At 37.6% G+C, this 144,179-nt stretch overlaps 4 protein-coding genes across 8 annotated transcripts; 3 read left to right on the forward strand and 1 right to left on the reverse strand.

Moving 5' to 3' along the window:
* The first annotated feature begins 943 nt into the window (after window positions 1-943).
* LOC5570621 lies at window positions 944-44,551 on the forward strand. Of its 5 annotated transcripts, none has more exons than XM_021857318.1 (4): window positions 944-1,139; window positions 7,485-7,584; window positions 28,707-29,555; window positions 43,845-44,551. In XM_021857318.1, exons 2-3 carry the CDS (start codon window positions 7,538-7,540, stop codon window positions 29,545-29,547), a joined length of 888 nt encoding a protein of 295 aa, XP_021713010.1. In that variant the 5' UTR covers window positions 944-1,139; window positions 7,485-7,537; the 3' UTR covers window positions 29,548-29,555; window positions 43,845-44,551. The 5 variants fall into 5 exon arrangements, with proteins under 5 accessions (XP_021713010.1, XP_021713008.1, XP_021713009.1 ...); XM_021857316.1 differs by having other exon boundaries at window positions 28,707-29,539; XM_021857317.1 differs by having other exon boundaries at window positions 7,489-7,584; window positions 28,707-29,539.
* Window positions 44,552-63,728: 19,177 nt separating this feature from the next.
* On the forward strand, window positions 63,729-66,858 carry LOC5570622. Its single transcript, XM_001659175.2, has 5 exons — window positions 63,729-63,911; window positions 63,967-65,367; window positions 65,421-66,048; window positions 66,187-66,614; window positions 66,670-66,858. Exons 1-4 carry the CDS (start codon window positions 63,879-63,881, stop codon window positions 66,267-66,269), a joined length of 2,145 nt encoding a protein of 714 aa, XP_001659225.2. The 5' UTR covers window positions 63,729-63,878; the 3' UTR covers window positions 66,270-66,614; window positions 66,670-66,858.
* Window positions 66,859-92,652: 25,794 nt separating this feature from the next.
* LOC5570624 (kanadaptin) lies at window positions 92,653-102,003 on the reverse strand. The gene is made up of 2 exons (XM_001659177.2): window positions 100,741-102,003; window positions 92,653-93,737 (listed from the first exon to the last, which is right to left on the reverse strand). Exons 1-2 carry the CDS (start codon window positions 101,831-101,833, stop codon window positions 92,731-92,733), a joined length of 2,100 nt encoding a protein of 699 aa, XP_001659227.2. The 5' UTR covers window positions 101,834-102,003; the 3' UTR covers window positions 92,653-92,730.
* Window positions 102,004-112,825: 10,822 nt separating this feature from the next.
* On the forward strand, window positions 112,826-134,657 carry LOC5566404 (lysosomal acid phosphatase). The gene is made up of 4 exons (XM_021857321.1): window positions 112,826-112,896; window positions 112,956-113,429; window positions 113,491-113,733; window positions 133,763-134,657. Exons 2-4 carry the CDS (start codon window positions 113,181-113,183, stop codon window positions 134,447-134,449), a joined length of 1,179 nt encoding a protein of 392 aa, XP_021713013.1. The 5' UTR covers window positions 112,826-112,896; window positions 112,956-113,180; the 3' UTR covers window positions 134,450-134,657.
* The last annotated feature ends 9,522 nt before the right edge of the window (window positions 134,658-144,179 follow it).

A 144,179-nucleotide genomic window follows, 5' to 3' on the forward strand; every position in this document is an offset into this window, starting at 1 on the left:
ATTTTTCCATTTGTTAACAAGATATACAATCAACCGTTTAAGTTTAATAATAATTTTCTGTTAGAAATTTATTTCCTCAAATATATTACTTCATAATATGCTCATTTAGATGAATATTAACGTTATTTTAGTAAAACAAGATATTTATTCAGTGCGTTCAATGTTGCATGAGATCTCTACACAGTCTTGATGGAACAGCCCTGAAATTGCTTATTTTTGAAACATTCCAAATATTACAATTTTTATTTTTTCTCTATCTGGCCACTATTTGCTGAATGGATTTGAATTAAGAAAATAATGACGGAGAACCATTCTAAATTGAGGTATTTTGTTGATCATATTCACTGAAATCTGTTCCTTAACCACGAATAATTTAAAAAACTAACTTATTGCTGTTCGTTTCATCACTCCAAACAAGAATTTTCTTTTGTACATATTTAGCTGTAAACTTCTTTTAGGTTTTACCCATAGTAAAAGTACTACAATTTAAATTTAACCTAAATGTAACAAAATAAATATAAACTGGGAAAAACATTCTGTAACATCAACAAAGAAATAAGTTAGTTAAAACTGTTTCCCAAATGTTTTTTGAGCGCTACAGTATTCCAAACTGTTGTTTGTCAGTTAACTATAAAATAAAACTTTGTTTTTAATTTCTGGATTTTAATGTCTCGTTTTAGCTCAATTGTTGTGGAAAACAAAAAAAAATTAAGGGGGGGGGGGGGGTGCTTGATATGCTACGTATTTTCCAAGGGGGGGTATCAGCATTTGTGACTAAATGCTACGAGGGGGGAGGGGGGTATAAAAAATCAGTGAAAAAATGCTACGTCATTTATGGACGGTCCCCTACCGAAATACAAAATATGGACAACTCAGCTTTCTTGTGATCTATTCGCCAGACTTTAAATACAGTGATTGTAGTAGTAGGCCAAGGCTCGTCGTTGGTTCTCCACACATCTAAAGTAAAATCAGACAGTGACTAGATTGTGAAGTTGAATAAAAATTTTACGATTGGATAGAATCGAATAAAAATTATCCATAAAAGTGCTATTTTTAATGTAAAAAGTGCGCTTGGTGAACAGCTAATCGTGCGGAGATCTTATCGGATGCCACCAATCATTAAGATTCGTTCGAAATAGGTAAGAAACTGGATTCGAAAATATGCCGACCGAAATTTTCTCGGTTGAAGGAAAAGAAAAATATAAATGGCTGCGGAGATTTTTTTTTTCTCAGTGGTGCAGTCATTTAAATAATTATTGTCAAAGTAGGGCCCACTACTTCGTGTGGAATACTAAACCAAACAGTGGATGATGAAGTTATTTCAAAAATATTTCTCAAAATAAGTTAATCGAAACATTTTGAAAAATTAGAAATGCAATTGAAGGTTAAGGAACTCCTTGTACGACCCAAACATCTGATTATAGATTTTTGTTATATTTACCTACAATCCTTCTATCGCCAAATACTTACATTCTTCTTGTAAGCCTACCTGGCTTCTCTGAATTTCAAACTTGTTCATTTTATGTATATCGCAAAGTAGAAAATTTCTTCAATTAAATCAAATTTAGGGACCCAAACGCGAAGGGGTGTAAGGGCCCTTTCACAAAAATATCTACAAAAAGCGTTACGAGGGAAATCGAAAAGAAACAGACGTATTTTTGTCTTCGCGAAATGTTTTGAATCTCTAAAATCTATTCTAGTAACCTTTAATAATGAGCTTATCGACATACGGAGAGAAAATTGGGAATAAAAATCCCATCGAGATATAGAGAATGGAATTGTAAAAAAATATAACGTCATAGGGCCCATTCACAAATTTCATAACGCTGAAGGGGGTGGGTGGGTGTTCTCAGGATGTTACAGTTCATTGAAAATTCGAAAAATATTCATACAAAATGCGTTACGAGGGGGTGGGTGGGTGTCAAAAATGACCATTTTTGGCGTTATGAAATTTGTGAATAAAACCAATAAGGAGAGATATCGAGAAGTGTAGAGTCGACTGTAACTCGAAATAGTAAAAAATGTGGAATGTGACAATTATGCAGTCATGGGCAGTAGTGGTCCCGGCAAATTTAGTTTTGACATCAAGTAGGCTGTTGTAAAACGCCATGTAATCCCCCATACAAACCGACACATAAGTCCGCACGACTTTTGAACTTATAATATACCACTTTAATAAATGGAAATTGGTAACGATTTTTTCACTTCTTAGCAAATTAAAGTGTCACACTCATGGACATTCGTTTCACAATAAAGAAGGAAGAACTTTATAAAAAGTATATTATTATTTATTATTCGGAACGTTTTAATACAACATGCACTCTGAGGGGTGCAGAGCTACTTGGGCAATTCCAATAATATCAGAAATTTCAACGGATTAATAAAATTTACCAGAATAATGAATATAATTGACTTGCAGATATAAACGGCCAACCGTGAACTAGGTGGCGGTAGTGTACAAACATAAAATTAGAGCCAAAGCGATGCAAGCGCCACAAATGAATCGGTAGCCAAATAATATATTATAGAATTAAGCGCTACTATGACAATATGTCGAATATTACTACAAGGCTGGTAGCGAGTCCCTTTTTAGTGACTTGGTCTCTTTATTCAAGCCAGTCATTTTCAAGTCTCTTTTTTGAAGCCATTTCAATTAAAGTCACTTTTTTCGTCAAAAAATCATTGTTTTTTTTTCAACTGTTTTGAGCTAAATTTTCGGGAAAAAATTATGAATCGGCCTTTTCGATTTAGGCTAAATTTTAAGTTAGGTCAACACCAGAACAACTGCATGTCAGTCTCAAAATATTGGTTCATGGTTTTCTTGTGAAAAAAGCTTGGAAAAAAGTTAATCTTTCATAGAGTTCCATGTAATTTGTATTGGTATCTAAGGTAATTATTAGTATGGTATAAGTTCATTGTTATAAAACTAAACTAAAGATTTAAATGTTTTAAATTTAAACGCGGTATTAAAGTTTTTTTTGTTGCGTAGTTTATTACAACTCTACCGACTATAACTTTCAATGTCAAGTGAATCATGGAAGTATCCAAGTAATTTTGATTGAAATATTAGAGGCTTAGTTCTACTTTTACATCATAACTCAGAAGAACAGCTTATTGAACTTATTGTCCTTATACTAAACGTCCATTCGGCCAAACGTACCTCCCATTAAACCTACTGATGGAAAATTTTAATATCACTCAGGCTTATGTCAACCATATCTTCTCTCATAGTCGGCGTTCGAAGGACGCGTCTATGATACATTGGTTTTAAGCAGTATTTAAATTATATTTGATCTTCTATCATCATTTCTAATTTGAAATACTGCTTGATGCCCAAGTTTTACATTTTCCGTAATATTTAACTAGTTTTAAATTCACAAATGTTCCAAGTTCTTATTAAAATTTAAAAAATAAAACACTTTGGTGATATAAAAGACAATAATTTTGAAGAGATGGAAAATCTGCTAAAAATTGTATTTACGTAAATGTTACTTTTTCTTGTTTGAAAAAACTGTAATTATTTTTTCTGTTGGTAAATTGAAATTAATTTTTCTGTTTGATAAAAATGTGGAAGTACAATAACAAATTCTAAACATGGTACTTGACTTACTACATGTAGATCATATTGAATATTCTCTATCATATTGGATATTGATCGTAAAACAGTGCAATAGAATTGAAATAAAAGTAATTACGGTTAGATTTTCAAGTCACTTTTAGTAACTTTTTCGAGAATCCAAAGTCACTTTTTAATCACTTATTTCTGAAATCTGGTCACTAAAATTACTTATTTCGGTACCACTTTTCGCTACCAGCCCTGAGTATTACGTCTGTTTTTCTATGGTATAACATTATAAGCTTTTCACGATAGATGAAAAATTTATACATTTATGTGAATATTTCGATGTTACAATATTTATTGTGGTGACAAAGGCATCTGGACATTAAAACACTTTTTTGAGGTCAAAACCGGAGTGGCTCATATTACCCGTAAGTTCGTATACCCCCATTGCGTGATCCAGCGAAAAATGGAGTGTAGTATTACATAAATTTACTGGAATCTTTGCGATGTTTACTTTCTGTCATAACTAATGAATAAATGTTAACAAATCACAATTTTAATAATTTATACTGTATGAATCCGTTTCTGTCAGTCTATTCTTCTAACACCTTATGGGTACATGTATAGTTGTACTCTTTCAAAATTTATAAGCTTTATTAAACTTTTCTGTAACTTACCATGAGTAATGTTTGAAGAAGCACTTGGAAGATTTGCACAAGCTAAAACAATCGGAAATGTCCGTAAATACTAAAGGAGGATTTATGATTTCTACCTCCAAAAATACCATCGTGTAGAGGAATGAATTATCTACCATTGGATCTCATTAAATTTTATACATTACTTCACTTGAACGGTTAAAATAAATATTTTGTTGGCCCCGATCGACTAGCACTGCCTGCAAAAGTAAACAAGAAGATAGAATATGCAACATTCTCACACCCTTGATAAATTCTACTCAGATCACGAGTAAGTGCAACTTATTCAAAAAAAACATGTGTTATTTGATTTGTTTTCTAGTAATATAAAAAATAGTTCCGAATTTTTCGGTTTTCTTCATTCTAATCACGTGTAAATTGCTTATTTTATTTAATTTTTCAAAGAACAAATATTTTGAGCTTTGGGAAAAACACTATCTTAGGCCATGAGGTGTTAGAGTGTAGCGAATGAATTCATATAAGATGATCAGTGAGATATGTTTATAGCTCGCTAATGTCGTCGTAACTGTTTTATCGATCGCACCATTTCTCCGTCTCCAGTTAACGAACATACTCTTTCACTTCCTTTGCTAGTCTGTTTGAAGAACAGTGGTAGCTCAGTTGGTATGATGACACATTTTTGGTTTGATTCGATGAATGTTTGTGGGTTCGAAACTCGCAGTCCATCGGATATGACGAAACTAATGTCTGATAAACTTGGAGCTTTGTGATATGGAGGGTAGCGTTCTTCAATACTTTTTCATTCATGTAAATGTTAATGAGACTTTTTGTTTACTACATCATAAATATAATTAGATAATCTTCGTAAAGGTTCATAAAGTCTTACCATAATAATGATATGGATATAATCTACGAATGAGATTTGTAGGTTATAAAAATGAAACGTAGGAATTTACTGAAAATTTTACGATTGTTACATTCTGTGAAAAGTGTAAAATCAAAATTTCAACAATTGATTGTACAAATGTTGATTCAATGGTTCCGGTTCATTTGACCTAACGCCATCTGTCCAAAAGGGTCATTTGGCCGAAAATGAAAGCAATAGTAAATAACAGTTAGCTTGAATTTGAAATGAATTGATTGTGTTAGAAGCAAAGGGGTAGAAGTGACAAAAGCCTAGTTTAGAGAGAATCGACTTTGATTTTTTTGCAGTAGTTTTTCTTTCCATACAAAAAAAGGAGCCAAAAAATAAGCCAATCTTCAACGAATTATGTTACTTTTTTCTTTACCAAAAAATACTACAGTCATCTCTCCCTTACTCGATATTGTAAGGACCATCGAGTTAGGGAGGTATCGAGTTACAGAACACAAAACCAGTGCAACTGAGATCTAAGGGACCATCGAGTTAGCCATGAAAACCATCTTTTACTATGGTTTTCTAACTCGATATCGAGATACGGAATATCGAGTAAGGGAGAGTTAACTGTATTAGAAATCTTGAAAACAGTAGTTTTTGTTGTATGTTTAGCTCAAAATCGACCAAAATCTCACTTACACCCTTTTGAGTTTTGGCCCCTCAATTTCAATGCTGCATTTCAAATAACAGCTTAGTCATTAAGAAGGGTAAATTATCATTGATATACAAAGCTATATATACAAGCTTTTCGGTGTTAGTTGAAGAAACAATCAGTGCTGAAAGAAGATATCCTATATGCAAGCAACTATTCGCTTTTCTGCTAGCGGTAATAGCTGCCAGCAGAGGTTTTTCGCATTATGTTTTTAATCAGCTTTGACAGTAACTAGAACGGTTTACAACTTATTCGTCTTATTTCATATTTCTAGCAAGCTTTTGATAACACTAAGTTATGGCATCTTCTTTTACAAGGATTAAAACTGAGCTTTGACTTGAGTGTTCACAGAACCGATCGATTCGAATGAAATTTTCACAGAATATCAGATTTAGCCATATATTTTGAATACTTATTCCAATCACTAGTTTAGATGGTAATAACGATTAAACTAAAGTGAATGTTTTGACGGAAAATTCAAAACTGTTTATCTCAAAATCTGATAGCCCTACACAAAAACTGTCTTCAGCAAACTTGTTCATCTCGTCAAAATCTACAACTTTTTTGAAGAAACCACGAAGCTATTCCTTCAATATATTTACTGCCGTGAATCGCAAGTCAGTCCCATCTGCATTTTCATCAAAATTGAGTTGAGTTTAGTTTTCAACATATCTTCCAATGCTCTTTTAGCTACTCCAATGAGATAATGATATTTGATCGGAAAAAGTAGGGAAAAACAGCAAGTCAAATTGTCCCATAATTAAAAGTAATCGCATATCAGTCCCACTATAGATTTCCACACCGTGTAACACTAAAATGAACCGTGTTTTGATTATCCTTATATTTTTCTTAGAAAGATACCATAGTGAAAAGCAAATTGTGAAAGTTTCATTAAGTTTTTAACATGTTCCAATCCTCTAGAATTTGTGGAATATTCTTATGGAAAACGAGTTTGGAAACTTCACGCCCCATTTTCTCAATGCCTACTTTTTACAGATGAGACTGACTTGCGATTCACGGCAGTTTAGTCATGCCAATTATAAAAAAAATCGTCAAAAATTGAATTTAGTCAAACAAATTGAATGCCTTTGAACTCAAGCTTGGAAAAAGCGCTCAAAAATATATGTTAAAATTCAATTTGTTTATGAAGAACTGTGAAAATTTCATTAAAATCGGTCCATAAATAACTCAGATATTACTCTTTGAAGTTGATCATTCTGTATGGAAAATCGAAAAAGTTGCAAATGTTTTGTCCAATACTGTCCAAGTAACCAAATAGCACTTTAATTCGCCCTGCGTGCTAATATAGTGCTATTATACAGCTGACATGCTCTATACTAACCGTATAATAAGGCCAAAAAGGCGAATTAGCGGGCTAGTGGTTATTTGAGTGGATATGTCTTCATGGTTATAATCTTGACTATTAAGGAGAATGACTAAGGATCTATCGGGTAGAATGTGACACAAATGTTATTTTGTAACGCTTCTCATATTAGAATCATAATAAAAAAAAAAACACATTTTTTTATGTTGGTATCATAAAACTACAACCTATTCATTCTCGCAAAATTATAACAAACAGATAGGGCTCAGGCGCGATGAAGCTTTATTTTGTCATCGAAAAGTGGATCCGGACAACAAAAATTAATACTAATACTAATAACATTCTTTCTTTCTTTTCATGTACAACAACACGAGCAAGTAAATCGTTTGTCGTATGTAAACGCTGTTGAAGGCCTCGAATTAAATAGATGCTGTTGTACATTGGTTGTACGTTAGTGGGTATATTATTAAAGGGGTAAGTAACATTTCAGTCCCTACTTATTGACCCGTCTGAACAATAAAAATTAAACGAGCGTAAAATACATCGCTGATAAAACCTATCACATCTACACTACGTTTAGATTTGATATTTCTTCTCATATTTATTATCTATAACTAGGAATCGGTACAAGCTGTCAACAGGGATAGTCATCTCTCCTAGAAAAATATTATATTGATTAACATTCACGGCCTTCGGAAGATAAGACCTTTAAAAATCAAATAATTGATCCATTTTGGAATTGATTCATATATTATTACACATCAGTGACCTCAGCGTAATGAATATCTATAATACAAGAGAATTTGAAAGTTTGATTTCGAAACATTTTCGTCGAAAATCAATGTAGCTTTGGAAGTACCATTGGAAAGAGAGGATTAAGGGAAAGAAGAATAAATTAGAGCAGGAGTGATTTTTTAGCATGTGCCAAAATTACAAAACATCTGAGTTGGTTTCGAAAAAGCTCGATTTTGTGTGAGTCGTACTCAATTTTATGTGATTTTGTTTTATCGTTTATACGAATGCAAGAGCATTATTCTAACTGGATTTGATGTGATGCTCAGTAAACAAGAAAATAGAAAAGGAAGGATCCTTTTCAACAGCCTAAACAAATTCTATTCAGAAGCTGATTTAAGGCTGTACTCATAATTGGAAAAGTCCTTTGTTATCTTGAATATTTTTGTTTTATCAAAATTGACTGTTTAACTAGAAACTTGCGACGATCGACGCGCCATCATAATTCATATAACGGAGGATATTAGAACTAAGTTGGAGGTGGTGATTTCGCAATATGGAAGTAAACATCACCTCCAAACACTAGCGATTTTGCGGTGGGATGTTGACGTTTGATCACGAGTAAAGAATAATCTAAAAGTTTAGGTCTCCTTTGTTTTAATCATTTGTATTATTTGATCATTTTTGAAATAAAGAAAAAGATTCTGATCTTAAGGGGAACATTAACTCAGGCTCTGAGATTTTGTTTAGAGTGTACCGAAAGAATCATAAGACGATCAATGCGATATATTTATGGCTCGCTATTCTACAATATCGTCCAAACTGTTTTACCGATCGCACCATTGCTCTGCCTCGACTTAGCAAACATCCCATTCCACTTTTCTTTCCGGTGGATTTGAAGAACGTGGTGGCTCAGTTGATATGATGAAAGTTGTTTTCCTTTGATTCGATGAATTGTGAGTTCGAAACTAGCAATGGATATCGGTTATATATGATGTAAACAAATGTCTGATTAACTTGAAGCTATGGAAAAGTTCTTAATTTTTCTCTTTTCATTTATTTTGATGCAATAAAATGTGTTTTCGTGCATGTACCATATTATAGACAGCACCATATTGAAGGGCTGGAAAAAGGTTTCTTTTTAGAGACTTTGCTCCCCTTGGTTATGCGACCATGCCGCGATGGGAGGGCATAATCCATAAGCCCATATAATGGAAACCATAGACGTAACCTAGTGGTATCACATTTTGGCATTTTTTTCTTAAAGTCGCGTCATAATTCATATGGCATAGACGCAATAATATCTCGAATGTGATCCAACGGACATTCTGCGTCGGTGATAGAATTGATGCCCATTTCAAATAATGAATCTATTCGTAGTGGAGTTTAATATTATTGGTGACGATCAGTTTGCATTTTGCTAACCAGAATGATCTGTAGCCACTCTTACTATTAGCTAGCTAGATAGGTACATCGTTACATCGTAGATTCACGGAGTAGAAATAAGTGGCGTCAATCTTATTTTATATTGGTTTTTACATTGCCATAATGAGAAATACCTCTTTTGTAACAATGGTATAAACAATCTAATTCAAGCATTTCGCAAAATTTTCAAGTAGAAAATAGGCGTTGTGAAGCATTGCATTTGCCACCGAAAAGTAACTCTTGTAGGAGACTGTAATAGAAGCCTAAGGTAACTTTACTCTTAAATATTCACTATAATAATGACTATGGAAAGTAAGACGCTGACATCGATCATTAGGGTACATTTGCTGGTTTCGAGAAATTGTCGAACAGACAAGATAAATGACTTTTGACGTTAACTACGTATTACGGCAATATACTGGGTGTCAATTAAAAATCTAAAATAATGCGACCGTCACGAAATTATGTAAGATTTTGAATACTATTAACTCAGCCATTTATCGGTAGATTTTCAATATTTTCCCACCAATTGGTCGGAAATTTATACAACATTTTACTAAAATTGAGAAAACTTTTCATTTTTGACGATAGACTGTCGAAAATTGGGAAAATGTCGACCCCTTTCTTACGCAACCAAACCCACGATTCTTTTGGATTGGCAAGTGCACTTCTTCTTCTTTTCTGGCGTTACGTCCCCACTGGGACAGAGCCTGCTTCTCAGCTTAGTGTTCTTATGAGCACTTCCACAGTTATCAACTGAGAGCTTACTATGCCAATGACCATTTTTGCATGCGTATATCGTGTGGCAGGTACAAAGATACTCCATGCCCTGGGAAGTCGAGAAAATTTCCAACCCGAAAAGATACTCGACCGGTGGGATTCGAACCCACGACCCTCAGTCAGCTTGGTCTTGCTGAATAGCTGCGCGTTTACCGCTACGGCTATCTGGGCAAGTGCACTATACACGTTAAAAAATAAGCACCATGCTATCAATAGTTCTGCACTTGGATTTGCACTACTGTTGAATCTTGACAAAATCAAGGTAACAGTACTTGAATTCAACGTTGCATGTTTTGATTTGAAATAAAAAAAAAGTTAAAATAAACATTTCCGCCTGACCCAGATTTGAACCACCAACCTTTGGAGTGCAAGTCTAGTGTCTTACCTTGACACCAACTCGCATCTATTGAAAGAGATTGAATTGACCTCAATCACTTTCTACAGCGAGCTGTCAATGATTGCTCTCATACAAAAGACATGATGTTCAAAATCAACGACTTTTCACTTCAGAGTCTAGTTCTAGAGACAGTAGAGCAAATCCAAAGTTGAAACTCTTCAAATCATGGTGATTGGTGTTTTGAATCGAGTCAAGTGATCAATCTATTCAATCGAACGTGCTGATTTTTTACCGTGTAATAGCAGACCGATTCCTGCTTCTTTGCGCATTCTTCTTTTGACGTTAACTATGTCTTAGGCAGCGTCCATTTATTACGTAACGCTATAATTGGAAATTTTTGACCCCCTCCCCCCTCCGTAACGCTTTTTGTATGAATTTTTTTAATTTTTTGTATGAGCCGTAACGCTTGAGCCTACTCCCCCCTTCCCATAGAGCGTTACGTAATTTGTGGATGCCGCCTTACGGCAATATACTGGGTGTCAATTGAAAATCTAAAATGTTGCGACCGTCATGATATGATGTTAGATTTTGAACTATAGGAAGGCTGCAATTATGACAATCGACTAAAATTCAAATGCAGAAAATCAATTGGCGTAGTTAACGTCATGCGGTCGTGTCTTGTACACAACCCCCTCTGATTTTTTTTCTTTAAGGATATATGAACGTAATGACCAATAAATACTTTTAACAACACAAAACGAAATTAACTAGAATTACTACAGCCTGATTTTGTTAAGACTTGACGACATTTGACATTTAAGACTCTAATCATACGTAAAAGACAGGAGTAATCAAAATAGCACTTAAATGAAAAAATTTTCAAAACCATTTCGACTAGACAGTATTAGTAATGACACTACTACACTACTATTTCAAACTAATTCTAATGGAGCTGCTGACTTTCACAATGCTTTCTTTTCTCAGAAGCAAGAGAATATGGGTATTTTTCAAAAACAACCACAAGACAAAAAAAACAATGTTCATGTGGGCACTATAGTCCAGTCCGTCTGAGTATTGGTCCTGGTAGAGGAGAAACTTGGCAAAAGCCAGACCAAGAGTTCAGCCTTGACAAGTTAAGCTGTCAGGCAGCTCCAACTGAATACCATACAAAAAAATATCGCTCAAGCGAAAGTTCCAATGGAACTCACCTCAAATAGTCTTGTTTTCCATCCTCAAACTAGTGTTTTAACAGCCGGATCGCAATTTATATAAAAGTGGAATAATATGAAGAACATAGATAATGGATATTTCTACCTTTTCCACTTAACTGTTTCACTGTTAACCGTCTTTTACCAGGAAAATATTTCCCTCACAGAGGAATGTGATGAAATTTCTTATCCACAAACTAGTTGCGCTACCGAAGTATAGATTTCCAACAGTACCTATGTTTTATTTTGCGGTTGGGGGTCTATTCTGTCGTGAATCGCAAGTCAGCCCCATCTGTAAAAAGTAGACATTGAGAAAAAGAACTCTGGCGTTTACAAACTCGCATTCCATATAAATATTTAAACAATCACTGAATATTTAAATATATTTGAATCTCAATGAAACTTTCACAAATTGCTTTTCACTCCTTCCACTGATAAAAAAAATAGGCGATCCCAAACGGATTATTTTTTTAGTTACGCGGTGCTGATATGCGGTTACTTTTCATTATGAGACAATCCGACTTGTGATTTTTCCTAATTTTATCGAACAAGTCGAATAGGTAGAAAATACCATTATCTATGTTCTGCATTCGTTTGATTTGTATATTATTCCACTGCTTTAATATAAATTGAGATCCGTCTAGTAAAAGCACTAGATTATACCTGTACGAATATTATATAATTCCATCTATAATCTAGCGAACACAATTTTTATTAACTTTTACATGAATGAAAAAGTATTGAAGAACGCTACCCTCTATCCCACAAAGCTTCAAGTTAATCAGACATTAGTTTCGTCATATTTGATGAACTGCGAGTTTCGAACCCACAAACAATCATCGAATCAAACACTCAGGCAAATGGACTATCGATAAACATAGGAAACCCTTATGAAAATACGGCAAAAGAAATCGGATTAAAATTCATAAATTTGCCTTATGAAACAAGAATTCGAAAATAAAAAACGTTCTTGCGGCAACCTGGAATCGAACCAAGAACCTTGCGATCGATAGGCCCGAGCGTACACCACACGCCTATCGACGCCTTGATGTGAAGTGATGCTAAAACGATACATAAAGCGTTCGTATTGCAATAATCGTTCCACCTTTCATAAGGCAAAATGTATGAAATTCGATGTCCAGTTCGCTGCGTGAATACATAAACTGTCGTCATTCTTCAAACAGACTACCAAAGAAAGTGAAAGAGTATGTTCGTTAACTGGAGACGGAGAAATGGTGCGATCGATAAAACAGTTGCTACTCGCACCATTTCTCCGTCTCCAGTTAACGAACATACTCTTTCACTTTCTGTGGTAGTCTGTTTGAAGAACAGTGGTAGCTCAGTTGGTATGATGACAGTGCATTTAATTGATTCGATGAATGTTTGTGGGTTCGAAACTTGCAGTCCATCGGATATGACGAAACTAATGTCTGATTAACTTGGAGCTTTGTGGGATGGAGGGGTAGCGTTCTTCAATACTTTTTCATTCATGTAAATGTTAATGAGACTTTTTGTTTACTACATCATAAATATAATTAGATAATCTTTGTACAGGTTGCTAAGTCTTACCATAATAATGATATGGATATAATCTACGAATGAGACTTATGGGTAACAATATTGAAACGTTGGAATTTACTGAAAATTTTACGATTGTTACATTCTGTCAAATGTATAAATTCAAAATTTTTTCTGTTGGATGGAAATGTAACCAAAAAATACAATTAGGAATCTTGAAAACAGTAGATCTTTTTTTGTATGTTTAGCTCAAAACCGACCAAAATTTCGCTTAAGTACACCCCTTGAGTTTGGGCCCCTTAAGGTGAAGATGAATCGAAGCCAAAGTTCAAATTTTCAAGAGCACGGATCTGAAGAACCAAACATCCGTTTGAGCTGAAAACCTAATCGATTGATCACCATCAACTAGTGATCAATCGATGAAGTTTTCAACATTAACGGATGTTTGGTTCTTCAGATCCGTGCTCTTGAAAATTAGAAGTTTGGCTTCAATTCATCTTCACCTTAACTTCAATGCTGAATTTCAAATAACAGCTTATTCAAAAAGAAGGGTAAATTATTATTGATATACAAAAATAGCTCTTCGGTGTTAGTTGAAGAAACAATCAGTGCTGAATGAAGATATCCTAAATGCAAGCAACTATTCGCTTCTCTGCTAGCGGTAATAGCTGCCAGCAGAGATTTTTCACATTACGTTTTTGGTCAGCTTTGACAGTAACTAGAACGGTTTACGACTTATTCGTCTTATTTCATGTTTCTAGCAAACTTTTGATAACACTAAGTTTTGGCTTCTTCTTTTCACAAGGATAAAAAATTAGCTTTGACGTAAGTGTTCACAGAGCCGTTCGTTTGTTTTGAATAAGATTCTTTATTAACTTATTGTGAGCCTTAATTCGAATAATTATAAGAAATAATTTTCTCTCAAAAGATGGAAATATCGCTCATTTGAGCAAATGTAATGCAAATAATCGTTAGATCAGTAGGGGAGAACCCCCAGTACCAGACACCTGGGCCACTAAATGCATATTTAAATAAATATTGGTTTTATGTAATCCTGTTATCTATTTATTATAAATAATATTATTTTTATGGCGTACAAAATTAAATTTTAAAATAATAATATGAATTTTGACATAACATTATGATGATGTATTCTAGTTCCAAATTGGCAAATCATAAAAGGTGGCAGCCAATACCGAATGTTTTCACTCCAGGAATAGTATTCAATAACCAATTTAATGCATTTGCAACATTTACAAGAACAATACAATTTGAGCTTTACTTAGTTTGCAAGATGTCCATCAGAAACCTCTTTCATATATGATGGAATGACAGAGGCGAATGAACCGGTCGGTTTAAAACCTCTATAATAAAAAATATATATTTATATGATGGAAAATAACACATTTTCATTCTTATTTTATATGCATGTTTGATATCATGATCGACGGAATCCATGAAAAATAAATGAATTTTGAGACACTGGTGCAAAATTTGTAATGATATCATATCATATAAAAAATCAAGCTGTCCGAAACTGGGAGAAGGAGATGCTTGACCAAAATTGTAGTTTGTCCACATTCAGCAAATATGGTATAGTATACATTCCAATATACGTACCAATTGCCAACCATGCCAACTATTGTTTAACCGAATTAATAGAATTACCAAAATTCCTCTCTCTCTTTTCTAATGCGATAAATTGATCACCTTTGCTTTGTTCCCTGTATCAATTGTTAACCAACCGATTGAATTGTAAGGTACCGCGGGGTAAGTGGGTTAATGGGATAAGTGAAAATAACTGGTATGTTTTACTGAATATGTGAATTAATGTATTAAACTCATGCGTAGACCTTTGAGGCCATTGAGAACATTACGATAGGTAAAAGATTTCTGAGCTTTTTCAACCATTATTGCATAATAGAGCGAAATATTGTTAACCTGTCAACTATCACTCCGTATCAAGTTGGCGGCGTGCAATCTTATTTTAATATTTTCAATAGAAAAAAGTTGCGGAAAATAATTTTCTGTACCACTTCTAAGTTGTCCCCTCTGAATGAATGAATTGTCTTTATTAACGAGACTTTCAGCCCTTGGCTGGTTCGTCTCTTTACTTGTCCCCTCTGACAGTTTTAAACTGCAAGAAAAAAGTTTTAGAATTGATTTGACATAGACCTAAAACTAACTAAATTGAAACACTGTCAATTTTCTAATCACGTGGGGCAAGTGAAAAGTTTCTCATTAGAGATTGAATTTGTGTTTTCTCTTTAGGTAGCTATAAGTATACAAGGTTCGTTATTATCATAAAACAACAGAACGTGCTGATAATACAAGAAACACTATACTCAAAGCGTTAAATGCTATTATCATGGCCAAATCATGGAACTTCTCTAAAATTAGGGTTGCCAAATTTTACGATATTGATATGTTTACATCGGACAGCCGATTAAAAGGAAGACGTTGATTGAAAAGTTCCAATATAAGACAACGCACGGAAATCTTGTGGAATGTTTACACAGAAATTCCACAAGATTTCCGTGCATTGTCTTATATTGGAACTGCCAGTTCAAAACATAAAAATGGGATATAGCTGTATCCACATAAAAAAGTTTCTAAGTACTTTATTGCAGGATTCCGTTTGATTTCTCTTGAAGAGTTATCCGAAGTCATATCCGCTTTTCTTAAAAACAAATAATGAACGGTGGAAATTCTACAGAGCAAAAATGCAATTGCTGTCCCATGATGTAAGAACTAACATTGGAAATGTTACAGTTGTTATAATGTTGTCGAATCATTTCAACAAACATAATTGAACAGAAGAAAATTTAAGTAACAAGAATAAAATTTTCTTTGTTTACATGTTACTTATGTTATTGTTCATTGGGTCGCCTTAACAAATGTTAAAGGTAATAGAAATCGTGAATGTAACTATTAGTTCTTGAATTTATTGGTCAAAACGATAAACTTTTCACTTGCCCCACAGGAGACATTTTTCGAAAACTTTCTCTGTACTTTTTTCTTTAATTTTACATAAAAATCAATTTCAGTATACTGCTTATATTTGGTGCGAGTCAAGCTAAAAAATATACACGACCTCATTTGTTTTAATTTAAGGTCTCTAGAATTTGAAGAATCTGATGATACGGATCTTCCCCTATAACTACAAAGAATTATTCAATAATAACTCACTAATTCCTGTTCAATCCTAATACTAATAGCATTCTTTCTTTCTTTTCATGTACAACAGCACGAGCGAGCAAATCGTTTGTCGTATGTATCAAATATCAAACGCTGTGGAAGGCTTCGAACCACATAGATGCTGTTGTGCATTGGTTGTACCACTGTACGTTGGTTGGTATATTATTAAGGGGTAAGTAACATCTCAGTCCCTACATCTCTCCCCTTGGTTAATCGACCTTGTCGCGATCCATTAGCCCATTAGATGGAAACCAAAGGTGTAACCTGTAGTGGTGTTATCACATTTTAGCATTTTTTGCTTAAAGCCGCGTCATAATGTATATGGCATATACGCACTTACCTCTCGGATGTGACCCGACGGACGTTCTGCGTCGTAGATAGCATTGATGCTCGTTTCAAATAATTAATCTATTCGAAGTGGACATTAATACTATTGGCGACGATCAGTTTGCATTTTGCTAACCAGAATGATCCGTAGCCACTCTTACTATTAGCTAGCTAGATACATCGTTATCATTTACGACGTAGGGAATATTACTCTGAGGAAAATGACTAGTAGATTTACTGAGTGGTGACAATCTTATTTCAATATGATTCTTACATTGCCATAAGGAATACCTCTTTTGTAGCAATGGTATAAACAATCTAATTCCAGCTTCATATTCGCAAAATTTAAAAGTAGAAAGTAGGTGTTGTGAAGCATTGCATTTTCCACCGAAAAGTGAATCTTGTAGGAGACTGTAATAGAAGCCTAAAGCGACTTAACTTTTAAATATTCTCTATAATCATGACTATGAAAAGCAGGGTTGCCACATTTAAATCTGTATTTTTTCCTTCAAATATCTGTATTTCTGTACCATTGTACAAAATATCTGTATTTTAAATCTGTATGCCTAGAAGTTGAGAAAGAAGTTAAAATTACGCAAGAATCTCATGAAAATACCAATCATTTGTAACTAAATTGCGGAATCATCACATCAAGGATTGAATTTGAAGGTTTTCAAAAATATGAATTTCCATTTTTCTCAAAAATCTGTATAATTTTGGCCAGTTTCTGTATACAGAATCTGTAAATCTGTATTTTTCCACGAAATCTGTAATCTGTATATACAGATTCTTGGTCCGAAATAGTCTAGAAAATCTGTAAAATACAGATAAATCTGTATATGTGGCAACCCTGATGAAAAGACGCTGATTACTTAGGGACATAATGTAATGGCCAATAAATACTTTCAACTACAATAATAACGAAATGAACTAGAACTAATACTAAACAGCCTAATTTTGTTGAGACTTGATGACAATTGACATTTAAGACTCTAATTTTTCATAAAAGACAGGAGTAGTCACAATAGCATGACTAAAAAGAACACTTAAATGACAAATTATTCAAAATCATTTCGACTAGACAGTATTAGTAATGACACTACTACACTACTATTTCAAACAAATTCTGTTGGAGTGGCTGATTTTCACAACGCTTTTTTTTCCGCAGAAGCAAGGGAATATGGGTACTTATCAAAAACTACCACGTCGCAATACGAATAAAAAGCAGTGTTCATGTGGGCGCCATTGCCTAGTCCGTTTGAGTATTAGTCCTGGTAGCGGGAAAACTTGGCAAAAGCCAGACCAAGGGTTCAGCCTTGACAAGTAAAGCAGTCAGGCAGCTCCAACTGAATATCATACAAAAAAACAAGCACGGCCTTCGGAAGATAAAACATTTAAAAATCAAACAATTGACTCATATTTTGGAATAGATTCATATATTATTACACATCAGTGACATCAGCATGATAGCATGAATAACTATAATACTAGAGAATATGTAACGTACCAGACACGAAAAATGTTCGTCGAAAAACAATGGAGCTTTGGAGGTACCATTGGAAAGAGAGGATTAAGGAAAAGAAGAATAAATTAGCGCAGGAGTGATTTTTTAGCATGTGTCAAAATTACACAAAATCTGAGTGGGTTCCGAAAAAGCCCGATTCTGTGTGAGTCGTACTCAATTTTGTGTAACTTTGTTTTATTGTGTATACGAATGCAACAGCATTATTCTAACTGGATTTGATATGATGCGCAGTAAACAAGAAAATAGAAAAGGAAGGATCCTTTTCCTCCTTTTCAACAGCCTAAACAAATTCTATTCAGAAGCTGATTTAAGGCTGTACTCACAATTTTAAGGGAGAACATTAACTCAGGCTGAGATTTTGTTTAGAGTGTACCGAAGGAATCATAAGATGATCAATGCGATGTACTGGCTCGCTATACTACAATATCGTTCGAACTGTTTTACCGATCGCACCATTGCTCTGCCTTGACCTATCGAACATCCTATTCCACTTTCCTTACCGGTGGATTTGAAGAACTGTGGTGGCTCAGTTGATATGATGAAAATGTTTGTGGTTTGATTCGATGTATATTTGTGAGTTCGAAACTAGCAATGGATATCGGTTATATATGATATGAACAAATGTCTGATTAACTTGAAGCTGTTCTTCATTTTTTCTTTTCATTTATTTTGAAATGTGCTTCCGTGCAAGTACTATATTATAGACAGTGCCATATTCGAGGGCTGGTAGCAGGTCTCTTATTAGAGACTTGGTCTCTATTTTAATGCATGTATCTGAAAAGTCCCTATTTTTAATAGAAGGTCTCTTTAAGTCGCTTTGTTAACCAAATTGGTCTCTGAAGCCACTATTTTTCTTCCTTCTGACAGTGAGTTCTGATTATCAGGTATTTCCATAACCCTATAAAAATTCAAAAATGCTATTCCTGGATTTCATTTATAGATTTTTCCACAAATTCGAGTTTTCCACCGATATTTTAGTAGTTACCATAGCAGACCTTCCATTTGTTGAATTCGTTTTCGAGCCTAGGTTGGAACTGGCGGCGAAACCCGTTCTGAATCACAGTTTCAACCGCAATCCGATTCAGGTTCGGACCGAGAACTACATTTTGTTGACGTTAGTTTATTTACGCGTTGATCACCGAACCAGTTTTTAAAAACGAAAACGACAATAGATTTCTACAGGAGTTCTTCCAAGTAAATTCCCCAAAGGTTCATTGCAGAGTTTTGAAGACATTTGTTAAAAGTTTTTCCAAGAATTCCATACAAGAATTTGTCAAGGAATTCCTACGCCATATTTTTCAGTTATTTCTCCAGCCATTTTCATATTAATTCTTTCGTGAATTCGTTTGCGAAATAGTTTCCCAAACTGTGGGTCAATGATCGAACCTCTTGTGTTCAAGGTCAAATAAAACTGGAGCATCTGCCAAGTTATTCTAATTTTTTTTGGAGGTTTTTATCGTATTAAAAGTACTTCTATCTGTCATACTTCTAAGCAAACCTCATCTATCACATTTAATATTTCATTCGAAAATATAGTTAATTAATTGATGCTGCTAAAATTTCAAGATTTGTTGAGGTATCAAATTACCAGATCACTTTTCATTATTATTTATTTTTTTGTTGTAAAAAATGAAGCAATTTGGAACAGCTGTCTTTGAGTAATGAGCATTTATGTTTCAGATACCACCCTGGACAAATAAAGATCCTGAAAACTCTAAAAAAAACCTCATATCGTAATTTTCAGATTTCTTCGAAAATACTGAACCGATTTGTTTGATTTTTTTTTTCAGAGTAGCTCCTTATTACCTGGTATAATATAGTACACATTTTATTTTTGTGATAAATTGACCAAAAACAAAATGGCCACCAAAGACATTTTATATTGAAAATGTCGGTCCCCCAAGGAACATCGGAATATCTTCAAAACCAGAATAATATCGACACGGCTTCTTAAACTAGAAGATTTTTTTTTTTAGATCTTGTGAAAAAAATGTGCAAATATATCGAGACTTCACAAGCCTCTAATCTTACGTAAAAGACAGGAGTAATCAGAATAGCACTTAAATTACAAATTAATCAAAACCATTTTGACTAGACAGTATTAGTAATGAAACTACTATTTCAAACAAATTCAAATGGAGCTGTTGATTTTCACAATGCTTACTTTTCTCAGAAGCAAGAGAATATGGGTACTTTTCAAAAACTTTCACGTCACAATACTAATAAAAAAAAACAGTGTTCATGTGGGCACCATAGCCTAGTCCGTCTGAGTATTGGTCCTGGTAGAGGGGAAACTTGGCAAAAGCCAGACCGAGGGTTCAGCCTTGACAAGTTAAGCTGTCAGGCAGCTCCAACTGAATACCGTAGAAAAAAGTATAAGCAATAATTTTAATTATATTTTTATTGAGAATTTTGCCTTCTTCCAATCATCGGCAGTTCTTTGTAGTTATAGGGGGAGATCCCCCAGCACTGGACAGCACCCAATATCGTAAAAAGTCGAAAAATTGAAAAATCATGATCCAATCAAATTGGTGTATTAGGAGAAAAGAAAGCTATTATGTTTGCGTAATTTAATGTGGTTGCTAGAACTATGAAATAGTTTACTCAATAAGGTTCTTGAGCGATCGAAGCAAACCTATCATGCAGAAAGACGAGTAAATCGAAAACCGTTCTAGTTAATATCCAGTGAATCAAATTGTCATCAAAACAGACGAAACACAAATAACAAAGCAAGCTCGCTCACAACCGTTTGTCCCAACTGTTGCGGATAAGGATACAATCAAAAGCAAAATTGTCATGACAATCACAGAGCCCAATATTGTTGCAGCCAAGGTATATTGAAAGTACAGGTACAACAATCTAAGCAGTCACTGGATGCGGGGAGTGGTAAACCGAGAGGGTGTACAAAGTGACAGCTGGCGAGTCGGCGAGCTGGTCGATATGTTTTTATATTTTGCCATCCATAAGTTTCTTTCGTATCCATAAACATCTCCATCGCAAGATCGTTGCGTGTCTGATAAGTGAAGGCAAGCAGGATAAAGTTTCATTGTCTCCAAGAATAAATCAAATTATTTTATTTTAGGCGTTATCATTGTTTTTTGCCGTTTGAGATTGCGGTAATACGGTTGTCAACACTAAAAACCGTAGTGTGGTTTTTCGTCAATCCCCGAACGGTCGAGAGTGAAACGAAACGAATTTGTGATTATCGTCATGTGACCAATACGATGGTCGGTCATCACAGAACAACCAAGCAATATATGGAAATATACAACGCTTTCTGCTAAGCAAAAAGAGCCACAATTGAATTGTATTATAATTAAGTTTTCTGTGTAGATTAGGAGATAGTTTCAATTCATTCATTAAAAGCGTTGTTGCATTTTTTTTTTGCCTGGATCAAAATCCTAAAACAGGGATAAAACGCTTTAAGACTAACGGTGTTGAAACAAATTTATTTTATTGTTGAACCAATGGAATGAATCAAACAGTATTCAATTGATCGGGTCGTTTTTTGGCATTCATCTTTCGCAATCGCTTCTCGCTGAAATTTGCCAACATTCTAGTTTTCGATTATCTCTGTCAGATGCAACTTCTTCGATTTAAGGAATTCAAAGCATTAGTTTGACAAAGCCAATTGAGGGTGCCCTGAAAGATTCCGAACGCGGATGATTAATATCTGCAGAAATGCGTCAGATTATCATTTACCTTTTTGCCAATAGATCGTGAGGTATGCTCTTCATTTTACTATGTTACCTATAAAAGAACTTCATTATCCTAGAAAGCTTCCAACTGATTTCTCTACAATAGTAAAATATTTACGTTTCAGTTGGTGCACAAAACAAAACAAACTGTGAAGAGAACTAGACTAGATTTCATGGCATGCTGGACTATTCCATGGAAACAAAGTGGCCAGCTGTCGTATACTTCTCCAACATGGCGGTTTCAGCAATTTGACATATCGTATTACCTCCCTTTTAGATACCTTGGTTGCAGCCTTTTCAACTCGCTATTAATCAGTTATTTTAAACACTAAACCAAATTTGTTTTATGGATGCTGTTCGATAATGTGTCAATGTTTACCAGCATGGAGAAAGTTTTCGAAAATTGCAATGCGAAGTCTAGAAAATCGCTGCGCATGGTGTGATCGATCATTGTCATATTCTGTTCAAGTGATGACAAACTGATGTTGCGGAACGAAATTGTTTCAACAAGAAAAGGAGATGACAATGTCCCCTGCCCTTAGGTGATGGGATTGACGGTGATTTATCAAGTGATTGCATATTGTTGATATTGTGAAATATACTAATACTAATATATTGATCGCGAAAATAATCGTAATTATAACTTATAAAATGTAAGCTAGTCTAATAGTTTTAAATTAAATAATGACATGTGTTTCAATGCTTAAATATATTTTACACTTGATTTATCACACCTTCAGCATGAGTTTAGTTACTGTCGCATGATCTAACACCAGATAACTACGCGTAATGCTGGAGGGACCGGCAGGGCTCACTACCAGTCTCTACTAACACTCAAATCACTAACAAGACTGGGAAACCAACGATCACCTTCATCAGTAGCACTATTTCTAATAGTAGTATTGGTTCAATATACATAAATCGTTTTCAGTAGACCACGAGGCGCAAGAGTGGGTGCGGGTGGTCTCTGCGTCTCACAGGTCATTGAAAATAGACATTTATGTTAGGTTTACTAACAATGTAGTAATTATTACCTTAGTAATACCGTAAGGTGCCGTAATTCAGCGCATCGCCTAAATCCGCATATTTGGTCTAAAATTAATCGAAATTTAAGAAAGATTTTGAAATTTGTCCATACCGCTATTTCTATATGCTGGTAATGCATAATAATTCCAATTAAAATTGTCATTAACAATAATTTACGATTTTTGAGAAATATTCCAAAATGTTCTGAATTACGGCATTTTACGGTATTGCGTTATTTAGTAAGGTAGGTTGTAGCGGTGTTAGAGATAGTTTAGTAATGTTACTGATATATGTATAATAATTAGAAAACTAATGGCACTGCTGTTACTGAAATGTTTCATTTTGAAATATCTTTCATAATACAATATAATATTGTTGAACAAAATGCTGTAATTAATAACTTACTTAATCCTCTACGCATTTTTGCACTACTTTGCATTTATCACACCAACACTGGCGACAATAGCGTTCTTTGGGTAGTATTTCTGTTATGTAGTAGTAACCTCTATCGTTTTTATTCTAACGATCATAACATAATTATCGTGAGCGTAGTAGTGGAAATAACATAGAAGTATTGCTTTTGTATTTGTAATTAAGGTATCATGGTATTAGTTCCCTGTCCTTTGGTTCAGAAAGGGGTATGGGCGCGTTCTGCCAACTCGGTCGAGGCAGATTTCTTGTGTGAACAAGTTACAACATGGACGTTCTAAAATTCCAGAATGAAGTGTTGTGCATTTGAAGATGGGATGGATTCGCGTTCGTGCTTTACTGCTGCTTATCTATAAAGTTATATGCAATAACCGACCCTTAGCTTAACTATTTAAATTAACAGTTGCAAATATAATAATCGTTTTGAGTTTACTAACATGTCGTCGCGTTAATTTTATCATAATGATCTTTTATCTACATCCGTCGAACCATTCTGAATGGCCGTTGTGAGAATATCACCAAGAACTTGTCACATGCAATAAAGCTGGATTGTCATACATTGAAACATCAAGGTTCTCGCTCTTTTGGATTCATTTTTTGTTGTTTATCATTAGTTTCAGGGATTGTTATCGTGGGAATCCAAAGAGCGAATTTTGTATGATTTCAATGTACGCCAATACTGTCATAAAGCATGTAATAATCACTAACATTCCTTCTCTCTTTATCCTTGTTTTCATATCTAACCCGCTTCGAGGAATAATTCATCGAAGAGGAAAGGCATCTCTTATCATGGCAGCGTAATGGCCGAGAAAACGTCGGTTTGCGGTCGCATCTCTTCATCCTCGGTTCTGCCCCACGCTCGCCAAATCAATACGCACTTGGCCCACCAAGCTTGCTGCACTCCACGCCTTTGTTAAGTATAAAGTTTCTGTAATCATTGAATACTAATTGAAAGGTAAATCAAATGAACTTATTATTTAACTAATAAAAAATTTGTTCCACAGAGCGATTTACAAAACACCACACAAAATCCCTCCTTTCACATATCCTTAGGCAAAACACTTCACTATCGTTATATGTATGATTGATTCATGTTCTTTCGACCTTGCATCATTCATACGTGTAGGGGAAGTCTAGAGTAAAAGCAAAACTTAAAGAACCTTCTGGTCAAAGATGTTGCGTTGCCTACTTCCAAAAACTCCAAATCCCCCGGTGTATTATGGACGGTATGAGTTTTCAAACTTATGCTGGAGACTTGGCCCCTGACCCCCTTGTACATCAATAAAATAAACAAAATAAAATAAAACAAGAAAAGGAGATGACAATGTCTTTGCTGCACAATTGATTCACTGTTAATATCAAAAGCTTACCAAAAACGCAAAGCGAAAAACCTCTATTGACTGCTATTATCTCTACTGTAATCCGGGGTAACATTGATCATTTTTCTGAATGTTTCTTCAATATTTCGTTTGAAAATGCAAATGTTGCAGGTTTTATATTTTTAAAACAAGTACTGCCATCCATAGCTCGAGACTATATACTGTATTTTATTTATTGAAAGATTTAAGCATGTTAAAAAACATGTTTTAGGTGACTTTTTGATTTAGTTGATATGGGGTAACATTGATCATTTATATAAACAACGTTCAGTAATACTGAAAATGTCGTTACTTACTTAAATCATGGCCCCTGAAGCCGAATATGAAGGCCAAACGTTTACAAGTCATTTACTTTTTGAGTTATTTTAAAATCAAAAATACTTCGAACCACGGAATACGCCTAAAGGTAGGCAATAACCTAAGGGAATTTTACATTCCTAACAGTAATTGGGTAATGTTGCCTAATTGAGCATACTTATAAAAGTTTTGACAACGGAATCGTTTTCGGCGATGTCATTTTTAGTAAGAATCACATTTTGCTTGCTCATATCGTATGCAGAACTTATGTGGGACATGAATCTTCGGTAGTATCATCCTTAACAATTAAAATCATTATTTCGAAAAGTTGCCAGATTTACGCATAAGGTAAACGCAATTTTCACAAAATATTAACTTTTATTAGCTCATGAATATAAGAAAGAGAAACACCATTCATGGTATGGAAATGTTTCATCAATAAATGATAATACGAACTTTTGATGAGGTGAGTCATTCCGATCAATGTTACCCCACTGATCAATGATACCCCGGATTACGGTACCAGAAAAGTGAATAGTTGCTTGCATTTAGGCTATCTTCGTTCAGCACTGACTGCTTCTTCAACGAACACTGAAGAGCTATTTTTTTGTATATCAATGATAATTTAACCTTCTTTATGAAAAAGCTGTTATTTGAGATTAAAATTGTTTTTATTTTCGGCCAAATGACCTTTTTAGCCAGATGGCGTCCGACCAAATGATCCGGAACCATTGAATCAACATTTGTACAATCAGTTGTTGAAATTTTAAACTTACACTTTTAACAGAATGTAACGATCGGGAAAATTTCAGTAAATTCATACGTTTCAAATTTATTACCCATAAATTTAATTCGTACATTATACCCATATCATCGTTATGGTAAGACTTTGCAAATTTATTTGCTTATACCTGTTCGAAGATTATCTAATTCTATCTATGATCTACACTCAGGCAAATCGACTATCGATAAACATAGGAACCCCTTATGAAAATTCGCCACAAGAAATCGGGTTGAAATTTATAAATTTGCCTTATGAAACCAGCATTTGAAAACAAAAAACGTTTTCGCGGCAACCTGGAATCGAACCAAGAACCCTACGATCGATAGGCCCGAGTGTACACCACGCGCCTATAGACGCCTTGATGAGGAGTGATGCTAAAACGATGTATAAACCGTTCGTATTGCAATAATCGTGCCACCTTTCATAAGGCAAAATGTATGAAATTCGATAGTCCAGTTCGCTGCGTGTGTGCAAAGTACACGCAGCGAACTGGACTATCGAATTTCATACATTTTGCCTTATGAAAGGTGGCACGATTATTGCAATACGAACGGTTTATACATCGTTTTAGCATCACTCCTCATCAAGGCGTCGATAGGCGCGTGGTGTACACTCGGGCCTATCGATCGTAGGGTTCTTGGTTCGATTCCAGGTTGCCGCGAAAACGTTTTTTGTTTTCAAATGCTGGTTTCATAAGGCAAATTTATAAATTTCAACCCGATTTCTTGTGGCGAATTTTCATAAGGGGTTCCTATGTTTATCGATAGTCGATTTGCCTGAGTGTATTACGGCATGTACTTTAACCTCTCTTGTTATATTAGTAGAAGGTTGAAAGTATTTTCAATACACTTCACCCATATTTTCCGGAATCTATTTGATTTTTCCACAAACATTTTATTTTTTTCGGTGCGGTGTCTAAAACATCAAAAATGGGGGTGAGATTGGGTCAAGGAAGATCGACAGTGAATGAAATCAAAAGTATATTTTTTGTCGTTTTACGGTGCCGTGTGTACTTTTTCTTCAATGTGTTTATTCCTTTTAAATACAACCTCACTCAAACATCAAACAAGTCTACTTGATTATTCCGTGCATTGAATAACAATGCAACGCATTTTGACAACTTCCCAAACCAGCAACATCGTTAAATTTTATCATATGGATTTTTTTGTTGTTGAAATTCAATTATTTATTAGAGTTTCCATGTTATAGAACCAATGTTGGTACCTGCACTCTAATTATTTTTACATACAGAAAACGTACAAATTATAGTAAGTAATAAGCAGCTGTTAACCAAAATATGCTGCTCATCTGACAAAATGATTCATATTATTATAAAAAAGCATATTACGGTCAAAAATGGCATTGACTCATCTTGCCTGGGGTTACCCTGTGAGATAAATATGATGTAAGCGAAGTGATAAGTTCAATGGACCTAGAACTCCGTCAAGCATGCCAGCGGATGATATCATTATTTGCGGAAATATTTGATAAAAGTGATGCAGACTACAAGTGATACCTCTTTATTTCTCTCACACAGTATTCGACAAAACATTTGGAACTTTTTCCCTTTTCACACAAAATTATCAACTTCTCAGCTATTAGGGTGCCGGTACCAATGGTTGTAATGTACCAGTAGATTGGACTATGGAATTAAACGTACATTTTTCGATAAAAACGACATGTGCTTGGTGGATAGATCGCCTCTAGTTTACTCGATTTGCCAAATTTCAGCTTTTTATGTTATCGAAAAGTCATATAAATAATTAAGTTTACGCCAAAAATTTGCTCCTTTGCACCAGTAGTTGCCGTCGTGTTCCAGTAGTGGATCAACGCAGTTTTCAAAATGGATGTACAAAAATGAAGAAAAGTCCCAGAGATGATCTTTATGCTTCATTCGGAAGATAATAGTTGCTGTTCCGGGAGAAAAATGTTGAACCTATGTAAAATAATACCATTTTGTTTAAAATTCCTTGAATCATTCCCGAACTACTACTGGAGCACTAGCACAACTACTGGAACACGTGTATCAATAGTGGCTCAAGCGATTTTATGTTAAAAATTAGTTTTATCACTCTTTCTATATTTTTCCCATATAGTAGAGGTTGAAATCTTTCTGCTGACGCCAAAATGGCAAAAAAGTCAGAACTGAAAAAGCAGTGTTCTCCTTTTAAAACAACAAATTGATAAAAATAAAAACATACAGCCTTTTTATTTGGCAAATAAAAGAGCCTGATGTTTTTATTTTCTTTGATTTGTCTATTCAAAAAGAGTAAACTGCTTTTTCAGTTTTGACTTTTGCATCATTTTTATTTGGGCCTTACGGCTTTTCGTTATTTTGGTATGATTTTTTATAGCTAAGGTAGTCCACTAATGGCACCAGCACCCTAATATAACGATTTTAATAAAGTTTGCACTGCTTATCAGACATGAATTTACACAAAAACTGTCTTTAGCTAACTTGTTCATCTTATCTAAATCTACAGCTTTGCTGAAAATATCATAAAGCTATTCCTTCAACTTTTTGAGTTACATCAATAATTAAAATTAGTCTAAAAACTTACCTTTAGTCAAACCGTTATTGCTTTTGAACTCGCGATTGGAAAAATCGCTTAAAAATATATATATTGAAATTCAAGTTATCTGAAGAATTGCGGAAATTTCATGCAAATCGGCCCAAAGCCTCGTAAGTTGACCATTTTGTATCAAAAATCGAAAAAGTTGTAAACGTATCGTCCCATACTGTATACATCGCTCGGTAATCACATATATTACTATACCTTTGGCTTCTGGACAAGTCTGTAACAATGGTTCTATTTTTCCAACTGAATAAGACACATCATCACAAAAAAAATTAACATATACACCATCAAATGTACTGCAAAAATAAGTGAATGGCACATTATACCAACAACTACTTTTTCTATTCTTTGCAGAGTATTCAAGTCAGCTTCCAAGGGCATTGATTTCGGCGCAATGAGCGAGGACGTTGAATCCCGTGGTGCTACGGGTGGGGTTCCAACCGGAGGAGCAGCCGCACTTGGACACCACCACCATCATCATCAGCAGCAATACGAAGGCAGTATTGAAGATATTGACCGGCAGCTAGAAGCGCTTGACCAGGAAAGTGATTCGGATTCCGAGTCACTCGAAGAGCTGGACGCCTGCGAAAACATTGAGGTAGTGAACCGTGCCGGCGAGTCGGCTGACGATGACCAAGCCGGACCGGGACTGGACGTTACCGTCCGCTACACAATCTGTCTATTTTGCAAGAAGCCTTTTCAGCTGAAGAAGGAACTAAAGAAGCATTTATTTGAACACATGAAAAACCTTAAGCCAATGAAGGAGAAAAAGATTGTAGAGAAGAAATTCAAATGCCACAAATGCTTCAAGACCTATACCGAGAAGGCTCGGGCAGAGAAGCACATGACTAAATGCAAGAAAGTTTCCAAACTGCTACTGGATATGAGTAACACAACTCCCGATGGTAACCGGATATTAAGTGGTGGAAGCGACTTTGAAGGTGGTGGTGGTGGTGGCGATAAGAAGAAGAAATTCCGGGAACCTACCTCACCGAGATCGTTGGTTTTCGATCCGGAATCTGAACAGGATGAGCGATGGGAACATCGTGAGCGGAACACGGTGGTGCATTTCGACGAACGGAATATTGCCCGGGGAGGAAGCACAGATGAATCACCGACATCCCCACCGGCGGTCAGTGGCAGCGGTGGTGGAGGTGGCGGATCGTACTACCAGCAGTACCAGAGGTGTAAGTAACGTGGCGTGTAAGTAGTTTTGTGTTGTACGAAGTTTTTTTTTAATTGCGAAATGTTTCGTTTTTGTTAAAAGATACACTCTCGGTCAAATTATGGGGGATCTCTGTTATTCTGAACAGTCATCGATATGGCTATAATATCAATATAATAGCTATGGTAATTTCTTCTAAGATTCTATCCAGAGTCTTTAGTGGTTTCCTCTAGTTATTCTACTTTGAAGTCTTTCCAGGAAAACATTAGTTGTACTAGGGATTCCACCAGAAATTCTTCCTGGGATTCTACCAGGAATTTCATCAACAATTCGTCTAGAAATGTATTCACAGATTTACCCAGAAATTCATCCGGGGAAAATTCTTCATGCATACCTTCAGGTGTCTTTCTTCCAGAGATTCCTTCAAAGGTTCCTCTACTAATTATTCAGGATTTCCTCCACTGAATTCTTCAAAGATCAAAAAAAATCCTCAAGCGATTTCTTCAGTAATTTTTCAGAGTTTACTCCAAGGCTGGCTCCAAGAATTCTTTCAGATATTGATATAACAATTCTTCTCTAAAAGTTATATCCAAGGATTCTATCATTATTCGGAAATCACATAACGAATTATTTCATATACTTCTCAATAAATATAGCACCAAAAATTCCCATAAAGATTTTACCAGAACATTTTCAGGGCTTCTCCTAGGACTTATCCTTAAATTCCACCAGCAGTTGCTTCAGAAATTCCAAAAGGAATTTCTTCAGCGATTGTTTTGTTTCAGCAGGGATTTATGCAAAAACTTGCCAAGGGATTTATTCAGTGATTCATCCAATGCTTATTTCAAGAATTCTACCAAAATATCCTCCAAAGATTTATTTAGGAGTTCCTCCAGGGAAACTTCAAGAATTTCAATATAGATTCTATCAGTTTTTCTTCTGCGATTCCAACAGTATTTTCTCTAGAAATTCTTAAAGAGATTACTTAATGAATTTCTCCAGGAAATTCTCTGGTGATTCCTTCAAGGATTTCACAATACACCCGATTCTGTTTTTGCACAGATTTTTTTACACGGCCGTGCAAAAAAAGTTTCCATACATTTTTTTCCGCCGAAACCTTATTTTTGCATGTAACGTCGAGAACTGGTGTTACTTTTTTTGCACGGTTTTTGAAATTTTGAACAGAAAACGAAAAAAACGGTACGCATCCCCCGTGCAAAAACAGAATCGGGTGTAAATAGCACCATGATTTTTTCCAGAAATTTTCCAAAAAATCCTTCAAGGGATTCAACCTGAAGACATTCAGAGAAATGCTTTGTTTAATCCTCTGAGTAAATAACAGTGAAATCCCTGGAAGAATAATATTTTAAAATTTTGTAGCTGTCTTCCTAATGCAATACCTAGAGTTGAGAAAGGAAGAATTTCTAGTTCAATCCTTCGTCGAATTCCTGGTCGATTATCTCGCGGCAATATTGGTGGTTTTTCAGAAAAAAAAATCTTGTGAGCTTGTGGAATTTTTTTGGTTAATACCCTGGAGGAATTTCTGGTAAACCTAAAAATTCTAGGAAGGGAAATCCTAGTCAAACCATTGAAGTATTTTCTGGTAGAATTTCTGATGGAGCTGTGGTAGATTTTTCTGGTGGAAATTCTAGTGAAACTCTGGTGATATTCCCAGCGTTAACCCTCGAAAAACTGCTGACGAAATTCCTTTAAAAATGGTGAAATAATTAGAGAAAATACTGGTAAAGTGTATGAATAAACTACTGATGGAATTTTTATAGGATTCATTCATTAATTGATTTAGTTAACATCAAAACAGATAACACTGAATCAACAATTTCACGCCACAATACTCAATTCGTGGACGCATCTCTCCATCCTCGGTTCTGCCCCAAGATCGCCAAATCGATAGGATTATAAGAGATTATTTTGGTGGAACTCTTGAAGGATTTTTTCCAGAATGTTTTGGAAGAACCTCTGAAAGATTTTGGAATTCCCAGTAAAATCACCGGAACATATTGGTGAAGTTTCTGAAAGCATTTTTAGTGAATTCCCCATGAGAATTTCAGCTGAAATTCTTGCAGATTTTCCTGATGGAAATCATGGAAAATTACCTGGGCAAATTCTAGATGCAAACCATGGATGAACCTCTGGTGAAATCTTTAGAGAAACCCCTGGAGGATTTTTAGTTGAAATCCTTAGAGATAATTCTAGCGAAATTTTCGCTGGTCAAATTCTCAGGAGAATCCCTGAAGGAGTTCCTTTTTTGAATCCTAGGAGGAACTCCTTATAGATTCACTGGAATATATACTGGGGTATTTCCAAATTACTTATGAAATCTTTATAAGAAAATTTTGATTATATTGCTGGATAAAATCCTGAAAACTCTCAGGAATCTCTAGAGATGTTCCGCTAGAAATTTCTTGAGATATTCCGGAAGGAATTTCTAGGGTAATTCCGATGATAAAATCCTTATAAGAAATTTCTAGTAAAATCTCAGAAGGAATTCCTGGTAACCCTTGACGATCCTAGGAGATATTACTTACTTCAAGAATTTCTGGAGGCAACCCTTGATCAATTCCGGGAGAACCCATTTGAAGAATTCCTGGACGAATCCCTTGAAAAATTCTCTCAAAAAAGAAACCTTTGAAGAAAAATTTTGGTAGAATTCATTTATAAATTCCGGGAGGAATCCGTAGCAAATAGCCTGATGAAACCTAGAATAACCCTAGAGGAATTCCTGAAGGAACCTTTAGAAGAATTCCTGATAGAATTTCTAACAGAACTTCTGATGGAATCCCAGAAGCTGTTCATGATGGAGTCCCAGAAGGATTTTGTAATGAAATCTAAGAAGTATTTCAAAAGGAATCCATGGAAGAACTTCTGATGGACTCCCTGTGAAACTCCTAATAAAATCTATTGAAAGACTCCTGATGAAATCCAAAGAGAAACTTTTGATGGAATCCTCGGAAGAACTTCTGACGTAATCCCTGGTGTAATTTATGATGGAATCCCCAAAAAAAACTTTTGATAAAATTCCTGTAGGAATACCAGGTAGAATCTCTGAAGGTACTTCTGATGAAATCATTCTGATAAAATTCCTAAGACTCCTAATGTAATCCCTAGAGTATCTCCTGCAATAATCCACTTCTGATGTAATCCCTGGAGGAATTCCCACAAGCTCAAAAAAGAGTTCTGGAAAACGTGAACTGTCATAAATACACCATGAACTACCATCATGTTTACGCAAAAACATGATCTAGTTCACGGTGTATTTTTGCTTTTTGACGAGTTCACGTCTGCTGTTCTGTGCAGTAGAATCTCCGATGGAACTCCAGACGGGATCCTTATAGAAATTCCTAATTCAATCCCTGGAGGGATTGCTGATAATATGCCTGGCGGAACTTCTTATAAAATCCCAAGAAGAAATCCTGATGGAATTCCTTCCTCCCTGATATGATCTCTCTCTGATCCAGGTGCAACCTCCGAAGAAACTCCTGACGGAATGCCTAAAGAAACTTCTGAAAGAACCCCTGTAGGAATTCCAGGTGGAATGGAATGGAAGAAATTCCTACAGAAACTTTTGATAGAATCCCTGGAGGAACTCTAGGTGGAATTTCTAAAGGAACATCTTATAAAATCCTTGAAAGAACTCCTGATGAAATCCGTAAAAGAACGGTGTATTCCTCAGAAGAATTCATAATGTAATCCCTAGAAGAACTTACGATGTAATCCCTGGAGAAGTTCCAGGTGGAATCTCTGAAGAAACTTGGAACTGCTGATAAAACCCATAGATGAGTTCTTTATGATATGCATTGAAGAAATCCTGATAGAATTCATCGAGGGACTCCTGATATAATCTCTAGAGGAACTCATGATGGAATCTCTGGAGGAAGTTTAGGTGGAATCTCTGAAGGAATTATTTATGGAATCCCTGGAGGAACTCTTGATGAAATCCTCAGGAGAACTCTATGAAGTAATCCTGAAAAATCCCTATAGGAACTCCTAATGGAATCCCTGAAGGAATTCCTGAAGACATTCTTGAAAGATCTCCTGATGGAATAATTTGAGTAACTTCTGATGAATTCCCTAGAAGAGTTCCTGATGGAATTCCTATAGGAACTCCTGGAGAAATTCAGCGATACCTGATGTAAATCCTGATAGATTTCCTAGAGGAACTCCTTATGATATCCCTAGAAAAAATCCTGATGAAATTCCTCGAGGAACTCCCAAAATATTCTCTAGAGGAAATCCTGATGAATCTCTTGAGGAATTCCTGGTGCAATCTTAGAAGGAACTTTGGATGGAATCCCTGGAGGAACTCCTGATGAAATCCTCAAAAGGACTCTGATGGAAGCCCTTAAGATGCTTCTGATAGAATCCATATAGGAACTCCTGGATCCTGATGGGATGCTCGGAGAAATTCCTAAAGATATTATTGAAGGAACTGCAGATGAAATCATTGGAGAAACTTCTGATGAAATCCCTTGAAGAGCTCCTAATGGAACTCCTGATGCAATCTTTGGGGAGATTCCTGTTAAAATTCCTGATGGAACTACTGATAAAACTCATAGAGGAATTTCTTATGATATGCCTTGAAGAAATCCTGATAGAATTCCTCGAGGGACTCCTGACATATTCTCTAGAAGAACTCATGATGGAATCTCTGGGGGGAAGTCCAGGTGGAATCTCTGAAGGAACTTTTGATGGAATCCTGGGTGAATCCCCGGTGAATCTCAGTTCCTTCAGAGAATCCCTGGAGAAACTTCTCATATAATTGCTAGAGGAACTCCTAGAGGAGTTCCAGGTGGAATCTCTGAAGGAACTCTCGATGGAATCCCTGAAAGAACTCTTGATGAAATCCCCAGAAGAACTCATGATGGAATCCCTAGGGAAACTTTCAATGGAATCCCTAGAGGAACTTCCAATGAAAAACCCTGATATGTTCCTTCGTGGAACTCATGATTGAATCGTTAAAAGTACCCCTAATGTTATTCCTAATGAAAATTTTGATGGTGTTCCTGGTTAAATCTCTGATGTAATAACTTCTGATCAAAACCTCCTGATAGAATCCTTGGAAGAACATCAAAAGGATTCCCATTACTTCAAAGAATTCCTGATGGATTCCTTGTAGGAATTCTTGGCATAATCCCTGGAGGAATTCTGTGTTTAACTTTTGATGGAATCGCCGGTAGAACTGCTGGTGTATTTGCTAAAGAAATAGGTTAAGGCGAAGTAGGCCATCATTGAAATTTGTACGCGTCGTTGATGATAGTTGCTCATTCGTCTCACGATTTCTAATGAAAGAAAATTTTTGCACAGCCACAGCTGAAAAATTATCAGCATACTTTATGCATGTTAGCGCGTACAGTGATACATTTTCAAGGCAATATAAACTATCAAGACTGACTTTTATCACTTTGAATTGCAAGCTGAAAAGTCAGCATTGTTGCCAAAACGAATGAAGGGCTACTTAGCCTTAAAGGTTGTGGGTAAGCACCAGTGGAATATATAGAAACAACTCATGAGCGCACATCTTCATGTCGTCGAAGCTGTATTCACGCATTTTGACTTGCCACCCATCTGCATCGGCAGTTCATAGGACTTTTAAGCTTCAATTTGACATGCTAACGACGATGTTCGTGCAACATCCCTACAGACGGTACGATCAATTCGTCAAACATTTGGCTCCGCCCACCGGTGGTTTGAGCAAAATCAAACTCGACCGATTCGCCAACCGTCAAATCGATTTCACAAACTGTCAAATTGGTTCGTCAATCAGCATCACACACGGTCAAACATAGCACCAACATGAGCATCCCTGGCCACACTCAAAAAAATCCAAACGTCATTGCTACGTGAAAAATCACGTAGATCATTCCAAATTCATTTTACCTCCACTTCACCTGACTATGATAAAGATCACTAAACCATTCATAACCACCATTTGGTGACTCGGTAATTTTTACTGAGGTTACCTATCGCACTTACGTGAAATTCACGTAGGTGCCTAAGTTCATTTTGACAACTGCATATGGTACGTACATTCGGTGTTGAGCTCAAATCCTAAGATGGCGCCCGCTTGATTATAGAAGAACTTCAGAAGCCGCTGCTGTTTTAAATCCTGTGTAAGATTGATTTCAAGGTAAATGTGCTTTGAATACCTAAGAATCCCTGCATGACTTCATATTTTATACCTGATTTATAACCTCTATCAATTATAGCACGCGAAGGCTACATCAAGACAGACCAAACTCACAAAATTGTGGAAACAGGATTCAATATGCTCAGATTGACAATAAACATATCACAATCTTTTAAGTTTGTTTATATTTTCCAATTGGGAATTAGTTTTCTGCCAAAGCCTATTAGAAATAAGGTTGGTCTTTATTACAGTTAAATTTAATGCAAAACAATCTAGATCCTATTGAAACACTTTGTAAAAGCTACCGGAAAATTCACGTCGCTCTTACTTGTAGCGCCGGTGGAATGAACGAAGTTCAAAAGTTCATGCGTTCATTCTGGGCTACCTATGATTCACGTAAAAGCTACGTGGAAAGTGCGATGGAAAAAAAACCACGTATGTTTTCACGTAATAATGACGTTTGGATTATTTTGAGTGGATCACAGGGTTTGACGGTGCCAAAGGTGGTAGTCGGTCCCTAGTGATTTATCCTACCTCCGTTCTGGTCACGATCTTCAGATTATCGTGATTCGTCAACATTCGTATTGATAAAGTGGAGGGACATGGTTGAAATGGAGTTTAAAAGAAACGAATGTCAGAACAGGTATCCACCGGCGACGCCAAACGGACCAACGTAATGTGGTGTAATTTGGGATTTGTGGATTGAATACTGATATTTTTTGCCAAGCATCAATATGGGTGACTTTCGAGGATAGCGAAACGTAAGAGGGGTTAGGACAAGGTTGTGGATTTACTGGGTAAATCCATCACATTGGGGTTATGACTCTGTGTCTTGTCAGGAATAGGGTCTGATTGGTATGGTAGTATGCAATAGAGTTCGGAATTGATAGACAGACTTTGAGGAAAGAAGTTTTGAACGTAAGGCAGCAGCACCTTGGATCTTGGAGGGCGCAGGTCTGGAGAGTTGGGCAGCTGTTCATACTAGGTTACATTACGTAGAAAATGGAATCTGTTTTGCCGTGCACAAATTATGGGAAGTATTTGAAAATGTTTTCATGTTCAGATTGGGTAACGCAAGAGAGGATTTTTAGCTCTGCGTTATATTAGGAGGATATTATAGTGCATGGTCTACTGATGACTGTGTATTTTAAGGGTGATCGAATGAAAGCTTTGTTGAGTAAAGTTACCGTTGAATTTTTGCAGTTCGTAATTGTTTTGAAATGTTTGTCGGACAATAAGAAAATTTTCTAGGGTATTTGTTTGGATGCTAATGCATTATATTGATAAATCTAATTGTTCGTATCACACGCGAAGCATAGCATAACCCAATGTATAATGAAATTAGGTTCGAAGAAAGGATTAATATTTGATCACTTAAACTTTATGCTGCAAGATATTCTTAATCGTTTTTCTTTTCTTCTGATGTACAGGAATAACTGGTATATTTAGCTAAAATAATGAACAATCATACGCATAGAGCCTAGGGGTCATGCAGTTAGGATTGAAATTAAAATAATATTGCGCATTTCTTTCACACCACAGGTTTATCGCAGAAGTTTTTACATGTGCGGAGGCGTTGGTAGAGGTGCGCGATTGCGTCGAGTCGGGTCGGTGTTTTCAGCGGACTCATTTTTCGCAAATCGAAGAATGAGTGCTCTGAGGGCATCAACATGATTCAATGAGGTCCCACACTTTTATTTGCGCTTTTGCACTTGTAAATGTCTTACTAAATAGGAATACTTTGTGTTAGTGCAGGAGAATAAAATATAATTCATTAGAATTTTCTGATAGAGGCAGAGTTCACATGTTACTTAGGTATTTAAAAGCAAATGATAACCACATTAAATAATAGATAAACACTAATGGTCATATTTTTATATTTTCATTTCATCGCGGTCCTCATTGCTCGAGCGGAGACGACAAAACTCGAGGTGGATAGAATCGACGCAACTACGACACGGAAAAGAAACAGATGAGAAACTATCGATACATTTATTCAACTATAAAAACCACGTTTTAACGTAATGACTTCATTTCCTCTTCGTTACATTTATAGTCCCTCTGGCACTGAATCGAATGACGCATTCCGCTTTTTATTAGCAATGTCTTTGCTGTACGTTGAGCATGGTGTCGGAGGTGATGTGCTGTGTAGAACATCGGATGTTCTACACGGCACGCTACTTCCGGCATTTTGTTTGGCGTGCGGGATAGGCAGTGCTAGTGATGATATGAAGGCCGCTATTCGGTTTAGTGCCAGAGGGACTATATCTATTTAATGTATCTGAAGCTTGTGGGACCGCTTTAATTCCGGCGCCTGCTTGTGGAAGATCCCGGTGTGCTAAACGGTATAGGACATGTTAACGGGGGAGGCTTGGTAGGTCCTCACCCAGCCCGTGTCTAGATGGGCGGATAATTGTCTGCCAGGGTGTGGATTGAGCAATTACAATTACAATCACAGGGTTTGACGGTGCCAAAGTAGAAGGTGCACCATAATAATATTCGTCTGTGAAACATATCACCTTCCCAATACTTTGGCACACCTCTAACGGTTCATGATTTTCAAGAAACGACTGCATTCAGGCGGAGGATCTGTTAATATGTTCGGCATATTATCAGGTCCTCTTCGAACGGAGGGACCGCCAGGGCTCAGTAGTTACCGTAAAATGGGACGAATAGAAACACTTTCCGACATGTTTAAACGTGTACAACTTAAACCGTGTAGATAAAAACCAATTTTATTAGCCTTAAATATGGGTCGCGTCTTCATTTGCTAAGAACTCAATTGCTGTTAAAAAATAACAATTATATCGTACAAAGATTTATGAAAATGTTGTATGTTTCTATTCACCCCGCAATGGGGCGAATAGAAACACTGTTCAGTAAATATCAATACATTTTTTCATTTTAATGGAAAAATAGACACATTTTTAAGTGCATCTTGAAGAAATATCAACATGTATTTACTTAGTAAAGAAAAAAATTTAAATTTTCAAAACTAAGTTCAATTTGCGATCATTTTTGGAATCAGCCAAAATGGCGGATGTTTCAAGCTATCAAAAATTATTGCGATATCAAAATTTTCTTCTCAATTTTTTAATGAGAAATGTAGCAAAATTTTTAATTTGAAAATAGTCTAGGGATACTCTGTTGTTATTGAATTAATGGAGAAAAAACATTTCAGTAGGTTTTCAAAGTTTATCATTACATAATAGTCGAATTTCTAACTGAAGGTAGTTTTGTTTCTATTCGCCCCACTTTTTCTATTCACCCCGTTTTACGGTACTTATAAACCAGTGCTGGTTGCTGATGGTTCAGTTCGTTTACACAAGCTGTAGCATCCTTTGTACTAATCAGCTAACGTGTGAACAATTGTTTTATAATGCAACATAAGAATGGGTGAAACTGTGAGTTACACTCGTCGTTATAAAATAAGTTATTGTATAAGTGCTAATAACGATATTTGAAGAAATGTATGGTGATGACAATGGCATTAGAAGTGATTGTGACAGTTTTGTTTAAAGCACGTACATAATAATGATAATATGAACCCTACTAGTTTATTGATGGCCATAATACATTCTGCAATCATTTCTCTGAATTCGTGATAAAAGTGACAGCAAGTGCAGTAGAATTGATCGAAGTGATTTTATTTTTTCTGTAACTTTCTTAACCCTCTAATGCCCAAATTTTTATTTTCGATCTAAACATCATTTTTTGTTAGCTAAAATCGTTCCAATCACGTTTTGGACAATGATTTATTTTTATTCGCGGATTTGTGAATTTTGGTTTTTGATTTTTATAATTTTTATTTTTGAACATCCCTATCCTTTTTCATTTTTTCTTGAAGCCTCTTCTGGTATCTGATTTTTGGCAAAAATAGAAATTTAAATTTTCACAATACTTTTGAAAATATTGAATTTTTATTTTTTTTCTGGAACATATTTTATTTTCCGTGTAATTAACGGAAAAACAGGTTTGATATTATTTTTATACCACTAGGTTCTTCTTCTATGACTGATTGATTGTAGAAAATTATAAAAGGTGCCATTTTTTGTATTACACTGTAAACCCCAGGCATTTGTACGTTACAAAAGAATACAATTTTTCAAACATTTTTCAAAAATACAAAAATGTCTCAAAAGTCATAAAAATGTTTCCTTATATGCGTAATCTGAGCCAAGGTTTAAACCAAAAATAAAATCATTGTTATTTTAGAGCTACGAAAAATTACACAAAATTCCAAAGTGTACCTCGTCTAAAGGCGGGGTTGGGAATTAGAGGGTTAATCGTAGTTCGATTATCTTTCAATTATTTATTAATGATACCAGATGGGAAATGGTAATGAAAATGAATTATGAAAGTATTGTGACGTTATTGTGATATAAATTGTAGTTGTGATAGTAAAGTGATGAAACGGAAAGTATACATATATGATGTGTATTACGAAAGTTAATGAGTGATAAACGGTGGTATAAGTGATAGTGTCAAAAACAAAAGTGTGGTAATTATGTGACAGTGACTGATGAAATGAAATGGGGTATGAGAAGCTTTTAATAAAACTATTTCGTGCTTCATTTCAACCACTTTAGTAGCATTTCAAGTCTTATCATAGTTTTATAGTAGTCTGGAATACTAGACTTCAAAACTACGGCAAGGACTGATTGCTGCAAAGGTACACAGTGACCATTTGAGCAACATTGCTTGGGAATGTCTGTGTGATGAACGCAATAGAGGCTTATAAAGGCAAATGTAGGGAAGGAGCTTAGGGTAGATTAAAAGTCCCAGTACTACCCCTATCGCTACTGACAAAAAAAAACATAGCGAGCTAAAATTTTGCACGGTTGTTATGGGGCGCAAATGACATGCAAAAAGTGGACTGGAGCGAAAAATTAATATTTTTCATATAGGGGCAATGGGGGCAATATGAGCCACCTAGATTTAAGCAAAACAAACGATGTTTTGAACATAAAAATGCATTGCCTAAATATACCAGATTATTTTTTTATTGCACAGTCATCTTTATGCACCATTACAAGTGGAACACTTTGCTAGAAAATACGTTGAACCAAGTATCGCAATTTAGTACTGTTAGTATTACATGGTCTGTTTACTATGTATTATGTATCTTCAAAAAATTATTCGCTAGAATCAATAATGTCAAACAAAGCTAATACAATTTCCTTTCCAATAATGTACTCTTCACCAATAATTCTTCTCTTCTTCTTCTTTTTGGCATTACGTCCCCACTGGGACAGAGCCTGCTTCTCAGCTTAGTGTTCTTATGAGCACTTCCACAGTTATTAACTGAGAGCTTACTATGCCAATGACCATTTTTGCATGCGTATTTCGTGTGGCAGGTACGAAGATACTCTATGCCCTGGGAAGTCGAGAAAATTTCCAACCCGAAAAGATCCTCGACCGGTGGGATTCGAACCCACGACCCTCAGCTTGGTCATGCTGAATAGCTGCGCGTTTACCGCTACGGCTATCTGGGCCCCAATAATTCTTCTCTATACTGTTTTAAATAAAATTCGATTGAATGAGGTGGCTCATACTGCCCCGAAGGGTGGCTCATAATGCCCCATATGGTTGGTGACCACGTAGAAAAACATGGTTTTCCAACAAGCTCCTGAAATAATTTGCAAGTTGATGTTAAGGACATATAGGAAGGAATCCCTGTCATGGCAGTGAAAATGGCTTTCTCACACATACAAACACATTTCTGGAAGTCCACAATATATCTCAAAATAATTCACTTACCTACATTAAGTTCACTCCCAAATTGCTAACGAGACATCAGAACACTATTACCTTACGATTTCCGAAGTTTTAACACCAGTAGCTGGTGTAAATTTCATGAACCGTGCTAATTTTCAACACGGACGTTTAACTTTGTTACAATTGTTTACACTTATGATCCTGCGAACGAAGAACACTTTTCGCCGAATTTTACCACTTTCGCTAAACGTAGAACCTCCAACACAGTTTACTTTCACTACTTGTTAATTAAAGAATAATTACTGGTGGATTTCTTATGAAAACAACTTAAAATTTCACCAAACCGTGCTAAACACAATCACTTGATCACATCATTTCGTTTTTTTTATTTTTCTAATTTTACGCCGGCTACTCGCTTGCAAGGCTGTCAGATACGTTAATGATTACGTACGACATCAAGCAATCTTATTTAGTCGAAGGGGAAAAGACTCAAATTGAAGTAGCGATTACTGGCAACAACGTCTTATCAATTATAATTTCACTATTACCAACAAATAGGAGAATATTTTATGTGTACCACTACTTTTATACAGTTATTAGTGGATTCAAAGGAGTTTCACCTTAACATTAATTATCGACGTAACATGGAAGATAACATTTTATAGTACAAGTCACTTGCATTGAAACCATAATTTTAGCTGTTTTTCTATGTATTCCATGACTTTTTCCTTAGGCGGCCCATATTGCCCCGATCACCCCTAACCGTGTTCCAGGCTAATAAGCACCCTAAGTATGACTACGGGAGGGAAACTGCCAAAAGTAATTTTAATAAAACTAGTGCTTAAAAAACAGTGTTACAGCGGGAAACATAGCATATTCCGTCTGAGTATCAGCAAGAGTAAGAGCAAATTTGCAAATGGGTACAGTACTGACAAATGAGCTGTCATGCTTTTCAAGCTAAGCACCTTACAAAAAAGACCTTGGACCATTTATAGGATCAAATATAAGCCACACAGGTACTTCACATGACTTTGTTAGGCATTTGAACGACAAGGTGGGCTTTTATTTTCAAGCTGACAAATGACAATAAACATAAGTTAAACAATGTTATGGTAAAAATATCATACAATTACAAAATTTTCGGACAAGTGCGGCGACCAACTAAAATTTTCAACACATATCATGATAGTAAAGATTTCGGAATATTTACTGAATGGCAGATTGTTGTTTTTACTCGTTGTTTCAGTACATAATTTGATATTTTCATTTAAAGTTTTCATCTTGCTATTTTGAGTTAATTTCAAAATTTGATGTATAGTATATTATATGTTTTTATTTGTCAAAAATATAAGTTTTATATTATTTTTGTTTACCTATGTGTTGAAAATACAGGTTTAAAATTAAATCATTTTATTTGTGAGCGCAGAAATAAAAAAATGACCTATTAATTCATTACATTTTGCAGCATTAGCATTATTGTGTCAAGTCCAAGTCCAAACCATCTACCTAATTTCCCAAACCTATCCTACTTTCCCTTTCCTATGGCGTTTGCATGGTCAGCATAGACTATTCTATCATTACCTTTCTTATTCATCCTCCAAAGATAAAACTGATGAATGATACTTTTTTCGATGACGATATATATGTGATCCGTAAAGAAATTATCTGGTTTGCGGGTAGATTCATATTGAATTAACAACCTAGATAGAACTAAATGTGACATTATCATGTTGTTAAAATGTTAGCAATAATTTTCAGTAATTTCAACTCTTATTTATAACAAAAGCATTAAATGTTTAGTCATTTAATTATTCATCTCTACCCGGAATATCACATGCAGTTATACCATCAGTGCACAAGTAGCCGCTCATACCCGTTTTTACCACTCACTAGTGTAAAAACTGATTTTTCGCATTGAAATGCAATCTTTTTTTCACATGGATATTTTGTAGCAGCATCAACAACTTTCAAACAAAAATATTAAACATTATTTTCGTTTGTTAAAATATTTTTTTATATTAAAAACACAAGACCCTGTGAGCGGCTATTAAATCAGTATGTATTTATATGTGTGTTCCAATTGCACAAAAAAAAACAAGAACATTCAAAGAAATTGTCGATTTTAGTATACAGCTGTTGTAGCTTTGGCGTGACCATAAAAAAATGAAGATATATAACGATATTCGAAATATATTAGTAGTATAAATAGGAAATAGGAACACTCAGATGCATTGAGTATTTTTTATGAAAGTTTTTCAAATTCACTTTAAATTGTCTATACTTTGAGCTACATTGTGACATAAAATAGTACTAATTGACTCAATAGTTTTTTTATAATCATTTGAACACATAACCTGTCTTAAACGAGCGGAATCTGGTGCACTGATGGTACTTGTAGTTACACTTTTGCTTTACGTACTACAACTTTTCTCTCATTTCTATCTTTTTTCATTGCAAACTGCAGATGGATCCCCAAAAGACGAGTGATCGAAGCATTTCGCAACTGTAATGGAATAAAGTCGCTAGCTATAAGAATTCATACACAGTAATGCGTTATGTATGTTGTAAGTTACGGAAATTTAGAAAACAAAATAACAAAGGAAGATGAGAGGGCCGAATATTTGTTGTTTCATATTATGAACGCTATTATAAAACACTAATCAAATGACTGAATATGCCATGTAGGTATGGGGCGAAAAAGCATAACAAAAAATGATTACGTTTCCCTACAATTAAAAAAATGCGAAAAAATGGACTCAGGATTTAACACACAAATACACACAAGCATAAATCGACACAGAGTGAAGAGTAAAAGTAAAACAGAGAAGAAACTTATCAACAGCTTACTAACAAATCGTTCAACAAAATAAACAAATAAACAATGTACGTTCATCCCTTAGCGAAAGCGTGTGAAACAAATGAAAATGCCGTAAAACGAAAATTCATTGATCAGCGGGGTAACGTTGATCGGTTTGACCAAACGCGTGAAGTTCAAACAAACACTTTCTGTTGTTTACAATGCATGAATGTTATCTTCCAGTATTCATTTTTTTAAATTATTTAATCATTTTTTTTTTCGATATTTGAGCTGCGTAAATTTTTCAACTTTTGGAAAGTTAGATTCTTATGATTTCTAATATCTTTATCAAACAATCATGGCTCACATGAATTTCGAAAAAAATACAAGTAGTTACTTGAAATGCGGTCGTCGCTGAACACGAAATATTTTTCGGGTCTACCACGAAAGGCCGAATCAGAAAAGGCACAAAACACAAAAGGGTCAGTTGTTCGCCTTCTGTCGTGTCGTGTTCTCCTGATCTACATTCCATCCGCTCTGATTCAACACATAGCCAAGATACTTCATCTCCTCCAAGCAAAATTTGGACGTTTCTGCGGATATGGTCAGACCGGCATCCCTCAGCCTCTTGGCCACCTTTTCAAGCATCTCAATGTGTTCTTCAATCGATCTTGAACAGATAATGATATCATCGAGGTAGTGGAACACATGAGGCTCCAGATCTGCGAAGATATGAGTCATCAGCCGCGCCTGGGCCTGACTCGCTGTGCACAATCCGAATGGTACCACTTTAAATTGAAAATGGCCTCTTTGTGGTACCGTAAACGCTGTCACCGGACGGGATTTCTCTTCCAAAGGTAGTTGCCAGAATGCATCTTTCAGATCGATCGCTGATATGTAGTTGCACCCGCTGAGATTGTTCATGATGGCGGATATCTGTGGGATGGGATACCCCTCGTTCACATCACCGAGTTTAGGTGCCGAGCATCTAGGCAGACTCTGTACTGACCAGTCTTCTTTTTTACTACCACCAGCGGATTATTCCATGGTGAATACAGCGCTTCCTCTATAACGTCGAGCTCCAGCATTCTGTCGATCTCCTTATTCACTTCGTCTATTTATTTGTTTATACACCAACAGACAGTAAGCCCCAATGATGTTTTAAACTAAAAAATACAGTAAAATACTAAGTTGAAACTTAACAAAACAAGGCAACAAAATGTCAAAAAAAAATAAAACAAATGAAAGTCACAAATATTCACACAGAGAGTCGGGATAAAATTTCTACATAGGTACGACGTATTACTTGACGGGACAGGTGAAAATCAAACCCTTCAGAAACCCTATTGAACACGCGTTGAAGACCGACCATAGCACTGTTTTGGCCATAGTTAGTTCGTCGCAATGGTAACCTCAACATAGCATTGTTACGCAACGTCCTGGAGTGAGCACTCGCATTGATAGATTCCAGGAGCGCAGGACAGTCTATTCTTCCTGGAAGCAAGTCAGCCACTACCATCGCTCTATTGACGTCTCTACGGGTCTGCAGTGATTCCAGTTGAATGAGTTGACACCTACTTTGGTAGCTAGGCAACCGGAACGGGTCTCGCCATGGAAGTCGACGGAGAGCATAACGGATGAAGCGACGTTGCACTGACTCTATCCTCTCCACGCCGTTACGGTAATACGGATGCCAAACTGCGGAGCAATATTCAAGTGTGGCCCGAACTAATGAGCAGTACAAAGATTAAGGACAATATGGATCCGTGAAATCCTTGGCAATACGGAAGATAAAACCCAATGTCCTGGAGGCTTTCTCGATGACATAGGACAGATGGTGTTTGAACGTCAACTGAGCATCCAGAATAACGCCAAGATCTTTAACATCTTGTACTCGTTGAAGCACCTTTCCCTTGAGCTGGTAACAGAACAGGATGGGCTGCAGTTTGCGTGAGAATGAGATAATCGAGCATTTCTCAGGATTAACTGTCAATCGATTCATGTCGCACCAAACTACAAAAACATCTAAATCATGTTGAAGAACAACGGCGTCGGCGATGGTACGGACCCGCAGAAACTGTTTTAGATCATCTGCATGAGATAATCGAGGTCCTTTAATTACTGTGTTGACATCGTTGAAGTACAGCAAAAAAATCAGGGGTCCCAAATGGCTTCCTTGAGGTACTCCGGAAAGAATGATGAAAGATTCGGAAGAGAATCCTGCCAACTCCACAGTCAAGCGACGATCAGTCAGATACGAGCTGAACCAGCGCAACATTAGGCCCCCGACACCGAGCCTTTCCAACTTAGCGACAGTTATTGCGTGGTTTATTTTGTCGAACGCAGCGGTCAAGTCGGTATAGATCACATCCGTCTGGGCTCGACCAGCAAAGCTGTCGGCAATGTGTGAAGTAAGGCACAACAGGTTGGTCGTTGTGGAACGCCCCGATACGAATCCGTGTTGATCCTCACTAATGTAGTGTTTACAAAGGAACAGCATTGGTTTCATGACTATCAACTCGAAGAGCTTAGAAGTACAACAAAGTGCTGAAATTCCTCGATAATTATTGACATCCTTACGATCCTTACGATAGCCATAGCGGTCATCTATTCAGCAAAACTAAGCTGAGGGTCGCGGGTTCGAATCCCGCCGGTCGAGGCTCTTTTAGGATTGGAAATTTAATCGACTTCCCAGAGCATAGAGTATCTTCGTGCTTGCCACACAATATGCGAATGTAAAAATGGTCAATTGGCAAAGGAAGCTCTCCTCAGTTAATAACGGTGGAAATGCTCATAAAAACACTAAGCAGAGAAGCAGTCTCTGTCTCAGTAGGGACATAACGCCAAAAAGAGAAAAAGGAAGGTCATGCATTTAGTTGGTAACCTTATTTACAATAATTGAATTATTTTTAAACGAATCACCGTAACAATGGCAAATTAGAAAAAAAAACAACTCAATCAGCAAAATTAGGAGTGCGCGATGCTAATTTTTCATTAACAAATGAATAATTAAAGAAAGACACAAAAACTGATCGATGTTACCCCGGATCACAGTATGCATCTAATGAGGTTCGCTTAGAATTGTCGTCGGGAACGTATTGAGGAAAGAAACAAAATATATTGTATAATTACTTTTATTACTAACTTTAATTTATTTAAACTAATAATAAAGATTGTGATACTTGCCACATACAATTTATTTTGTTGTAATTACCTACTACATTTTACTGCTTCATGAATTGCGGTTCTTAACAGCGGACCATTTATAAGGTTACAGCTATTTTGAACAACCTAATCGAAACTTGCATTTTTTACAATATAATACTTCGTAATCAACTGAAACACCTTCGCATACAGGCACTATCTACTTTGTACACAGTAAAATCATTACTACACTATTACCCACTATTATTCACAATCTGAAACGTACTATTGTTTGTTAATGTCAGAAGGTCAACTTGATGCACAAAGCAAAATAAGTATTGAAGATTTTTTATGTTTATATATGAAATAGGTGTGATCAAGCTTTCTCAGGCTTAAAAGCGAAAGTTTGACAAAATATCTTCAACAATATTGCCGAAATGCAAAAAAAAAGGTGAAAACATGTTTTAAACTCTGTTCAATTTTATGAAGAAGCCCAGTTAACTCTGTTCAATTCTATGAAGAAGTCGCAGTTATCTTTTTTGAATTGAGATGTAATGAACAAAAACATTGAGTCTACCCTGTTTAGCACATAGTCGTTTGACACGTTCTAGAAGGAAGCTACCACAATGTAACAACTATGATGAACTCGAAATATCTAAGCAAAGACAACACCTGCGTACACTAACGCTCACTACATACAACCATCATTTGGTCATGCTGCACGAAAACGAAGGAACGAAGGGAAACGATGCCTCGTGTTTTTGGCTACGACTACGAAACATATAAAATTTGAAATGATGGTTCAAAACGTGGTGGATGGAAATTTTTGTCGGTTGTACATTTGTTTGTCTATGTTTTAGCTGTCGTATGTAGATGTAGTGTCCTAACGAAATGCAAAATTATCCATTTAACGAAACGACACCATTGTTGATATACTACAGTAAGGACGTCAAAATTTGAAAAATAGGAACAAAATGAAATGACCCGATTTTGTCAGGTTCCCTGTTTTGTCAGCCTAAAATTCATCGAGGGGCTGACAAAATCGGGTCATTTCATTTTGTTCCTATTTTTCAAATTTTGACGTGCTACATGGTTACATGGACTTTTAAGAGGGCGATGGACATGGGAGTAGTCAGTTTTTTTTTATCAGGGGCTCCCCCTCCCTTAAATTGGTAATATCGATTTTTAACACTTTTTTTGACAAATAACATAACATAACACTTTTTTTGACAAATTTAAAATAGGCTGACAAAATCGGGTCAAAAAGCTGACAAAATCGGGGTTAGACAAATTTTCAAGTATACAATGAATCGATCAGCTGTTCCGAAACGTAAAATGGACTATGACCCCTGGAGTTCTGCTACAGCGCACAGTTTGACGGATTGAGGTTTTAGGAGGAAAGATGGAACTCACGCCTTCAATTGATTTTACGTAAAAATAATGTTCTACAAAGTTGTTTCTAATATAAAAACAATTTTTTTGGTCGGAACGAAAATTAAGGTGGCCCTATGTTAAAAAAGATAACCATCAAAACTTTTTTTAATTTACGGAATATTGATATAGTTTGCTCTACAAAGTTGAAGATCGAAACATTTCAGGCTGATTTGATAAAAAAAAGTTTTTTCCTAGCTCAAAAATTGACCGTTTTAGAGCATTTTTCGCTATTGATGTAGGGTGGCCCATTAAAAATTGTTTTTTATTGTGTTTAATTTTTATTATTTCGAGTTTCTTAGTAAAATTGTCTTCCCATTACTTTCAAGACTAATTGAAACACAAACATAAAAGATATAGCTAATGGAAACAAATAGATAAAAGAGTCTTTTTGTAATAAAAAAATAATTTACTTCCTTGGACATAAAGTATCATCGATACTAATACATATGATATACGAATGCAAAATGAAAAATATGGCAAAGAAAGCTCCAAGTAAATAACTGTGGAAGTGCTCCTAACAACAATAACCTGAGAAGTATGATCTGTTCCAGTAGGCGATGCCAAAAAAAAAAAAAAAACAATATTAATACATTTTTTTCTGATGAAAAGTTAAAGACTTTTTGATAACCAAAAAAAAACATGTTTATATGTTTGTATAGTTGGAAAAACAAAATGAATTGTGGTGACATGACGATAGTGTTTGTCAGCTTAAAAATGTGAATAATCGTATTATACTTCGGCGGATCTGTTTGCTAATGATAAGACTGGTTCATATATTAATAACCGTTACTAACTGGTTTTTGAAGGAACTCCCAAATTTACTATAATGTTCAATTTTCAGGCATGGCTATCTCTAAATTATAGCCTTAATTATTCAAAACATCTAAACATGATCAAATAATGCATATAGTTATTCTTCTTTATCTAGCCTTGAAAGTCAGCGTCATAATCAGAAATCGTACTCTAGTAATATACCGTTCCAGATACGATATATCTCATACGGTGGACAAATTATTAGTAATTTGTCGGTGGACAAGTTACTAGCAATTGAGCATTCGTTACTTCCATTCAGAATGTTTCCCAAAGAGCCCGGCAAATCCCAGAACAGAAGTATTCGGAAGTTTGAGATGAGCCATGTCAGGAAATTCAACCGTGAGGTAAATTTAGAAGATATTTTCAAAAAAACTTTTCTCCTTATTTATATTGCTGAGGTCCTTTGACTCTTTTCGGAAGTACGTATATAAGAATATGAAATAAGTTAGTTTTTTATTCCGATTTAAAGCCGAAATATAATAATTGTCATACAAATAAAATCTTTTTTACATGTAAAAAAACGTTTGTTTTTCATGAAAAATGTTTATAACTATTCACCGACAAAATTGTATAGGCCTTGAAATATGCGTCTCAATCGTCTAAAGATGAAGGAATGACAACTTTGATGAGATATCTAAAAATAAAAAAAATATAACACAAAAACCTATTTTTGAAGGGCCACCCAACATCAATAGCGAAAAATGTTCTAAAACGGTCAATTTTTGAGCTAGGAAAAAACTTTTTTTTATCAAATCAGCTTAAAATTCTCCGATCTTCAACTTTGTAGAACAAGCTATGTCAATATTCCTTAAAATAAAAAAGTTTTAATGGTTATCTTTTTTTACATAGGGCTACCCTAATTTTCGTTCCGACCAAAAAAAAATGTTTTCATATTAAAAACAACTTTGTAGAACATCATTTTTACGTAAAATCGCAATAGGGTCCTAAAATGTTTAATGAAATCTTGTTTTTATGTAATAACACGAAAGAGCATGTTACTGAAACTACTTTAGTAATTTTTCCCGCTCAAATAACGACTATATCATATTTAAACTTGAATTTAAAAATTGGGTCCATAAATTAACCTTGACACTTTTGATCATGTTTGACGTTCGCTTAGTCGACAAAAACACCACAGGGGTTTTAGTTTTAACACTGGGGTTGTTCCTATCTGACATTTCGGAAGGGACACGGAAAGCAAAATACACCCACAATTTAAGTTTAAGCCAAGGAGTGTGACAAAATCTAAAAAAATGTTTTTTGAACTCAAACAAAAGAAAAACATTGAAAAATTGAGTAAACATGTGTTCTTGGCCTAACTTAAGCATTTTGCACTAAAATTGGGACAGGGCTTTAGGACCCTATTGAAGGCGTGAGTTCCATCTTTGCTCCTAAAACCCCTATCCGTCCCACTGTGCATTGGCCCGCCAATTATTTATGTACACAGGGGTACTGAGAGAGTCGAATATATCCTCAATGGGACGGCACTGGGGCAAGTTAGTCGGGTTCCTTTCTTTCAGCATGTACAAGCGTGTGCTAGAATAAGGGCGTAAGTGGCATGATTGATTTCTCTTCATAGATCCTCTCTTCAATGAATAAAAGTGACAAGATGCGATTTTGTTAGCATTTTTTCACCTTAGGACGCAAGATTGCATCGCTGTCTAGCGTTCTGAAGTTAAAAAAATGCTAACAAACTTGCATCTTGTCACGTTTATTCACTGAAGAGAGGATCGATGAAGAGAAATCGATCATGCGACTTACGCCCTTATTCTAGCACACGCTTGGCATGGTAAACCCGTAAAACCGTGCAACATGCTTGCTGTTTCGACGCCATCTTCGATTGAACTGACAGCTTCCGAGTCACCAATTTTTATGGAGTCCAGAGAGCAATTCTATTGAAGAGAAAAAATATACGCTCTTTACTTTAAGAGGAAAATAACCATCATTGTTTTACAAATTTACAAAACCAGTTTTTTTGCTCAAGAAAATCTATCATTACATTTGCTATCTGGAATACGATGATAGGGTTGTGCTAGGGGGCAATTAAGGCCCAAGTAAAAATGGTGCAAAAGTCAAAACTGAAAAAGCAGTTTTCTTCTTTTAAAACAAAAAAATGTTAAAAATAAAAACACACAGCTCTTTTATTTGCCAAATAAAAAGGCTGTGTGTTTTTATTTTTAACAATTTTTTGTTTTAAAAGGAGAAAACTGCTTTTTCAGTTTTGACTTTTGTGCCCTTTTTTCTTGCGCCTTAAATTAGCCTTCACCTTGAACAGTGCAAGCTCCCCCAAGAATATTTGAACTATCCTACTAAGTATGCACCTTGCTTATGGCATTTTTTGATCGAATGAGTCAATCCCCCTCTAGATTTGAGTTCAAGTTACGCTAATGGTTTCTATACGGTGGAAGTGTTTTTATTAGGCATTAGGTGTCTGCATTAGTCATTTTATTACAATGCGTGTATTCATTTCTGATGCTGATTTAGATCTTATTCGTATTTTTTTTTTTTTTTTTTGATGGAATAACTGAAAACTGATTTCATGGAATTGCTACTATTTTTCAAATGAGCTATTCATCATGTACTTTCAAATGCTTCTGAACAAACTAGTTAACTTATACCGAATTATACAATGGCAATCAGTCATCTCAAACGATATTATGCCATTATGGGTAGGCCCAATCGTAATCGTTGAGTAAAGCTTGTGTGCTTTTTTGCAATCGAGAAGGCGGTTATGAGCAGCTAGAAATTAAAACAAATGACTGAATTGATCTGGAAAAGGAACGTAATAACTGAAGAAAATAACAATTTTCCAGAACGGAATACATTACAAGCAAACAATAAGCAAGATTTGTGTCTGTATAATTGTAAGTAGTGAATATAAATTGAGGTGGAAAATTTATTGAAATTTTAATGAAGGGTAGTGACTAAAATAGAACTGGAAAAGTATATATCAGGAAACGATTTCAGTCCATTTCTGTCTTCTTATATGCATGTAGACGAATGCCATTTTATGAAAGGTAGTTTGTATTTTTGCGTAAATGAATGATTGCCTGTGCAATTACTCTAAACGACTTGAAGAGTGCATGTGAATATGGCATTAGTTATATAGAGCCAATGTGTAAATGTTTTAGAGGCATATTTAATGAACACAAAAATATTGGTACTAAAAGTTTTTTTTCCAAGAAGCACTTTCCTGAGAATTTATAACCCTTTCAAAGTTTGTTCAGAACAAGACAAGCTATACCCTTACTCCTTCCTCCGCTACTTCTTGATCGTATGCGACTTACTAAGCCCTGTGTAACAATTGTAGAAAACGCTCTTCTCAATAAAGTGAAGAACAAAAAATGCTTTGATGTCTATCGATATGCAAAAAAAAACAGTTTAATTTATTCCGAACCATAAAATTGTTACTTGATTCGAAGCTGAAAACACCTAACATACTAGGAGCTAAATAATTTAATGAAAAGTCTAAAATTGAAATATCCAACGTCAAAATGCAAGAAAATTGGTTTGTGTCTAGAACAATATGTAACCAAAGGAATGACAAATGAAAAGCAACATATAAGAACAATTTGAGATACACCAAATATCCAAAATAAAAATACGCATACTTTTTTTTATTTAACAAACAAATTAAATCCAATGAACTAAAATTTCGAAAACAACGTCGGAACCAGAGGAACGATTGTTATGAAATTCTGTATACCAAACTGTCCGCTGAGCTAAACAGCTGAAACAGACACAGAGGGTTGAGGTGCAAGCTGGAGATGTTTGAAATTATTCTATTTGCAACAACGTTACATGCACGTTGGACTAAAGCGGGCAGTGCAAGATATTGCATCTCGAACACGATGGTAAACCTTCGTTAATATGGAATCCTTTTTCTCGAATATATCAGAATAAAATATGCAAAGCAAAACTGATCCGAGTTATGATGTGTATTCTAATTTTATCCGAAGTTCTTACTGTTACAAAGATATGTGGAGGGCGTGCTAAGGAAATCTCGAAAGTTTCGAGATAGCTATTTGAAAAAGTATCATATCTAGGTAGGGTAAGGAAGGGCAAGATGGGTCAGGACCTTTTTTTGTAAATAACGCGGTACGTCGACCGGCGTTAAAAAAAAAACCTAAGTGTAAGCTAATTAATAGTCATTAAGTTTGATACCCGCCTCTTAATGAGCACTCAAAATAACCCACACGTCATTGCTACGTGAAAAATCACGTAGATCATCTGGCATTCATTTTCCTTGACTTTAATAGGGTTTTAAAGGCCTGTACCAATTTTAGTGCCGAACGCTTAAGTTTAGGCCAAAAACACATGTTTACTCAATTTTTCAATGTTTTTCTTTTGTTTGAGTTCAAAAAACATTTTTTTAAATTTTGTCACACTCCTTGGCTTAAACTTAAATTGTGGGTGTATTTTGCTTTCCGTGTCCCTTCCGAAATGTCAGATAGGAACAACCCCAGTATTAAAACTAAAACCCCTGTGGTGTTTTTGTCGATTGAGCGAACGTCAAACATGATCAAAAGTGTCAAGGTTCATTTATGGCCCCAATTTTTAAATAGACCATTTCCGTGGATTTTTTTTATTGGCTTATATGCTTTTTGTCAATTTACTGAACAAACTTTCCTAAGGAACCGGTATGTTTTGAAGCCTCTAACTATTGGAAAACAATGAAAAACTGGCGGCACGTTAGTTCACCCCTTGGTCCCCTACAATTTATTTCTCTCCGAATTTTATCTGACCCCTTTTTTCCCTATGATTTTTTCTCCACATCGTGGTGAATATCGATCAGCTGGCTCGGATCAATCATGACAGATCGAAGCACTCATGGGGACGTCGCGGAAAATTCTCCATCTCTGTCTCTCTTCCATTAACCTCAATTGACTGTCCTGCTCTTGACGTTCCTACTGGAATTGTTTATATTTGTTTGTACGGAGTTGACATTCCCTGCGGGAAATGTTGATATTTTTCATATGGAGTTTCAAGGTTATGTTCTATTTGCTCAAAATATGTTGTTTTTTGTCAATCTGATCACAAGCAGCAGCTTCACCAAGAGGAAAGAAGTTTTGGTTTGATGATGGATTCGGATTTCACGACGAAACATTTCACAACCACCATCTCCTTCGCCTGGGGCTGCTGTGATGCACCTTAAATATAAAAAGAGTCCTGCTCCCTTCCGGTTTTATGGTCGATCGGGGAGTGGCAATAAGGATTTCGCCGCGTAGCAGCATACTATTTTTGAAGCTGTTTCACCCTGAGAGTTTTACCCCAACTGGAAATCCGGAAGACTGCAAGAGGTCCTCGATTGGCTTATCCATCATTTTGTTTAGATTCCCCCAGCTTCCATATGTATCAAGTGAGCAGAACAAAATGTCGCGTGGAGAAATCTTCGTCCCTTTTACATTTTGTTGCCGGACACGGGCCGGAGGGGAGCAGAACCCTTTTGTAAACTATCGTGGAGCACCGCAGCGGCACCGGACAGGGAGATGAAGAGGATAGTTGATGTGGTCGTGAAGAATTTCGTGGTGGCGGAGGACCTTCAGATTGGTAGAATGGATTTCGAAAATGACAATTCTATAGGGAGACCTATGAGAGGAATATTAAACCGGGAAGCACTCATGGTTCCGGTAAACAAACGGGGAAGCGGGCTTCACTGTTTTGGCGACCGTTTGACCACATAAATGCATCTGAGCTAACGATAGATTTCTCCGCAATGTTCTGGATTTATTCAGGTGTCGAAGATAATGGATGCGTGTCACTATTTCCTTCTTTTATTTATTCGCTGTGCTTATGCATAGCAAATAGTGACGTCACTATTTGCTCAACATAAGCATAGCGGAAGAATAAAAGAGAAAACTAGTGGCATGCATCCAAGATCTTCGTCACCTGAGTTGATCCAAAATATGGATTTCTCCGATTCTTCCGTGTGTTCGATTTGAAACTGACATTTCATTATATCTACAAACACTCAACGCAGGGGTGAGATTGAAATTTGTGGAAAAATCTCCAATTTGTATACCCACAGGGTTGAAACAACTGTGCCGCACGACAATTTCTACATCAAAAAGTGGTGAATATCCATGTTTTCAAAAAATTATAATAAAATAAGGAGTTCATGTAAATTAGTTCTAAAAGCGTCAATAATCATTAAACATAATCGACTTTCGAAGAAAAATATAAAAATAGGGGGTGAGATCTGACGGAAATGGTCTATTAAAGTTTAAATATGATATAGCCGTCATTTGAGCGGGAAAAATTGCTAAAATAGTTGCAGTAACATGCTCTTTCGTGTCATTAAATAAAAACAAGATTTCATTCAACATTTTAGGACCCAATTGACTAAGATTATATTTACTAGAACATTTTTAAACACCAAATGAATACCCAGTAATTTTTACCGCGGTGACCCTATCGCACTTACGTGAAAATCACGTCGGTCCTAAAGTTCATTCTGAGATTTGCATTCGCATTTATTCGGTGTTGTGATCAAATGCGTAGAAGATATCCAATAGTTTTACTCGTTTTTTCTAAGAGCTTTGGGATGTCCACTCGAAATTAGTTTTCCGATTTCCGGATGCCTGAAAGTTTAGAACCAGGTGACATCATTGTTTCGTAACTGCATAGGGTAGGTGTACCAGTTTTGGCCACCCTAAGGAAAAATATTGTTTACACATAAATCAAAAGACCTTTGGTTACTGTCAATACATAAAACGAATGCTTTCAATCCATGCTCAGCAGGGAAAACATGAAATCTAATCAGAAACTTTGTTTTTGTATTAAAAATGGGGGTAGTGAATACTGGACCACTTGCACCAGTATTGGCCACGATTTTAATTTCGGTTCCTGAATTTGCCACCTACGTTGATTTCTTATGGAGGGTGGCGAATCAGGAACACCATGGCGAAAAATAGGTGCAAAGGACCAACATTTTTAAGGAAAATGATTTTTTTCTATTATTTTCTGAGAACACTAAACACTAAACAATTGGCAACCATATATGTCGTAAAACGGTATATAATGTGGGGTGGCGAATAACTAGTACATGGCGAATACCGGTACAGACGATAGTGTTTGTCAGCTTAAAAATGTGAATAATCGTATTATACTTCGGCGGATCTGTTTGCTAATGATAAGACTGGTTCATATATTAATAACCGTTACTAACTGATTTTTGAAGGAACTCCCAAATTTACTATAATGTTCAATTTTCAGGCGTGGCTATCTCTAAATTATTGCCTTAATTAATTAAAACATCTAAACATGATGAAATAATGCATATAGTTATTCTTCTTTATCTAGCCTTGAAAGTCAAGGTCATAATCAGAAATCGTACTCTAGTAATATTCCGTTCCAGATACGATATATCTCCTACGGTGGACAAATTACTAGTAATTTGTCGGTGGACAAGTTACTAGTAATTGAGCATTCGTTACTTCCATTCAGAATGTTTCCTAAAGAGCCCGGCAAATCCCAGAACAGAAGTATTCGGAAGTTTGAGATGAGCCATGTCAGGAAATTCAACCGTGAGGTAAATTTAGAAGATATTTTCAAAAAAACTTTTCTCCTTTTTTATATTGCTGAGGTCCTTTGACTCTTTTCGGAAGTACGTATATAAGAATATGAAATAAGTTAGTTTTTTATTCCGATTTAAAGCCGAAATATAATAATTGTCATACAAAAAAAAAATCTTTTTTGCCCCAACTACATTTACATGTAAAAAAACGTTTGTTTTTCATGAAAAATGTTTATAACTATTCACCGACAAAATTGTATAGGCCTTAAAATATGCGTCTCAATCGTCTAAAGATGAAGGAATGACAACTTTGATGAGATATCTAAAAATAAAAAAATATAACACAAAAACCTATTTTTGAAGGGCCACCCAACATCAATAGCGAAAAATGTTCTAAAACGGTCAATTTTTGAGCTAGGAAAAAACTTTTTTTTATCAAATCAGCTTAAAATTCTCCGATCTTCAACTTTGTAGAACAAGCTATGTCAATATTCCTTAAAATAAAAAATGTTTAATCCTAAAATGTTTAATGAAATCTTGTTTTTATGTAATAACACGAAAGAGCATGTTACTGAAACTTCTTTAGCAATTTTTCCCGCTCAAATAACGACTATATCATATTTAAACTTGAATTTAAAAATTGGGTCCATAAATGAACCTTGACACTTTTGATCATGTTTGACGTTCGCTTAGTCGACAAAAACACCACAGGGGTTTTAGTTTTAACACTGGGGTTGTTCCTATCTGACATTTCAGAAGGGACACGGAAAACAAAACATACCCAAAAAAATTTTCTATTATTTTCTGAGAACACTAAACACTAAACAATTGGCAACCATACACACTTAAAATAAATCGCAGTATCCTGTGAAATAAATCACCGAATTCGAACTGTAAACAACAAAAATACAGATTTTCCTGTGAAATCTATTATTTTACCGAAAAAATCCGTGAAATCGACTATTTTACCGGAGAAAATCAGTGAAATCTACTATTTCACCGGAAAAAATCCGTGAAACAAACAATTTCATGTAACCCTGCACGCAGCGAAATGGACTATCGAATTTCATACATTTTGCCTCATGAAAGGTGGAACGATTATTGCAATACGAACGCTTCATGTATCGTTTTAGCATCACTACATATCAAGGCGTCGATAGGCGTGTGGTGTACGCTCGGGCCTATCGATCGCAAGGTTCTTGATTCAATTCCAGGTTGCCGCGAAAGCGTTTTTTGTTTTCAAATTCTGGTTTCATAAGGCAAATTTATGAATTTCAATCCGATTTCTTGTGGCGAATTTTCATAAGGGGTTCCTATGTTTATCGATAGTCCATTTGCCTGAGTGTGTGAAATACTAACGAACAGTTCGGTAACAGCATTATTTTCACCGAACTTCTGTGAAATCGTGTGACAGCCGCTCTGGCAGGCATGAGCATCCTTTTCTTTCAATTTTTGCACATCATTATCAAGCAGTGAAAGCTAGCTTAGTGGTAGCAAGCCTGCTTCCTGATCGGAAAGTCGGGAGTTTGATTCCCTGTCGTATCATTTTCTTGTTTTTCTTTATGATTTTGTTCAGTAATTTTACAGATTGTTCGGTGATTTTTCACCGTACCTTCAGCTGTTGAGATTACGGTGAAATTTCACCGTAATCCGTAATTTTTTTTAAGTTTGTATATGTCGTAAAACGGTATATAATGTGGGGTGGCGAATAACTAGTACATGGCGAATACCGGTACACCTTCCCTATTGTTTAAACATTTTTAATGAAAAATTTTGATACATAGTTGATTTGAATTTCAAACTATTCGTTTCCAAACTATAGATTATGAAACAATATCCTCAAATACATATATTTTTTTTCACCTTTCAAAACCTCTTTGAAGGATTTCATTAATTCTCAAGCTGCTGGCATTTCTATGTCAAATCTATATAAACATAAAAACAACCAATTTTCATGATTCTTTCACATTTGAGATTGTGATGTGATGTGATGTGTTTGTGTGTATAAAATGCTCAGAATATTCACTGGGATAGTCGAATAATAGTGAACGACAAATTATTTTTGCATGGACGGTTCGTGGCGTTTTCAATAGCCTACTTGATGGTGGTCCAATGGCACTGCTCCTGTTTCATAAGCAGAAGATCATGGGTTCAATCCCAGGCCCGTCTCTTTCCTCTTACGTTGTTGTAGTTGCATCTCCACTTGCTTATGTCTTCCACTCTTAATATATCACAGTTGAACTATCACAGTTCATAACATTTGCTAGAACCCGAGACAGACCAAAAAAACCGTTTCCTTATGTTTCCATTCTTCCATCATTATAGCACGCCTTCCCTTACGCCTGATGCGTAGGCAGTCTGCTAACCAAACAGCAAGCCTCTCTGCCATAAATTTACCACCCATATACACCTTCCCGCATAAACTGGAGTAGATGCAGGGGTATGTACGGTCTACTGTGAGAGCCAGTTTAATGCATCATCAATTCCTCCCTCTCTCCTCATTCGTCTGCATCCTGACGTGGCAGGCGCCATTGTTGCCTAAAAATAGAAGTTCACCAGTACTTATACACTGATGGTCTCAAGTAACAATGAAAGCTGAACAGCAAGAGTATTTGCTGAACATTGGCTGATTAATGATGTACAAGGCTGAACACCGTGACAGCTGAACTGAAGAAAAGCTTTTAAAACACTCTTATTCAGCAGCATACTCAAAGCTGAATATCAAGTTGAACTAACTATTTTCCATCTACAGTTTTACCTTTTGCTCAGCCAACCTGCATGATATTGATTAAAGGTTATTAAAAACTTTATTCAAATCAACAGCCATTGCCGTAAAATTGTCCAGCTGTAGGTTGACAAAATATACACACCAACGTTTGGGTCAAACACTAAATTAATCATTATAAAACTGTTTCATCGAACAACAAACTTTCACATCCCGAATCGGACATGCTTAAACGACAAGGGCCTATCATTTGTCGAAAAAAACCCTATTAAACATTTGACAGTTCAACAGCCGACTAAATTTGTTGAAAAATCGGTCGATTGTTGCACCGACGCTTATGGAAGATTAACACAGGGATCAACCGAATATCACCCGATTTGATAGGGTGGGCCGACGTAATCCTACTAAATAGGTGGATAAATCGGTATTTTAAGTAAAATCCAAGCAAGTTGACCTACTAAACACCAGATTTCGTCGGCCACCCGATTTAATCTGGTGATTAGTCAGTTGATCGCTGTGTTAAACTTCCATAAGCGTCGGTGCAACAATCGACCGATTTTTCAACCAATTTAGTCGGCTGTTAACTGTCAAAATGTTTAATGGGGAACTTTTGAATTCGGCATCGATGACTGTTGGCGCGTTAACCCGTGGCCAACTCCGGTCGGGTCGGGGTGGACTGTATTACGGAGTGGATGAAAGAAAAACACACCACTTTTTAACACTACTACTACACACTACTTTATTTTCTCTGCACTTATTCTACTTTACTTTTCACTTCACTTGCACTTTCACTTTTCACTACGATATAATTTCCGCGACGGTTAAAACAAGACTGATTCTGTACGTGATTCCCTCCGTGTATATATACTCAAATTGAGTCCTTCTGGAATGTTCTACAACCAGCGCGACACGTGTTCTCGATGTGCGTGGAATATTCGAGACGCACACGCTGTCGCTGTGGTGAGCACCATGATGATGACGATGATGACGGCGGGAATCGCTCAACGGCACTCGCGGATGACACTCACAGTCGTGGATGGAACTCACACTCTCAGCGGCGCCGTTAGGGTGGGACTCATCGGGGGCTTAGACTGTGTGAGTTCTGCATTTCGGTTGGTTTGTGATTGTTGCTGTTCCTCTTGCTTATGCAGGTTGCGCTACGTTGGTTAACTATTTCTTCTCGAGGGTTTTCTGCACGTTCTGTACAGAACAATGACCTTGGTTAACAACAAGATATAACACTACACTCGATCACGCAGATTTCTGCGTCACATTTTAATTAAGGGGCAGGATCCGTCATGAATCCTTGCGATATCAATGATTGTTTGTAATAGTCGATAACCATCCCAATTTTAAGTTTTATTTGTTTGAAAAACCTGACTTACCTTTATATGAGTATGTTCACGGGATCACAGGAACTCTTGGTAATACGAACAAGGTTTCATTTTTATACAAAAACGTTCCAAATTTCTTGAATCTGATATTTTTATGTTCAGATCATTGAACACATTGTGCACCAATACTACCAACTTGCGTATTTGAAATAACTAATACAATACTATTTAGTTTGTTGTGATACTTCGATACAATCAGAAATGTCTGTCGGAACCACACATATGAGTACAGAAAACCGAACATGGAATCTAGTATGAAAAAATCTGTCGGCTCGCACACCGGACCATGAAAGAGCATGTTACTGCAACTACTTTAGCAATTTTTCCCGCTCAAATAACGGCTGTATCATGTTTAAACTTAAATTTAAAAATTGGGTCCATAAATGAACCTTGACACTTTTGATCATGTTTGACGTTCGCTTAGTCGACAAAAACACCACAGGGGTTTTAGTTTTAACACTGGGGTTGTTCCTATCTGACATTTCGGAAGGGACACGGAAAACAAAATACACGCAAAATTTGAGTTTAAGCCAAGGGGTGTGACAAAATTTAAAATAAACATAAAATGTTTTTTTTTTTTTGACTCAAACTCCTGGAAAACATTAAAAAATTGAGTAAACATGTGTTCTTGGCCTAAACTTAAGCGTTTGGCACTAAAATTGAGACAGAGCTTTAGGACCCTATTCTACCAAATAAAATAATCAGAATGCAACCGCATGCGATTTTAATACTTCTCAACAAAACTTTACTTTGAATAAAAGTAAAACACGTGTTTTTGATACTTTTCTTACACGCGCACATTCAAATTGATTTTCTTTTAGGCATACCAATACAATCAAATCACAATCTTTGATAATCAAAACCGAATTACTTAGCGTTGAACCACAGACAAACAGACGTCACACTCTCACCATTGTCCATCAACCACCTTTTTAACGGTCGATTCAAAAATATGGTAGGTGGCCAATCCACCACCTGCAGCGCTTGCATCGTTTTTGTTCGCGTTTGACGTTTACACACTACCGCCATCTGTTGGCCCGTCGGCCAAACACACCAATTTTAGCATTGGGCGTACATGTACTCGTGACTATGATTTTGATCGAAATTTGTTCTAAGTGTTACGTCTGTTTGTCTGTGGTTGAACGTTAACTGTATTAAATCGTAATCATTGCCAACTTGCGTTGACAACAATTAAGCAGTAATTGAATATTATCGAGGAATCTATTTTAAAACAAAAATCACAACATACTGTGACAGCTAAGCTAAGTGTTTTTGCATAGCTCCAATCTTAATGCAACATAGCCTTTATTCATAGTACAAGTAGGGCTGTGCATTTTCGAAACTATTTTGTGAAACACGAAGGCTTGGTTGGTGACGAACAACTGCATCGCTTCGTTCTTCATTCCACACTCATTCGATTCGTTACCTGATTGAAAGTAGTGAACAAGAAAGGTGAAATGAAAGAGTAAGAACTTCGTTTCATTTGATTTCATTGAAATCTATCAAAATGTTTCAAATTGGATTTTACCTATTTTTTGCAATATTTTTTTTTTCTATCTTTATTAACGAGATTTTTTAACCCTGGGCTAGTTCATCTCGGGACCAACGGCTTTACTTCCCTTCCGAAGGAAGTCGTCACTGAATTTTTTAGTGACTATCTCGGGGATGGGATTCGATCCCAGGTCCTCGGCGTGAGAGGCGTGTGTTCTAACCACTACACCAGGTCCGTCCCCTTTTTGCAATAGTAATGTATGTAACTTGTTAGGTGGTAATAAATAAGGATAGAGAAACTATGCGAGCCACCACGTCGTTCATTTCAATTAATCAGCTCCTAAAGTTTTTTTTTTTTTTAAAAAGGCACTCCGTGCTCGTGGCCGTTGATCTTGTAGCTTCTTTACCGATACAGATCTATTTTCAACTTATCTATATTTACATCTAGTTTCACTCTCTCCTACTCTTTTACTATCACACCGAGCAGGTAGGAGAGAGCTCTGCTATTAGTGAGGCTAGCTGCCTGCGAAGAGGGTCAGTTTGTCTCAGTCACCATCTGATACTGACGGAGGATGGATGTGCTCCCCGAAGCACGGTCCTCCGTGAGGCGTCTTCTGGTGGCTGGACGGGTTTTTTTGTGGAGGGGCTGGGAATCGAACCCATGACCTTCCGCTTATGAAGCGAAAGCGTAACCTCAAGGCTACAGACCCCCCTAATATCTTTGGATTCTAGTTCATCTTTTGACGTAGATTCAATGTATGTAAAAAAAATGGATACCCCTAAACAAGCCAATTCCCATTTGAAAGGCTTGTGAGCTCAAATTTTGGGAGGACACTTAGAATCGGATCGGTGGAGCAAAATGGAACTCTAAAAGTGGAAAGAGGAGAGAATTTGAATTTAGTCCACAATTAATGCCGCCGGCCGCGCAAAAAAAAAATATCTCCAGATTTAGGTGACCGATGATTAAATTCGACAAAGATTCTAAAGGTAGAAGAGTTTTTCGAGAACTTGTGATACAATTTTCTACCAATTGGTATTAGTGCTCATAAGAACACTAAGTTGAGAAGCAAGCATGATGCCAGTTGGGACGTAACACCAGAAAGAAGAAGATTGCCAATCACAGCAGTCTATGATTTTTCTCACTTTGTCCGTGACATTCTCTAGGTTACAGTAACTCGAGCGAGATGTTGCCTTGTCAAGAAAATCCCAATGTACAGGTACAAACAGATTTCCGTTAATATTTCAAGATATTAGCTAATTTATTCTTCTTAGAATGATTGCACGTTTGTTGCTTGGAAGCTGTGTGATCGCATTTGCCATGCGTTGGATTCGTATCAAGCGTTCCAACTGAGGAAAACATTCCAAGCGCAGGATGTCTGCAGCACGGGATACGTCTCGGGTTGCCAGTTTGCGAGTATTCTTAGCTGTGCTCTGAATGGATGCCTCAGCGATAACGACATTTGCCGTTTGGCGGACTATTTCAAGACCGACGATGCTGCCGGAGTAGCATATGGGTATTTTCTGGACGTCATCATGGGCGAAGATGAACAGAACTCTTCTGGAAGATCTAGACAAAATATCTCAAGTCATGAACACCGGCGATTATCATTGTTGTTGATGGAAATTGCCAAAACTTTACGATTTCGCGAACAGGTTTTAAGACCTTATTTTGAAGACTGTGACCTTATCGCTCGGTACGGTGGTTCGGTAACGATCGGTTACTTCAAACGGGTGTTGTATTATTTAGGAATTACCTTGCGACGATCTGAATGTGATCTACTTGTTAAACGCTTCATGGTTGACAATTATAGAGTTGACTATGAATCGTTTGTAGAAGAGATTGATCAGCTATTTCGTTATTTGGATGCCCAAGGACCAATTGATCGTCAGTGCGATGCGGAGGTTCCACCGAAAGTAATTGCCATCGAACTAACAAAGGTAGAAAGACCTGAGGTTGAAAATGTGAGATTAGATGAAATATTGCGGAAGAATACAACATATCATCCGTGCCTCAAACCTTCTCGAGCGCAAAGAGACTTTCAAGCATTGATGCTTCGCATTCAGCGTTACGTTTGGGAAAACCGGATTCGGATTCGGGAGTTCTTTGAACAGTACGACCTGCACTGCTGTGGCTGGATAAGCCGAAGTCAGTTCATTCGATCCATGGATGCGATTGGGTTATCCGGGTTATTTAGACTTCCACTGACAGATGGCGAAATCAGAACAATTTGCGATCATTATCAAGACACACACAATAATAGCCGTATTCGTTGGGCATGCTTCACTGATGATGTTGACGAAGTATTTACCATCAAAAATTTAGACAAAGGTTCATATAAAGACGTTGAGTCTCCTCTAAAAGAAGTAGGAAACATACATCTGCACGAAAAAACGCATATAACTGTTCCAGAACTGTTGGATGATGTTGTGAGATGTGTCCGTAATTTGGTGGAAACTAGACGGATTTTGATTAGACCGGCATTCAGGGACTTTGACTCGCACAGAAATGGTCACATTTCTCGCAATCAAATGGGTGAAGCGCTCTCGATGGCAGGTATATTCATAACGGAAGAACAGCGTTACGCTCTGGAACAGCGATACTCCGACGATTTTGGGTTCAATTACGTAGAGTTTCTACAAGATGTTGATCCAATGCCTAAGATTGCTTCAGCTGTGAGATATTCTTCCCGAATTCCGTTCATCAACTTATTAGTATTTTTTTACAGTATGAAGACATGCAAAACCGAATTGCTGCTCTGAATATGCAGACATCTTCAACTACCTGCGACTTCGAGAAAGACATCGTCCAGGTGTTGGCTAAGGTTAAGGGACAAGTTGTGCGCCGAAAACTGCGTATAATTGATAAAATGCAAGGATTCGATCCTCTTAACCATTTCCGGATCACGAAGAACCAATTCGAAAGAGGGCTTTCAACGGCAAACATCAACGTTACGCCAGCGGAAGTTTGCACTCTGGTAAATATGTTCAGAACACCACTACAGGATACGGTGGACTATAAAAGATTCTGCGACACAATAGCTGAAATCGACTACCAAAGCAAACTCGAAAAAGCACCCTTGCTGGTTCCACTTAAGCATTTCCCCTCGGAAAACGGAATCCTAAACCATCTGAATTTCGAGGAACGCACGATAGCATCACGAACGCTACAAAAGTTGGCCCGATACGCTGACGTGGTTTCTAACTTGAGCTCTCTACTTGAGGACTTTGATCGGAATCGGATGGGCCTGGTCAATCGCAATCAATTCATCCGCGCACTGGCCACACGTGACCTGCACACAGCCATCTCCAGTCGGGAGTTTGATGTACTCTGCAAGTGTTTCGGCGTCGAGCTAGGTATGTATCCTAATCTGCAGTATGTATAGAGTCCCCTCCTCTGCAATATGTATAGAGGTGTGGAGAATTTGTTGTAATTGATGAATCATAACTGCAGGTAGGCTATCACTATTGATTGCTACCTTTTGCGTATTACAGGTCACAGGCGAGAAATAAACTATCGAGCATTGCTGATGGCGCTGGATTATCTTTATGCCAATAAAGAAAATCACCCGTTTTGAAGTGCCGGCGATGGCAAGATAATTTTATTTACATTCTGGTCGTATCATTTGCACATTCGTTTTGATATAAATGATTTGGACGTATAATAAATTCCACCATTGTAAGATTCACTTGCCGGGCAGAACATTCATTCCTGACTACAATAAAATCGAAAGAAAAATGTTCAAAATTATCGTCACTTGCGTAAGCCTTGCCGTAATGCTGTACGCCCTAGAAGAAAATTGTGAATTAGAAAAATGTCCAGTGTATGGTGAAACGGAAACGGAACACGTGCTAACGCTTTTGCCTGTACCTTGGAATTGCAGCGAGTACATTATGTGCGATAGAGGAGTACAACATATTAGGTGATATAAATACATTTTAGGTTTTCCATTTGTGACTATCAGTTAATTTCCACAGACCTTGCTCACCTGGGTTGCATTTTATTCCCAGTTTGCACGTGTGCGAATTTCCAGATCGCGCCACATGTGTCGAAACGTGTTCCACTGTTCCTAATGCGCAAAATTGGTGAAATCGCAAATGATTTTTATTTTTTATAATTACATATATTATTTATTCAATAAAGCCTGAAAATATTTGCCAGTCAAATGGAGTTTCCTTTTTGGTTTGTTTCAATATCACGCATCGACCTATTTTCTCTTATTCATTTAAGATTTGGACTCTATATGGAAGTAACCATCAAGTGAGAAAGATATCTAGTTATACATCCTCATTCTCTTTTACGGCGGATCTAATTTTCGATCGAATCCTATTCGTTCGAATCCATAGCCCACTTGATTTTGCTGGCGTAAACAGAAATGCAAAACTATTTTCGATCGGAAGAGCATTCGAACGTATACCAGAATAGGGGTGATATGATGAATCATGTATTTTGGACAGGATGTGTCTGAAAACGGCGATTGACTAACTGCATTAGATACTAATATTTTATTACGCTATATTACTTATATGGTTAATGTCTCATCGTACTTTGAGTTTCTGAGGAGAAAAAAACTTACAAACTGTAGCATTAGCTTCCAAAATAACATTATCCAACGATACATTTCAAAGTACCTATTTGCTCTACAAAAAAAAAACTTTCTGTTTTGTTTTAACATGTAAACAACATAGTAAATATAAGTACAAAAATGATTATCAAATGATCTGAAAGTGCCCGTAATCATCGAAGTCGTCAAATATAAAAAAAAAACTATAAGGGTACATCCCTATGGGGTTGTACGAACTGGTGACGTAGGACCACGATGGTTTATGTAACTGAATTTGATGTCATTGTTGTTGCTCGTTTTGACTTCATACTGTTTTCAGTGCTCAAAACTTTCGTAAATATTAATGCATATAACGATTTGCAATTTGGTCAACCATTCGTCATATTTATCTATGAAAATGTGAAAATTCACTTTAGGATGTATGATCATTTTGAAATTATATTAATAACCTCCTCTGAAGTATACAGTAGCATTGGAAAGAACAGTAGTGATTCAGTAGTAGATCCAGTCATCGCTTTGCAGTTCTTATGGTTTGAGAGAAATATTATTCATTGCTTGGCAATGTAATAAATTAAGTCGGAAATATTACTCCGATAACTCTTTTACGCACATGTGGTGGCCCTAAAAAGAGCCAAAGGCTTTGTTAGCACGAATGCTGTCATAGATAAATGGCACTACAGGATATTATCAGTTTATTGCCATGGTTAAACGAAAAATCCTCAATGCAATGCAATGAACAAGTTCTCTGCTTATACGACAAACCAGCTGAATGTTTCGTCGTGTGGATGGCACACATCAGCAACAGGTATTGGACCACACGGCTGAAGTCGAAATCTTAAAATGTAGCTCAAGTTTGAAATCTTGAGCAATTTCACAAGCCGGACGCTTGATTTGCCTAATAATAGTGGTAATGGTACCTAACAGGCTTGATTCTTGACAGCACCACAGATGATGAGTTTATTATGAGCCGAAATCTAGAAGCGCAGGTCAATCTTTAGCGATTTCACAAACCAAACGCTGATCACAGCTCAGCAGGCTTGTGGCTGCGAGGTGCTCCTCGGTAAGCAGGTTCGAATGAGCTCAAAAGCGAAACTGGAATGGAACCGAATCCAGCGAAGAAAGCATCTTTTAAACCCTTAGATTAGCAGATGATGCTCCTCCCTTTCGTGCTCTTCTCTTTCTGTTCGACCTATCTAGGAAATGGGTATGTGTCAATAATGTGTTGGGCTAGAAAATCGAGGAAAATGCAAATGCGTGAGAAAATGGTCGAACATGAATTGTTGGAAGGTTTAACATTTACTCAATATTCACTACTTAACTATTGATAATCATTAGTTTTCTTCATCATGAAGGTAGATATCTGATCCATGGGTGACAAAATGATGAAAATTATTCAATGAGAATTTCTTTTCAAAAGCATTCGAAATATGTCGCAATATTGTTACATGTGATAATTTTCGTAATTGAATTTCCATAAAATATGGAAAGTCAAAGACGCTCTTGGAAATACCACTCTATTTTACAATCGTTGTGAAATGTTGAGCTCTCACCTCGACGGCACTGCAGCAGCGTCCGCGAATTCAATCTCAAATTGTTGTGTCATCAGTTATTCATGACAAATTAAGTTTTGTACGAAGCTGTGAGATTGATTGAGGAATATAAGATGTAATAAGGTCGGAAATATTATTCTTTAAACTCTTTCCCACAAATTTGATGGCCCTGACAAGGGCCGATGGCTTTCTTAGCCTCGATGCGGTCACAGATAAATAGCACTGCGGGATTGATCAGTTGATTGCCATGGTCCGTGGATGGCGCACAACAGCAACGGGTAGTGGATCAACGGGCACAAAGCGAAATCTGGAAACGATGCTCACTCTTGAAATCTTGAACGATTTCATAAGTCCGACGTTTGATTCGCAGCAGCTCTTCGGATCAGCAACTCTTGGGGCTTCTGTGTATTTGGCTCCTAACGGCCTTGCTTCTTGACCACCGATCACCAGACGCTGGATCGCTAGCTAGGAGGTCAGAGCAGGTGCGGACGTCGCTGCACAGGATCGGAGGAGCTCTTGCTAGCTTAGAAGTAGAAACGGAATGAAACCGAATCGAATGAAGGAAGCATCCTATATACCCTTAGATTAGCAGATTATGCTCCTCCCTTTCGTGCTCTTCTCTTTCTTATCGACCAGTCTGGGAAATGCATATGTTCCAATAATGAGTTGGACTTAGAATTACTTGAAAATTGCGGAAAATGATAATGCCTGAGAAATTGGTCGAACATGAATGAAAGGGTTGACATTTACTAAATATTCAATAGTTCGCTATTGATAATCAATAGTTTTCTTTAATATGAAGGTAAATTTCTGATCCATGGGTGCCAAAATGATGAAAATTGTTCAATGAGATTTTTTTTTCAAAAGCATTCTAAACATGTCGCAATTTTGTTACATGTGATCATTTTCGTAATCGAAGTGTTCTCATAAAATATGGCAAATCAAAAACACTGTCAGAAATTCCACTCTAGTTTACAATCGTTGTGAAATGTTGAGCACTCACCCCGACGGCACTGCAGGAGCGTCCACGAATAGTCAATTATTCATGACAAATTAAATTTTGTACGAAGCTGTCAGATTGATTGAGGAATATAAGATGTAATAAGGTCGGAAATATTATTCTTTCAACTCTTTTCCACAAATTTGATGGCCCTGACAAGAGCCGATTGCAGATAAATAGCACTGCGGGATGTTATCAGTTGATTGCCATGGTCAAACGGGAAATCCTCAACGCAAACAGCAACAGCAACGGGTAGTGGATCCACGGGCACATGTCGAAATCTGGAAACGATGCTCACTCTTGAAATCTCGAGCGATTCCGACGCTCGATTAGCAGCAGCTCCTCGGATCAGCAACTCTGGGGGCTTCTGGTATCTGGTTCCTATCGGGCTTGCTTCTTGACCACCGATGCTGAATTTATCACGAGTCGAAATCTGGGAGCGCGGATAAATTTGCGGCGGCGATGACGATGGCTTGGACGCTTCTCCGATATCTCCTGAGATATCTGCAAACAAAAGTTTCATGCATACTAGCGCCGCCTTCTGGAAAAATTTTGATTCAACTAGCTCGAACAACTTAACTTACTAAACAACTTTGCCGAAGACGCCATCCATCAAAATGATCAGGATCCTGAAATATTTGCAAAACAATAGTAAAACTTCCATGCCCACTAGTGCCACCTAGCGGTCAAATTCCGAATTAAATGTGGTGCCATCAGATAGCGCTTCACCTCCAGAACATCTTTACTAAACACCCCAAGTTTCTATATCATCGGGATTTTGAGATATACCGATTTAAAACTGTGGTTTACCCGAACCGTATATAGTGCGTTCATTATCATGCGACTTTCATGTATATTTGTTGATTTTACCGCATTATCAAGGGTCATACTGTAAATAAAAACCGTCGAGTATTGTTCTTAAGAAGATTCTTGAGGAATACATTTTGGTTTGGTGTCGATAGATATCTTTGTTGCAAAATGATAGCATATAAATCACAACTGTTGTACAAAGTACAACAGCGCGACAGCCCGAAGGTTAAGTAAATCCCCTTAATGTTTTGTCACGTTTGTTTTGTTGTATACCATGTATTTTTGTTTGTATTTTTAATATCATTGGGACTATACATAGTCTGTTGATGTAAACCTAAATAAATAAATAAACCGAATTTAGTACTATACCATTTAATTCAACTATAGTGGAATTAAATGGTATAGTACTAAATTCGTTTTTTTCATCTACTTATAGGTATTCCACTAAACAACTAGTAGATTTATTATCGATAAAATAATAAATAAATTCATGCAATTTGATATGATTTTTTTATAAGAGGGGAGGTGCTAAAGTTTTCACCCCCTCCTCCTCCACGTATTGACTTCAGTTTTTTTTAACATGATTTCAGCTTTATCCACTTACTTACTTACTTACTTACTTACTTATAGTTTTATTGAGATCTTAGACAGTTTACAATTCATGTTACATTTAGTTTTTGACTGAGATGGGTTGACCTAACAGCAGTGACGTAGAACTAAGCAAAATATACTGACATTTAAGTTCCTTAATGGTAGTCAATCTTTAGGAAGGAAAATTTAGAAAGAAAAAACCTTCGTAATTGCAATAGGTGAGTGACAGTTAGAGGAAAAAAAAGAATGGATCTAATAGTAAAAAAAACAATATCACAGCTCTACTCTACTAGTTCTTCTAGCAAGGGGTTTTCCGAGGTTCTGCAACCGATGAGGAATTTGGGAAGAAGCCGTTGGAACCAATCGTCGATTAGTTCAATACCAGCTTGCTCATGCAGATCATCAGTGGGGTGCAAATAGTCCAAGTTCATCATCATTTTGAGAACTCGATTCTGTTTCCGTTGAATCTTTGTGCGATGAGATTGGGAACAGGTGTGCCATGCTTGGAAAGCGTAGGTTAAAGTTGGTCGAAACACAGTTTTGTACAGAAGTAGCTTTGTACGAACATCGAGGACAGATCGTCGGTTGACCAGTGAATACAAGGCTTTTGTTAGCTTGTCACACTTTTTTAGACTGTTGGAGACATGTTGAGCAAAGGTCAATTTTCGGTCCAGCGAAGCACCGAGGTACTGAACAACTTCTGACCAGGGAACAGACTGTCCATTGGCTCTGATTTCGCATTGCGGAAGGTTTCGAGGACTGCGTTTCCTCGAGAAAAATATGGCCTGAGTTTTGCTAGCATTGGCTTTAATTTTCCACTGCCGCTGGTACGCTTCCAGTGACTGTTGAGCTTGTTGCAGTTTTTCCACCACTACTGAAGCGTCTCGATGAGATGCCACAAAGCCTGTGTCGTCGGCAAACAGATAATACTGGACATCCGCTATCATAACCATATCCGCTGTGAATATGTTATATAGAATCGGACTAAGTACTGCTCCTTGAGGCACGCCGTAGGGTATTTGTTTCCTTTCAGAAACCTCGCCATCGACAGCAACATGAAACGATCGGTCTTTGAGAAACGAACGTACTATTTTGGTAGTAGCGATAGGTAAATTGCCTCGATTCATTTTGTGGAGGATAGCTGCCTGCCACACAGAGTCGTATGCTTTTTCCACGTCAAGGAGTATCATTCCAGATGATTTACCTTGAGTGAAACCAGATCGAACCTGCTTAACTAGTCGCACCAATTGATGACACGTAGAGTGCCCTTTTTTAAATCCAAATTGCTCGTTTGGTATAATCCTAGAGACAACTAAATGTGCCTCGATGCGAATCAGAATAAATCGTTCCAGAAGTTTGCTGAGACAGGAAATGAGACTGATCGGACGATAGTTTGAGGGAAGTGTCGCATCTTTGTTAGGCTTCGGGATGGCAATAATAACGGCGTGCTTCCAACGAGATGGGAAGTAACATAATTTCAGGCTTGCCGAGAACAGTCTAGCCCAGTGGTTCTCAACCTTTTCGGAGCCGCGACCCCCTATGAACCTTTACAAACATCTAGATGACCCCTAGAGATGGATGTTCTTAAAACCAATGTTTATGGAAAAACCAAATCTCTCAAAATGATTTATCTTTCGGGTCGTCACGCGATTGACCATCGCCAGAAGCACCACGTTATTGCTGAGAACGAAAAGAGAGGTTTTTTCAACTGTGTTTTACAAAATACACAATATGAATATTGAAGTGTTATCTGATGTACTGAGCAGGCACTGCTGTTATCCTTCGGAGGAGTCCATTTTGAATTGAGTCAGGAATCTACCTAGTATTTTTCCAATAATACGACAACGAACTTGCATAAAGGTTCTTGACAAAATTCAACAATTAATGCAAGGCAAATAGGAACAACAGAAAGCGGCATTTTTGTACGGTTCATAATAAAGTAAAGAACTTTGGAATTTTCCGGATCTACTTTGACAGGAGGAATTTTCTCGGCCGAATCGTGTGAAACTTGGCACTTGAAAACATCAAATTTTGTGACCAAAAAGAAACCTCGCAGTGAATCAGAAGTGCAAAGAATTAAGTACATCACATGCAAAAATTTCTAATTCCGCTAATAACTCGTCAAAAATATTCCCAGGAGTAAACTACAGATTTTGTTGGTTGTTTAGAAGCCAACTATCTGCCGTTAGGAGAATCAACAAAAAAAATTGTCAGGGAATCTCCGAAAACCTTGGATCTCGTCAGTGAGCTGGCATAATCTACCAAGGATTATGCCACAAATATTTCAGATATTTCCTATTGAATTCATTGTTTTTAATTTTCAAGATATCACTGGATATAATTTGCTTATAGTAATTATAGCTTATGGCTTCGCGGACCCCCTGAAAGCTCCTCACGGCCCCCTAGGGGTCCGCGGACCACCGGTTGAGAACCCCTGGTCTAGCCAATAGGACAATGCCTTTCCGAGGAAGATTTTTCAGCATAACATTCCTTATCTGATCTTGACCTAGGGCTTTCTTGTTTTTTAGGTTGCGAATTTGCCTTTGTACGTCCTTTGGACGAACAAGCCAGGAATTGTCGGGAGCAGGATCAGCTTGGTCTAGGAATTCCAGAGTTCGATTAACGTCTTCTGTGGTTTGCGGATCACTTTCCATTGAGTTCGAATGGAATTTGGAGAAACTATCAGCAAGCACTTTAGCCTTCAGTGCTGGAGATGCAACAATTGTTGAATTATCACGGAGTGGCGGGCTGTACTTACAGTTGTTCCGCAATGCTTTAGTTATTTTCCACAGTTGATTGCTTCCATGTTCTATCGTTTGGAGAGTTTCTCTGAATTTGCGGAATCGAACCTGGTTACATTCCTCAGCGATTCTAGAGTTGAGCGAATGCACAATTTGCTTGTAGATGGGATCTCTTGTCCGCATCCACTGGCGACGCCGGCGGTTTCGTAGTGCGATAAGCAATCGAGTGCTCTCAGGAACAGTCGGTGTGTCATAAGCGCGGATGTTAACTAGGGGAACTGCAACGTTCTCAGCTTCCAAAAGTGTTTGTGTAAGCTGATCTATCGCTCGGTCGATGTCAGCTTCGCTATTTAGAGCAGCATAGGACGGGTCTAGCAGGTCCAACTTCGAATTAACTACGCGTTGAAACTTTGACCAGTCAGCATGTTTGTAGCACCGTATTGAGTTCACGGATTCAGTTGGCTCGGTGTTGAGGTGAATATCGAATGTGACTGGCAGATGGTCAGATGACAACTCGTTGTGAGCTATTGGTTTGGTCATGTTAACCATATTATTGGACACGACAAGATCTAGAGTTGATGGTCTGCCTCGACCGGTAGGGTGAAAAGTGAACGTGTCTGGATAATGTATATGAAAGTTACACTGCGCTACCACGCTTTGAAGAATGTTTCCTGCTTTGTTAGCCTTTATGCAATTCCATTTCCGGTGTCTTGCATTCAAATCACCAACCACAAACAACGGCTCGTTACTTCTCATCATGTTCCTCAAGTCGATGCGGTATTGGTTCCAATCGGTCGATGTTCTTACTCCCGAAAAATAGGCCGCAATGAAGCGAACGTTGATTCCGTTTTCCGTAGGTATGGAGATGCCGGTACATTCCACAGATTTTGTGGTTATATTTAGCGCGACAAACTTGATATCTCGCCGGACGGCGATTAGTACACCTCCCCCTCGCTCATTTTCGCTGGAGCGTCGATCGAGTCGAATGCAGTTGTACCTTGGGTGGAAAAAACGACGACGTAGGGCGTAGCCAGGTCTCGGTGACAATACCAACATCGATATGGAACCGATCGTGGAAATCGAAGAACTCTATTTTCTTGTTTGCTACAGACCTGCTGTTCCAGTTGACCACTCGTAAGGTTTGTAAATTAGACATGATACACATACTTGACCATCAGCTCCGAGAGAGCCATAAATTGCTGTTCTTTGTTGCGACATCCTTTTAGACGAGCGAACAAGTCTCTAGCTAAGCACATGAACTCAGTGAGAGTGAAGAGATCGTTGGTGTGTGCTGCTGACGCTTCATTTTCGGAGCTTGTTAGCACTTCCGAGTAGGAACGGAACGGTCGAGGATTTTGATGGAGCAATCTTGTTGGTTCACTGGTCGTCTCTCCATTCAGCGATGGCCAGTTCGCAGACGTAGGTAGTAAAGTTTGTTTGCTGGGTTTGCGCTGATGCTGATTGTTCTTCGTTGCTTCACGGCGTTGAAGATAGTTTTTTCTAGCGACACAACCGAGATAGTTAGCGGTGTGGTTGCCACTGCAATTTGCGCAACGTATTTTCGAACGAGTGGCAGCTGGATCTACCTTGCTTAAATCTGCTTTTACAGGAAGCGAGCATGAGGCTGAGAGGTGTTTTTCCCCACACTTGACACAGAGTGGAGAGACATGACAGTTTTGCATTCCGTGTCCGAAACGTTGACATCGGAAACATTGCACTGCATCGGAAGTTTTTCGAGTGAAGTATCTCCACTTGACAACGATACTAAATAGTGTTTTCACCTTTTGTAGCTCCGACAGCCTGACCTTGCCTTTCTCGAAGTACAGCAGGTAAAGCGTACTAACTTCGGGACCAATTTTCTTTTGCCAGAAGGTTTTGATATCTTTGGCATACACGTTGTTTGCTTCGAGTTCTTCCTTCAGCTGCTGAGTGGTGTAATCCGGAAGGCCGGACAAAATCATCTTCACTGGTTGGTTTTCTGCTGCAGTGTAGGTGAAAAATTCGACGCTAGATTCCTTTAGCGTTGAGATGATTTTCGGATGGTGGATTTGACCCTCTTGGTTACCACTGATGGATAGTTGAACGCCGGACTTAATCGCCTTCATGTGATACACATGCTGGGGAATATTGCCGATGTTGAGTAGTTCGCGAACTTCCTTGGTGCCCTTGTTGACAATAGAAATAGGAGGAAATCGTCTCCTTTTTCCTTGTGATTGAGAACTGTTTCCCGAATTTGTTGGCAGCTCCTGCGATTTCATGTCGGTGGTTCCATCTAACAGGCTGAACTCGTTTGAAATTGGAACGTTTGCTACTGGTTGGGAGAAGCATTCCGGGTGACGGTATGAGGTATCCGTTTTTTGCCGTTTTGCACCTTGAGTGTCCGAGGTTATGTCGCGCGCGGGTACTTTGTAATTACGGCGAATCATCACGTAGGAAGAACCGGACGATCCACCTTCATTTGCCCCGGCATTGTCCAGTTTTCTGGATGCCACTTTCACAACGTAACGCGAGAGTGATTGACTAAACAATCGATAATTGTTGAAAATTTAAGAGCGATCCGATAGCTAGTAGGTACGGTTTGACAGTTGTTTGTTTACCAATTTATCCACTTACATGTACCAGAAAAGTAAACAATGTCGCAGAAGCTGTACAAGCTTCCTGGTGCATTGTTGGGAAGCCTACTATGATTATACATTTAAAGCTCAAAATTAGGATACTTGACAGCTACCATTTGTAGTTAATCAAGTTATGTTTTGGTAAACTGGGCATACGACACATAAGCGGTTACCACCAATCTGGTCGCAAACGATCGCAGCTGCATTTATGTGCAAAATGTAATATAAGTACATAGGTAAGTTTCATAGAAGAACGCATGAACTGCCCCTCTTTGCACAACAGTCCCATGTTGGAAAACGATAAACTGCGAAAAAGACGATTGAAATGTGGAAACAATTACGCTCCATTTTGAGTCTCTATTTGGCCTATTTGGTCAATTTCTACATATCACTGTTTGTTGAGTACACAAACAAACCTAATAAATTTCTATTGAATTCAAGTTGAAAATTTGCCTTCAAATGCACAAAAATGGTAGAGAGACTGTTATGCGATTATATACAATAAAATATACCAATTTATTTGCAAACCAGTCCCATCATGTTCATCGGCTCGTTCGACAGCTACTAAAACACTCATTGTTATTAATACACTGGTTGTTTCATTTGCTATTTATGTTCTTTGGCCGTAAAAATTTAGTTATATACTATAATAGTACAGTCAACTCTCCGTAACTCGATGTTAAGGCGACTATCGAGTTAGGGAAATATCGTGTTAAAGAACACAAAATCAGGGTAACTTTGGTTAAAGGGACCATCGAGGTATCCATGAAAACCCACATTTACTAAACATTCTATAACTCGATATCGAGATACGGATAGTATAAAACATCGGTTTGAATGCTTTCTCAAAACACACGTCATGATGTGGAATGCGCTTACAGTCATGAGAGGCTAAGGTGATCATCTTTTGGATAATGCGGAAATGGAATCCGATGGAAATGATTCGAGATGTTCCAGAACAACCTGATTCATGACGAATCTAGCTAATCTGTTATATGGAAGATCCAGAATGACGAAACAAATTTTTCAGGCACCTTCTGTAAGCCTTGACCGCAGATCTAAAATACAGTGGCTCGTGGGATGTGCCGAGCTAAAGTCTTTCTGTATTTTCCTTTCCCAATAAGCAGCTGAAGAAGACGATAATTGCTGATGGTTTTATATGGAAATCTTGCTTTCGCGTTGAAATGTTTAAATTTTGCACTTTTACAAGCAAGTACTCCTTAATTCAATTTTACCAGTTATCGAAAAACGCAAAAATAAATTTTAGTTCGATATTCCTGAGCACCAGCAAAGAATTATTACAACATTTAAATAAAAAATGTAAAATGAACTTTATTCTAATTTTTGTTGCTCATTCATTTTTATTTCCCTCGTACCACCCTACGAACATAAAAGAAGAATAATATTTGTATAAGCCTTATCTAATATAAAAATCTGTAATGCATCGTAATTGAAAATACATAATTATGTGAGATAGACACTAATTTAAAAACATTTTCGTAACAACGTGAATACATGACATTTACAATGTCGTAAGCAAATGTGTATTAAATACAGTCAGACCTCCATGAGTCGATATGAAATAATTATAGACTCATGGAAACATCGAGTCATGGAACAGAAATGCTTTGGAAAGCTGTTTGAGCGAATCATCATAGTTACCATGAAATTTTGTTTAAGTATGGTTCCATGAGTCGATTTTAAGACATAGAACATCGACTCATAGAGGTTTCATTGTATAATTGATTTTCCTTTACTTCGCTACACATCAGTGAATAACAAGTAGTACCAAGAGACCGTATAGTACTAGAAGTGGTACCCATTCTGAGCCCGACCACTATACGGACTTTGATGTGACTATTATGCGAATATTTTCAAGATGGGACAACACAAATGGGGTTTGTTTTTGTACAAGTTAGGAACAAAGGCTACTTTTTTAGCAGTTTTTTCGATCTTCTGACGATGTTGAGTTGGGGAGGACGCCATTTGGCATAGAGCCGGTTGGCATAAAATAATTTGGCATAATGGTCGTTTGGCATAATAGTAATTTGGCATAATCGTTGAAAACTGAGTTGCTATGTTTTTGGCATTACCATTGCTAACATTCTTATATGTGATTTTTCCTTCTTTTGGTCATAGGCTGTTCTTTCTCATTTTCATTTCATTGGCAATTTTCATTGACAATTTTGCCTTCTTTCCTACGTTGGTATTATAACTACTAACATTTTCATCGAACATTTTCCCTTTTTGATTCCCTTTTTCCCTTTTTTGATCACCAGATCTTCTTTTAAGTTGCACTATTTAAATTTATAATTTCTTTCTTTTTTTTTGTATGGTATTTAGTTGGAGCTGCCTGACAGCTTAACTTGTCAAGGCTGAACCCTCGGTCTGGCTTTTGTCAAGTTTCCTCTCTACCAGGACCAATACTCAGACGGGCTAAGGTGCCCACATGAACACTGTTTTTTTATTAGTATTGTGACGTTGTAGTTTTTTAAAAATTCCCATATTCCCTTGCTTCTGAGAAAAGGAAGCATTGTGAAAATCAGCAGCCCCATCAGAATTTTTGAAATAGTAGTGCAGTAGTGTCATTACTAATACTGTCTAGTCGAAATGGTTTTGAATAATTTGTCATTTAATTGCTATTCTGATTACTCCTGTCTTTTACGTAAGATTAGAGTCTTAAATGTCAATTGTCATCAAGTCTTAACAAAATTAGGCTGTTTAGTAGTAAGTTCTAGTTAATTTCAGGTCTTTACGTTCATATATCCTTAAAGAAAAAAGTCACTTTCCTTGTATGTTCAACAATTTCTCGAAACTAGCAAGTGTACGCAAATGATCGATCTCAGCGTCTTACTTCCCATAGTCATTTTATAGCGAATATTTAAGAGTAAAGTTACCTTAGGCTTCTATTACAGTCTCCTACAAGATTCACTTTTCGGTGGCAAATGCAATGCTTCACAACGCCTACTTTCTACTTGTAAATTTTGCGAAAATGAAGCTGGAATCATATTAGTTACACCGTTGTTACAAAAGAGGTATTTCTCATTATGGCAATGTAAAAACCATATTAAAATAAGATTGTCGCCACTTATTTCTACTCAGTGAATCTACTTGTAATTTTCCTCAGAGTAATATTCCCTACGTCGTATATGATAACGATGTGTCTAGCTAGCTAATAGTAAGAGTGGCTACGGATCATTCAGGTTAACAAAAGGCAAACTGATCGTCACCAATAGTATTAATGTCCACTTCGAATAGATTAATTATTTGAAATGGGCATCAATTCTATCAATGACGCAGAATGTCCGTTGGATCACATCCGAGATATTATTGCGTCTATGCCATATAAATTATGACGCGGCTTTAAGCAAAAAATGCCAAAATGTGATACCACCACTACAGGTTACGCCTTCGGTTTCCATCATATGGGCTAACCCAGACAACCAGAATGCACGTATAACCAAATCACCTTTTGCGTTATGCGATGCTTATATGTGCAAAGTTTTACGTATAAGATGTCGCGAAAAGGACTTATACGTACAAAAGTGGAGGCGATATACGTGCATATTTGATATGATGAAACATAACATGCAATGCGAGTGTGTAGATTTTCTTGCGATTTAGTCTGTACTCTTATGCGACTTAATTTATCATAACAAAACTTATTTGACAGCTGCTACGGATTGATCCGATTTACTTTGTACAAGTATACGGGACGAAATGGAATATACATATGAACTCATAAAATAGCGTTTTATGCGAGAAAACTCATCGATCAAACGATTTCATCCACTATGTAGTACGGGAGTGATGGAGTTTGTACAAATAAGCGACTTTATTCGTAGACTGCTATGCGACTTCTGGTTGTCTGGGAATGGATTATGCCCTCCCATCGCGGCAAGGTCGCATAACCAAGGGGAGGGACTATTTAAATTTATAATTTCTATTCTTCTATGCCAAATGACCATTATGCGAAATGACCATTATGCCAAACGACTTTATGCCAAATGGCTTTATGCCAAACGGGATAGCCCCGTTGAGTTGATTTATGCAAAAAAACGCAAATCGGTCAAAAGTCGACATAGGACTGTTATGCGATTATAGGCAGTGAAGGGATTTGGAGGGGAAACATTCTTTTCGGCTTAATGAATGTTTCTAGAATTTCGAGTTCTTTCAAATTTAGGCTGTAAGGTACCGTGGGGCAAGTGGGTAATGGAATTCGCATAGTTGAGATTCTTCAAATTCTAGAGACTTTAAATTGAAACAAATGAGGTCATGTATATTTTTTAGCTTGACTCCCATCAAATATAAACAGCATGCTGAAATTGATTTTTATGAAAAATTGAAGAAAAAAATACAGAAAATGTTTTTGAAAAATGTCTCCTTACTTTTCACTTGCCCCAAAAGTGGGTGTGAAAAGTTTACCGTTTTGAACAATAATTTCAAAAACAAACAGTTATATTCACGATTTCTATTAACTTTAACATTTGCTAACACTTCCCAATGAACAATAACATAAGTAACATGTAAACAAAGAAAATGTTATTCTTTTCACTTTAATTTTCTTCTCTTCAGTTATGTTAGTTGAAATGATTCGACAACATTATAACTGCAACATTTCCGATGTTAGTTCTTACATTACAGGACAGCAATTGCATTTCTGCTCTGTAGAATTTCCACCGCTCGTTGTTTGTTTTTGAGAAAGTCGGATATAACGTCGGATAACTCTTCGGGAGAAATCGAACGGAATCCTTCAATAACGTATTTAGAATATTTTTTATGTGGATAGACCTATACCCAATTTTTATGTTTTGAACTAGCTTTACATAGACATTCCGTGAGATTTCCGTGTGTTCTCTAATATTGCAACATTTCAGTCAACGTCTTCCTTTCAAATGGCTGCCCGAAGTAGACATATTAATATTGTAATGTTTGGCAACATCTTTTAGAGAAGTTCCATGATTTCTAATAGCTTTTAACGCTTGAGTATAGTGTTTCTTGAATTATCAGCACGTTATGTTTTTCTATGATAATTGCGAACCATGTTTACTTCTGGCTACTTAAAGAGAAAACACAAATTCAATCTCTAATGATAAACTTTTCACTTGCCCCACCTGATAAGAAAATTGACGGTGTTTAAATTTAGTTATTTTTAGGTCTACGTCAAATCAATTCTAAAACTTTTTTTTATTGCAGTTTGAAACTGTCACAGAGGACAACTAAGAAGTGGTACAAGAAATTATTTTCCGCAACTTTTTTCCACTGAAAATATTAAAATAAGATTGTACGCCGCCAACTTGTCACGGAGTAACAGTTGACAGGTTAACAATTTTTCGCTCTATTATGTAATAATGGCTGAAAAATCTCAGAAATCTCTTACCTATCGTAATGTTCTCAATGGCCTCAAAGGTTTACGCATGAGTTTAAAACGTTAATTCACATATTCAGTAAAACATATTAATTGTTTTCACTTACCCCATTTACCCACTTGCCCCGCGGTACCTTATCCAAATAAAGGGGATATAGTTATCCTAGTCTATTTGTGAGTGTGATGAAAGAGGAATGAAGGGGATTACGAATCCTAGTCCATTCTTTTAAACGAAGGGTATCTTAGTAGTGCGCATCGTACCTTCGTGCTGTGCGTACACGAATTCTCTCTGCTCTTGGAAGTTTTCTTAAAAACTACCTAAAGCAATAAAACAGTACTTTTCAGTGCTACACAAACAGTACTTTTCAGTGCTAAAATTAAAAACAGTACTTTTCAGTGCTACTTAAACAGTACTTTTCAGTACTATTTTTTCTACTATTGATCCCTTTACGATCCTTGTTTGGACCCGTGCCTTCGATTTTTCGTTGGACCCGTTGGCGAAAGCTAGCGGTGGTAATCCTTCTTGGACACCGTCTAGGGAAAAAACCTCTCGAAGGTCACGTCTTTCTCGTTTATTAACTAAACATGGTATCAACAACTAACAAAAGGAAGGGTGAATCTCTGAATTCACTACTTCCTTCCAAAAAAGTGGGTTTTAAAACTGTCACTACACGTGGCAAGAATGGAAGAAAGGACGCTTCCCCGGAATGCGAAGTTTCTTCCAAGGGTGAAATGAATAATTGTATTGAAATGAGCAATCAGTTCGAAGCTCTAGACAAATTTTCCGAACACCAAATCGAAGCAGCCTCTAGCCCAGGCTCTTTGATTCAAGTGAGGAAGCAAAGAGTGCCGCCTATCGTGGTCAGTTGTTCCGAATTTGGGGGATTTAGGCAGGAGATCTTGAACTCCATTAGGGGAATCAAGGTTTCCTTCCAAATCGCAAAGAAAGGAGACTGTCGCGTTTTGCCGGAAACTCTTAAAGATCGCGAACTTCTTCTCAGATATCTTGAAGAGAAGAAGCACAAATTTTTTACTTATGACGACAAAACTGAACGTTTGTTCAAAGTCGTATTGAAAGGTCTCTCAAGTGACTATAAGTCACCTGAAGAGATCAAAAATGGAATAAATGATTTACTTGGATTTTCACCAGTCCAAGTAATCATTATGAAAAAGAGAACCCAATCTGGCATTGTTCGGAAAGGGCTTTCTCAAGAATATTATTTAGTTCACTTTAACAAAAAAGAACTAAATAATATTAAAGCTTTAGAAAAAGCTAAACTTATGTTCGATGTCCGTGTGACGTGGGAACATTTCCAGAAACCTGGAGGAAATTACCAGAACCCCACTCAGTGCCGTCGGTGCCAAAAGTGGGGTCATGGTACAAAAAATTGTCGCATGGATGCTAAATGCATGATTTGCGGAGGTTCTTCTCACGCTAAGGACGACTGTCCTGTGAAAGAAGATACCAGAAAATTTCAATACGCCAATTGCAAGGGCCCTCACAAAGCTAACTTTTGGGAATGCATTTCACGCAAAAGAGTCGTTGAGGCTCGTGCCAAGCAGATGAAGGATAATATCCGTTACGATAACGGTCGTTTCCGGAATTTGCCTGGTAGAGTATCGAACAATGCTCATTTTTCAGTTAACGATCGCTTGATTAGGAATCATACCCACCAGGAAGATAATAATCATGCTCATTCACAAACAAATTTTAATCCGTCGGGTAGCCGTTCGAATCTTTCAATTTCGAATGTATCTACCCACGGTAAATCCTTTGCCGATATCGTAGCAGGTAATTTGAACTCTTCCCCTGTTCGTTCCATGAGTACCCATTCTACTTGTTTCAAATCAAATGGAAAAAACCCTACCGCCACAGGTAACTCCTACCCCGCTTCTTCGTCTACCGAAAATTCCAATGGGAAATCATCAGATGATATGTCTGCCTCTGATTTTAATTTTCTAACTGAACAATTGAATCTAATGATTGATGCAATGTTCAAAGCCACCACTATGACTGAAGCAGTCCAAGTAGGTGTAACATTTACAAATAAAATTGTTATTGGATTACGTTTTTCTAATGGATCCAAATAATAATTTAAATATTTTAAATTGGAATGCTCGTTCTCTGAATGGTAAAGAGGACGAGCTGTTTAATTTTCTTACAGCTAATAAAGTGCATATAGCAGTTATTACCGAAACTTATTTAAAACCTGGATCCAAATTTAAAAAAGATCCTAACTTTTTTGTTTATCGTAATGATCGACTTGATGGGGCATGTGGGGGAGTTGCAATCATCATTCATAGGCGTATAAAACATCAACTGTTTTCGTCATTTGAAACTAAAGTTTTTGAAACTTTAGGTGTTTCTGTTGAAACACAGTTTGGTAAATATACTTTCATAGCTGCCTATTTGCCTTTTCAATGCTCTGGACAGCAAGTTAATTGGCTTCAAACTGACTTGCGAAAATTGACTCGCAATAAGTCGAAATTTTTTGTCATTGGTGACTTTAATGCCAAACATCGGTCATGGAATAATTCTCAAAGTAATTCCAACGGCAGAATTTTATTTGATGAGTGCTCTTCAGGATATTTCTCAATTCAATACCCTGATAGCCCTACATGTTTTTCCTCTTCTAGAAATCCATCTACGATTGACTTGGTCTTAACCGACTCTAGTCATCTTTGTAGCCAATTAGTTACTCATGCTGATTTTGATTCTGATCATGTCCCTGTTACATTTCAAATATCGCATGAAGCGATTCTCAATCCTATCAGCTCCACTTTCAATTATTTACGAGCCGACTGGAATATATATGAAACGTATGTTGACTCTAATCTTGATGTTAACATTTCTTTAGAAACTAAAATTGATATTGACAATGCTCTTGAAACTTTAACAAATTCCATTGTTGAAGCCAGGAACATTGCAATTCCAAAATGTGAAGTAAAATTTGAATCCGTGATTATAGACGATGATCTTAAACTCTTGATCCGTCTTAAAAACGTGAGGAGAAGGCAATTTCAACGCACTCGTGATCCTGCTATGAAAATTATATGGCAGGATTTGCAGAAAGAAATCAAGAAACGTTTTGCAGATTTAAGAAACAAAAATTTTGAAAATAAAATTTCTCAATTGGACCCCGGCTCTAAGCCCTTTTGGAAATTATCTAAAATCTTGAAAAAACCTCAGAAGCCTATACCGGCATTGAAAGAGGAAAACAAATTATTACTAACTAATTGCGAAAAAGCTCAAAAACTTGCTATGCAGTTTGAAAGTGCTCACAATTTTAATTTAGGACTTACTAGTCCAATTGAAAATGAAGTTGCTCAGGAGTTTGAAAATATTCTCAATCAAGAGAACGTTTTCGAAAATGCCTGGGAGACTGATTTGGAAGAAGTGAGAACTATTATTAAAAAATTCAAAAATATGAAAGCTCCTGGCGATGATGGAATTTTCTACATCCTCATCAAGAAACTTCCCGAAAGTAGCTTATCATTTTTAGTTGATATATTTAACAAATGTTTTCAATTAGCATATTTTCCTGACAAATGGAAAAATGCTAAGGTTGTTCCAATTTTAAAACCAGACAAAAATCCTGCAGAAGCTTCTAGCTATCGTCCAATCAGTTTGCTTTCCTCCATCAGTAAACTTTTTGAAAAGGTTATTTTGAACAGAATGATGGCCCACATCAACGAAAATTCAATTTTTGCCAATGAACAGTTCGGATTCCGCCATGGACATTCGACCACTCATCAACTTTTACGTGTAACAAATTTGATCCGTTCCAACAAATCTGAAGGCTACTCTACTGGTCTTGCTCTTCTAGACATAGAAAAAGCATTCGACAGTGTTTGGCATGAAGGTTTGATTGTAAAATTGAAAAATTTTAATTTTCCAACATACATTGTTAGAATAATTCAAAGTTATCTGTCAAATCGTACACTTCAGGTTAATTATCAGAACTCCAGATCTGAAAGACTTCCTGTAAGAGCTGGTGTTCCCCAAGGCAGCATCTTGGGACCAATATTATACAATATTTTCACATCTGACTTACCTGAGTTACCTCAGGGATGTCAAAAATCTTTGTTTGCGGATGACACAGGCCTCTCCGCCAAAGGACGAAGCCTGCGTGTCATCTGTAGTCGATTGCAAAAAAGTTTGGATATTTTTTCTTCATACTTGCAAAAATGGAAGATTTCTCCTAATGCTTCCAAAACTCAACTAATAATATTCCCACATAAACCAAAAGCTCTTTATTTGAAACCTTCAAGTAGACATGTTGTCACGATGAGAGGGGTTCCAATAAATTGGTCAGATGAAGTTAAGTATCTAGGACTCATGCTAGATAAGAATTTAACTTTCAAAAATCACATTGAGGGCATTCAAGCCAAATGTAACAAATATGTAAAATGTCTCTATCCCCTTATTAATAGAAAATCAAAACTTTGTCTTAAGAACAAGCTTTTGATATTCAAACAAATTTTCAGGCCAGCCATTTTGTATGCTGTACCAATATGGACTAGCTGTTGTAATACCAGGAAGAAAGCTCTGCAGAGAATTCAAAATAAAATTTTGAAAATGATTCTGAGGCTTCCTCCCTGGTATAGTACCAATGAGTTACATAGGATATCCAATGTTGAAACATTGGAACAAATGTCAAATAAAATAATCAATAATTTCAGGCAAAAATCGTTACAATCTTCTATTGCCACGATTAATGCGTTATATGATTAGGTTAAGTTAGGTTAAGTATATTAAAAACTTTTTTTTTTCTCTTATAAGCAGGTGAAATCAACTCACCTGTAAAAAATCTGAACTGCTACGGCAAATGAAATGTAATATGTTGTTAACAAAATGTTAATAAAATCTTAGATTTGTTTTACCAAATTAGGATGATAGTGTTGTCTAATAACACAGAACACCTAGATATAAGAAATAATGAATGTAATGTTTGGAATGATACTAATAAAGAAATTAAAAAAAAAAAAAAAAGGGTATCTTAGAAGACTCCAGTCCGTTGAAGACCAAAATGAAGGAGTACGACTCAGTTCATTTGGCATAATATCTAGTCTATCACAAGATGAAGGAAGCAGAATTAGCTTCAGGCCATCTGAAGAAGTGATAAAGAGATATGCAAACGGAGCAATAATGTTCCAGTCTGCAACAGAAAAGACCAGATGTAGGAGATTCGTCTCAGTCCTTCTGGCAATCCAGTCTACTATGAGATGTAGGAAGAAAGTCTTCGGTCCATCTATAGTAAAGGGATATGCAAAGGAAACAAAAGTGTTTCGGTCTGCAATAGAAAAGACCAGATGTAGGACATCGAACTCAGTCCTTCTGGCAGTTCAGTCTACCATGAGATGCAGGAAGTATGTCTTCAGTCCATCTATGGTAAAGGAACATGTTCATTTGCTAGTCCAGTCTACCACAAGATGAATAAAGCTCAAGCATATTCAAAATGTCAGTAAATGCTTATTTGATATATTCATCTAGTGGTAAAGGGACAAAACAGTTAACAAATTTAAATACTTATTTGGTTTTATTTCATCCCAATATTAAATTAATAGTTTCATAGTTTTCTGTAGGTTTGAACTGTTTGGATATTGTTCTTACAATTCGGTGATTGATTTTAGAAATTAAAAGTAAGTTACGTACTCAACAATGGAAACAGAAGAAAAAGATAACTGAATGATGCTAAGTATACTCTCTAGTTAAAATATCGTGAACGATGCATGTAACATCTTTTAATAAATCATTTCCTCCATATTTAGATATCAAAAATCCAACATGGACTGTGTGGCATTACTCCTTGAAGTGAAAGAAAAGAGTGCTAATGTTATAAACTGTTCTTCATGGCCCATCGATTACCTGGAACCGCCCATCGCTCAATCGACGGATGATGAATAATATTCTCGACCGGTGGGATTCGAACCCACGACCCTCAGCTTGGTCTTGCTGAATAGCTGCGCGTTTACCGTCACGGCTGTCTGGGCCCAAAATAGTAGTTAAGTCAATTGATACATTTCAAGAAACAAAAAACGATCAGACTTGTCACGTTCGATACAAAGGACATTATTATCTATTTAGAGAAAAGGAGAGATGTAGTAGGCTGATGGTGGGGAATGCTCATCAAACCTTCCGGTCCGCCTCATAGTTACGTACTATTTGGTGCTGGGTGTAGTTCTTGTTTTTCCAGCTGTATTGAAAAGCATGAGCCATAGTCTTTGGCATACAATCGGATCTTTCTTTAGCAGAAAAGAACCGAAATGTCTATCGACGACCGGTGATTGCTAGCAGATATAGTGGAGAACTTGTCTTGAAACGTTCATCGCTTCAAGCTAGTTGAAAAACTGAATACACTGATTGCCTGTCGATCAGAGCCGAACTAGGCATAGATCGTATACATACATCTGAATCTACATGTCTCCGATGTATTACATCGTTCCAGGTGGGAGTTATCTGATATGTGAATATGGTACCATAACAGAATTTTCCATCTGAACGAAGTGATAAATCATAATATTCCGCAAATTGTATCACACATCTACAGAATGTATTGCGTGAAGTTAAGACACAGCAGAGTATTGGGTACATAGGACCAAGTCCCTGCCGGGTGGCGCGAAACTGATGAGCGATAGACAATAGAATCAACAACACTGCCATAAGGGATAGTAAGCATGTGACTATTGTCGAAACTATGATTAGGAGGCAAATCAACATCCCAAGATCGATTTTTTGTTACAACCAATGTAGGTATTATTAAATTAGGCTGTAGAAAATGATAAATATCTGCAAGGTAATAAATGCTCGTAGTCTGTTTTCTTCGAATACACATGTATAAATTGTTAAAATTGCCGAATCATACGCGGAATTTATTAAACGGATCATGAAATTAGGACTGAAATCATAACGATGATAGATTATCAACTTTCCTTTCGTCGTGCTATTTTTTACCGTTAGAATCACCAAACTGATTGGTTTCCCACTACATACACCAATACAACAGCACAAAAACTGAAGTATTATAATCGCGCGTTGAAACTTATTCAGTGAATTCTTGTATATAGCTAGTATAAATGACAGAATCATCAACTTCTTAAACTTTCTTTAACTGAAAACAGGATGCTTGTTTATCAAACATGCTCAATCTGCACCTAAAATCTCGGATCCAAATAGTTTTCTAAATAAAATTGTGTCTAAATAAAACGTGCAGGCCAACAAAACATAATTGAGTAGGAGTTTACAAGTTACTTAGCACCTGAAAAGTATTTTGAAAAGGGATTTTGACGGTTCGATTGGCGGCTTACCGCCTACTCGCATTTCTCCCTTTCAGGATCTCTACTCACAACAATAATTATTTAATACAAACTAATATCAGATGGGCCGACATTCTGTGGCTTGATGTGGCCCCTTCCTTTCCTTGTTTTATTATCTTTCCAGAACAACCGAAATGAAGAAGGAAACCTCCAAGCCATTGTGGAGAAGTGATGTCACAACAGGAAGATACGCATACCCGGCACGCAAATATCCCCACCTCAAGATCGTTAACACGTGGAAGGTCGTAAATCGGTTTGATTACATGCATAATAATAACTATTTACACCCTGACAGAACTGCCTATCTCAAAAATAGGTAAGAAGGGCGGGACGATGGTGCGAGCCTACCCACTCTGTCATCGGTGGGCGTCGGGCGTGCTAACGGGTATAGCATGGCCTATGGGGCTCTGCCTGCATAAATCATGTTTTCTTTCTCTTTCACTTTTTGTGAATTTGCTAACAACAATGCCATTAAAGTAAATCCAATACAGGAATGCAGTGCAGAGCCTCATAACGCCGTTTTCGGTAAACGTATTTCCCAGCGTGGGGGTTTATAGGGATGTTTGTGTAAACAACGCAGATTGGCCATGGCTAGGGGGTGCGTTGATATTAGCAGATTAGCAGATTAGCAGAAGGAGAGATGTAGTAGGCTGATGTACTTAATATTCATCTAGTAGGCCAAACTAGCATGTTGGGAAAATAAATGTCATTCTTGATTGTTTACTGATCCATAATAAACCTGTTTCACGGATTATTACAAGGTCCAAAATAGCATGGTTTTAATTTATGACGAGATACTTCTGCATCTGGTACATACAAAAGTCATAAATGTCCCCTACTTGCCGAGAAAAAGGAATATTTTGTCAATTTTATCGTTACGTAATAAATTAGATCGGCCAAATCTTCAAAAAGCTGTAATCTCGCGTTGAGTATCATACAGGCGTATCTACAGAGATCGATTGCTCTTCGTCGATTTTCTCTTCGCATAAGTATTCAAAATTCAATTGATTTTGGTTATATTTTACGGTGCAGTACGACGAAGAACTATGAGTACTTTCTACTGAGACGAAAATAGCAGTTGCAATCAGTCGCCCGGCCATGTAATTAAAAAAAGAGAAAATCGATCACTGCAGTTAGGCCCTTATGATCAGGGTTGGGAAAAATCTTCAAATTCACTGTACAGTGGACCGATGCACGAGTTCACTATATGACGTTTAAGCGGTGCCGTGTTATTTATGTGACCATGGAAACAAGTGAATTCAGCACCGCTCAAACGTCAAATTAGTGAACTCGTGCATTGATTCGTAGCCTAGCAAAGCAAATCACTGTCAGCGAAGCCAGTGAAATTCACGCTCATCGCTGCTGTAGGTAAAAGCAAAATTGCAAAACACCCGTTGCTAAGGGCTACCCAAAATTACTGTAGACAAATGTTCTATTTCCCGCTGCATTTACAGCCTATGATGACACTACAGATTTAGAAAATTCACGCAGTAAAAATAGGTTACTTGATGAGATTCACATTTTTTTTAGCTACTGTAGTGAGAGAGCCACGTGATTTTCTCGAAATTCAAGCCTACTACTGTTACCATTCCCAGCACTGCTTATGATACTGAACTCGAGAAATGTTGTTTGAAATGCACTGATTAGATACGAAATTCGATCTTGGCTAAAGCATGGAGGTTTCTAGATTTTCCCGAGATGTCAGGGAGGAAAGTGCGGTTGTCATCTTAATAACTGTCTCACTATATTCAATCAATTCATTTTTTATTGTACGTACCGTGAAGGCCCCATACTCTGCGCAGTTAAGGCTTTTCAAATTTCAAACAGCTGTAGTTAATTGAAAACAAAACACAATAGTCTGAAATTTTGGGAGCAAATACTTATTGATCGTATGTATAAGGAAAAAATATAAAAGCTTCACTAAGTAATGATTTTTATTGCAATTTTTTATTTTTTCTTAAGGGTGTCCGTGTTCCTAACTCTACGCACTCATTTTTGCAATGCTCCTTATTCTGCGCATTTAGGTTCCTAACTCTGCGCACTCGATAAATTCTTTAAAACAGTTAATGTATTTTACTAAAAGCATTACTAACAGTTGAACTCTTCATTTTCTTACTTTATCCGGCATTACGTCCCTAGTGGAGCGTGGAATGTCTCTAACATAGAAGTTTACTGAATGAAGGGAATTTTATCCATAATTCAATCCATGATAATTACTGTTAATGAATGCCATTAAGTGCAACTCTCAAAATAATCGAAATCATTATCACCCTTATTCTTGTTTAAGGCGGATCCAACTTTCGATCGAATCCATGGCCCATTTGATTTTGCTAGGGTGAACGAGAATGCGAATCGCTTTTCGATCAAAAGCGCATTCGAACGTAAACAATAATGGGGGTGTATATGATTTCCAAAACATGTAATTAACTTAGTTTTCTAAAATCTAAACCAGCATACAAAAAGGGTACAAACTACGTCTTTTTTGCGTTCACCCTTGGTTAACGTTAGCTTGGACTGTTTGTTTATGTATTTTCACTAGAAAATATAAAAACCAAATTTTCTTTGGTTCGGTTCGGGTCCGATTAATGAACGATTCCTATTGCAGATCAATAGCAGTACTTTATGGGCGTTTCTATATAGCAAATACGATTAAACCTCGATGTTCCATTACTCGATATTGACTCATGGAACTATACAAAAAATCTAAATAATTTTATTGCATGGTTAGGGAGCATTCAAAAATTACGTCCATCATTGAGGGGAGGAAGAGTCTATGAAAATGTGACAATGCATGCATTAGGTACTGTAAAAAATCGCGACAGGGATTGAGGGGACGGAGTGTAGAAATCCTTAAAATATGATGGACGTCATTTTTTAATCTTCCCTTACTATGATGGTCCCCTCAAACCATTTTCCAAAGCATTTCTATTCCATATCACGATGGTGTCGACAAGTCGATGGTTCCCTTCAATATCGATCTCTGGAGGGTTGATTGTTTGTTGAAAATAACGTTTTATAACTGCTGCGCATAGTAAGGAACATAGTTGAAAAATGGTTCCTTACTATGCGCACTTAAGAAGAATAAGAAAATGAAGAAAAAAAAAAGTTGCACTTTACCAGTGATGATTGCTCGATAAATAAACTAGTGCCTACGTACTAAAAATCTGAAATATATTATCTTTAATTTGCTTCAAATGACTTAAGTGATGAAGTACTCCCTTAGCATTTTTGCTAACGGACAGTCAATGTGGACGTTTTTCAATATTTTTAAAGCTATTTTATTTTTTATTAAAGTAATAAACGTAAATTTGTCAAGAAAGTTCTTCGCGTACTTTTTTATTACTATTGTAGCAATATATGAAAATAAATTTTGAACAAAAATGTAAGTATTTTACCAGATTTTGGTGGATTTTGGTAAAAGTGCGCAGAGTTAGGAGCTGCGCAGAGTTAGGGGCCCTCACGGTACCTTTCCATGGAGTACCCTAGTAGCCGAATTTTTCGTTAAGCGAGGTCCTTCCATCGCCAGTCTGGTTCTGAGGTGGAACCCACTCAATATTCTTCTCTTCGCTCTGCAACTCGTCCGTGTCGTCAAAATCAACATTGTCTCGATTCCGTTCCCGGGTACGATTTCGACTACGCTTCTTTCTGCCAACAGCAGACGACAATGATGAATCTTCTAGCTCCGTTTCACTTCTTCGCTTTTTGTTACCTTCTGACTGTGAAGACTGTTCGTCTTGGTGAGTTTGTGACTTGGCTGCAGATACCTCTATATCTTCAGGGCTCTTGATTGTTTTACAATTCTGTTCAAGTAACTCTTGATTAAAAACAGGCCCCTGAACTTTCTTTGGTATCATTTCTGACTGCACCTTTTCAGGTTCCTGTTTTTTCTCAACCCTAGATTCGTCCTTTTCTTGTTCAGCATCTTCCTCTTCTTCGACTTCGTCACCGTAGGAACTAGTAGCACCACCAACTTTTATTTCTGACTTTTTAATGCCGAACGTCTTGCATAATTTATTTCGTTTGCCGAATAGTGGCATCATCTTTTTCTTGAGTTCGTCTTTACTACTTCCAGAGCTTGAAGGCCCTTGGCTCATACCTGGAAGTTCTAAAGGTTTAGCTATTTTGATAAGCTTCTGAAGTGTAACATGATCTTTTAAAAGCTTTTCCTTCTCTAATCTCAATCGGCGAACTTCAAACTTATCATAGGGCTTGTCCTCCGATAGCTTTGTCAAGAAATCATCCACATCGTCGTCGTTCTCCGGTAACCGGGTCCCCTTTTCAATCATTTGCCGCTGCTGTATTTTCCCTTCAATCTGTTCAAGTCGCTCTAAAAGTTCAGACTCGCGTCGAATAAGATCTTCATACGTGTGAACTTCAGTTGAATTTTTGAGTTGCTTTCGTTGACGACGTCTTTCCACGTCTCCCGTCCGATCAAGGAAATCGTCGTCGTCGTCCGAATCGGACGTTTTCTTATGACGGCGCCGTGGCTCTGCAAAAGAATTACTGAGTTAGTTATACTGTAAATTAGTGTTTCTCAGAATGAGCCAAATCCAGGTTACCGTGTCAAGGGAGGTGGCCAAAGTGTAAAATTTAAAATTAGGGACGAAAAGCCTTCTAAGGAGGAGCGGGCCATTTGGCATAAAGCCATTTGGCATAAGTTCATTTGGCATAACGCCATTTGGCATAAAGGACATTTGGCATAACGGACATTGTTTTCCAAAGTCATTACCTTGTTTTCAATTTTTAATTTCAAATTAAGAAATATTGCGTCACTGATTGACACCCTAGTTCATCTTCTGTTATCCTGTTTAGTCATGATATTTATCTAGAGATTTACCCTTTTTTTAAACATAAGGTATACTTTCGAGGGTTATTGCTAGAGCGATTCGACGCGTTATTTTGTTATATAGGAATTTGCCCTTCTTTTTAACATGACTTTTTCTTTTGCGTAATATTACAACAGTTTTTTCACATAGAAAAAGGAATATCAGAATTATTATACCAAATAACCCTTACTTTTCAGATGGTTTGATATTATGCCAAATGTCCGATATGCCAAATGAACATATGGTTTGATATTATGCCAATTGATTCTTACTTTACACATGGCTTGTTATTATGCCAAATGTCCGTTATGTCAAATGACCCTTTGTTTTCACATTGTTCAAAATTATGCCAAATGAACGTTATGCCAAATGTCCTTTATGTCAAATGACCTTATGCCAAATGACCCTGAACCCTTCTAAGGGTAGTTAAAATTCTTGTAAAGCCAAAATTGAAAACCAAGTTTAAAAATTAGTAAATCAGATAACAGACTCCTTTTGGTAATCTTTACAAAGTTAGTTAAATGTGCATCATATTAAACTTAGGCACTTTTATGGGGTGATTGGAACAAGTCTTGGTATCTATCCAGCTCGACAGTCGTACACTGTTTCTATGCGCCTTGTACATTGCACCCGATCGGGTGCGCGACATCGAATTTGTCAATGCTCACTGTCAATCTGTGTTCTCTATGATGGAGTCAGCATTACCGATGGACGAAGTTATCATTGTTGGTGACTCCAATCTTGCTGGTGTTTCGTGGAAATCGTCAGCGGTTTCCTATATCCGGACCCCGAGTGCTCGTCGTTCCATGCCTGTGCGATTAATCTTTTGGATAGCTACAGTGCCGCCACATTGGCTCAAATCAATCACGTTGTCAATGAAAATAATCGCAGTCTGGATCCATGTTTCGTGAGTTTCCAAGGAAAAGCACCAATCATTTCCGAGGCTCCGTGCGTCTTAGTAAAAGATGTCGCTCATCATCTTGCTTTGATGATATCTATTAAAGGTTACCGGATATCCGAATTCAAATGGTACAACTTTGTGAAAGCCGATCATCGTAGCATTGCAGATGTCCTGTCAAGTATCGACTGGGCAACTATTCTTGACCCCCGCAATGTCGAAGTCGCTGCAACTATTTTTTCAAATGTTCTCACATATTTCATCGGCAAGCATGTACCAAAGCGCATACATCTGCAAGACGCGTATCCTCCCTGGCAAACAAAAGAGCTTCGCCAACTTAAGTCGCAGAAGAGAGCCGCTTTAAGAGCCAGTTCGCGAGAACCGCAACCTCCTTTCCAAGGGAAGTTTTTTTTTTTTTTTACTATTACGTTTATTTGAAGGCTCACACGCCGTATCCGGCATCACAGAGCCGATATTCAGCTTCTATTATGAATAGAAAAATTCAAACCCTTATTATGTTTATTATTAGTTACACCCTTCTCAATTTCTGATGATACAACGGTCGCAGTATGATCAGTGTTTGGGGAACACTGATCAGAACAAGCCTTCTTTTTGGTTTCGCTTTTCTCGTTGACCCGTCTCGATCGCCGTCGCTTATTTGTAGCCTCATTGTGTTCCGTGGATGAGTTTGACGCATTGTCATCATCGGTCCAGTCGTCGTCATTGTTGTCGTCGTTCTGTTGTTTCGCTTCTGCTGGTTCACTTGCACGAACAGGAGATGGTGATTTTTGCTGGTTGTCGTTTATCGGAGGAAAGTCATCCTGATTAAACAACTCGTCCGACGATTTGGATGCTGTCGATGTTCGCGATGATTTATTAGTTGGTGCGGGACTTGAATTCGGACACTTCTCGCCGGGATGAGTCGATTGGCCGCATCGTTGACATGATTTGGGCTGGTTGATATACGAAACCATTGTAGGCTCGTTTTCAATAGTGATGAAAGAAGGAATTTGTCGAAATAAGTTCATCCTAAGCACTCGCACTCCGTTAGATATCCCGGGAAAGTAGTGCTTCCACTTCTCGTTTCTAATGGAGATTACCTCTCCATACTTCATTATGTGGTCAGCAACGGTAACGTGGCTCATCGACGGTGGGAGGTCGTGGACACGAACCGTCACTGCGTCACAATCGATGTAGACCGGAATCCGAAATTTCGTATTACCGCAAAGCATTGCACGCTTCCAATTATGCTCTGATTGGTAGCGAACGGCAATTTCTTGCGTTTTCATTTCTATAAGCACACAGTTGCGCGTGTGATGCAACTGTATGCTTTTGAGGTCCGCAAGCTGGAGCTTTATTTCATTCTCCAAAAAATCCTTCACTTTTGCCACATCAGGGCGAACGGGGAGGACACTAAAGTCAACCACTAGAGTATTTTTCCGCGTACCGGACATTTTCTACGAAATGCGAACGAAAGCGAGAGAGGCGAAGAAGTAAGTCCGACGCGAGCAGAGATCGGGTTGCAACTGCAAGGGAAGTTGTATTGATGTTCTCCGATCTGGCTGAAATTTTCAGGGATCGTTCCTCTATATAAAAGAAGATGTTTTGCAAAATTTTAGATTTTTATATTAGGGGAAAGTGGGTCAAAATGACCCTCAATGATTTCATGTCACTAAACATGCAAAATCACAAAAACTTATATAGCTTTAGTAAAAGTGCACGGATTATGTTGAAATTTGGCATGATTACTCTACGCTATATAAACTTTAAGATCAGCATGGTATATGAATTTTAAAAGTACTTCAAATCGAGAAAAACAAGTTTTTCATAAAAAAATTAGTGATTTTCAAATCGATTTTTTTCTTACCAACCGAACTAGGTCAAAAAACTAAATATGACGTTTTGTAGGGCAACTCATGGGCTTTCATTTGAGGTATAATCCAGATATGCCGTTTCAAAAATTTTCGAAAAAATTTTTTTTTTCGGGTAGTGTTTGAACCTGAGCCATTTTGCGAGTACCGCAACCGCCTTGTCTAGAGAGGTTGTATTGATGTTCTCCGATAGAGCTGAAATTTAGAGGAGTTGTTTTCCTATATGAAAAAAGATATTTCGCAAAATTTCAGATTTTTGTATTAGGGGGAAGTGGTACAAAATAACCTCTAAAGATTTAATAAATAAAAAATATACAAAATCAATTAAACTGCTATAGCTATAGTAAAAATGCACGAGTTTGTATGAAATTTGGCATGTTTACTTTACGTTACATAAAATTCAAAATGAACATGGTATTTGGATTAAAAAAAATGTTTCAAATCGGGAGGCATCGAGTTACAGAACACAAAACCAGTGCAACATCGAGTTAGCCATGAAAACCATCTCTCAGTATGGTTCTCTAACTCGATATCGAGATACGGAATATTGAGATAGGGAGAGTTAACTGTATTTGGATAAAAAAATGTTTCAAATCGAGAAAAACCTGTTTTTTATGTAATTAGTTTTTTTTTCAAATCGACTAATTTGTTGTCAACCGAACTAGGTGAAAAAATTAGATATGAAGTTTTGTAGGGCAACTTAGTTCGCGGTGTACCGTAGTGAATCAAAATTTGGACGGTACCAATATTCGGACACTCTGGTAATATTAACCAATAAAATGCTAAATTGAAGGTTAATAAGTTTATTTCAATTCTTTTTTTTTGTTTTAAACATAATTGATCGCTTTACACGCATTTATAATTCAGTTATCTTTGATAAATAATTAACAAACAAAAAAAAGTTACTCCAGACGAACTTTTTTTCTCAGTGGTGAACTTATATTTGTGATAGTGCCGACGAATACACCCACAACATTTATACAACTATATTGAATTATAAATATGCTCTTTTTATAGTTGTTTCGACGTATTAGCCTTTCTGAGGTCTCTTGAGAGAACATATAAATGTCCCCGATAAGATCAGCTCAAAGCTATAAATTGATTGGTTAGAGATACATCATATTTTTATTACTTATAATAAGTCTCTTACTAGGTAAACAAATTCAATTTTTTGAATTTATTATAGGGTAATTCAGGGCGCAATCTGTTATTATTTAGTTTTAATAAGGATAAGGATATGTTACATGAAAAATTTGCTATTTTGTTCCTTATCCGAAATAAGGATACACGTGTTTTTGCAATTTTTTAATAAGGGTGACCATTTCCGAAATAGGGTGACCAGAAAAATCGCGATTTTGCATTTTTCTTATTTAAAAAAAAACATAACTTTTGAACCACTCAACCGATTGCTCATACCGTCCGGATTTTTATTCACCACGGTACACAAATGAAAGCCCTTGAGTTGCCCTACAAAACTTCATATTTAGTTTCTTGACCTAGTTCGGTTGACCAAAAATAAGTCAATTTATAATAAAAAAACTAATTTTACAAAAAAAAACAGATTTTTCTCGATTTGAAACTTTTTTTTATCCAAATACAGTTAACTCTCCCTAACTCGATATTTCGTATCTCGATATCGAGTTAGAGAACCATACTGAGAGATGGTTTTCATGGCTAACTCGATGGTCCCTTGAATCGCAGTTGTACTGATTTTGTGTTCTGTAACTCGATACCTCCCTAACTCGATGGTCCTTTGAATATCGAGTTATGGAGAGTTGACTGTACCATGTTCATTTTGAATTTCATGTAACGTAAAGTAAACATGCCAAATTTCATACAAATTCGTGCATTTTTACTATAGCTGTAGCAGTTTTATTGATTTTGTACATTTTTTATTTATTAAATCTTTAGAGGTTATTTTGTACCACTTCCCCCTAATACAAAAATCTGAAATTTTGCGAAATATCTTTTTTCATATAGGAAAACAACTCCTCTAAATTTCAGCTCTATCGGAGAACATCAATACAACCTCTCTAGACAAGGCGGTTGCGGTACTCGCAAAATGGCTCAAGTTCAAACACCACCCCGCAAAAAAAAATTTTTTCGAAAATTTTTGAAACGGCATATCTGGATTATACCTCAAATGAAAGCCCATGAGTTGCCCTACAAAACGTCATATTTAGTTTTTTGACCTAGTTCGGTTGTTAAGAAAAAAATCGATTTGAAAATTACTATTTCTTTAATGAAAAACTTGTTTTTCTCGATTTGAAGTTCTTTCAAAATTCATATACCATGCTGATCTTAAAGTTTATATAACGTAGAGTAATCATGCCAAATTTCAACATAATCCGTGCAGTTTTACTATAGTTATATCAGTTTTAGTGATTTTGCATGTTTAGTGACATGAAATCATTGGGGGTCATTTTGTCCCACTTCCCCCTAATATAAAAATCTAAAATTTTGCAAAACATCTTCTTTTATATAGTAAAACAATCCCTGAAAATTTCAGCCTGATCGGAGAACATCGATAAAAGAAGGGGTTGCGGCTCTCGCGAACTGGCTCTTAAGGAAACTAACAAAGCATCGAACGCTTCCTCTAAGAGACAATTATGTGAGGATCAATAAAGAGTATGAAAGATTAAGTTGCTTATGTTACTCTCAGCACCAGCGAGATATAGAGCTTAAACTTAAAAATAAGCTTAAAATCCTTCTGGAAATTTGTGAATGAACAGCGTAAAGAATCTGTCTTCTATGGAGCTGAACAGAGAAACCCATCTACCACGCAAGAAATCTGTCAGCTGTTCGCTGAAAAATTTGTCAACGTATTCGACAATGAGGGCTTTACCGAGGACCAGTTTTGTTCCTTTGAATGGCTAATCGTTGAGTGCTATAACATGGTCTGTTTATTATGTATTATGCATCTTTAAAAAATAAGCCGCTAGAATCAAATATTTCAAGCAAAGCTAATACAATTTCCTTTCCAATAATGTACTCTTCACCACTAACTCTTCTCTATACTGTTTTGAATAAAAATCATTCGATTGAATGATGTTGCTTATACTGCCCCGTAGGGTGGCTCCTAATGCCCCATATGGTTGGTGACCACGTAGAAAAACATGGTTTTCCAAAAAGTTCCTGACATAATTTGCAAGTTGATGTTAACATTAATTATCGATGTAACATGGAAGATAGCATTTTATAGTACAACTCACTTGCATTTGCTGTTTTTCTATGCATTTCATGACGTTTTCCTTAGGCGGCCCATATTGCCCCGATCACCCCTATTATGATCTTTCTCATGCATAAAATTGATGCTCAGAAGTTTGCGACAATCCACCTTATGATTCAGTGAGATTGTTTTGTCCTTAAGTTTTTTGTCGAATGTTGTTGAGAGCTTTTTCTATCTGTATTAACCTTTCAGTTGTTTCTACTTGTGTTACACAAAATTCGCACGACATTTTTGTAACACAAGTAGTCGTACTTTGTACAACATCCTTGGTTTTTCATGTTCAATATGAAATACCTAGCAATCTAGATAAAATGTAGAAAAACCATACTAGCAACATTCATGTTTCTCTTTGATTATCTCATCCTGATTGCTTTCAGGAACAAGGCCGGGGAATAAACCTTAATCCAATCTTGAACAAGAATACCAAAATCATGAATATCGCTATTCCCGGCCACGCCCATCTTTACCGTAATCAAATTAAGGTGGAAACAAATAATGTAAAGAATCATCAAAATTAAATAACTTAAAATTAAAGAATCTGATGTAGTAGTAATTTGCCTTGGAATGTTCAAACATCATGTTGGTAGATCAGCAAAAAAGCCAGATATGAGAAGGGCCTTCGCAAGCCGGACGTTGGGCAGGCCTGCCCAAAATGAATAATTTCTTACCGTGAGTTGCTTGCCGGAGCAATCCATACCGATCGAGTATGCGACAGGCCTCGAGTGCACATTGCACGACAGTTTCCTTCTTTTTGCCCTTATGAGTTACCTCCGCCACAATCGGTCTCCCAAAATCGTCGTCCACGGGAAGTTCAACCTTGCAGACGTAGTTGCCCACCGACAATTCTTCCAACTTGTAGTCCAAATCGTGGCCTTCCCTCTCGAAGTATCCGCGTAAAGTTTTTTTGGGATCATCCAAGAACAGTTCTTCATTGTTGGTCACAGCAAAGGGATTGTGAGCGAGATCAGTCTCCTCGTCAGCATCTTCAGCCATTCCCCAATTGATTCCCTCCGATTCTTTCAACTTTTCTATGCGCTCCTTCTCTTGCCGTTCAATCTCAGCCATTTCCTCTCGAAGTTTTTCCTGTTTTTGGCGCATCTCTTTCATCTCCGTGATGGTCATTGCGGACGGTTCATCTTCATCTTCTGATGGGCCTTGCAGGATATAAACACGCGAGCTCGATCCAAGCTTAATCATATATCCTACCTTGACGCGAACATATGTCTTCGGCTTTAAACGTTGCTTATTAAGAAAAGTTCCATGGGTGCTATTGAGATCATAAAGATACCATCCCGGCTCAATGGTAACATGAAGCGATTTGCTTTCTTCCTCTTCATCGGAATCGACATCAGCTGCTTCCTGTTCAGCTCCTCTGTACTGTAGAATCGCATGATACCTGGATATAGTTGGATGGGCCATATTTATATCGCAATTCGGAAGACGACCAAACAACCAAAACGCTTTGTTCTGGAGCTGTTTAACATTTTCTATAATCACACCATTCTTGAGAACCTCAAAACTGTACTGTAAAGATGCATCGCACTTTTGCGACCAAGCAGGTTCCTTGTACGGAATGGGAGGAATCTCGTTCGAATCACTTGCGAGCAGCTGTTCTCTCTGTTGGGTTGGTGGTTCTTCCGCTGCCGTCGGTTCAGGAACATCTGCCGTCGATGCAGAGGCCGGAAGTTCTGCTCTGCGACTTTTACTGAGTAGCTTCAAATCGATCGACGGCTTTTTGAACGTGGATTCTTCGTCTGTCATCTTGAAGATGCGGCAAGGTTCAATTAATTACACTTTTTAACACACTATATTACAAAATAATCCATTAGATTATGAGTACATGAATTAATTTTCTACGCCGCGGCGAAATACTCGTTGTTTTGATTTTGAGCTGACTGAAAACGTTTCGTAGTCTCCACTGTTCAAAAATCTGTCATCAGTGTTGGTGTGGAGAGTTGGCAGAGACGTGCTGTCAAACTCATAAAACCTCATAAACTACTCACACTGTAAGACCAAAGTACCCTTTAAAGGGTAAAAAAGTACCCTCTTTGAGAGAAACTAGTTTAACTCATAAAAAGAGTAAAGGGCCTTTACTCTTTAAAGAGTAAACGGCTTGTACGTCAAATCAACGGGTATATTTTACTCTTTTTCCAGATTGCATAATTTTGTCAAATGGGTGAAAAATACCCTTTTTGTGCTGTTTTCTGGCGAGAATAAAAATGAATTCTCGATTACTTTTTCAAATCGACGTAAGTAACTTTTATACGGTTTTGAGAAAATTAAAAAGGAAAAATAACAATCTATCTGCTAAAACTGTTTTAAAATGAATCACCTTTCTAACATTTTTTTGCCGTGTACTTCGCTTAAATTTTGCATACACTCAGCTCACGTTCAAAAACTAGGTAGTTTCTATCATTTCCCACAAAAATAATTATAAGAAAATGATAAGCCGTTTCATTCAATTACTTTCGACGTTTTTCTACCAGTGTAAAATCGGCTCAAGTAGTGTTTTGTTTTGATTCGTGGTTAAGTCACTTTGTCTCTCCACACAGCGGGGCGGCGAAAGTAGTGGTTAGGTTGCGAAAGTTGAAAATCTTACTTTCGTCGTTTTGTAAATCCGAAAATTAAACGTTCTAAAAGAGAATAATCGAGTTATTTCAGAGCGAAACGTGTAGAATTTCGTCTGCGAAACACGTAGGATCGATAAAGTAAGTTTGTACACTTTTTTGACTTGAGTCTATATGAATAAGTTTTCGAGAATTTAGTTATAATTTTCTATAAATATTTGTAATAAATAATTAATCAGATAACAGCTTATTTTAATAATGGTTTTATTTGATATTATTTCTCATACATAAGTTTTACATAACCTTAATCATTTTTTCATACACGGAGAAATATTTTTACCTAATTTTTGAGTTTACTTTACCCAAAATTAAGTATATCGATTATAGTTTCAACCCAAAATCTCTCGGTTTTCTCTTTCTCCCACACGAATGTTGTCAAAAATAGCAAGAGCTGCATCAACCCAATGGGGGTACTTTGGCCCAATAAGCCAAATTTGGGTAAATGTAACTTTTCTTATGTTTGGGTCGAAAGAACTTAATTTTGCGTTAAAACAACCCAAAATTGAGTATATTTTTCTAATGGAATTAAAGCCAAACTACCTAGTGGGGACCTTGGAAATTTAGCCAAAATTGAGTTATTGGGCTCAACTACGGAATTGCGTTGAAACAACCCAAAATTGAGTTGAATTCCGTCTCCGTGTACACACGCTTTACATAACTTTGAGCTTATACCGCGACCGTGGTATGGAACAATTATTATAATTTCAATGAAATCAAGAATGAATGCAGCGTAGCAGGTGGCGGCTGTCTGAAGACCGTAAACGACTTAAACAAAGTGTCCAGAGCGTTGATGGAATCTGTGCCGCAGATGATGACTTGGATCTGGTACATATTACTGTTGAAAATCAAATGAGGGGCTACCTCTTTGTCTGTATGAACATTGGTAGCTACATACTTCATAAATTGCTGCTGTAATGATACCTCAGTGTTCTGCAAAAATATATATACCTGATTTGTTTTAATATTTACGCTGAAATATAATGTTTTTATTTACCATTGAGTTTTTGATAGCTGTCGTTGTCTAACTTGCTTTTCAACGCCTCCATATTTTTTTAAAACTTTTTAATATTTTTAAGTTTACGGAGCAAATCCAGCGCACTACCGATCACGATCTCTTGAACTCGATTCAATGAAAACTCCGAAGACGTTTTTCACCCTTTAATGGGTAAATGACTGGAACGTCAAAAAGAGCAAAAAGTACCCTGTTTGTGAAAAAATAAAGTACCCATCATTTTGACAGTTACATATATCAGAAAAAAATGGGTGATTTTTGCTCTTTAAAGGGTAATGCCGAGTTTACAGTGTGCATAAAACAGACGACCCATGCCAAGGTATTTAGAAGGTAGGTATTATACAATAGGCCTTTTCATGTGACAGATCCGTCTATGCATTTGTTTACATCGGTGGAGGACCGGTGCTAACACAGGCCTGTCATTTTCATAGAAGAAATGTCAAAGTGCTTCCCGATCAGCTGATTTGAGACGTCATTTGAATAGGCCTATACTCGCTATCACGCTAAGGGGCCGTTCAAATATTACGTAACGCAACAGGGGGAGGCTTGGGGTCTTACAGTGTTACGGTCCATACAAAAATTGAAAAATGTCCGTACAAAAGCTGTTACGTGGGGGTCCAAAACTGACAAATTTTGCGTTACGTAATATTTGAATGAACCCTAAGATCAGATTACCCATAAATTAGTAGGATGCCAGGATGTTCCGGGCGATAAGTGAATATCGCCCACAGTCAGCTGTAAGAACTGTGAAAATAAAGACCATTACTTTGTTTAATTGGCTTGTTTAGGGGTATCAATTTTCTTTCATATTCCGAATCTACGCTAAAAATTGAACTAGAATCCAAAGTTTCACAATTTTCCGTTACCTGGAACTATTTTTAAAACACGTTTGAAATTAGTATGGAAATCAATTTTGAATCACCCATCGGCAAATTTTACTTCGGGACGAACTGTCATTGTGTAAATTGAAACGTCATTGAGTCAACGGATTGACATTTTTGTTAATCATTTATAATATCAACATTGAGATATTGGAGTGCAATAAAATCGTGTTATACTTAGAATGATGTGCTCTTTCGATCAAGCTGCAACAAACTGTGAATTTTTCTTCACTATACAACCTAATTGTTTGTTATGGTTTGATTATCAATTTTTGATATTGTTAAATCAGCTAATAATGTGCCAAAAAGTTGAAGCACAGTCAACATTTCGATGGTTTTGGAAGGAGAGCAATCATTAAAAGGCATCCGGCAAGCCTCCAAGCAAGCAATCAGTGATTTTATTGCGACTCTTGCTCGATTATGAATCATATACATTAAACAAAACTTCGCATTCTGATTGCACTCTCGATTCAAATTACCCGAAAATGAGTAAACACATGAAGATGTTGACTACGCTAAAAGTCGTCCCGTGCCATGGGCCTGGTTGACAGTCATAGTGCGACGAACAAGATAGAATTTCTTTTCTTAAGTAGTATCTAATAAGGGATCGTTCAAATATTACGTAACGCAACAGGGGAGGGAGGGGGTCTTATATAGTGTTACGGTCCATACAAAAATTTAAAATTTACCATACAAAAGCTGTTACGTGGGGGAGGGAGGGGGTTTAAAATTGACAAATTTTACGTTACGTAATATTTGAATGAACCCTAAAATGATTTCAGACGCTGAATAAAATTCTTGATTTCTGTCGGAGGTGAGTACACACTTAGATTATATTACTGATATCGGTAAAATTTAACTGGGTCCCCCCCCCCTCCGTAACGCTTTTTGTATGAAAAATTTCAAATTTTTGTATGAGCCGTAACGCTTGAGCCTACTCCCCCCACCCCCTACCCAAGCAACCAAAAGTACGGATAGAATGTCACGTTTTGGCTGAAATTCCCGCTTTTTTCCCGGTTTTCCCGGTATAATTCTCAAAATATTCCCGGTTTTTAACGGGGGTACCCAAACGTAAAAAATGACATTTTAATCAGTTTTTGAGTTGAATATGCTAAAAAAAATTGTTTTCATGCTTTTTAACTATATGTTAAGTAAAATGATTCTTCCATCCAATAAAAAAATATATACCGTTTCGATTCATATTACGGACAGCTTTTAATTCCGGACATTCTTCTTTGTATGGGAAACATTTCACACGAAATGTTTCAATTTTTGCCGTTCAAAAGTTCGCATTTTCGAAGCTTGTTTTAATAACCATTTTTCATAAATATCTATGAAAATTTATAATGCCCAACTTCCTTAGACGTATGTTTACTGGTTTGGCAATTTCAATCGATCATTTGACTTCTCCATTTACGATTTTCATGAGCTGTCCGAAATTGGAATCAAAGTGTCCGGAAATCAAAACAAAAGTAGGGAAGCGTCCGGAATAAGAATCATTGGAAGTCCACACATTTTTATTTATTTAAAATTATTCATGTTGCAGAATCAAAATCTTCACCCACCATACGAAAGCTAAGGGTTTTGAAGGCTGGATGACGCTGAGCAATCATACAAACTGATTTATTTTGTACGCTTTTCGATGAGCAATGTCCGTAATATGAATCAAAACGGTAATTCATAGAAGGCTTGTTTTTTTTGACACCCATAAAATTTGCATGGAATGAAAATAAGCTCATAACACTTAATAAGTTTGTTAGCATTTTTTCACTGCAAATGCTTGGCAGCGATGCAATCTTGCGTCCTAAGGTGAAAAAATGCTGACAAACTTGCATCTTGTCGCCTTTATTCACAGAAGAGAGGATCGATGAAGAGAAATCGATCATGCGACTTACGCCCTTATTCTAGCACACGCTTGTTATAAGTCGGTTTTCTCAGAACTAGGTTTTTGTTACTTGCTCCTTTTTTACATCTTTGCTTCTCAATTGTGCTAATAGGACGGTTTATACAATTTGGTTTCATTTTGACAAGGTTTGTTTTAAAAGCTACCAAGTCCATATTTATCAATAATATGTGCATCTTACTACCCGAATCGGAAGTATTTCAATGCCTAATCTTTCCATTTCTCTTTTTCCATAAAATTGAAGAGATCGCTAAAGAAAAAAAGTTTAAGGGATGGATGAAACAAAGCCACACGTGTTGAAGTGTTCGCCGTAACAGTCCCCGAATCGAACAATTTGTGAATTGAAAAGTATTTTTTAAAGTATCATATGTGACCAATTGATTGTGATACAGATAAATCGGAGACAAAAAACTTTGAGTATAACCTACTCTTAAAACGAGGGCACTGTTGCTAGACCTCCGAAAGAATCCGTTCCAAACATTTAAGGATATATCTCACCTTACTTATTCAATTCGAGTTCTTCACCTTTGCTCTAGACATAAATCACGTTTACCTATATGTTAAACGTTACACTAGGTTTAATGCCTAAGCGATGGTGAAGAAACCGCTTCTTAGTTGATTAGATAACTAATGACACATTAAAAGCTCTTATGAATAAAGGATTGCATACAAGAATATTTCAATTTATTGATTTATTATTCAGTGAATGAAGAAAACTTCGAATCTAATATGTTTGAGTTCTTGAACCTTCTGCAAGAAGTTTTGAAACTCTGATTAGAAACTGCGAGTCAGATAATTTAGAGAAAAAACCATGGAAAGAAAACAATTCATAAAATATTTCTAAAACATTGCTAGTCAAGGAGAAAAGGGTCATATTTAAAAGAAGTATAGCGTTGCAAAGACAATTTATTGAATCATTACCGTTTGAAAATTATTTTTCCAAAATTACAATTACTTAATTAATATTACCAACCATAACATCGTTCTACAACTTATTTTTGGTGGTTTGTAGATTTAGAGCTTGAAGATGTTCGTTCAAAATGAAAGATTTTCCCGGTGACTATCTTAAATTCCCGGTTTTTCCCGTCTTTTTCCCGATGGATTCAAATTCCCGTCTTTTTCCCGCTTTTCCCGTTTTTCCCGGTTCGGTGGCCACCCTGAGCTATTTGAAAGACTATAAACAATCTTCTATGCAGCTCACTTTTTAAGTAATTAACCGAACTTTAGTTCACAAAAGGTTCGCTTGTGCCACTGAAAAGAACGTCGTTCAGCCAAAAAATAAACTGCGATAAACTGACAAAAAAAATACAAATAGCCAACTTTCGTGGCAGCCCATTGCTAGTTTTATTGGTAGAGGATAATTGGCATATTTGTAATTTTTTTTTTAGTTTTATATATTTGTTGTGATACTTACGTCGAGACTCGAACTCGAGTTCGTTGCATTGAAACCATAGTGCTTACCACTGCTGTATGTATGTTCATTGAACCTGTATTTTGAGCATTAGAAACATTTATCACAAGTTGAATTTTGTTTAGCGAAACATACTTTGATAAACATTCCATCCAACCACCCCTCATTTTCCGAGCCGTGCAGCCGGCAGCCGAGTGTCAACAACAGCTGTTTTGGAAATCTGACTCGACGCCCACTCTGCTGTCCTTGTAGCTCTAATTGAAAGAGTAGGGGAGCTAGTTTGCGCGCGAAAATCTTCTCGCTCGTTGTTGCTGCCAAATCTGACAGCGACTGTTTCACCGACCGTTTAGGGCCCATTCACAAATTTCATAACGCTAGAGGGGGTGGGTAGGTGTCCTAGCGATGTTACGGCCCATACAAAAATTGAATAACATCCATATAAAAAGCGTTACAAGGGGGTGGGTAGGTGTCCAAAATGGCCAATTTCAGCGTTATGAAATAAATGAATGAGCCCTTAGAACGACGACTGTTTCAAACGGTCCCGAACAGTTAGGAACTGAACGGTCAATACATTCTCCGCTGCCCCTAAAAAGACCATTGGGTAGATAAATGAATTCTCTACCATTGGATCTCATTCAATTTCATACATAAGTGAAGTAAGCGGTGAAAATAAATCTCGAAAACTTATTCAAACAGACTCAAGTCAAAAAAGTATACCAACTTACTTTATCGATTCTACGTGCTTCGCAGACGAAATTCTACACATTTTGCTCTAAACCAACTCGATTTTTCACTTTTAGAACGTTTACTTTCCGGAATTACAAAACGACGAAAGTAAGATTTTCAACTTTCACTACCTAACCACTACTTTCGCCGCTCCGCTATATGGAGAGACAAAGTGACTTAACCACGAATCAAAACAAAACACTACTTGAGCCGATTTTACACTGGTACAAAAACGTCGAAAGTAACTGAATAAATCGGCTTATCATTTTGTAATAATTTTTTTGTGGGAAATAACAGGAACTCCCTAGTTTTTGAATGCGAGCTTATTGTATGCAAAATTTAAGCAATGTACACGGCGAAAAAATGTGAAAAAGGTGATTCATTTTAAAACAGTTTTAGAAGACAGGTTGTGATTCTTCTGAATTAATTTTCTCAAAACTGTATGGAAGTTACTTACGTCGGTTTGAAAAAGTAATCGAGAAATATTTTGTTCCGAATGTTTTGAAACCATGAATGAGTTTGACATTGCTCTCGTCAACCATCATCATGACGACAGCAGCACACCCCACCGGACGAATCGTCGTATTGGGAGCGAATCTGTTCCGTTATTTCTAAAAAGGGTACAATACTCATCGAAAATTAGTTTTTTGCTTATTACTCTTGTTGCAATGTGCTCGATTGACAATAAATATATCGACCCTGAAATAATAGAAATCATGCATGGTTTAAAGCTCATACATTTTCACCATTCCTCAAGGATATACTAGGCTCAGCTTGAATGGTATACGTATTTGGTATAAAAAACTAAACTATGCTCGATTTCAGCAACACTATTTTTATCAGTGTATTTTAACGACCGCGAGTGTTTACAAAAACAAAAATGTCGGTGAAACCAGTTTGGTTTGTAGTCATTAGAATTCAATTTTCTAGTCATTTTCTTAGTGATAAAATTATCAAAGTGGATTTCTTCTCATCAGGAATGATGAATAAGTCGATTGCCGAACTGCCAGGAAGTGTTTTACAGGTAAGAAATGTGATACAACTGCATGTTCTGTTCATCTCATAGTTTTACTTTTCGCTCTTTCATTTATTTCAGAAAAGTTCTGAAGCACCCGGTGTCTGCTCCTGCAAGAAGTTGGTCGTTTTCGCAATCTAGTTGAGTTCGAATAACAAAATTTCAAACGGTGCGTAAAAGTCCACGGAAGCAGCCACGGAACTGCTACTACTCAGGAAGTATGGTACAAAAGGCAGAAGCGTGAAAAGATGCCATCATTTCGGAACTGGATGTCGTGCTGTAGATTGTTTGGAGAAGAGTGAAAAGTGATGCATGGTTGCTGTCGTAGTTCTAAGTTTTTTATTTTATGTCTATGTATTGTCTAAGATTCCATTTTAATAAAACAGGGGAGTTTTATTTTGAACGGTTTTATTTTCTGGTTCTTTTCCGTGACAGTCTGAGCATCCGTTAGCATGCTATAAAAACATCGATACGGTGGATTTAAACTAGCACAAACTTATGTTTGTGATAAACAAGCCTGTATAGTATGCACCTGAGACGAGACTCGCGAAGACGGTCTTCTTTTTCTGTGATTGCTGAGTTTTTTTCTTATTCCACTTTGTGTTTATATCAATTATGCGCATGCTGTTCAAACCCCTAACATGAACCTCTCAGCAAAAAATGATTGAGTTTGCATCACATCGAATCATAAATAGCCGTTTGAGTGAAATTTCATGCCAGCAAACGTAGCAGACATTGAAAATAATTAATCTTCTGCTTAGATTTATCAGTAACTTTGGAAAAAACTGCTCCGTCGACTGAGGTTTTTAATAACAGTTTACTTTAAACACAATACTTTTCACTTTTTCAGCCATAAAAACGGTGGGCTGCATTTGACGTTTCGTGAGAGGGGAATCTGGGCTGCATATGACGTTGATATTTTTCCTCTTCGCGAGTCTCTCTCAGGTATGCACCTATACGTGGTCTAGACCCAACCAGGCGAATAGAGAATTTGAGTGACTTTTAAACTATATAGTTTAGATTTTTTTCAGAGTGTAGTCGCGAATATTCGGACGTTGCCAGGGGGGGTATACGCAACGAGATGCACCTACCGTTCATGTTTTGTGGGTGTATTCGTTTGGCTCACAACGCTGCTAAGCAACCCGCTGTTTGAGTGTTGAAATGCATCAGCATTTGCTGCCTGGCATGGCCCGCGTTCGACCAGTGCTGTTTGGGTCGGCCCGCGTGAGAGATGATGCTGTTTGGGACGGCCCGCCCGAGAGATGATTGTTAGGCGAGCTTTGTTTGTAGTTGACAGCCGTACACCCACCCTGGACGTTGCATGTATGTGACTGTCAGCATTATAGAGCGCTGCATATGACGAGCCTAACCTCACTTATTTGACAGCTGCTCTGCCCATAACTGCATAACAGTCACATTCGACATTTTTGACAAATTGGAGTTAATACCATGGAGAGTCATTTAATGATAAATACTTCGATCAACTTAATTAAATCTGTGAGATTGTTCTAGAAAATTCGAGAAAAATTCCAAGTTGTTTTGTCACATTGGTAATTATAACCGCATAACAGTCACATTGAGATTATAAATGAGTCTCATAATGTAATAGCAATGAAATTTGTATCAGAATTATTTTCTGACTATTCACCTAGTATGCGATATGAGTTGTACAAAATATCAGCCTCAAATAAGCACTTTTGAGTTCCTGGTAATATTTTGAAATTTTAGTTTCCTCCCATACTGCCATGAAATGCACACTTGGTATTCAATTTACTCAATGCCTACTTTTGTCGAATGTTACAAATACGCAGTTATGGGCAGTGCTGGTCCTGTTGTTTACGTTTCGGACTTTCCATCATTTTTTCATCTTCGCATTTCTATCACCAGCATACTGATGGTGACGATTTTCCACGGTAGGAAGATAGAATAATACGATCCGTGGGTATCGGCAGTGGATCTGACCTCTCCTCGCAGCAAACTTTCACGAAATTAAAAATGATTCGAAAAAAGTACTAAGTCCAAACTGTAAATAACAGGACCAGTACCTGTCAAAATTGTTGCGTGACGTCACAGTGCAGTGGAGTATGAGCCTACACGGAGAAATATTTTTACCTAATTTTTGAGTTTAGTTTACCCAAAATTAAGTATACCGATTATAGTTTCAACCCAAATTCTCTCGGTTTTCTCTTTCTCCCACACGAATGTTGTTAAAAATAGAGAGAGCTGCATCTACCCAATGGGGGTACTTTGGCCCAATAAGCCAAATTTGGGTAAATGCAACTTTTCTTATGTTTGGGTCGAAAGAACTCAATTTTGCGTTAAATCAACCCAAAATTGAGTATATATTTCTAATGGAAATAAAGCCAAACTACCTAGTGGGGACGTTGGAAATTTAGCCAAAATTGAGTTATTGGGCTCAACTACGGAATTGCGTTGAAACAACCCAAAATTGAGTTGAATTCCGTCTCCGTGTATGCATGCTATAAAACGTTTGACTTTTACTGTGCGCCCTGTTTTCAAGTTGCCCGTGAGAGAGAGCGAGACAGCACCAACACACGGCGCACAGTAAAAGTCATCAGAACAAAAGAATTTATGGCGCGTACAGAGGCTCATACCGTACCTCAAACATTTATCAATGGAGCAAACATTATCTGTTTGTTTTGTAAACATGTGACGGCAATAGCCTTTCAATGTTCATTTCAGTAAATTTCGGTCTCTCCTGATTTCTATACTCAAACATTGCTCAGATTCATGCCCACTAGCAGCACTCGAAAGAGAGTGAATCTACGTAACAAGCTACCATATCACTTTTTTGTACTTTGTGTCGGTGTAGGTATGGGTTCATTCAAATATTACGTAACGCAAAATTTGTCAATGGATCATTAAAATAACCAAAACGGCCGCTATGGAAAGCATAGATAGCGCCACCGTAGCCTTGTGTGTTTGACAGAACAGCAATGCTGTCACAATGTTTAATCCCATATAAAGTGGCGCCTTTGTTTTGATGCGATGAGCACTGGAAAAAACTACCTTCAATGATCCATTTTAGACCCCCTCCCACCCCCACGTAACAGCGTTTGTATGGAAAATTTTAAATTTTTGTATGGACCGTAACACTATGTTAGACCCCCTCCCTCCCCCTAAAGCGTTACGTAATATTTGAACGGTCCCTTATTATATTTGAAGAACCCATTCCGATCTTCACTGCTCAGCTGTTTAGTTAGGCATCTAACTTGTTGGAATGATAGTGTATTTATAATCTGATATTTATTTTTATTTCCAAACATTAATTATAACTTACATTTCAGAGAGGGATAGACGAATGAAAACAGAATGGTAGAAAATGAAAGCAGTTATCAAATCTGGTGTTTTAATTGTCGCTAAGATTGTCGTTTGAAAAGCTGTGATGCCTAATTATGTAAAACAGTTTACCATACCCATATCGAGACTTAATTTGGAGGTATAAGAATAGATCGACGAAGAGTGCAGTTGTGGATGATACAGTAGAGTGTGAGCTGCGGGAATAATCAGTCATGGGTTGGGACTGTTGTCAAAAAGGTAAACGAGGTATGACCGTGTCGGTGTTCTTCTTTGGAAGCATCTGCCTATCGGTGATGCTTGCTTATTTGGTTTTCGGTGATAGTACTGATGATGAAGGCTTTCGTACCTTACGAATGATTGCGGTCATGTTTCGACATGGTGATCGTTCACCAACAGAATTTTATCCCAACGATCCATATCGTAACCACCAATGGACTGGCGGTCTAGGAGCTCTGTCGGAGGTAACACGTTATAAGTTTTGCTTAAGGTATTTTTTTAAATTTATACAATTTTAATCCACAGAAAGGTTCCCAACAAATGTACAACCTTGGAAAAAATCTACGACCTCGCTACTATCGTTTGCTACCTCCGAATGGACTCTACTCCAAAGATCACATGTATGTCGTCAGCAGCTACGCCGAACGATGTATAATGAGCGCTCAAAGTTTCTTGGCTGGCTTTTTACCACCCCTGGAAAATACAAACCCTTTGCCTATCCCGTGGCAACCGGCTGCAATCAATACAATACCTAGGGATCGGGATACGGTAGGTGTAAGCTGCTGTATCAGGCACTTTTGATTTTGATTAGGTCTTCACAAGAACTAGGTTGCACCATAGTAGTCAAATGCTTTAAAAATCTTGTTGATCTTTCCACTGAAAGTTGTTACAAAGTGAGGCCCCATGTTTCAAATAAAATTGAACCTACGTTGGGCGCCATGTTGGGTTCAACAATATGTATGCCCGTGGTGACCAAATTTCGGCCCGCAGGCCGCACGTGTCGTTTGGATCTGCTGAATGTGATAAACTTCGTACAATTTTTCTTCAGAAGGCTATACTATTCTTAAATTTATCATGTATAGAACACAGATCCATTCGGATAATTATATTCGAACAGAAATACAGGCGATTGAAAAATGAGCCTTAGCATCACCGATGTATGTCCTGAAATCGGTCCCGTTAATATTTGCATGTCTATAAGCTGATGGCTTTCGGTCGACATATAGTGAATTGCTGTCTTTATAACAATAGGGGATGTCCTCTATGCCCAGACTCTTTTGTTTTTTTTTGGTAATATTTCAAAATCTACATTAGTTTTACCGTGAATTTTTGTATAGAATAAAAAATCACATTATTTTAGGTTAAAACTCACATGAGGATGAAAATAAACATTTACAATTCATTTTTATGATGGATTAAATTATGTACTAAAAATGGTGTGCACTGAAATGTGTCCTCTATGGCCGGACACTATGTCCTTTATGCTCGGACACTATGATGTGCTATGATTTTCACCATCAAAGTTTACACCAAACCCACAGATAGGCCAAGGGGTGCTTCGTATGTCAGCACATGCCTTGTGGGTTCAATCTTTGCATGATGTACAGCGTATGAAGCATATTAGCGAGATCATTTTTTGTTTGTTGTACCTTTCATTTATGAAAAAGCGAACTATAATTTAGATCCCAGTTATAAGGTTAACATTTTCACTGTCCGGTCATAGTGGACAGAAGGTGTCCGGCCATAGAGGACTTGTAATGGCTTACAAAAAAGGTTGCTTTTCTTTGAAATTCTACATTTTCTAATAAATTTGCATTGTGATTGATGCAAAACTTACTGAAGTCAACGTACGGAGACAATTCAGCTTAAATTATAAGCAACATTTGTGGTTACACTTGTATGAAATTTTATCGCTTCACATTTTTTGGTAGATTGTATCAGAGTGAAACTTTTAACAGCTACTGTTTGGTTACGTTTGGACATAAAAACGTCATAGTTTGTATACACTGCAAAAACGTGTTTTGGTATAATCCTGGAATACTAAAATCTTAAGAGCCAGTTCGCGAGAGCCGCAACCCCATCTTGTATCGATGTTCTCCGATCAGGCTGAAATTTTCAGGGATCGTTATTCTATATAAAAGAGGATGTTTTGCAAAATGTTAGATTTTTATATTAGGGGGAAGTGGGACAAAATGACCCCCAATGATTTCATGTCACTAAACATGCAAAATCACAAAAACTGATATAACTTTAGTAAAAGTGCACGGATTATGTTCAAATTTGGCATGATTACTCTACACCATATAAACTTTAAGATAAGCATGGTATATGAATTTTGAAAGAACTTCAAATCGAGAAAAACAAGTTTTTTATAAAAATTTCAGTGATTTTCAAACCGATTTTTTTCTTACCAACCGAACTAGGTCAAAAAACTAAATATGACGTTTTGTAGGGCAACTCATGGGCTTTCATTTGCGGTATGATCCAGACATGCCGTTTCAAAAAATTTCGAAAAAAAATTTTTTTCGGGCTAGTGCCTTGAACTTGAGCCATTTTGCGAGTACCGCAACCTCCTTGCCCAGAGAGGTTGTATTGATGTTCTCCGATCGAGCTGAAATTTACAGGAGTTGATTTTCTATATAGAAGAATATATACCGCAAAATTTCAGATTTTTATATTAGGGGTAAGTGGTATAAAATAACCACTAATGATATTTTCTCAAATACAATATCAATTAAACTGCTTATAGCAATAGTAAAAATGCACGAATTTGTATAAAATAACGTAAAGTAACGTTCTATGAACTTCAAAATTAACATGGTATTTTGATTAAAAAAATGTTTCAAATCGGAAAAAGCTGTTTGTTTTACAAAATTAGTTTTTTATTCAAATCGACTTATATTTTGTCAACCGAACTAGGTTAATAAAACTGAATACAGTAATTTCTCGTGATATAATACGGATCCAAAAAAATTTGGCGTGATATATTGAAACGTGATATAATGAAATGTTGTTTCTGCCATATAATTTTCATCGAAATTTGAGCTCAAAGTTCTGCAACTAGAGCGAATGAGATGAAAAGCACGTAAGAGATGGATCAAAAAGATATTTGTTGGTTGTTTGGAATAATTTATCAATGTAAAATGTATGAAATTCATACAATTATTGTGCCGTGATAAAATCGAACAGAAAACAATTTTAAAATCTAGAGTGATATAATGAAGCGATATTAAAACGAGCAGTGATAAAATCGAGAAACTACTTTATGAAGTTTTGTAGCACAACTCAAGAGCTTTCATTCACGGTGTACCGTGGTGAATCAAAGTTCGGACGGACACTCTGATATTGAGCATTTCTTCACCACTGGACTATCGCAGAAGTTTTTATAAGTGCGGAAACGCCAATAAAAGTGGGGGACTTATTCCTTATAAATCAGAGAATAAGTGCTCTGAAGACATCAACGTGATTCGATGCATTCCCGCACTTTTATTCACTTTTCGCACTTATGAGGCCGCACTTCGCAGTCCAGTGGTGAAAGAAATACACAATAATATTTACCAATAAAATGCTTAATTGAAGGTTAATATGTTTAGTTCAATTCTTTCCTTGATATAAACATGAATAAAATATAATATATATATATATATATATATATATATATATATATATATATATATATATATATATATATATATATATATATATATATATATATATATATATATATATATATATATATATATATATATATATATATATATATATATATATATATATATATATATATATATATATATATATATATATATATATATATATATATATATATATATATATATATATATATATATATATATATATATATATATATATATATATATATATATATATATATATATATATATATATATATATATATATATAACAAAATAATACATAATAAAATGATCAATTTAAACGCATATATAATTCAGTTACCATTGACAACTAATTTACAAAAACAAAAAAGTTACTCCAGACGGACTTCTATTCTCCGTGTTTTTGTTTCTTTCTTTATTAACGAGATTTTTAGCCCTGGGCTAGTTCATCTCGGGACCAACGGCTTTACTTCTCTTCCGAAGGAAGTCGTCACTGAAATTATTAGTGACTATCTCGGGGATGGAATTCGATCCCAGGTCCTCGGCGCGAGAAGCGTGTGTTCTAACCACTACACCAGGTCCGTCCCTCCTTCTCCGTGGTGAACTTATATTATTGATAGTGTCGATGAATACACCTACAACGTATATACAACTTTATTGAATGAAAAATATGATTTTTATATAGTGATTGTAACATAATAATATACAAAGTTATAGTTCAAAAGCTTAGTCACACCACATTGCAAAAATATGCTGTAAATAATAATAATAAGTCGAGTCTAGTACACGACACTGAAGACGGCCTTACAGTTGAGGTCGAAATACGCGTATCTGTCAAAAGAAACAAACTATAGTGGAATTAAATGGTATAGTAATAAATTCTGTTATTCATCTACTTGTAAATACAGTGTATACGAGTACTCGACACTGAAGAAGTCTGTAAGTCGCAGACGAAATAGACCTATCTGTCAAGATAAGCAACATATTAGAGTTTAAAGGTATTTGCTCGCCTTACTAGTGATTTTAGTATTTTATTTTTTCTTTTGCAAAAAGTGTAGTCTTAAAGTACAATTAGTAGTTTTTTTTTTCTCTTAATCAGGTAACCAAGTTACAATTAGCACAATTTATAGTTTTAAGGGCAAATGACTCTCGGGTTAAAGTCCCCCTCATCAAGCAACAACAACAAAAATTTATACCTTGTCAACTATCTCATAATAATCTATAGTTTTGCAAGATGTGTTTATTACTATTCAAAAAGAAACCTATTTGGCAGAACTATACTTTTCATAAGGAAAAAGTGAGTCAAAATGACCCCCAATATTTATGTGTCGGAAAATACACAAAATCACAAGAACTACTGTAACGTATAAACGGATTTTACTGAAAAATATGTTTACTATTGTAAAAATACACCATTTTCGTGAAAAATGCAATTTTTAACAATCTTCCTCTCCCTTTCACTCTTTCGTGAATTTTTTAAACATCAAGGCTAGTAAAAGTCAAAATTCCATTCAAGATATAAACAGTACAGTGCCTCATAGCAGCCATATGTGCAGTCAGTCTAAACTAAGCTAAACTCAATTATTTATACCGGGTACCTCCGTTGGTTTGACCACATTTAATCTGAACACTTTTTAATTTGTACCCCGCTAATTTGCACGTCGTTCAGATTAAAAATGGTTTAAACGTCATTTAGCTCATGGAACGGAGTAAAGTGAAATGGAACGCTGTGGAATGGAACGCAAAATCAAAACAAAACAGTGAAAAAGGTTACCAGAAACACGATTCTAGGGTGACTAGATGTTCAAATTAAAAATGAACCCCGATGGTTTGCATGAGGTACCGTTCAAATTAGCGGGGGTACACGGTAAAATGATCTCTAGCACACATATCATCATATAAGGTACACACTCATGTGGCCCTCCCAATCGATCCTATCAAAACATTACCCAAAAAAAAATGCGATAGTTGATTCCCAACCAAACAGCGTGAGATGAAACTACGTTTATTACTAAACCGCCGAGGCTGCTAACGAAAACATTAGCACAATGCCTTATTGTTATCCACATAATCACTTTTACAAGGAAGTAACATTTCTTACAGATGTGGCAGCGGCAACACGGTATGATATAATCGGTATTACCACTACCGACAAGAGGCCTCCATACGCTGCTCATACCGTCCGGATTATTATTCACCACGGTACACCGCAAATGAAAGCCCCTGAGTTGCCCTGCAAAACTTCATATTTAATTTTTTGACCTAGTTAGGTTGACAAAAAAAAAGTCGATTTGAAAAAAATCTTATTATACAAAAAAACGTTTTTTTTATTCAAACACCATGTTTATTTTCATGTTCTATAACGTAAAGTAAACATACCAAATTTCATATAAATCCGTACATTTTTACTATAGCTATAAGCAGTTTAATTGATTTTATATTTAAAAAAAATCATTAGTGGTTATTTTATACCACTTACCCCTAATATAAAAATCTGAAATTTTGCGGTATATATTCTTCTATATAGGAAATCAACTCCTGTAAATTTCAGCTCGATCGGAGAACATCAATACAACCTCTCTGGGCAAGGAGGTTGCGGTACTCGCAAAATGGCCCAAGTTCAAGACACTAGCCGAAAAAAAAAATTTTTTCCAAATTTTTTGAAACGGCATGTCTGAATCATACCTCAAATGAAAGCCCATGAGTTGCCCTACAAAACGTCATATTTAGTTTTTTGACCTAGTTCGGTTGGTAAGAAAAAAATCGGTTTTAAAATCACTGAAATTTTTATAAAAAACTTGTTTTTCTCGATTTGAAGTTCTTTCAAAATTCATATACCATGCTTATCTTAAAGTTTATATGGCGTAGAGTAATCATGCCAAATTTGAACATAATCCGTGCACTTTTACTAAAGTTATATCAGTTTTTGTGATTTTGCATGTTTAGTGACATGAAATCATTGGGGGTCATTTTGTCCCACTTCCCCCTTGAGCTTGAGCTTGAGCTTGATTGGCCGCCCGTGGATGCACTCCAGTATCGCCAGATCAGCTGCACTTACACAAGGAACCAACCGAATGACTGCTTGGGACTAACAGGCATCCTCAGTGCATAAGTGCTGGTGATCTTCTATTTTTAGGCAACAATGGCACCTGCCACGTCAGAATGCGGACCAATGAGGGGAAGGGGGAGGAATTGATGATGCATTGAACTGACTCCCACGTAGACCGGGAGTGTATGGATGGGGGGAAAGGCATGGCAGAGAGGTTTGCTTTTGTGGTTAGCAGACTGCCTATGTATCAGGCGTAAGGAAAGGCATGCGCGTGGAAGAATGGAAGCGTTAGGGAAACGGTTTCTTGTCCGTCTCTGGTTCTAGCGTTTGCTATGAACGAATAGTTTGAGTGTGATATATTTAGAATGGAAGATAGAAGCAAGTGAGAGATATACCAACTACAAAGTACGAGGAAAGGGACGGGCCTGGGATTGAACCCATGACCTTCTGCATATGAAGCAGAAGCGGTAGCCATCAGACCACCAACCCCGTCTTTGTCCCACTTCCCCCTAATATAAAAATCTAATATTTTGCAAAACATCCTCTTTTATATAGAATAACGATCCCTGAAAATTTCAGCCTGATCGGTGAACATCAATACAACTTCCCTTGGAAAGGGGGTTGCGGCTCTCGCGAACTGGCTCTTAATATTGACGGGGTTGGTGGTCTAATGGCTACCGCTTCTGCGTCATAAGCAGAAGGTCATGGGTTCAATCCCAGGTCCGTCCTTTTCCTCATACTTTGTAGTTGTATATCTCTCACTTGCTTCTATCTTCCATTCTAAATCTATCACACTCAAACTATTCGTTCATAGCAAACGCTAGAACCAGAGACGGACAAGAAACCGTTTCCCTAACGCTTCCATTCTTCCACGCGCATGCCTTTCCTTACGCCTGATACATAAGCAGTCTGCTAACCACAAAAGCAAACCTCTCTGCCATGCCTTTCCCCCCATCCATACACTCCCGCATGAACTGGCGTAGATGCAGTGGTATATACGGTCTACGTGGGAGCCAGTTAATGCATCATCAATTCCTCCCCCTTCCCCACATTGGTCTGCATTCTGACGTGGCAGGCACCATTGTCGCTAAAAATAGAAGATCATCAGCACTTATACACTGAGGATGCCTGTTAGTCCCAAGCAGTCATTCGGTTGGTTCCTTGTGTAAGTGCAGCTGATCTGGCGATACTGGAGTAGCATCCACGGGCGGCCAATCAAGCTCAAGCTCAATCCTGGAATACTAAAATCTTAATATCATTATTCGTTTTTGGAAAATTCAAACTGTCCGGGCATAGAGGCTGTCCGGCCATAGAGGACTTCCCCCTTATCAAATATTTTTTCTCATCATTCCGACCATGGTTCTGTGCCAGTCAACACTACTAAGGGGCTGTCCATTAATTATGTAAGGGTTTATGGGGGGAGGGGGGTTTGGGATTTCTTACGCGCCATACAATTTATTTTTAAATTTCATACAAAAAATATTACCATGGGGGGAGGGTGGGTTGAAAAACCCTGAAAATTGTCTTACGTAATTAATGGATCGCCCCTAAGCAATTCACCTTTGTTCTTGTTTGCGTTCAATTACACTTTCGACCGAGAATCGTTACGTATTTCCGATTTCGCCAGCAAAATCAAGCGGGCTTGCGCCATGGATTCGATCGAATAGGATTCGATTGAATGGTAGCTGAGAGAGACTCGCGAAGAGGAAAAATATCAACGTCATATGCAGCCCAGATTCCCCTCTCACGAAACGTCAAATGCAACCCACCGTTTTTATGGCTGAAAAAGTGAAAAGTATTGTGTTCAAAGTAAACTGTTATTTAAAACCTCTGTCGGTGGAGCAGTTTTTTCTAAAGTTGCTGGTAAATCTAAGCAGAAGATTAATTATTTCTGATGTCTGCTACGTTGGCTGGCATGAAATTTCACTCAAACGGCTATTTATGATTCGATGTGATGCAAACTCAATCATTTTTTGCTGAGAGGTTCATGTGAGGATTTGAACAGCATGCGCATAGTTGGTATAAACACAAAGTGGAATAAGAAAAAAAACTCAGCAATCACAGAAAAAGAAGACCGTCTTCGCGAGTCTCGTCTCAGAATGGTAGATACACAAACTAGAGTTAGTATCCTTTGACAGATATGCGTTTTCCGACCCCAACAGAAGGCCGTCTTTAGTGTCGTATACTAAACTCGACACAATGGCGCCAACTTTACGAAAATATTGAGTTCGTTAATTTTATCAGTCAAAATAAATTAGAAAACCTTTTTTGTTCGACTCTAATTTCGAAAATTTAAGAAGAAAACACAGCTAGTTTAGATTGGTAAATAATGATCAAAATCCAGTTGCTGTCTCTTCTATTATTTCCTAGGAAGAATCCCAGATTTCATTTCATGGAATGCATTGAGCTCTCGCCGAGCGGTGTCACGAGCACATGCGCTGGGTGGAAAATACTGCCGTTTGATTTTGCTGGGAACAAATGTTCATTGTTTATATTTTCTACCAGCACTATTTAAGTAGTGTTGGTAACACTACTATACACGTTACAGTATGCACACGAGCGCAGAAACCACTATAGTGGTTTTCACGCCCAATGGTATGGGTACCCTAGTGTAGATGTAGTTGTGAACCTTAGAGGAAAACAATATGCACTCAGTCTCGAAAAACACGCAGAAAACGGGTTTAAATTTTTCAAATTGGGTAATATTTCCATATGCATTTTGGTGAGTCTGGAAAGCGTGTGCAAGTTTCTTTGAGGAAAACAAAAACAAACTGTGTTTTTTTTTTTTGTTTTTTACAAGGGGGAAATCTGCAAACAGATCCCCTGAGAAGATAACTCAGGGAATGCGGGGATGACGCACCAACGACGACCCGCTAAAACCAGCCTATGCACTGTGCTTGAGCAATTCATTTAGAATTGCTCAAGTGGTGAACAGTGCATCGACATGACCCTTGGACTCAGACCCTCATCTCCCCGGAACCACCTTACGGTATTTCTTCGGGAAGGGACCAGTGCATATAGCACAACACGTGTAGCAGAAGTAGCCTAGGCAAACTGCTTCTCCTAGCCGACTTAAACAATGTTACAAGGGACCAGCCTCGGCAGGGCTAATCCTCTGCAGCCAACTCTTGGTCGGCGCGCCATAGACGCTGCAATTCTAACATAATGTGAGTGACAGCCGTAGTTACTGCATTCCAGCACTCGGCATCCGCACACATTCTCTCTATAATATTGTCGGGGGACGTGTCCCCTCCGCATGTAGTGAGCATGCGACCTCTCACAACAATGAAACGGGGGCAATCGAACACGACATGCTCCGCTGTTTCCTCTACACCAGCACAATTGGGGCACGCAGGAGATTCTGAGTGCCCGAACCTATGCAGGTACTGTCTATAGCAACCATGTCCTGACAGAAACTGCGTCAGGTGGAAGTTCACTTCCCCATGGCTTCTACCATACCAATCTGACACATTTGGTATTAGCCGATGGGTCCATCTACCCTTAGTGGAGTTATCCCTTTCCTGCTGCCAGCTTCTGAGCGTTTCCTCTTTACACGTGTCGCGGACTCCTCTGGTACCCCTTTGGTTGAAGCATTGAGCATCTTCCTTGATGATGAGCCCGATGGGCGTCATCCCGGCTATGATGCACACGGCCTCTTTAGATACCGTCCGGTATGCACTTGCTACTCTTAAGCACATTATCCTGTACGTGCTTTCCAACCGCTTTAGGTTTTTTCTCGTTATAAGCGCTTTTGACCAGATTGGTCCTCCATACCTTAGTATGGATAGCGCCACGCTTGCTAGCAGCTTGCGCTTGCTGGCAATTACAGCAGAGCTGTTAGACATCATCCTCGAAAGCGCCGCTATAGCCGTAGATGCCCTTTTACAGGCATATTCAACGTGGCTAGCGAAGCTCAGCTTGTCATCAATCATTACCCCAAGATGCCTAAGGGATCGTTTGGACTCTATAGTGCAATCACCTACCGAGATAAGCGCCCGTTGCTCGGACTTGCGGTTGTTGACCACCACCACCTCAGTCTTGTGACGGGCCAGTCCTAGTTTCCTAGACTTCATCCATTCCTCAACCAGGGAAATAGAGTGCGCTGCTGTCAACTCTACTTCCTCCATCGATTCACCATAGACCACTAGGGTGATATCGTCGGCGAAGCCAACAATCTTAACACCCGTCGGAAGGGGCAGCCTCAGTACGTCATCGTACATCGCATTCCATAACAGCGGGCCCAGGATTGAACCTTGAGGTACTCCCGCGGTAATTCGAACGCTTTTCTGCCCCTCCTCTGTGTCATACAGTAGAATCCTACCATCAAAATAGCTTTCTAGAAGCTTACACAACTGCACCGGTACCTTGAGGCGGTGAAGCGCGTGTGCTATTGCTTCCCAGCTTGCGCTGTTGAACGCATTCTTCACATCCAGAGTGACAACCGCGCAGTAACGGATGCCGCTCCTTTTATGCTCGATTGCCACCTCAGTTGTTTGAACGACCGACTGGATGGCGTCCAGAGTAGATTTACCTTTTCTGAATCCAAACTGGTTGTTGGACAGGCCGTCCGCACTCTCCGTATACGGTACTAGTCTGTTGAGAATCAACCTCTCCAATAACTTGCCCGTCGTATCTAGTAGACAGATAGGTCTATACGCCGACGGGTCACCTGGTGGTTTCCCCGCCTTTGATAGTAGCACCAATTTCTGTCGCTTCCATACATCCGGGAAGATTCCTTGATCAATGCAGCGTTGCATCGTGGCTCTGAACATGTCCGGATCCGTGTTCACTGCCGCTTTTAAGGCAACATTCGGGATACCATCGGGTCCCGGTGCCTTGTTTGACGCGAATGATTTCACGACTTCTGCCAGCTCTTCGTTCGTCACTCTCGCCACTTCTTCTCCTTCATCTGCCGCATACGGCGCTGGGGGCCATGGGCTTATGGGATGGTGCGGGAAGAGTACATCGATTATCGATCGCAGCAACTCGGGCGATTTCTCTTGGGGCGTTATGGCTCCTTTGGTCTTAGCCATTACCACTCTGTAGGCGTCACCCCATGGACTAGAATTGGCACTCTCGCATAGGCTTTCAAAGCATGCCCGTTTCCGACTCTTGATTTCCTTTTTGAGAGCCATTTTTGCCTCTCTGAATGCTGCACCGCGTTCCTCTCTTTGTGCTTCTGTGCGTGCGCGTTGCATTCTTCGTCTAGCCCGAAGGCAGATTGCTCGAAGATTTGCAATTGATTCGCACCACCAATACACCGGCGGCCTGTTCTCTCTAGGAGGGGCTTTTCTCGGCATGGAAGCATCACACGCTCGTGATATCACAGCAACTAGCTCTTCACCGTTTAGGTCCAGAGTGTTCCGTTCGCGCCTCAGGGCTTCAGTGAATACTTCGCCGTCGAAGCGCGCTGTTTTCCATCCTCGGGCTTGGGTCGAGTTACATCGCGCTGCCTTCCGCCCGCCTGGTATTATACTATAGCGAATCGATTGATGATCGCTATGAGTATAACCGTCATCAACGCGCCAGTTCATGGTACCTAAAAGGTTAGGACTACAAAACGTCACGTCGATAATCGATTCTGCACCATTTCTGCGGAAGGTACTCACTGTACCCACATTTGCCAGCTCTACATTTAAAGCGGCCAGGGATTCCAGCAATAGTTGGCCTCTTTGATTGGTGCAGCGGCTACCCCACTCCACTGCCCATGCATTAAAGTCGCCAGCTATCACTACTGGCTGCCGATTAGCTAGTTCGGCTATCATCCTGTCGACCATGTGGGAAAATTCCTCAATCGACCACCTTGGGGGCGCGTAACAACTGCAATAGAACACGCCGTTGATTTTTGCTATCGCAAAACCGTCATTTGAGCTAGAGACTACTTCTTGGATTGGGTATCGTCCTGTCGTCCCTATAGCTGCTAACTGTTGAGACCTATCCGCCACCCAGTTCCCGTTGTTGGCTGGTATGCGGTATGGGTCCGATAGTAACACCACGTCAGTCTTGGTTTCCGAGACTGACTGCCAAAGCAGCTGCTGGGCTGCATCACAGTGGTTTAAATTTAACTGTGTTACTTCCGTTTTGGCTGCTTTGATACTCCGCTTGTGCCCGGACATTTGGGTCCGCCCGTTAAGTGTCCGTTGTCTGCTCTGTCGACACATATTAGGCACTTAGCGATTTGCTTACAATCGCTTGCCCTATGGCCTTCAGCGCCGCATTTTCTGCACATCTTACTTCTGTCGGGACCATTGCAATTCCACGACTTATGGCCCTTCCCGAAACACTTGAAGCAAACTTCAGGAGGCTGTTGTATGCTCAGCCGGCAAACCGACCAGCCTACCTTGAGTATGCCCAAGTTCTTCGCTTTGTTGGCCTCTGCGACCGGCAGCCTGATCGCCGCCACCTGGGTGCCCTGCGGGCCCTTTCTAAGGTGGATGGCCTTACTGGCTATGTCGATGTCACACTGCTCTTTGAGGGCAGCCGAGACCTCCGCTGCATCGGTGACCTCATCCAGATTTTTACACTGGAGAGTCGCTTCAGCAGTAAGGGATCTTACATCAACCTCGTCACCAAGTACTTCTTGTGCCAGTTGCTTATAGACTGCACCCTTTTCCTTGGCGTCCTTCTTTAAGACTAGGATCATTTCACCAATCCTAGTTCGCCTTATGCTTCGCACGTCTGCGCCCAATGGCGATAGCTTCTCTGTGCTTCGCATCGCCTTCAGAACCTCGGCGTATTTTGCTTCCTCCGTTTTGATAACGAGGGCTTCGCCTAAATTCCTACGTTTCGCTGTTTTCGGTTTAGCGCTCTCCTTGGGCTCCGTTTTCGGTTTCCTCTGTTTTTTCTTATTTCCAACTCGTATCCACGGGTTGCTGTTGCCTTGCGCCCGTGGTTCCTGTGGATGCACTGCCTGGTTCCGGTTAACCCGTGGCTCCTTTTTCTTGGCTTTCTTGGCCTTAGGCTTGGTGTTGGCCTCTCCTTTGTTGCCATGTCCTCTTGATCGCGGTGCTTGGCTCGTGCCAGCTTTTCCGCTCTGGAGGACGGCCGCGTAGGTCACTTTTCCCTTAGCAACCATACGTCTTTTCGCCACGTATTCATCCCCGGAAGCTTCCCTCTTCCGCATCGCATATCGAATAATATCATCAGATATATTCGCGTTGCCTGTGAAGGAAAACACTTCGGTCTGACACGACCTAGTGTCTTTTTGGCCTTCTACCTTGCCAAGTTGTTCCTTGGCTTTCTCGTAGTCCTGCTTTGCAGCTAGGACTGATTGTCGCAATTTCAGTAGACTTGTTTTCAAGTCTTTGCTGATATTTGTTTTGCTCTTAACATACTCGATGATGACATCAAGTTGCTCAGCAGCTACCTGCATTTTAGGGAGGTACTCCCTATTGCGATCCATGGCCTCGATTAGTCCCGGGCCATCGGTCACCACACATGTTGCACTGGAGCGGCCAGTGCCTGCCGTCGTCACAGTATCTAGGCTTTTGCCCACACTGTTTTCAATAAAGTTGGTCGCCTCCTTCCTTGGCGGGAACCTTAGCCGGTTACTGATAGGTCCAGAAGCCTCTCCTTCACATTCCGCTGGTTGTTTGTTTTGGTTGATCATCTCTTATGGGTCCCCCTAAGAGCCGCTATCCATCTCCGCTGGAATAGTCGCCTTTATGATCCCATGGTTATCTATGCAAGCAGGGAGGCCATGCTAGGGTTGACATAGTCCTTTATGAGGTACTATGTTCAGAGCCAGATCGGCGCAGGTCAGGTAATGGCATCTGAGCCTACTCCCGCCCAGTTGGAACAACCAGGCGACGGATTTGGAACGTACTCTAAGGCCTGCCACGGTTTTACGGGACGGGGGCAGCCTGCGCCATTAACCCACTCGCCGTTTCGGGCCAGTGTCACCCGACCCTACTAAGGGAGTAGAATGTCGCCGCTGTCAGCCTCAAAGCATATTATCCAGTACATATACCGTTACTTGTCCTTTGTCGTGCGCTGCCAGTATACATAATTGGGGCCGTACTGGCGTTGGTCCCAATGTGCTCGAAGCACTCCTACTCGTAATTCCATGCCTTGTCCGTTTGTATCGCGACCAGTATGCCATAATCAGGATCTCACTGGTATCAATCCTGATGTGCCGGTTGGCACTCCTGTTAGTTTGGGCTAGGGTACTTTAAGCGGCACCGGTCGCTGTGACAGAGTTGCATTCGGATTTTTGTGGTTTTTATGAAACTGTGTATGACGATATAAGAAACTGTGTATGACGAGCGTATGCTAGTCTACGTGTGTTCAAATGTCACTAAGCTCTATAGGCCTCCGCACAATGAGAATATATACCGAGGTGAGGAAATGACATTTAGTGTGCGTAACATCCGTGTACGGTGCTAAATGTTTTACAACTACAAGCGAGCGAGCTCCCATAAGAAGTCATGTAAATTAGTGACGTAGTTATTTTTGTTTACGTTTTTTCTCTTTACTAATACACAGCCATTGCTTCTTCTTCCACACCTTGATATATATTCTCATTGGCCTCCGCACTCTTTTGATTTTGTATGGGATTTTGACGTTTACTGGCCTTGTTGTTTACAAATTTCAAGATAGAGTGAAAGAGAGAGAGGGAGAGAGATTTTTGTGCAGAGCCCTATAGAAGAATTTACCCAAGTATTGCCCACTGCACTGTGACGTCACGCATCAATTTTGACAGGTACTGGTCCTGTTGTTTACAGTTTGGACTTAGTATTTTTTTTGGAATCATTCTTAATTTCGTGAAAGTTTGCTGCGAGGAGAGGTCAAATCCACTGCAGATACCCACGGATCGTATTATTTTATCTTCCTACCGTGGAAAATTGTCACCATCAGCATGCTGGTGATAGAAATGCGAAGATGAAAAAATGATGGAAAAAGCGACTAAGTCCGAAACGTAAACAACAGGACCAGCAGCTGTCAAATAAGTGGGGTTAGGCTCGTCATATGCAGCGCTCTATTGTAGACAGTTATTCAATTGTCAACTGAATAGTCTTCACATGATATACAAAAACTAGAAATGCATGAAAACCAACAAAAAATGTCTGCAGAGTAATGAATAGGGTCCTAAAATGTTTAATGGATTCTTGTTTTTATTTATTAATACAAAAGAGCATGTTACTGCAACTACTTTAGCAATTTTTCCCGCTCAAATAACGGCTGTATCATGTTTAAACTTAAATTTAAAAATTGGGTCCATAAATGAACCTTGACACTTTTGATCATGTTTGACGTTCGCTTAGTCGACAAAAACACCACAAGGGTTTTAGTTTTAACACTGGGGTTGTTCCTATCTGACATTTCGGAAGGGACACGGAAAACAAAATACACCCAAAATTTGAGTTTAAGCCAAGGGGTGTGACAAAATTTAAAATAAACATAAAATCTACCGAAAAGCTAAACATTACATATAATTTGCAATTGGATTAGATGGACAAATTGATGTGAAGATTTGCGAAAAAGTTACACGTCTTCTCAGTGAGAATCGAACTCACGACTCCCCGATTACTATATCAGTTTCTCGAAAGGTCCACAACAATTTGCAACAATATCTGAAACATTTTGGTTACAATGAAAAATAACAATATATCCACCATACCCGAAACGTTTTTAACAATTCGACAAACGGTAAATAGGAAAATCACAATGTGGGGAATAGGCGGTTAAGTTATGTAACCATTTGAAAACGTCGATTTTCTCGAACAAAATTTCTCATCAACAGTTTCCCAAAAGGTAGATATACTGTTCATTTTCTGGCAAAATTAATGTAAGCCAAATAGTTTTGATAAATTTTGAACCATATGTTTCTAAGGGAAATAAATAACGTATGCATAATTATTGGATTACGGTGCTTTATTGTATTTTCACCCTATCCCATACTGGTATGTAAGTGTTATACCATAAGAATCAAATATTTGAATTGAATTCATTAAATAAGAAATGATGAAACAAATTAATACATGAAGAGAAAAATAATGTTTCAACTTGATCAACTATTTACTCAAATCATCATAGTTCCTTAAATAACTGACTTCAGTTGTACATTATTAAAGCACAGGTATTCCTTGTTTCATAGTTTCTTTTGAAAGATACAGTAATACAATCAATGCAAAAAATGATTGTTCCAGTCCCCATCCTTATTTAATATCTGTTTTTTATTACATTTTTATAATTACTTGTTAACATTTCCATTATATCTTCAGATTCACATCAGTATCCGTCTAATATTGGAACGCTGCTGTAGCTTGAACTTTTATTCGACAGCAATCCAACTAAACTCCTGAGGCTCTAGCTTGACAGAGTAACAACTGGAGAATTCGGTTGAATGATTAGTAGAAACATAACTAGAATTCTGGTCTTTGGAAAAAATAGAGATAATCTCTTAGCGAATTACAGGAGGTAGTAGCGTTGAAGCGCTCAAGCATTTCCAGGAGAAAATTCTAGAGAAACATCATTTGAAGAATCGCCAAATCAATTTCAGGGAGAATTGGTTGAGAAATCTCTAGACGAATTTCTGGGGTGATCCCAGTAGGAATCCTTGAAAGAATTCAAGCTGTAATGTCTGGAGCAAGCACTAGAATAATTCTTGAGGCTTTTTCTCGAGGAATTTGCATTTAATTTTGCACTTTTTAAAGACTCGAATTGAAATAGAAAACCAGATCCGCTACCAGCCCTGCGATGATTCAATTATATTCAGGGTGCTCATAATGTATTCGAAGCGGGGCAGTTCCTGGAAGTACTTCTGGATGTTGTCCTTCCCGTTGGCACCATTTCCGTTCCACACCAGCAAACCGTTGTCCATGTAGAGCCGGGTCATCTGATGTCACTTCTTGGCTACTTTTTCGTTGTACAGTTTGGTGAATTCCTCCTCCATCCGGCAAGCGGCATCGATTTTGGTGCGCAGTTCCTACGGGGATTGGGTTTGAACCAAACATCCAACAGATTGGGAAATAAATGTACTTACTGGGTCGATCGCAGTTGTCATTTTTTGATGTGAATTGCTGTTTTGTAAATATAATTTCAGTTTAACTCGACTGTTATCCTTCGACGGCAATCCGACGGCGATTTTTTTCTACACTCAACGCTAGATTGTCGCTCACAAATACCAACAAAATGTAACTATTTGTCGAACTGTTAAAATGTAGTTCAATATTGTCAAATGCAAATGTGTGAGTGTGTTGCACAAATTAAAACAAAAACAATTTGCCGAATGGTGGCGTAATGTTTCCACCATATCTTGCTTGAATCCATTCCCATATAATTTAACAATATCAGAGCAGTATCATATATTGTTACTGATAGGTATGGGTTAGTCATACTGTTTGAAATGGTGAACAGCTTTGAAGTCCATATGGTTATACATAAAAGCAACTATTTCTGATACATTACCCGTACCCGTTATAAGATGTTTATTGTTCTTAAAGTAAGACAAACTGTATTTTGCTATGCGGGTCGACAAAAGTAGGCATTGAGTAAATGGAATACCAAATGTGCATTTTATGGCAGTAAGGGAGGAAACTAAAAATTCTAAAAATTACCAGGAACTCAAAAGTGCTTATTTGAGGCTGATATTTTGTACAACTCATATCGCATACTAGGTGAATTGTTAGAAAATAATTCTGATAGAAATTTCATTGCTATCACATTACTAGGCCCATGTATAATCTCAATGTGACTGTTATGCGGTTATAATTACCAATGTGACAAAGCAACTTGGTATTTTTTCCGAATTTTTTAGAACAATCTCACAGATTTCAGTAAGTTGATCGAAAGTATTTATCATTTGATGACTCTCCATGGTATTAACTCCATTTTGTCAAAAATGTCGAATGTGACTGTTTTGCAGTTATGGGCAGTTTAGGACCCTATTGCAATTTACGTTCACTTCGCGTCAGAGTAATTCGTTTTTAAGCATCTCTATGACTGATTTCGACATAATGGGTGGTATGAATAAAAAACGCTTAACTTAAATACTTGTAGCATCTACCTCGAAAACAAAATCCACAAAATTTGCTACACATTTGGTATAAATAAAAAAACCTTTCGAACATGTAGTACGTACTACTTTTGAACGTATTTTGTAAGTTTTGTTTTAAATCTGTATAGTATGAATAGATCATGAGATTACAGAAATCAAACTAGGAATCATAAAATTCCTAGCATCTGTTAGATTCCCTTCTTAGATTCTGGTTAAATTGCAATATAATTTGGAGGCTCCTTAGCTCAAGTTCTTTTTCCAGCATGTTGGATTCCTATTTTGATTTTGAGTATTTCTGTGATCCAGTGTGCATCGTACCCTCGTACTGTGCGAACACAAATTCTGTCTGGTCCTGAAAGTTTTTTGCTATTACTATTATAGAATTTATAAAAAATGTACTTTTTCCTATATTGATCTTTTTTAGATCCTGAGGGTGTTACTAATCCCAAGTAGCATCCGTTGGTTCCTTGTACAAGTATAGTTCTGTACAAACAGTTCAAAAGGGCACATCGAAATTGGTGAATATTGACTTTGCAAGACACTGTTGAGCCCACTTCAACTCGATCATTCTCACTCAGAAATAAAAATAGTCACAGAATTACTAAAGTTTATGCATTAAGGACTATTTTCTATCGGCCTCTCTTTCATTCTGCTGTGAATATTTACACGAACTGTCATTTCGACTGGGTTGAAGCTTAGCGATGCTTTAACTCAGGCGAATTGACAATCAGGAGTAAAAATCTCTACATAATAAAAGACAGGCAGACAGCAAATAGTCATTATTTACTAAAATTTAGTAATTCTGTGTTTACCCGTGTTTCTGAGTGTAGTTCAAGGAATAAGTGCACCAAATACGTCGAAACGATCCGATGCAAACGTGCACTTTTATCACACTTTTTCCACAGACAAACAGACGTAACTCTTAGAACAAATCTCGATCAAAATCATAGTCACGAGAACATGTACGCCCAATGCTAAAATTAGTGTATTTGGCCGACGGGCCAACAGATGGCGGTAGTGTGTAAACGTCAAACGCAAACAAAAACGATGCAAGCGTCTGTGCTTTTTCTGCATTCTACAACTTTTGTGACAGTCCAATTTGGGGTTAACGGTTAATTATCGTTAAGAACCCAATCAGGGGTGAAGTGCGCTATACAATACTTTTCACCTTTTCAGTCATAAAAACGACAGGCTGACGTGGCAGCGGAATCTAGCTGCATATGACGTCCATTTTTTTCCTCTTATGGTGGTAAGCTCCATCGAAGTTAATACGCCAATCGCGTATTATCCTCGATTTTACTATAGTAAAATCGAGGATAATGGACCAATGCACGAGTTCATTAATTTGAATCTATGACAAAAGGTCGAAAGACAAATGGTCGAAGGGACAAAAGGCCGAAAGGACAAAAGGTCGAAAGGACAAAAGGTCGAAGAACAAAAAATTAGGGACAAAAGGTCGAAAATGTATTTTCAAAGAAGGAAAAATTTCCCACCAAGCAAACCATTTTCGACCTTTTGTCCTTTCGACCTTTTGTCTTTCGACCTTTTGTCCATAAACCCATTAATTTGACGTTTGAGCGGTGCCGTATTTACTCGTTGCCATAGTCAAGTAAATAACATGGCACCGCTCAAATGTCAAATAGTGAACTCGTGCATCGGTTCATACGCGATTGGCGTATTAACTTCCATGGAGCTTACCACCATTAGTGAATCTTGTCTCAGCTCAATACACGTATCCTTGTAAGGAGTAATTTTTGAATGCTCTCTTGCAGACTTAGGTGAATACTCTTATGGTGAAAAGCTCCATCGAAGTTAATACGCCGATCGCGTATTATCCTCGATTTTACTATAACAAACTTTTATTTTAATTTACATTAATTTATGAATATTTGATCCAGAAAAATTTTTAATCAATATAACTGGATCAAATATTTATAAATTAATGTAAATTAAAAATAAAAGTTTTTTAGTAAAATCGAGGATAATACGCGATTGGCGTATTAACTTCGATGGAGCTTACCACCAGTAGTCTCAAGTTAATTATTTTTCAGATATGGAGAGTTTAGTTTTGACCTGGTATTTATTTTATATATTCTCATATTTATTGAACAGATCATGGCACAGAAGAAACCTTGTCCCCGGTACGAACAATCACTTCAACGCTTAATGGGCTACCCACCAAAAGATATTCGTGATTTGAACGAAAAAAATGCCGCTCTTTATAGGACACTGACTCAGTCAACCGGACAAAACATAAGCACTATCTTAGACGTGGAACTGCTCTATAACACACTGGAGATCGAGAAGAACGCCGGTCTAGAACTTCCTGACTGGACCGAAAACATTTTTCCCGATAAAATGCTCCCGCTAGCAGAGCGTAGTTTAGCCATTTTTACTGAAACTCCGTTGATGAAGAAGGTGAAAGGCGGGGCCATCCTTAATGAATTATTGGACAATATGATTCGCAAGCGATCGGGCATCCTGATGCCAGAGCGATCCATCTTCATTTACTCGGCACATGATGTAACGTTGGTGAACCTGATGCGGACGCTAAACGTGATAGATCAAACCACAGGAAAGCCGGATTTTTCGGCTGCGATCGTATTCGAGCTGCACCATAGCATCACATATGACGATGATTTCGAGGTTAAAATCGTTTACTATTTCAATAGTGAGGACAAGTACCCGAAGGAGATAACAATACCGAACTGTGAGCATCCTTGCTCGCTAACCAAGTTTAGTCAACTGATGGAAACGGTCCGGTTGAAAAGCTACGATGAATTGTGTGCAATAGTTTAAGTTTGCAATGTTTTTGGAAAGAGTGGTTATTGAATATTTTTAGTTGACTGTTAAAAATGATCTGAAGTTTATATCTTGATTTGTTACCAATTACATTAATCTCATAGAATATTTACAACACTGCACTTCGTACATTGGTGCTTAAATATTATATTCTACTTACGATGATTTGTATAGTTCGAGATGAATAAAAACATGAAAAAGTAAATTGTGCGTCAGAGACATTGAAATAACAGTAAGTATCCCAAATATTTAGCATACATGTTTCATTTCAGCCAGAGCAATATTTAGATCGCATGAATCAGCCTCCTGACACCGTCAATACTATCCCATTGGAAAATAACGAACAAACATCTCTGGTTCCCACAGGAAGTGGTTCCCACTGACAACTCAATGTTTGTAAACAAATAGTCGTTTAAGGACTAACAACCGAAGAAGGCGAAATCTTATTAGCCGAAAAATTTCTTTTCTCACAATAACAGTTGTATTAGCACAAACAAACGGTTGCAAACTATGCATTTGCAGTACAGCAAGTCTATTAGACCATTTCCGTCAGACCTTACCCCTAATTTTTATATTTTTCTTCGAAAGGCGATACTTTTTAATGATTATTGGCGCTTTCAGATATTTTTTGTATGCACTCCTGATTTTCTTACAATTTTTTGAAAATTTTGGAATTTGAGGTGAAATTCGTCGTGCGGCACAGTTGTTTCAACCCTGGGTGTAGAAAGTGGAGATTTCTCAAAATGTTTACAACATCCCTGCATTGAATGTTTGTAGACACAACAAAATGTCAAATCCAGCAACAACAAAATTGACTCGCTCGTTGGTTTGTTGTTTATCAACCTCACGCTAAACTTGTTCCGCTCAAAAATAAGTAGCGGGTGCACAAAATTGGCCCCTTCACATGCAGCACGTTTCCTGTGAAAATAGGTTGTATTCATTATTGAGCAATGTCTTGTAAACCAAAATCAATGAGTAAATTACGCACAGCGAAAGAACGCTCGAAATTCGGAATTCGCTTCCGTTTTTCTTTTGATTATGAAAACATGACAATGTTTAAGTTTTTCAGTTTTTTTTTCTATTTTAATATCTAAAGCGGAAGCAAAAGGGGAAACAAATTTCGTGAATGTGACCATCTTTCAGCTTTTCGATGAAAAAAATCCCGGTAAGAAATCATCTTACCAACAGTCAACTGTTTGCTGTCACATGGGTGATGACTGACAGTTCTATTTTCAGTGATTTGCATATAGCCAATGGCCAACATGTTTACGTATAGGCTCAAAGAATGTGTGCGAATTGCACAGATTTTTCACTTATTCAGACATTTTTGCATTCATTGCCTTATTTTATGCAGATCGAATTCATGCGATGCGTGAATCTGGTTTAGCGTGCTGCTTCTATGCCCTCAAACAGTCACCGAAATCACAAGAACTCCACGAAAAATGGCCGTCCTTGTAGTTGGAATTTAATGATATTCTCAACTTTGAAATCCTTCAGGACCACAACAAATAACCCGCTGAAGCTGCTGTGGTGCACCGGATGATCCGCGATAGGTTCCTGCTCTTTTGTGGTTTTATGGCCGGCGGCAAACTGGCAACGAGGATTTCGGAAGCGTCTCATTTTTATTACCGGATATCCCATGGAAGCCGGGGCAGAATCCGAATCAAATTTATTAATCAAACAGCTCTTGCAACCTTGAAAGCGGCATTGTTACGGATCTCGAATTAGGATCAAATAGCTTAAAAGGGTTTATTCACAAATTTCATAACGCCAAAAATAATCATTTTCAACACCCACCCACCCCCTCATAACGCATTTTGTAAGAATATTTTCCGAATTTTGTATGACTTGTAACATCTTGAAGACACCCACCCGGGGGGGTTTCAGCGTTATGAAATATGTGAATGGGCCCAAAGATGTTATGCTGCCACGCTGTGAAATTTTTTGTCGCCTATTTTCCAGTGGCCTTAAAACCAGGAGCGAGTAGCACTCTTTTCGAGAATTATTTAGCTGGAGCACCACAGCAACTTCATGCGAAGGATAAGAAGGTGATCTTTCATCTGTCCATGAAGAATTTCATCGCGACGGCTCTTCCTGATGGTCCCAGTTTCCATTTGTTTGGGGTCTTGGTAGTGCATCCAAACCCGAATATCAACAAAGTTGAGACCAATGTTCTGAATTTACTTTGGTGGCGCAAATCATTGTTGTGTGCCACTTTTTCTTTCTTTTATTTTCCGGCTGACGTCACTATTTGCTCTGCATAAGAATAGCGAAAGAATAAAAGAGAGAACTAGTGTCACGCATCAATGATCTGCGCCACCTGAGTAAATCTTGATAGTTGCAGTAAATCCAGAAGCTTGAGTGGAGACCGCAGAGGAACAGCTGATCAAAATTCACCACAACGTGGAGATAAAATCATAGGGGAAAAAGGGGCCTGATAAAAATTGGAGAGAAATAATATGTACGGGACCGTGGGGCGAATTGTCGTGCCGCCAGTTTTTCATTGTTTTTCACTAGTTAGGGGCTTCAAAACATATGGGTTCCTTAGGAAAGTTTGTCCAGTAAATTGAAAGAAAGCTCATAAGCAAATAAAATTTTTTTGACGGAAATGGTCTATTAGAGTTGCTATGGTAAGCGTGGAACACATTTAAATATCGGAGAAAAATTTCCCTAATATGATTACGCCAATGTACGTTGTTGTTCTTGAATTAGATGCTGACCTCGAAAACATGGCTGCCTACCACCGGGCTGGCATGAATAAACTGAGCAAAAGCTTCCACTCAACCACCAATCCACCTGTCGGATAATTTTCTTAGCGTTAGCGTAGTTACGGTTTACTTTGTAGATTGGATACTAGGGATGGTACACAAATTATGTCACGCTAAATTTCAACTTTTTCGGCCCCCTCCTCCCCCCCCCCTTTTGTCACACTTTTTGTATGAGTATTCCGAAAATTTTGTAAGGATTGTCACGCTTGGCTCGACCCCCCCCTTGGAGCGTGACGTAATTTGTGCATGATCCCCTAGCAACATTCAACTTCTTCTTCTTCTTCTTGGCATAACGTCCCCATTGGGACAGAGCCGGCTACTCAGCGTAGTGTTCAAAGAGCACTTTCACAGTTATTAACTGATAGCTTTCTTTGCCTAAATTGCTATTTTAGCATTCGTATATCGTGTGGCAGGTACGATGATACTCTATGCCCAGGGAAGTCAAGGAAATTTCCATTACGAAAAGATCCTGGACCGACCGGGAATCGAACCCAGACACCTTCAGCATGGCTTTGCTTTGTAGCCGTGGACGCTAACCACTCGGCTAAGGAAGGCCCCTAGCAACATTCATGTTTTGACGTAGAACTACGTCTTTCTTCTCTATACAGGAGTGAAATTGGAATTTCAAAACCAAGAGCGTTACGTTGGCATGAAATATTTTAAACGTTTATAACTATTCACTGGCTTAACGAAATTTCTTGATTAGCACCTCAATCGAAAGACAAGACATCGAAGGTTCATGTCGTTTACTTACTGAATCCCACATACCTGTCCAAATAGTTTAATAACTGTTTTAACTCTCAAACCCCCAACGTCTGACTTTTCATTAAAAATGAACTTTAAAAAATCATAACTTGGCCAATTATTAATCAATTTTGGATCTTTAGGTCTCAAACAAACCACATACTGCTCAAGATTTATTGTGTTCCGGAAGAAATGGGATTGGCCGCTTGATTCCGAAGTTATTCCGGATTCAAATGGGGTATATTCGTTCCGGAAGTGATAGTTCCCTTAGATTTTTCAAGATTAGCGGTAAGAAAATTATTCATTGTGTACTTTCTATAAGTAAAAAGCTGCCAGAAGGTCGAATGACATTGGTTCTCATTGATTCTGGCCATTTCGGATACCCGGTCACCTGGCACCGGTTCCTGAATGTACCCAGAGATGACATTTTCTGAAACTCAAAGAATACTACCGTGCGACGGCTCAACATTCCTGATTTTTTATCCGGAACATCATAGATATAATGCCAAAGACCAATATGAGGTTCTGGCCACATCCGGATACCCCGGAATCGGTTCCGCTAGGGCCTCAGTGGGACACTTTTGTAATCTTACTCACTCATATCGTGCGACGGCTTGAAATTCATGATTTTTTATCCAGAACATCATAGATATAATACCAAAGACCAATATGAGGTTCTGGCCACATCCGGATACCCCGGAATCGGTTCCGGTAGTGCCTCAGTGGGACACTTTTGTAATTTTACTCACTCATATCGTGCGACGGCTTAAAATTCATGATTTTTTTTCCGGAACATCATAGATATTATGCCAAAGTCCAATATAAGGTTCTGGCCACATCCGGATACCCCGGAATCGGTCCGGGAGGGCCTCAGTAGGACACTTTCGTAATCCTACTCACTCATACCGTGCGACGGCTCAAAATTCCTGATTTTTTATTCAGAACATCATAGATATAATGCCAAAGACCAATATGAGGTTCTGGCCACATCCGGATACCCCGGAAACGGTTCCGGGAGGGCCTCAGTAGGACACTTTCGTAATCCTACTTATTCGTATCGTGCGACGGCTCAAAATTCCTGATTTTTTTATCCGGAACATCATAGATATAATGCCAAAGACCAATATGAGGTTCTGGCCACAGCCGGATACCCCGGAATCGGTTCCGACAGGACCTCAATGGCACACTTTTGTAAATCTTCTCCTTCATATCGTGCGACGGCTTAAAATTCATGATTTTTATGCTGCACATCATAGCTATTATGCCATGGATCAATATAATATTCTGGTAACATGCGATTACTCCAGAATTGCTCTGATAAGACTCATATGCACTCTGTGTAATCTTCGTTGAATCCATTGAGATAGCTTTGGATCCATATCGACATTTCTGGCATTCATGAGACATTTCTGGCTAACCGTTTTTGTCAACATAAAAAAACACGATAAAAAATCGTGTTTTTATTTTATTTCTTTTATCGCGTATTTAAATGTTGTTTTAGCGATTCGATGATCGAGTCCGACCTGTATTTGAATCTACAGATATATTAAGATTAGTTTGTTTTTCATTACACAATGCAACTAAATTATCTATTGGTACTACAGATCGGACTCGAGTATCGATGGTTTTTCACTCCGGATAATCGAATCCTCCGGATAATCGAATCACTAAAAAAAAGTTGAAATCTGCGAATAAAGAATTCAAACATTTTTCATTCGTTATTATATTTATATGATGCAGTGGCGTAGCAAGATATTATTTATAGGAACATTTGGGGGTCTTGAGAAGAAAAAACATTTTTTGACCAACGTACACAAAAAAAATTGGGGTGGGTAATGTCTATTACATTACCGCGGGGTTGACGTAGAACTACGATGATTAATAATTTGATTTGTCAAGTGTATGAATTTGTAAGTGTACTAGTTTTGTGTTGTTATTGATCGGATGAAGTTTTCAGAAGTATACTCTTTTTGGACTCATTTTGGTAGTCCTGAAAAGAACCATTTGTCGTTCTGTGGTTCCGAGAACCATTGTCACTAACTTATGAAAGATTTCTGAGAGAACAGCACCAATTTTCGACCCAACACTAACTTTCGACCGATTTTCGATACGGTTTTGGCCTACTTTGTATGAAAATAAGAAAATTGGCACAGAATTCTTGTAGGTCGAAAATAAGTGCTCTTCTTATCAATTTTCACACTATTTGTTGCATGCCATTGTTGACCTATTATGAACATTTTGTGTTATTATTTGGTTGGTTCGATTAACTCTTCAACCGGTCGATGGAAGAAGAAGCATGAGCGATAACGTTTGCTCAACAAACAAATATTGCGCTTGAAGGTCCACGCATGATCCACTAAGATTGATTGCTTAAGTGGGTTCCGAAGCCTTTAGATACTCGTCGTATCCGTGGCGAACGTGCTGAAATTGCATTGAAGCACAATTTCAAACAACTGCCCTTTTCAGGGCCACAATTGATTAAATAATTAATTTAGTTATCAATTATAGTTTCGGATGATTAGTTTTCAACGGAGATAAATGGCAAACAAAGTTTAACATAGGTTCCCGTCGTTGGGGTCGGGCGGCGGTAGCATTTTCGCAGTCTTTTCTGTGTGCGTATTTCCATTCGATCGACAATGTCTTACCAAATCGAAACGTCAACAAAGCTGTTGCTTATTAGTTTTAGCTCTGTGTTCGACGAGTTGATACTGATCGCTCTAGTATCATTTAGGTAGCGACGGCGACAACGGCATTATGCGATCATCTCTAAATGCGAAACAAACCGGGAGGGATTCTTCATTCAAGTGCCGTTCGCAATTTATCCGACTCATGCACACACTGTCGAGGATCGCCTCGCGACCGCCAATGGGAAATTTATTTCCCATTTATGGTTGCGTGCAAATGACTGACCAAAATCTAAATCAATCACATCCAATCATCAAAATGTCGCTCTTCACGGTGGAAAATTCTCACAACTCTTTTAAAATGAAATTGTCGTCCTGAAAAGGACGGTTGGTGGTAGTCACCGTCGATCAAACTGGGTTTTCATTCCCTTGTTAGACAGAAACACACCAAAAGATCACCGAAAACGATTAAATTAAAATGCGGTTGGTAATTTTGTGCTTTCTTGTCCGTCCTTGTATTCGATGGTTTGCTCACTCCTCCGACGGTAATTATCAAGGTTTCTGGACGCATTCTCCACGAATTCGATGGGCTAGCTGGATGCCAAGGGCCATGATGAGCGATTACACGGAACCCGCAGCTTTTAGCTTGGGAATAAACAGCAGCAGCAGCGACGAACGTGTAAATTTTATTCCGATATGAGTCCTTCTCCGGTTGCTGGTCAACGATTGACTGATGCGCACGTGAAGTCGAGTTTGGTTGGCTTCGACTGAACACGAGATAATAAAGAGAAGTAAGAAGAAGACCGAAAGGGGCGTTTCCTTTTGAATGACGAAAGTGGCTAAGATATCGCGCAATGATGTATGTGTCAGGAATACACAAGAAAAATGTGCTTTTCTGTGAAAAATAAGACATGCTTCGATATTTCCCAATTTTTCAAAAGTTTAGTCATGATAATCAATAGTTTTCATTGTTGGAGTAGATTCGAAAGATATGCAATCGATTGGTGCTCTGTCCCAGTGAGGACGTTGATGCCAAGAAGAAGAAGAATAAGAAGATGTGAATAAGTTCTCAGTTTATTCGACAAACCAGCTAAATATTTCATGGGTGCGCAACAGCAACAGGGTAGCGGATCACAGGGATTAAGTTGAAATCTGGAAACGTAGCTCAATCTTGAAATCTTGAGCGATTTCACAAACCAGATTATGGATTAACGGGTCAGCAGGCTTCTAGCAGCGAGGTACTTCTCGCTAAGCAAGTTCGGAGGAGCTCTTATCAGCTCGAAAGCGGAAATGGAATGAAACTGAATCCAACGAAGGCAGCATGTTTTATAACCTTGGAATAGCAGATGATGCTCCTCCCTTTTGTGCTCTTCGCTTTCTGATCGACCAATCTGGGAAATGGGTATGTGCTAATAATGTGTTGGGCTTGGAATTACTTAAAAATTGTGGCGAATACTAATACGTGAGAAATTGGTCGAACATGAATTGTTGGAATGATTGGCATTCCCTAAATATTCAATACGAGCTATTGATAATCAATAGTTTTCTTTATTATGACGGTAAATTTTTGATCCATGGGTGCCAAAATTATTACAATTGTTCAATGAGAATGTCTTTTCAAAAGCATTCTTAATATGTCGCAATGTTGTTACATGGGATAATTTTCCTAATCAAAGTGTTCCCATAAAATATGGAACAAAAAAGGCGCTGTTGGAAAAGCCACTCTATTTTACAATCGTTGTGAAATGTTGAACACTCACCCCGACGGCACTGCAGCAGCGTCCGCGAGTACAATCTCAAATGGTTGAGTCATAAATTATTCATGACAAATGAAATTTTGTATGAAGCCGTGAAATTGATTTAGGAATATTAGAAGTTATAAATAAAGTCGTAAATATTTCTCTTTTAACTCTTTTCCACAAATTTGATGGCTCTGAAAAGAACCGATGGCTTTGTTAGCTTCGATGTTGTTACGGAACTTCTCGGACCAGCAAAACTCAGGGGGCTTCTGGTATTTGCTTCTAACGGGATTGCTTCTTGACCACCAATGATGATTTCATCACGAGTCGAAATTTTGAAGCGCGGGTCAACAGCTCCTCGGCCGATGAAATTTGCGGCGGCGATGACGATGGCTGGGTGAACGCAAACAAGCGGTGAAGCACAAAGCGAGAATGACTCGCCCGACCGTGTTCACAGTTCGACCGCAAATTCACCTGTGGACTGCTTCCTCTTCTTCTTCTAGGCGGCGACAGCGGTGATGGCTTTGGCTTCGGACGGCATCTTCTCTCGCTCGCTCGACAGTTTGATTTGAGCGAAGCAAGACAAACGGGGGCGTCCTTCACTATCGATGTCTGTGCCTGAGAAGCACGCCCGGTCAGAGCAAGCCGATCTGTCGCCTGCTGAGATGCGAGCCAATCGGAGAGTGAAAAACAAATGACGTCAAATTTTCTCTAGCCACCCCTATTTATAGATTTGCTCGAAATCAAAGTTCTATTTTAAAACAGTTATTAAACTATTTGGACAGGTATGTGGGATTCAGTAAGTTAACGACATGAAGCTTTGATGTCTTGGCTTTCGATTGAGGTGCTAATCAAGAAATTTCGTTAGGCCAGCGAAAAGTTATAAACGTTTAAAATATTTCATGCCAACGTAACGCTCTTGGTTTTGAAATTCCAATTTCACTCCTGTATAGAGAAGAAAGACGTACTTCTACGTCAAAAAACTTTTTCAAACCCCTTTTCTTACCTACGTCCAGAACTGCTAAACCATTCATATTGTATAGTGCAATACTAAATTATCTCAAATTTATGTACAAATACTGAAAAACAAGAATATCAAATATCGTACTCCGGATAATCGAGTCTAAAATTCCGGATAATCGAATTCCGGATAATCGAGTCCGACTTGTACTGAAATTTATATACAAAAAAATACATCATGGATTAGACCCCGATCTTGGTTATCTTAATGTTTCTTTGTGTCTTTTTTTTTCAAAATAGTTAAATTTAATCCGTGTTTATAAATACAAAAGTATGATTAAAAACAACTGTTTGATTTTGACACGGTTCGATATTGGCAACATGATTTTTTTCTGGAATTCTGCAAAAATCAAACGGCACTATACATTATCAAAATTTATAGAGTCCCTTTCATAAATGTTGTTGAAAAAAAAGAAATATTTAGAGAAAATTCTAAGACATGATCGCTACAAATTCTTTTTGACTATTTCATCCTATATATCCTTTATGACAACATGTCGTTTTTTAGAATTCGTTCGCAATGCTAAATACATTCTTATACAATTTATTGTTAACCTTGATGCAATTGACTAGAGAAAAATATAATTTTATTTTTAGAATATCAGTTAATCTTGTGGCAGAAGTGCTCCAAATTTAAAAAAATAAAGAAATTTGAAAATGTCTTTGAAAGTCATATGATGAAATTCTATATCATTTCTTAAGCTTTGATGCTGGTTCATAAACTACATCATTTTATTAATTTGTATTCGTCCTTTAAATGAAGCCATTTTTTACACCTTGTATCCCTTATTATAGTTGCTAACGACTGTATTGAAATTAGTTGCCAAGCTCT

This window comes from Aedes aegypti, chromosome 1, assembly GCF_002204515.2.
Source record: "Aedes aegypti strain LVP_AGWG chromosome 1, AaegL5.0 Primary Assembly, whole genome shotgun sequence".
Classification (NCBI taxonomy): domain Eukaryota; kingdom Metazoa; phylum Arthropoda; class Insecta; order Diptera; family Culicidae; genus Aedes; species Aedes aegypti.

Excerpts from the sequence above, each read along its gene's own strand:
- LOC5566404 (XM_021857321.1), top strand. The coding sequence starts at position 113,181 with ATGGGTTGGGACTGTTGTCAAAAAGGTAAACGAGGTATGACCGTGTCG. Across the intron at positions 113,430-113,490 it reads GTCTAGGAGCTCTGTCGGAG|AAAGGTTCCCAACAAATGTA; the intron begins GTAACACGTTAT and ends TTTAATCCACAG. Across the intron at positions 113,734-133,762 it reads TACCTAGGGATCGGGATACG|ATCATGGCACAGAAGAAACC; the intron begins GTAGGTGTAAGC and ends TTTATTGAACAG.
- LOC5570622 (XM_001659175.2), top strand. The coding sequence starts at position 63,879 with ATGTTGCCTTGTCAAGAAAATCCCAATGTACAG. Across the intron at positions 65,368-65,420 it reads TGCCTAAGATTGCTTCAGCT|TATGAAGACATGCAAAACCG; the intron begins GTGAGATATTCT and ends ATTTTTTTACAG. Across the intron at positions 66,049-66,186 it reads GTGTTTCGGCGTCGAGCTAG|GTCACAGGCGAGAAATAAAC; the intron begins GTATGTATCCTA and ends TGCGTATTACAG.
- LOC5570624 (XM_001659177.2), bottom strand. The coding sequence starts at position 101,833 with ATGACAGACGAAGAATCCACGTTCAAAAAGCCGTCGATCGATTTGAAG. Across the intron at positions 93,738-100,740 it reads GCTCCGGCAAGCAACTCACG|AGCCACGGCGCCGTCATAAG; the intron begins GTAAGAAATTAT and ends ATTCTTTTGCAG.
- LOC5570621 (XM_021857316.1), top strand. The coding sequence starts at position 7,538 with ATGCTGTTGTACATTGGTTGTACGTTAGTGGGTATATTATTAAAGGG. Across the intron at positions 7,585-28,706 it reads GTGGGTATATTATTAAAGGG|AGTATTCAAGTCAGCTTCCA; the intron begins GTAAGTAACATT and ends TATTCTTTGCAG. Across the intron at positions 29,540-43,844 it reads CTACCAGCAGTACCAGAGGT|ATGGATCCCCAAAAGACGAG; the intron begins GTAAGTAACGTG and ends TGCAAACTGCAG.